The sequence below is a fragment of the Ixodes scapularis genome, unplaced genomic scaffold (assembly GCF_016920785.2).
Source record: "Ixodes scapularis isolate PalLabHiFi unplaced genomic scaffold, ASM1692078v2 PGA_scaffold4__175_contigs__length_147842914, whole genome shotgun sequence".
Taxonomy (NCBI): domain Eukaryota; kingdom Metazoa; phylum Arthropoda; class Arachnida; order Ixodida; family Ixodidae; genus Ixodes; species Ixodes scapularis.
In genome coordinates this window covers 128000812-128144664 of record NW_024609879.1, presented here as the reverse complement: position 1 = coordinate 128144664, position 143853 = coordinate 128000812, and the positions used below count along the sequence as shown (strand labels likewise).

The following is a 143853-nucleotide window of genomic DNA, read 5'->3' as shown; positions in this document are numbered from 1 at the left end:
GATACATTTTTGCAGATGTATCTTAGTATCAGTATTTTAGCTACTATTTTAATGTATCCCAGTATTTGTATTTCCAAATACATTTTTGAGTATTTCTGCCCAACCCTGCTCGAGGTGATGCCTGACCACCTAACTCAAGACAAGAACGCTGCCCGCTGGGGCAACGCGCGCAATTCTTAAATAGCCCCCGGCATTCGCGCGGCGCTCTCTTTCTAATCTAGAATATGTAGAAAATAACGCTTGATGCTGACATAAGTTTCTTCTAACGCTATTCTTTAAATTTGACATCACCTGGTCTTGCTCTTCTCATTCGTTGGTTCTGACGTCAGGTGTCAAGTTCGCCGTCCTTGCCACACGAATGTGCAACAGCAGGCAATGACACCGTGCGCAAACATCACAAGACACCCCGGCTTGTATGGTGCCAGTACGCCGGATACGCTCGGAACGGAAAGGTAACCCAATATATGAATACAGTCGATGGGCCGCCGCTTGGTGGAGGCATTCCTTCCCTCCGAACGAAACCAAAAGAGAAGCGGTCGCGCCGAACCTTACACTGTGCTTTAGAAAGAAAAGAGTCAAAGTACAGGCTAGCTGGTGGAAGTCAACCATTTCGTCGTTTACCCTGAGACTGGGTTTTTTTCTTTGAAGAGCAGAAGTAACAGAGACCTGTCTGTCTTTTCTGTTACTTCTGCTCTTCAAAAAAAAAAAACAAAAAAAAAACAGTCTCAGGGTAAACGACGAAATGGGTGCTTTAGAAATTCTTTGAAACAAACACCAATGAGTATTCCTCTGTTCATTCATACCTCATTGAATCTGCTTCTAGTTCTTGTACGGCGATTGCTTACGTCAATTCAGTTAAATGACTGGGCGTCTGTACTTTCACAGTGACCTTGCTTAGATCACCCATCTGACCTATCTACTTGTAGCAAACTCGGAAGTACTATTTTTTAGACCACCTGAGACTGGGTGGAAGAAACACGACGACGTCTCAGTTTCCCAATTCCGCCCAGTCTCGGGTGCTCTAAAAAATGGTAAACTTACACCAGCTCGCCTGCGCCCTAACCGTTTTTTTCGGAAGTACTGTCTGGCTTTTGTACGCCATTAGACCTCTTGCTCCTGTTCATGTGCGCAGGGCTATTGCCATCAGTCTTGCATACGGTGTTTTAAGATGTAGGATCACTATTCTTTTCAGTTTCCTCATAAAATGGCAACTACGAATCTATAATATTTTGCGGAACCTATTGAAGAGCGTGGCGCATACCCGTGATATGACCAAGATCGGAAGTACCTCTCAGTATCCTCGTTTACCTTCCTTTCAGACATTCGTAAATTCAGAAAGTTTGCGCCACTTTTTCACGCATGATTTACAATAAAAAAAAAAAAAACATTTATGCCATTCCGAGTACTAAGAGACACTTTTTCCATTCGCGAAGGGGAAAAAAAAAGTCCTCGCAATGCTGTACCTTGTCCCTATACCCGCTACGGACAAGCTACTCGAGATATTTATGTCCCGAAAATATTTTATTCACTTCCTGGTTTCATTATTATGCTTACCTCAGAAAAGCAACTTTAAAAAAAAATCTCAATGACTGTACCTTACCTTAACGACTCATAATTGTTTTCTTGCCTTTATTTTGACAACCTTGCCGGAACCTTTTAATTTTACCTCTATATACCTCTACCGTGTTTCTACAGGTCTACAGCGATTGACCATCTCTCTCCGTGCCATGTACAGAGTGACTGACTTCCCCCACCGATCAACGATGACTGTCTATCTGTGTCAGTTTGTTAACTTGTCTACAAGCCTTATCTATGGCTTGATGGCACTGAAAGTCTCAGAAACAGACATGAAAGAGGAACAAATATTATTATTTATTATTTTTATTTTCATTACCATTATTATTATTATTATTATTATTAGTAGTAGTAGTAGTAGTAGTAGTAGTACCATTATTATTATTATCACAACGCCTAATCTGCATAAAAAAATATAATTTGTGTGCGTGTGTTTAATACAGCTTGCACTTAGTCTGCCTCAACGGGTCACTTGTCTCTCAGCTGCGGATGAGAAATTTAGCAAGTGCGGCACAACCGCTAGCCTGGAGTCTTTAACGTGCATCACGCGGCAGTGATACACGACCGGACGCCGTTACGATGCTCATCCAGATCGAAACGGGCAGGGGTGGGAATTGAACGCAGGATCCCTAGGTTCCGCATTTCGAGCTTTCGCTCCACGTGCTCCCAGCTCGTGCGCGCTAGCCCACTCGGTCACCGATCTTCCCTAATCTGCTTCGTGCGCCCAAGGACAAAGCACGAAAATTAAATTCCAATGGAGGAAGCGCTCGCAGCAGTAGAGGTTCGAAAGGGTATAAACGAGAGAGGGAGGAAAACCGTCAGAGAGAGAGAGAGAGAGAAAGAGAGACAAAGGGAGATTTCTTATCGGGGAAGCTGGTCATAAAGCGTCCATCGAGCCTTCGCGCGTCCAAGTGCCTGCAACTGTTTCACCGACGTTGACGCGCCATGGCAAATCTCGAAGGAAAGGTCGCCCTCATCACCGGAGGCGCGGCAGGCCTGGGAAGGGCCATCGCAGCAGCGCTCCTCGGCAAAGGATGCAAAGTACGCTTTCCTATAGTCTATACCTTTCTTCGCGCTTTCTCTTTTGTTCGCGAGTTGGTTACTTTACGCGAGTCTCGCCAGTGAACGTTAACGCTGAATGGGGAACAGTGTATGCTGGCGGCGTCTGTGGGCAAGCGTGCAGCGTTTCTGCTTGAGGTCAACGAATGCCGAATAACCCTCAGTTCAGCGTTTGCCCGTGGCGATGCGTGGTTCTATCCCGAGTTCCTCTATAAGCTCCGACACCGCCGTCGACGCCAAGATTCAATGGAGTCCATTAGACAGTAGTAAAAGTGCGTCATAACCGCACTCGTCGCTTCCGTGCGTTTACGATCACCACGTAAACCTATCGCGCAAAAGAAAAAAAAAAAACACAGCGTTTATAGTTTAGACGTAGGAACAATAAAAAAAAAAAACTTTCAGCCTTTCCACTTTGGTGAAGAAGGAAGAGCAGCGGAGCTGTACTATGTGCCGCCATCTATGAGCGACCGCAACAACCAGACGACCGACAAGCCAATTGTCTGGTTGCCGCCGTCACTCATCTAGATGGAAGTAGTTGCCCAGAGGGTTGTGTCGAAATTTATTTGTCCACGGACACGAAGCTCCGCTGTAAAAACGGACAGAACAACGAAGAGTCTAACACAGCATCACAGTGCATTGAGAGTGTGTGATCGGTGAAACCGGTAAATTGCAAACTCACAAAGACTCCATGACGATGCATTTCTGCCTCCGCTTAATTGGCTCCATCGGACAGTGGTGTCGGCTTCGCTCAAACTTAGCGGGAAACGGAGTATACGTCTTTCTTGGGGCCCCAAACTCGTCAAACACGAAGTGTGAGCCGGAAGTTCGCGGAGCATGCCGATTGGACGTCGGCGAAAAAGCGCGAAGTCATCGTTGTGATAGGCAAATCGGCGCGCCCCGTGAACTTCGGCCCCAACTCTATGTTTCACGAGTTTAGGACCCCTGGTGTGCTTGTTTTTGTTCCGAAGCACATCTCTTTAAATAGGTTCCTCACAGCAAACTTCGCTCTAAATAGCGGTGTGCGCTGGCCGGGCGTGTATTGAAAGTGTGGCGTTTCTTTTTTTTTTACGTCGATACAAACTGCTGGATAATTCGCCACTAGGCATTTACTTTTATCGTAGCACCCTGCACCGTTCAATTCGATTTTATCTAAGGACTAACTCGTGGGTGTCAAATTGCTGCAAAACTCGAGAGTGAAAGCATTGCTATTCTATTAGGGCTACTGATGGGCCTGCTCACCTAAAACAAACCAGGAAGGTACATATATGTTTTAGAGCGCAGCTTTTAGGCGCCCGTTTCCGCGGTTCACGTCGGCGTTACCGCCCCTCTAAATTTAGCGGGAAATTGAATTGGTGTTGAGGTCACGTGACATCAATTTTCCCGCTAAATTTGGCGGGGAAACCTAACCCGCTAAATTTAACCGGGCTAAGTTTGCGGGGAAATTTTCCCCTTTAAGTTTAGCGGGTGGAATGGTACGGAGAAGCATACCCTCCCCTCCTCCTCCTCAAGAGCTGCGCTCTAATTTCGGAAATTTGTGAACGTCTTTTATTTTTATTTACTTCACCCCGCATTGTTTCTTTACAATCGCTTACAGCACCCGATTTAGAAAGCGATTCACCGTGATGTTTTTCTGCACTAAACCAGCGATCTGTAAACGCTTGCCGACCTGTGAACAATAATTCAGCAAAGCGGTTGATCCATTGACTTTGCGTATCAGGAGGGTAGAGGTCAATCAGAACACGCTCAGGGTACTGACAGCAACTTGCTCTGTGTTCACTTAAAAAAAAAAAAAAAAACTTTGCTTAATGATGAGTTTTCTTCTGCCAACCGCACCGTCATTATTTGTTAACCCCAATGTCATACAAATCGCCAGTGTCTGTGATTATCGTTTCTTATGCACCAATATACTTTCAGGGGTAGAGACCAAACGTGAATTTCTCACTGACATCCGACTTAAATGGTTCTGGATAGTTCCTCATTTCCGTACTCATTATGCACTTCAAGCTCTATGAAAACCTACGGTGCTTAAATTCAATATTGACCGCATAAACTAAAAAAATGAAGCACTGTGGTTTTTTTTTTTTTTTTGTTTTTTTACCTAGAATCTAGATCGTTTGTTTTGTTTTATTTATGTCATCGCTGTGCCTGCAGGTTCATTGTACCGAAAGCTACCTATTGGAAGTGTTTTGTCTCGTGTCCTTGGCACAAATTTTGTCTATGAAATAAAGTTCGCATCTTACCTTACTTTCTTTTTTTGCAGGTTGCGTTGTTAGACATTGACGAGAAGCAAGGAACTAAAACGGCAGCGGAATTCCAACAGAGACACGGAAAGGAAAGCTGCGTGTTTTACAAGTGTGACGTCACAAATGAAGGCCAACTGGAAGGTCAGTTTCCAAGCGCTATTTTTTACCCCAAAACATTTAGCTTATATATAGACGTAATAAAACGAACAGCGGTATCTACATTTAAAATAAGTACAGAACATTCATACGCACTCGGCAATTCTCGTAAAAAAAAAAAAAAAGAAGGTATTGGTGGTTACAAAGTGACACTACTTCGCGACTGTCATATAGACATCTTTATTATCGTGTGTTCGTTCTCGAAAAATGGAAAGGAACTCTACACATGCCATTGCCATGCTTAGTTCCCTTCAGTCGTTATCAGGGCGTTGTAATCTACAACACACTTGGCACTTATCTTATCTTTATTGTATACGCGTATATACTTGACCTCCGAGGTTGATATCTAGGACTGACCATTTAGACGCATTAAATCATACGGCACTGATTGCTTCGATTGGCCTGACTTTAGGGTATGTTGCATCAGCCCCTTCTATGCACCAAGGCCTTAGTAATGAAGTTTCGACGTCACTGAATGGAGGCCAATGCGGGCCACGAACGCTGGGTTAACGTTCGGACGGGACTCGCGGTTAATCGATGGAAGCCTGTCGTGGACTGTTGCATAGGCCTCGGCTAATTTTCAGATTAATTTGTCGTATCACCCACTGGCACTCGTCTAACGGATATCAACAGTTCACGTGCACGTTCAATGTCTTGATTAGTTGTGAACGCGGACAGGCATCCAACTTCGTCTCTGCGTCTCTCCTTCCAACTTGTGTGTACATTCAAAAACACTTCTTTGTGACAAAACGATTTCTTCATGCTGGACACAAAGTCTCGAATATACATCGGCACCAGTGAAACCTTCAGACCACAAAAAAATGGCTCCTTAATTCACGTAAATCACCAGTTGTTTCGCTATAGTTTCTCGCACCTCAATCGGAACCGTCACAACTTAAGTATACACGGTGTCCCCCCCCCCCCCCCCCCAAAAAAAAAAAAAAAAAAATACAGTTTTTTTTTATTGCAAAATTAAACTATGCATCGCCGAACGCTCACTCTTCGCCCGAAGGTAGCGTTAGAGGTCCAAACTAGATTCCGAAGTTTCAGCGCGAACCAATATTTTATTCAAAAGTTATCAGCGATTTTCTGAAAATGTCAATGGGAAAATGATGACCGATGGAGCTCTCTAATACATGGTGCACCATGGCGCATAAAAAAAAAAAAAAAAAAAAAAGCGAAAACGGGCTAACATAACTTATAACTTTCGAATAAAATACTGGTTGGCGCTGAAACTACGGCATCAGGTTCCGGCCTCTAGAATGGACGTTCGGCCATGCATAGTTTATTTTTTCCGGTGAAGAAAACCTTCTACATTTTTATTTGGAACACCCTGTACTTCGGTTCACCTTACGACCAGACGCAGTCAATGCTATACAAACTGATGGGACCAATCAGACATCGCGAAAAGCGCATCATCATGGTGTTCGTTATGTTTTTCAACATGTTCTATCATCGCTGAACCAATCACAATCAGAAAAGTCCTAGTGACTTTCGCTTTTGGCGCTTCTTGGTTGGTCACATTACCTCGTAGCGTCGGCAGCGTCTGGACGTAAGCTGAAACTAACACATTTCAACCTGCACAACAGTGACTGCAGAAACAGCGACTTCGTACGAAAAGCGCCGAATGAGACGGTGCGGCCAACAGCTTTTTGAAGAATAACCAGAGTGCGGGTAATTTTTTAATCGCCCTCGTATGTAAAACATAAACTGTTCGCAAGTACTTTGAGCTACACCAGCCGTTCGGCAACTGCGCACCTTCTTGGATATGTTATAGAGAGACGATCCGGGACGTGCAAGGCCATGCCGCATATCGCGCACGTCTTAATATGTAAATAGGACCGCACCTGATAGGGCAAGGCAATATCATTACGCCCCTGAATAAGAAAGGTAGCGCCATCTTTCCCCTCCTCCTCTAACGCGCACACCTTTTATCTTTTTGTTTTGCATTTTTGCACCTGCGGATCAACTGAAGTGCCGCCTGGATCGGGCCAAGATAGCAGACGGCCTTCCTGTACTTGAGTCAGAGCGCAGTAAAAGGCTGAGACACGCGCGAATACATACACACAGGCTAAAAGCGAACTGTCACGGTTTACCAGCCTCGAAGCATGGGCTCAAAGAAAGACGATGAAAGCCGTGACGTTGCACAGTCGGCGTTATTTGATTGGCGGCAGGAGCTCATAGCATGCACTGCACTCTGACAGCATAGGCATTCCTTCTCCCTCCTCCTCTGACGCGCATACCTTCATCTTCATATTTTGCTTTTTTACACTCGCGGTCGACTGTAGCGCCCCCTGGATCGGGCCAAGATAGCAGGCGGCATTTCAAAGGGTGGGGCTGCTTTTCCGTTATAAAGGGGCTTTATAATATCTCTCTCAAAAGGCCATCTATTGTAATCATTTTAACGCAAAACGTTATTTGCCCAGGTGTTCGGCATTTCGTGAAGTCCGGATAAAAGCGTGGCCGCGAGGTTAGACACACAATTGGTTGACAGCTGAGAGAGGAGGAGTGAGACGCTCGACGCTGATTGGTTAACGTGGAGGTCATCTGACCAGAGGGGTAGGCGAGGAGGAGTGAGGTAGGTGAGGGAGAGCTCGACCACCTGTGCGCTCTATGTTTTTGAACATGTTCTATCATCGCTGAACCAATCATAATCAGAAAACCCCTAGTGACTCGAGAGTATGGAAGGCTATGGAAGATCGCCAGGTTTATAAGCCCAATTAACCGTAATATCACTCCATTCTATGAACAACTAAGTATACACATGGTACGCGTTAAACTATCAGATGAAGGGCGCCGTGAACATGGTCGTCAGGCGTCTGGAAAGAGAGTATATCGAAATGTTTGTTCGCTGTGTATATTAGTTTCCGTAGGCGGTTATTTAAGTGTTGTGTAGAGGTCAGCCATAGGACGTATACGCGTCGTGGTAATTTTGGGGTGTTTCCGAGGGAACGAGTGTTATGATAAGGGTTCGTCCGTTTCATACCTGAACCAGAACCAGTTGTTCTGGGTTCAGGGCTAGACCCTCGCGGCTTTTGTTGTCTGTGTTCTTTTTGAGGTCACTTGAACGTCCTTTCGAGGCGTGTTAGGTTCCGTGAGAGGTTTTTCTCAGAATTGTTTAATGGTCAGCTATGGGACGTGCGCAGTTGTCCGGCTGTGGGTACTGGAGAAGACATATATAAAGGATGGTTTCACAAAATATTGTTAGCTTAGTTTGAGACATGTGTCCTGTCCCCATTCTTTCCTTCGTCTCCGGTCTTAACAATATGCAGAACAGTTGCCTAGGAAGTTGCCATACATTTTCTTTATTATATAATTATATAAGTGAAAAAGATTCGTCAAAAAAAGTATCTTTTCTACTAACAAAGCAAATCAGATGTTAGTCAAATCGAACATTCGCCGCAATTCAGTGTCTCTAAAGAAAACTTATTGTGAGGGAAATAATCATTTGTGTGAACACTTGTGAGAATGGTTGATCTGTTACGCCACAACTTGGGTGATCATATAATTGGGTGCTTTACAGACCTTTTTGATATTATTACTTGCTTTGACTACACATGCTACAGACTGTTTCAAGAACACAAGGTCAAAATTTGGAGCACTGGACATATTGGTCAATAATGCTGGCATCTTTTCTGAAGACAACTGGAGGAAGATGTTTGCCATCAACATTGTAAGTATATCATTCATCGCGTGAACAAAAAAAAAAAACAAAACAAAAAAAAAACAGAACACAATAAGAAACGTTTTTATTTTTACGGGAACGTCATTTTCAGGGTATTACTCAATAAATGCACGGCTATATATCTGAACATAAAACATTACACAGAACAAATTTCACCCCAGAGCTCTGTAAGCTGCCTCTGAGTTGAGCTGAGTTTAAGCGTTGAGGTACAGGTTGGGAATGCCCATTTGTCTGTACCTCAATAGTCAACTTAAAGGGGCACTGAAGTCGATTCTGAGATCGTCTTTTTGTGGTGACAACTCAGTCTAGACGCTAGATCTAAGTATCCCAACAAACCCATCATCACAATCGTACGTAGCTTATTTCCTCGTGAAAAGTGCGTTTAAAGAACGCAACACGCACTTTTTGGGAAGAATTTTCTTCCGAGTGAAGTTGTCGACGAAGGGCGCTTGTCGGCGAGTTGCAAGCGATGGCTTCGCCCGCAGAGAAAAAAAGGAGTCTTTTCCGAATGTGTACTTATCAGGCTCTCTTCGAAACAAGTTATAATAAAATAATTCGAAATCTGCGCGTATTGTAGGGCTTTCATTGGTCCACACAGAGCAGTCCGCAAGAGAAAATAGTCCACATGTTTTTCTTATTGCCCTGAGATAAATAGGCGGTTTTGTAATATGTGGGAACTAACAGATTTTAAACGAGATAAGATAAAAAAAACTACCTTTTTCAAAAATGACTTCAGTGCCCCTTTAAATATTCGCTTAAAGCAGAAGCACTATCGGAGTTCAGAGACAGCGATTTTGTATTATGCCTGGTTCGATACCGTTCTTGGGCTCCAGGCTGGACACTTAGCGAAAAGGTCGGTGATATTCGCCGACCTTGCTATTTATGGCACTTTGAGCCCGTGGTTGCTATAAATTGTTTCTTCGACAAGGCACACTTATATTTTATTGTTATATGCATTCCGACGATACCTTTAAGATCTCATCTACAAGAGCAGACATATCAACTATGAAGTTTTCGAAAACCGACATTCGGACTTTGCTTCCCCGCGTTGTGAAACATCCACTTTCTCACCCAAACTTTCACAAGTGATCGCTCTTGCCATGAACGAGGAAATGTCTGCAACTTATAACAGTGCGGCTAGATATAGTCAATGACGTGATGATAGTGGCAGGGCGCCCCTTTAAAACGCCCGACCTTGAGCACGTGCACGTTGCCTTCCGGAGGTAGGATGGTCGCGCTGGAGCCTTGAGGTGGGTCAGCTCAGTGACTATAGTGTTTTACTCGCACCTCTGTTCTGAAGACACACTATTTGTCGCGCATTTCTTTTCCGCTTTCTCGCAATCCGTGTCCTTGGCTGAAATCATGTCATCTGCTCTCCAGGAGTCCGTGTATTCGGGTATTCTGCTCGGCTTCAAGTACATGGGTAAAGACAAGGGCTACAACGGCGGCCACATCATCAACACGGCTTCAATTGTCGGTACGTTGTTAACTGCCGCGTCGGAGACGCTTTCTTCCTGTAACCGAGTCATTATCCTACGTATTTCGGTGATATAACATTTGTTGCAGCCTCAGACATACAAATGCAGAGCATTATTTCATAGGCTGTACAATTCCGCTTTCCGAGGATTAGTTTGAACGCTAATATGCAGTTATGGCGGCGATATATATTCACCATTTTCTGTATCATTGAGCGAAATAATTATATATATATTGCGCTGGAAAATTGTATATTCATGTCTAGCGGTGGTCACAAGACATTCAGGTATTAGAGTACATACATCAAAATCGAAAGGACGTAACTGTGATGTAACCAGCCTTCCCAAATCACGACCTTATCTGGAGTGTTGAATGTAGGGTGTGGGTGCGGGTGCGGTTCAACGACTCCGATTGTGCTGGCGTCTGGTAACGTATTTTACCTCTCTCATAAATTGGCAATCGTAATTTATGATCAGATCAAGCATGATGAGGCACATTTCCTCGATACTTATCTTCATAAACCTGCGGAATACGATCTTAGGAGTACCAATTATACAAAACCAAATGTTAGAACTAACTATGGAACTCAAAAACTAGATTACCAAATTCCTAACCTACTAAATAAACACCCAAGCACTGTGCAAATAGCACAGCAGTGTAGAACAATCCACTCGTTCAGGAAAAAAGTTAGAGCATATTTCCTTGAAGCTGATCGCCTACCTTAGATTATTTAATGTGGCTTTTATGTGTTCTTATTGCAAATATAGTACCTTTAATATGGCCTTCTTTCATGGTGTTATGAAGTGTTGTGATGTGTTAATATCAGACGTGCGTTGGATGATTTTGTTGATAATGACGATGTTAATGTCAATGAATACAGTTTTCTCTGGTTTTTGTTTCATGATTTTTTTTTATTAGTTTTTTTCTTCTTTTTATTATGACGGATTGCTTATGTTTATATTGATGATATTGATTGGAATGGTTTGCTGATGCCTATGTTTATTTCAGTCTTGTTGCTAAATTATTGTATGCTGTCTCTGTTGACTGCTATGGGCAGGAGGAAGGGGAGGGGGGGGGGGGGGGGGGGCTAGCGGCCTCGTCAGAGGGCTTTTTTGCCTTCTTTTGCTGCAGCCCCCCAAACATATGTATGACACATGTATGTCTGAAATAAACTATTGTATTCTATAATGCCCTTTAAGTGCCGTTTTTTTTTTTTGCATCTCAGCGTGCACCCTGTGCCAAGGTTTTTCCGCTGTACAAACAAAAATTGCTTGGACGAAAAAAACGCGCTTGCATGCTTGAATACGGGCATTTATTTACCAAATTAAGTTTCTTCACGTTCAAAAAGTTCACAAACTTCTCACTTTTTTCAAATAAAAAAAAAATCGTTCTTTGTGATGTATTTCTGAAAACACCGTACCACGCAAAGTGGCACTTCGCATCACTTTCATCACTATACAAAGTACGCTCAATTTCACTGTCACCAAAATCTGAATTCATTAGCAGTTTCTGGATTTCATCACCCGTCAAGGAGCGCGAAGTGGAAGCGCGTGGTTTCTTTATTCAAAAACAATGTTCCTACAGAAACGCATACGGAGGAAGTAACCCCCCACCCCGGTATTAAAAGGCAAAACCACAACTAAAAAAATATGGTTCAATAAGTTTTCTATAAATACTTCGAGCGAAAAGAGAAACAAAAATTAAAGAGGTTTACAAACATCCGTAATCGAAGCTAGAGCGCAGCTCTTGAGGAGGAAGAGGGTAAGGTACAAAGGGGAGGGTATGTCCTCCTCCTCCCCTCCTCCTCTCCTCCTGCCGCTGAATTTGTTCATGGGTGGAAGTCGTAATGTCATTTTCCCCGCTAAATTTAGCGGGGAAACTGAATTGGTGTTGAGGCCACATGACTTCAATATCCCCGCTAAATTTAGCGGGAAAATTTCCTCGCTAGCTTTAGCAGGGAAACGTCCCGTAATGCAACGCACGCGGTTACGCCGACGGCGACACGGCACAAACCGGAAACGGGCGCCTACAAGCTGCGCTAAAAAAGAAAAGTCAGTTTGATTTTAGTTGGGAGCGGCAGGGAATAAATTGAAAACTCCGGCTCGGCAGGGGGTCTGCCGGGGGGGGGGGGGGGGGGTGCCCGAGTGTAACTTGAACGCGGCACTCAAGGGGTTACATGAAACGCAGTTTCCGTTTACTACTCTCCGCCGTCGGGAATAACAAGTTGGGGCCGTCTTTCAGGCATCTACGTAGCGCCTCCTGCACCTGCGTACAACACGTCCAAGTCTGCTGTTGTCGCCATGACCAGGGCATTTGGGGTATGCAAGTTCTAATATTCAGAACCTTGATTATTCTAGGTGGTGCTAATTGAAGAAGTGAATGCTGCTCGTTTTTTTTTTCTCTGTTTTTTTTTTCTTTCATTTTTATGGTGAAAAAAAAAGCTAACGCGTGTTTTGTAAGCTTGAAATTTAAGGATTCATTCTGAGCTACACTTACTGACAATTCAAAAAGGTTCGCACGACCCTTTTAACAGCTGCCTCACCTTCGTAATATGAGCGGTAACGTACGGACGAATCCCTTTTTTTATTTCAGTCCAAGCTTCATCTTGATCGCCACGGAGTTAAGGTCAACTGCCTCTGTCCCGACCCAATAGACACACCATTGTGGACCCAAATCACTAACCATTTGTCCTCGGACAAGAAAACACTCGGAGGCACCGACAAGTTTAAGCAACGAGTACAACAGTAAGTGCCTTCCACGGTGAAAAATAAATATACATGAATGCGCACAACACACACACACACACACAAACACACACACACACACACACACACACACGCACACGCGCACACACACACACATGTATATATATATAAGAACACACAAGATCATAGAAGAACATTTATACACCTTATATAGTTTGTGCAAGTTCTAGAATTTTTATTTGACGAATCATTCGTTATAATGTTTACCTTTTAAATGGGGTTCATTAAACAAGGTAATGGATTACAAACAGATGCGTCTCGTGAACACAAAATATATTAGAAAAAACAGCTAGCCTTTGTGTTAAGATATCTGCCTGACATGAAACCGTGAGATCAACAAAAGTATCGAACGAAGAAACTTTAAAAATATAAAAACATGTTTTGTTTTTGTTTTTTTTACACCCTGAGTTTGCTAATAATAACCCATGGAGAAGGGGAACAAAAATTACAAAGCACAAACACAAATCTCCAAACACAGCTAGGGGACTTGTGCGCGACCTAAAAAATCAGCCTGGTCCGGGTATCGAACCAGTGACCTCTTCACTTCCAGTGGAGCGCTGTGCCAACTGGGCGACTGAAGATATTTTTAATACTGTATATTTAGTCAACCAACAAACATATGTACAAGGTATTTACACATATTTACATTTTTTTTTCTTAAATTGGGCCCAGTACTTATGTGCAAGGGTACTTTGTGTTAGGCTATTGCACACTCTTATCCACTCCGGCAGGCAATCGTTTCGTCCGTATACACAGCCAATCAGCGCAATTAAGTTATAAAAAAGTTGCGCACTGTCTTGGGGTGTCTCTCCACAGGTCTGTCAGTCATACTAGACTTCCAGAGGCTAAGCAAACCGAGGAGCATAATCATATCATAAGGTAGGCTCCCGTGCTGTTCGGTAGGTAAAAAACGGATAGAGTGGGTTATTATACAAAATTCTTTATTAAGAGTTCACATCAACACATTACAAAAAACTCTCCGTCACAGAAGTACAAAAAAAAAAATGTTCAGCAGTTTCAGGGACTTTACGCAACGGGCTGTTGATGCCCCCATGGTCGATCATGCCCCGTTTTGTTTACCCAGCAAGATTTACGCAGGCAAGATATCACTATGCAAACGAAAGAAGGTTTTTACTCAGGGAGGGATACACATCTTTTTCACACGAACCAGCACATCTTTCCGTGGCTTATCCGCAAAAAGCGTCCGATACATTGGTGCGGGGAATAAATTATCAAGAAGATCGCGGTACAACTTCTTTCGCGAAATGGTGCACAAGTAATCAAGCGAGTGAGTACCTTGCCGTCAAAAAATTTAAAGAGTCAACCACTTCTTTCACAAAGCCCGCCAGGTTAGCAGGACGACCAATGTCCGAAGAAACAATAAAAGAAGGATGGTGGGAGGCAAGCCTCGTTTGGAGCATCAGCTGAATGAGGTGGTTTGTCTAGTCTCTCAGAAAGAGGAAACGCGAAATGGTCTGACAGAGAAACAGACGCGGCAATGCTAGGCCATCCTTTTGGATGCGACGAAAAAGGTTGTCTCTTCGCATTGGATCACCTGCATTCCCCACACAACCAAGCCAAACACACGATGCATCTTTCGTGTACATATTCGCGGACAACTCAAAACTTGGAGCACGTACCACACCTTCGCGGTCAAAACTATATTACATATCACAGGTCTCGTTAAAATTGGCAGGTCACGAGAAACCCATTTTGTTGCGCGCTCTTTCATTTCAGAAGTTACATTTTGCCAATACGGCGTTCTCTGCCTTAAATATTGGCAAGGTGCGTCAGGGTACGTGTTTGGCGAGCAACTCCATTGAATTCCTTCATAACTACTGGGTCGTGTGGCCCACTCGCCATGCCATAAGCAGCTGGATTTGCTGATGTTAATTACAGCGCCTGTATAGAGACGCAGAATTCCTTGCATAATTCCAGGGCATGTGCGGCACTTTTTTCGTCAGAACAGAAGACAGCAACATCATCCGCATACGCCGAAATGTTAGCTTCTGCGTCTCTAATGACATACCCGTGAACTAGCTCGTTGCGCAACACACTTAAACAGAAGGGTATAAAGCGAAAAACAACTGGAACAAAGGACAACTCTCGAGTACCGACGACAACACTTGTATTTTAGGGGGTAAAGCGTTGTTCGCAAGTAGTTTTGTCGTATAACCGGAGTACTTAGGCCCATTGTGATACACTCTAAAACAATTTTTCCGACGTTCGCGCGTTCTGGGATTTAAAAAAAAAAAACTCGTGACACACGCGATCAAAGTCTTTATCTAAATCAATTTGAATTAACGCCACTTGGTTTCCTTCGGATTTACAACTTTCGAGAATAGAGCGAGTGACGTGTGTGCTACCCTAAACTGTTTGGGCCAGGCGTCTTATGCATAGGAAGGCTTTCAATCGCGCGTCCTATCTCGCTTTCTGTTATTGGTTCTTCCAACTCTTCCTTCGCCTCTTGATAAACACCGGCACATTACGAAGTGTCCTCGAAGGTCGCTGTGCCGCTTGGTTTTGTGTGGCCCCTGAAGGCGTTATACAACAACGTTCATTGAAGGCACCTTGGATGATATCCTTCTCATTACTGATGGACCCGTTATGTTCAATACTGGCGATTTCTTTTCCGAGCGCGTACTCTTTTTCCTCGCCTAGAGCACGCTCTGTGGCTGGTCCCCTAAAAGAAACCTTTCGGATCGCGCTCGTATCACTGCTCCGCGATAACGCTCTTGCTGGCAGGAGTCCAGTTTTGGCCTTGGCTTGCTTTATGTCTCGAATGCATGACCCCGGTTTATCGTTTTCACTCTGTAGTAATGTAGCCAGCATTTGCACAGCACCTTTTCTTCGTTTGAGACCAAAAATCTGAGCTGTGAGGACCTTTCTATTGCGAGTTCTTTCATTTCCTGCTTACAATAATTCCCATCTCTCTAAGTAACTAAATTGTTTTATCACAGTAAAAGTTTTACAAGTCTTCGTTACTTGCTCAATAAAAATATAATTCTTGAGAAGTAACATTAATTTTTCACAGCTCCCTATCGGACTTTTTTCTTGGTTGCATATTTTTACTACGCATGGTCACTGTAACTAAGCAGTGATCACTAAATAATATCGGTCTCACGTCGTAGTTTGTTACTTCGCAGGCAATATCGGCTGATACGTAAATACGATCCAAATGGGCCTGTGAAGATGATTGAAAATGGGTGAACCGAAGTTCAGGTTTCGAATGTGTCAGTTGCACAGCGTCTTCTAAGCTATACTTATTCAATAGGTTATTCAAAAATTTCACGCTCCGGTCTGTATGCAGCTCTCCTGGCGTTCTTTCCTCACTTCTGCATACTATTCTAGTCCCCTAATTGGACGACCGCACACCGGCATTCCAGGTATGGATCCAAGTTCGAAAAGAACAAACATCTTTCGTTGACTCGTTTCGGTGCGTACATACACAGAACCCCTCACGCTTGATGTACAAGGTGAAGTCGCACATTATAAACAGGCCCCTTGCGTCTGTGACTATATTCGAATCTTTCAGTTCTACTGCTTTTGGAAGAAATAAGACGCAACCCGCCGAGAGACCCGTAGCATGGCTGATACATACATCGTATCGGCTTAAAAAAAAGGTCTTAAAGCACGCTCACTGTTTTCGTCATGCTACATTTAAGTTTCCTGAATGACAAGTATGTCAATCTTTTTTTCGCATAGTAAACGCTGTAACTGGCACTGTTTTTCCCTGAGTTGAGGCCTCGAATGTTGAGTTTTCCGATACGGATTGGGGATAGTAGTTCCGTTATGTTCTTACTCTATTTGTTTGTTTGACACTAACTGGGGGTTACACACTTTCCTGAAAGGTTACGAAGAACAGAAAAGAAGGAAAGTAAAAAACTCAGAAAACCTGTTGACAAATACACTGTACACTCACTTTGAGTCTTTGTGTCTACGTACATCGTCGGCAGTACATGGCTTTGTTGTTACCCGGCTTTTTTTCGTGCCTTTCCGTTTGGGGAGACTTGTTGAGCGTCCGCTTTCCTAACTGGACCGACGCGTCGATCATGTCCATTTGACCTGTCTCCTCGTCGGCTTCATCGAGTAGGCGGTGCTCGAAGTCGTCGTCGGTAGCCTTTGCCACTTCCTCGACCGACTGTGATCGAACTGTGGGGGGCGGTGGCGATGTTTCATCCGCCTACTTTACCACACCCGTAGATTCCTTGGCACATTGGGACGAAGACGCTACTTCGTCGCTTGTAGGGGTGGCGGCTGGCTTCCTCGGTTCATCACCGGGCTGCCCCTCTGGCAGGTCGCTTGCAGGTGTACCTACAGCCTCCTCCTCATCTGTCATTTAGGCATCCACGTCTTAATTTCTTCGTTCTCGGGCGATAAAGGCGTACGTCTGTACGCAGATTTTACCATCGTGTCCGTAGAGATGACACTTGTTGCAATGCGGAACCCGATAGTTCCGGCGGATATGCCCAGTTAGGCGGCACCGGAGGCACAAAGGAACCCTTCCAGGAACGATGACAAGTACTTTGCATCCTTCTATGCGGAACTCATGCGGAGTGTCGTGCACAGTCGCTACCTTCCTTTACCGTCATTTGGACTAGTCGCGTATTAGACTCGACGTTCTCAAATCCCTTCTCACGGAAGTGGTCGCGACTAATGTCCGTCATCTTTCTGAAGCGGTCAAGGTGTCGGCGTACCTGAGAGTTTGGCACGTTATAGGAAACCCAATGCAGCTTGATCTTCCCCTCCGTGTTGGTGGGGTCAAAGAGGAGGCAACGCCCACCTTTCATCCGAAGTGCCTTGGCATCTACCAACCGTTGCTTTGCGGCAAGCGAGTGCATCCGAATCATCCATACGTGATTCATTTGGTGGGCTCCCGCCGACGCTAACTCTTGCAGGGTGTTGAGCCTTTCCAATTCTTACTTGAAATCTTGAAATCGATATGGCCGGTTGTGCATATCACAGTGCAAAAAAAAAAGCGTTCTTTGCCAGATAACCGGTGGGTAGGAGTGGCAGAATGATCTTGTACCCTTCAGCAGTTTCATAAACAGAAGAACCGCGGCCAAGCATGGCCGTTGCTACCGCTCCTAGGGAACCCGACATCGCACGCACTGGGCTAACGAGGAACTAGACGTCAATAGAGCAAACGGGTTTTATCAGCTGCCACAAGTCGAACACCAACACCATGCGGATTTTTTCGGTAGCGCACCAGTCACCTATCTGTGTTTGGAGATTTGTGTCTGTCCTTTGTCCACCTTGTTCCCTTTCTCCACAAATTATTATCGTCATTCTTGTCCAGCTCGCTTGCACGTTTGATAAATTGCATTGTCACCTAGCTGTGTTTAGAGATTTGTGTTTGTCCTTTGTCCACCTTGTTCCCCTTCTCCACAAATTATTATCGTCATTCTTGTCCAGCTCGCTTGAACGTTTGATGAATTGTATTGTCACCTAGCTGTGTTTAGAGATTTGTGTTTGTCCTTTGTCATCCTTGTTCCCTTTCTCCAGGGATTAGTATCCTCATTCTTGTCCTGCTCGCTCGCCCGTTCACATTAATGACATTATCGTAATATTGTTAATGTTTTGTCTGTGATACTTGATATTTGATTACATGCCATGTTGACTCACCACTTTAATTCCGCTCTACGTTTTTATATTTTTAATGAAACAAAAACAATAAGAAAGCTTGACATTAAAAGGAAAAAGAACATTTTTTTAACGCTCTATTGTCTTATGCGTACAAAAAGAAAACGTTAATTTATAATGAACATGTCTTGGTTGTTCTTAAATAGGAATTATTAGAGCATGAATTCATTTTCGCTCAATATTTCAGAGAGTGCCGGCTAGGATCCAGAAAAGGAAATATTTTCCGGCACGCATAAAGGAACTAGTCATCGCAGACAGCTGACACTCTGTGAGAACGTGACGCCCCAGCCGTGGAAATATAATGCAAAGGACTGAGAGAATAATGCTAACTGGATCAAAAGATGAGGTACAAAAGCAACATGTTTTTCTGAGCCGACAGCTGCTAAGCCTAATATTCACCAATCCAAAAACAAAAATAACATGGTAGGCCCATGTAAAATTAATTTTCAATAAAAAAAGTGTCAGTAGAAAAGAAAACAATATCGTCTTTCTTGCTAACAACTTTCTTTTTTCTTCTTCTTTATTTCTAAGATAAATGTTACAGGCGCTTATAATGTACTTCCTTGGTTAGACAAATACTAGGCTTAGGTGGGCGCGTCAGCTCATAGAGACTCTTCGTCTTTCTTCCTTATCTTTGGACCCAGGTAACGCCATAATCGCACACATTCGCGCTCTATCACCATCGCTGTAGTGTCACATTCTCACCAAGTTTTAGAGATTTAATTTTTATTTACGATTCTTAGTTTTGGCGAGACGAAAAACTGGGTTTCATTAAACCGCGTGACAAAAGACAGCCTAGAGGCACTCTCTGATGCCTGGTCTTGCCACACTGGTCATACGAAAACTGTCTGTGATCAAGTTGGAAGCATACATCCGTATGATGCAAACTTGGGCTAGGGGGCACAAGCTACTGCCCGTTACAAAGAGCGGTGGCCATTACCATTTCTCCATCCATCCACCCAACATGCTTGGCCCATGCATGCTATGGGCGAGTCGATCCGCAGATAATTGTGTCATCATGTATGCAGGGTATTTCCATGTCAAATCGTGCAATGATGGTCCAGGTAGTATATATAATAGCTATGTAAAAAAAACATTTATGTGAATGCCACGTTTGGGAGGTGCATTCAGCTATATGCGAACGCCGCGGCTAAGTTTCTTCCGGAGATATATTGTTTCGAAGCTCGAGGCGTGGAAGATTACCAAGGTTTCGCTACGGTAATGCGCATAGCCGTCGATTTCACACCGAAGCGTGCACGCAGTAATAACTTGTTCTTATTTTACAAAAAGTTTATGCCATGTACTACATTAGAAGGGACAATAAAGAATTTCTGTTCAAAACAATTTACGAAACACGTAAAATAAATACGTGTCAGAGAGACATTCACATATGATTTACCAACAAAGTACTTGACTTAAAAAGACGCTAAATATATCAAAATTATGATCTTTAAATGGATTTTATGAATGTATAAGAAAATATGCTTAAAGGTCACTGTAGTTTCGTTATTAATGCAGAAATGCAGTTCATTCCTCTAAATGTGGCAAAATTGCACTCCAATATTTAAGAAAAAAAAAGCACCACTTTTTATTTATTTCTTAACTTTCCTTAACAATTTACAGTGACTTCTTTAAAGGGGTACTTCACTGCTTCAAAGTGAAATTGGCGGCTGTGCACATTACCATAGCGAAACCTTGGCAATCTTCTACGCCTGGAGATTCGAAATTCAATTTCTGAAAGAACATTAGCTACGTCGTTAGCATATAGCTAAATACGTATCCTCCCAATAACGTGGTTTTAACAAGCAGAACGTAAGGGCGCAAGTAAGCTGGTGTATATTAAACATTTTAGTGAAAAACCCGTTGCCAAGGTTCTCCTTCTCTTCCTTGTCGTCGTCTGGCATTACCGCAGTCTCGGGTTTTTTCACTAAATTGGTTTTAACACATTTTTACATAAATATACAAAATGTGACCCGTACCATCATTGTATCATGTGACGTGGAAACACCCTGCAGCAAACACCGTGCTTCTTGTACGATGTATTACCAGCGCGACGGTGACTTTAGGGAGTTTTAGTAGATCGTTCTGATACCTCCGATAACGATACCCAATGACGATACGGAGCATGCACAAAGGCGTCGGCAGAGAAACGGGTACCGTTATCAGAGTTATCGGAGCATTGTACAAAAACTCCCCATTTTTCCGATTGGTACATCGAAGGGAAGGTACGCAACCTTCACACTTACGTCCCATTTTTGTTTGACAGACCCGAGGATGTCGCGCGAGGTGTCATCAAGCTTTTGGAAGACGGACAAAACGGCGCGGCATTGGTGGCTACGAATGCACAAGGCCTTCGGTACTACAACTTCCAGGAACCAACGCCGGAACTGTAACAACACAAAAATGAGAAAAGAAACAGTTTGCATATTTGTAGGACGTGCTGCCCCTTCCTAATCAAATTAAATCAGTTTATTTTCCACCTGGCAATGATGCACATTAAGTGGCTCTGAATACAAAGCTGACCCTGCATGCAGATTGACGAGTTCACCGTACCTCTTTCAACATCAGCTGAACATCATAGTGTTTACAATAAAAATAGAACTCTAAATTTTATAAAACGTATCGAGCCTAGAAAATGCACTTTTAAATGTTTTCCCACGCCTTTTCGCAAAGCGAAACGTTCACTGCATTTGCAAGTGTGTTGATAAAAAAGAACAAGGTAGTAATTGGTGCAAAGACATATAAAGCCATCTATTTTTAAAAAGCCACTGACACTCCCCAAAATGTTTTTAAACATTTTTTAGGCGATCCAATATTTTTTCAGGAGACTACCCCATCAATATTTTGTTACAGTGTCACGTATATATATAATAAAGTAAAAAAAAATGTAACTGCTTGAAACTGAAACCGAAATTGGACTGGGGAGGAAGAAGAAATACAGGAGGAGAAAGTTACCGAAAGTCACGTGGGCTATGCAACCCTCTGTTTTCAATCAACGTATTTTCAGTTTTTTTAGAAGCCACAAAAAATAGGTATCATATCTTTGTCCCTTTATTGTATCGAGTGTGGACCTTCGAAGACCCACGACTTGGATTATCTTTGGTGGTTGTGTCTAAACCATACAGAACGGCACGTGACCACGAAGAAGAGAGGGAGCGCGACTCAAACCGGCCAGTACTCGACCGGCGGTTTTCGGGCGGAAAGAAAACAAATTTCGAGCCGCAAATTCTGTTCCGGGTAGTTGGGCTTTCATGTGTCATGCACAAATAAAAACCTTGGCGAGCGTAAGTACACCGTCAGTGTCCCTTTAAGCCCCAGCCCCACTTGAGCGCCAGACATCAAGTGACGCAGATCAACGTCAAGCTCACGCAGCATGTTCGCGAAGTAGGTATAAAATTGGTAGGCTGCTAAAATCAAGCGCGCTCACTTCACTACTCACTGACACGTTTTATCATTTTCGCTGACAGGGTGTCTCTTCTAAATTCTGACCTACAGCATGTGCATGTTGCCTTCCGTTGTGCTTCGGCTGCACGTGTACGCTCGAGGCTGACGAGACGCCTAAGCGTTGTCGAAGTAAGACAGCTCGCGCTGGAGGCCGAACAACTGAAGGACCTCTCTGCCGCTGTCACTCTGCCAGTGACTACTGTGTGTGTTCAGATCGGACAGTCATGTGAATGAACCTTACATTTGCAAGATATTATTTTGTTTTCGTGAGAAAAAAAATTGCGTCTAAAAAAAAATGGAAAACATGTTTTTGTTTTACCTCTTGCGTTGACGCAACTTTGAGGACCCCGGGAATATAAAATACAACATTCTGCACCGACATCGTTTTTCTGTGTTACACATGCAAACTGGTTTACTAGAACTACTTAAGCTTAAAGCAGTTTTGAGCTGAAAGTTTTTGTGCTGATTATTTTAAACTGTGTTAGATTTTAACAAAACCTTTAGCGTTCTACTGCTGTAATTGTTTTTGCACTGTGCCCGGTATTTGTATGAAAATTGAAGAAGTAAAACTTATGCGAAGTTCGGGCGAGAATTTAAAAAAAATATTCGTAGCAGGTTTTTGTCAAGCTTTATCTCATGGACCCTCGACAACCGGTAATTCTATATCTCAAAAAACATGTGACATTATTTTCTTTTAAACTGAAAAAAAAACCTTTTGCCAGACCTATGTTGCATTAGACTACCATTGAAGGGTTCCTGTTTTAAGGACTAGTGGTACTCTAGCCCAGCATGCCACAGTGGTCGTACTTGGTCATACTAACGACAAGCTAGCTTCAGAGACTATCTTTAGTTAGTGCTTTGCTGCTCAGCAGCCCAGGGAGATTGCTTATCTTGTGAGAAATTTTCAGTCAAATGTAACCTCCACAAGATGCCTGCAACAGGAACACAAAAAGTATACGGCAAAGTAAGCTGGCTCAATTAACAAGTGTTGACAGATCCAGTATATCATAACATTTAAGGCAAACCTTATTTGTTAAATCGTGTTTTGAGTTTCCTTTCAAACTCCGCCTTTCAAACTCCTGCCTGACATGTTACGATATACTGGATTTGTCAGCTTTTGGTAATTGATTGAGCTTACTTTGCTAACTTTTTATATTCCTGTTCTGGGCCTCTTGTGGAGCTCACATTCGCCAGGGAACTTCTCACAAGATAATTATCCGTCTCCTTTGGCTGCTGAGCTGCGTAGCACTAACCAAGAATGGTCTCTAGAGCTAGTCTGCCTCTCGTCTCTTTGCATGCCTGTTTGTGACAACACTGTGTCAACAAAGATAGAGACCAATGTGGCCACTGAGCATTTCTCTGTAATGTGCAGACAATGTTGCAAACAACTTGTATTCTGGGCAGCTATAGGAATTTTCACGGAGCACCAGCCCATTGGGGCCAGTGTGACCTATACTTTTCTTTACACAATGATGTGTTACCCTTGCTAATTAAGATTTGTTTTCTCCCTGAACACCACTGTGAATTGAAGCCTGCACGTACCTTGGATACCTCTATACTCGTTTTGAACTGAAGAAAAAAGGACGTTTTGCGGATTGTTGATACGCCGGGCGAAGTAGTTCTTACAAGATTGCTTGTCGGAGGAAGAAGCGATACTTTCAACCTTAGAAACGTGTACATCTTGGTAAGATAACATATATCTAATCTAAAATGCACCTATATATATCTTATTTCCCTACATGAAAGGGAAAATTAGTAACGCTCCGTGAGGAGCTGGACTCTTTTTACTACGGTTCTTGAGGTGAAAACGAGAATAGTAGACATATCAAAATTCGGTGAACTGACCATTTTTTTATGGGAATTTTGCGCGGACCATGGAGACAACGCAACTTAATAAACTTTTTCTTTGTTCATTACAAGGACGCTTCCATGTCAGCGGAACAGACTGCCGGTGTGCAGTATAGCACATCCGCCCGAAGAGCTAAACCAATGACAAGTTGAGCAGACTGTTTCGTTGGACATTGCGCGACATGAGATTGATCGATTTTTTATTATTTTGTTACGATCATAGGTTATTAATGAACATCGAATTCTGCCACCGATATTGGTGCACGTTAGGAGAATATTTCACCACACAAGTAATTTTTATGACACCACCTCAGTGGCAGAAGAAAAACAAAAATTGTGCTTGCTTTTTTGTACTTGTGTGTATGTTTATCTGACTTCTGAATAGTAGAGTCGGTACACGGTCGTCTGTAACCGGTTATGCTTTCTGCTTTCTAACGAAATGTCCAACAGCGTCTTGTTTAGGCACACGTGCTTGAATATTTCGTCCGTAGTGACACATTGCTTCGTGATCGTTTTTTTTTTTTTTATTGCTGCTAGTTTTTTTGGGAGGGGGGGGGGGGCATATGCATTCTTTATTAGTGCCCAACCATTGTAAATTCTCCGAAGCAACAATTCTTCAATATAAAACAGTATGCAAGTTGTCTTGAGCATTGTTCTGGTAATTGTTCTCGGAGCATTGAACTATTTTACTTGTCAAATCATTGCGTCATCTAATAAAAAAAGCTGCAATAATTTGTTTGGACTGCATCTTGAACTAAAAATAAATAAATAAATAAACGCTTGATAAGAAAAAGAAAAAAAGACGTCCGCCGTATGGCATCACATTGAGTTATTAGAGTGTTTTCGTAGATCGTTCCGATACCTCCGATAGCCCCGATAACAATACAATGCATGCGCAAGGGAGGCGGCGGCGGAGTATCGGGTATCGTTATCGGAGTCATGGAAACGATCTACTAAAACTCTCTATTATGAGCATTGAACCAGATATCGGGTGTTGCAAGGGTGGTTCTAGAAAAATAAACAAAAAGCTCTGGGGAAACACCTGGGCGATTTTTACATCGTTTTTCGTAATTTCAGTGTACATTGAAAGCGCTCGAGCAAAATATTGACCAGGTAAAACGTTGTTCACTGATACGCTTGCTAAATATGCTAATCACCCGAATAAAGCAGCGACAAAAACGCTCCCGGAACATTTATAACGTGAATAGTTCAGCCGCAAGTCGTGGCCCTTTTATCTGCATGGTCACTTCGTTTTATGCTTTCCGATTAAAAGGAAGTTTGTTCATTATCGTGGCATATATCAATAGATGCACTGCAACAGGCCCATAGCCAAGTTACTATTAGAGAAACCAAAAACATTCCAAACTGCACGTTTCTGTGCGCTCTGCATGCTGCCAGACGATGATAGCCCCGCCGTGCAAAAATCCATTCAAAGAGAACTCGCATCACCAATTTCTCCCTTCTTGAGCTGTAATACAGCACTCATAGATAAGGATACATACCTGCCAGCGTTGCAGACACGGACCGAAGACGCCATGCTGCTCACCTGTGGTTGGGAGTCCCACGGTTGCCCTTGACCGCTGGCGTCTTTACGGAGATGCTTCCCACGTTTCGCCAGCGGCTCGAACGCGTATGGGGTTACGACGAGGGTCCTCTGGTTTTGTCCAGCCTCGGGATTTTCCCATGACCCGAAACAAACACGCACGCCTCTAAAAGCATTACAGGCTTAGGCATGTAATCGACAGAACCTGGTAGAGCTTCGTTGCTACGTCACATGCGATTCCGCCAATGCTGAGGCGCGGCGGCGTCTTAAAATTGTCTTCCGCCTGTTATTTTTGCGTTTAGAAACGTTTTTGTGCCAAATTGTTACCATATTCAGAATCATGGGATAAAAATAGATTTGCAACTCACACTAACTCCTTTTGTGAAAACCGCTTCAGTTTCTCTTTAATAAAATTAGGTATTCTTTTTATTTAATCACGTACCAAAAAGAATTTTGTACAGAAAAACTAGCGTCGTCGCTGTCGCGCATGCGCAAGCCCAAACTGCGTTTTGAATTCCAGCATGACGACACTGCTATTTCTTTGCGTTAGCAAATATTTTTGGGTACGCTATTCTAAAAATTTGCACGTAGGAGTCCAATAACTTTCAGAAACAATGTCTGCGTGCTGGGGAGTTCTCCTAAAAAACATTAGTTCCTGATTACGTTACTTTTAATTTATGAAAGCTCAAACATGGCACCTTGAGCGTCTGTCTGCGAAATTTACGGACTTGTATCTTTCGAGATATTTCATGTGGTCGACGTTTTGCAATAATATTTGCTCTAGCCGTCTCTACAAATTGATATACATACCGAGTATTTATTAAAAAAAAAAAGGTTGTTAAGACATTGGTTGGCAAATGCGTGATAAACACCGAAACACAAAAGCTTTCTATAACTACAAAAAAAGTTTTTGGTTAATATTTTTGTTGCTTTTCATACTTCTATCGTTCCATGAATAACATGCTGCGCAACATGATCGAGGAAGGAGAAAGAGCAGCTCTAACAAAACTCCTCTTTTCTTTTTTTTGTTAGCACGGCCGGTGCTTTTCGATCCGGGGTGCAGACATCACTCGATTTGCAGCGGCACAATACCCGAGTCTCACTAGAGCGACACACAAACAAACGACAGCGACAAGCCTCAAACACGCGCAACATGCTCGCGATGATACTTTGGGCAGGTGTTTAGGCGTTCGGTGCTCGTGAAATAAACAGGAGTGGTCGCAGGCCTGCCAAAGATACCCTCGCGTGCATAGTGCTTGTATTAGAGCATAGCCTCCTTTATTCTCCAAAGCCTGTCAAATCGCGATAAAGACTCTGGTTTGAGGCTTGTCGCCGTCGTTTGTTTCTGTTTGTCGCTTTTGTGGGACTTGAGCATTACAACTTACAAACACCTGAGGCATCACATGCCCCGCGGCGAAACGTTGTTCCAATGACGCTTCCTGGCTTCCCACTGCTTCGCCATTGTTTTTGAGACGCAACCTGCTATCGTTCCACCGTCGTTTGGGAGAGAGGCTTCCTTCGTATCTTACGACAGGCCGTAGAGGCTGCTACGAGCCACCAAGGTCAATTCAATGCTTTACGAGTGTCACGTGAGCTTTGAGAGGGGCGTGGGGACGTGCTGTCACGTGCTACGTTGAATTGGCGGAGGTGGCTGGTAACATCCGCTAATGACCATTGTAAGGAGAAACAGAGTCAAGGAGAAGGACGAGGAGAAAGCTTGTGTCATCTGTAAGCGTCCTCAAGCTTGGCTCGAGAATCTTAATGTTGCCTCACTCAGTTTCAGTCTCTCCGCAGGCTGTCCCACGCGTCCACTCACGCATGGGCATAAGCGAACTTTTTTCACGGGAGGTGTCAGCGGGCGCAACATGTTTTTGGAGCGATACGCTATGGGGGAGGGGGGGGGGGGGGTATTCTTTACCAATCGCGTGATCAATTTAACGGGTTATTTTCTAAAGTCGGGAAATTCGCGAAAATGGTATTCTCACGAACACCGAGTCGCGTACAACATTCATCGCCATTCCCAAATCAGTTTCATTCATTCATTCGTTTATTTTTTCGTGCTCTGGTACAGCTGATGCCTGAATAATAATGCTCAATCTACGGCTCAATGCACAATCCTGCTTTATTAATAGTAATAATAATAAAGAATAATGATCATTTGTTGTTATTATTTTATCGTTATTAATATTATTAGTAGTAGTATTATTATCACAGCTCGTAATCCGCCTCCTGTACTCAGGGACAAAGTTCTAGAATATAATGCAAATGACCAGGAAACACTCGCAGTAATCGTGAACAGGTTTGAAAGCGTATAAAAGAGAAACAGAGGCAGAGAGCCAGAAAGAGAGGGAAAGAGGGAAAGAGAGAGGGGTACTCCGTTTCACCTACGTGCGAGCGCAGCGGATGCTACGAGTCATCGGAGCCAATACTACCTGTGCCGGTCACCTGCACTTGGAGAGGGGGCACAGCCACGCGCGGAAAGCGTATCACAGATTACGTTCACACAGCGGGATTAGCTGGGATAGATCGTAGCGTCCGCTTCGTCCGGACATAAGGTGAAACGGAGTTTGATAACTTATCGAGGAAGCCGTTCATAAAGGGTCCATTGAGCATTCGCGCGTCACGGTGCCTGCAACCGTTTTCCTGACGACGACGCACCATGGCGGATCTAGGAGGAAAAGTCGCCCTTGTCACCGGAGGTGCGGCGGGCCTGGGAAGTGCCATCGGAGCAGCGCTTCACGCCGAGGGATGCAAAGTACGCTTCCCGGGCACGCACCTTTCTTCGCGCTTTCGCTTTTGTTCGCGAGTTCGTTTCTTTACGTAAGCCTCGCCAGTGGAATGTCACGCTGAATAACGGTGTACTGGCCGCGTATCGATCACGGTGTAGCGTTTTTCTTTCGAGTCAAGGAAAGCCGAATAATCCGCAGTTAAGCGTCTGGCCGTACCGATGCGTGGTGCAGTATTGTTCTATTTCGATTTCCTCTACATGCTTTGACACCGCTGTCGACGCTACGTTACGACGTTGTAACCGCGCTCGTCGTCTTCGTGCGTTTACGATCTCAAACATAACCTCTGACAAAGCCTGGCGGATCGCAACGGCAAGCGGCAGCCGAAATGGAAAAGGTGGAGCGGCAGACAACGGATGAGAGAAGAGCCACGTGACTGGCGCCCCGCTGCGGCGAGACTCCGAAACACTCTCCTCCCGAACGAGTGTTTCTCGGGTCCTCGCCGCTGCAAAAGCTGTGCGCTGACGTCCACGTTCCCCGAGAAATGGCTCTTTGATGCTCTGTGCTACCAGATCCTGGCGCTCAAGTCTGCGACCGGGCACTCTATGGCTCCGTCGTCAAACTGACAGGCTTTGGGGGTATAGAGTAGGCTATGTCACAAGCTACTAATCGGCCAAAAGAAGAAAAGAAAAAGAAGCGCAAGATCGCGCTGCATTGAAAGTGCGTGATTGGAATAACATGTAAAATGCGAAAGCACAAAGACGCGATGACAATGCATTGCTTCCACCGCTTGACTGGCTCCATCGGACAGGGGTGTCGGCTTCGATCAGACTTAGTGGGAAACGGAGTATATATATATATATATATATATATATAAAACTGAGAAGAAAAAAACCCTTAGTGAAAACAGCAACAACGGACGATTTAATCTTCGACGTTTCGGCCGGAGTCCGGCCTTCGTCAGGAAGCAATATATATATATATATCTTGATATACTTGTTTTTGTTCCCAAGCTCATCTCTTTAAATAGGTCCCACAGAGCAAACGTTGCGTCTCATAAATAGCGGTCTACTTGCCGGGCGTGGATGCAAGTGTAGCGTTTTTTCTAAGTCGGCAAACGCTGAATAACACGGAGTTAAGCATTTACTTTTATCGTTTCACCTTGAACCGTTCTAATCGATTTTATCTACGAACTAACTCGTGGATGTCAAATTGCCGAAAATTCGAGAGTGAAAGCATTGATATTCTATTACTCGCTTACAACACCTAATTTAGACAGCGAAACACCGTGGTGTTTTTCTGGAATAAACCTCGTAGTACACCCTCAACGAAATGTCAGCAGCTTCCTTTGTGGTCACTCGAAGAACGTTTACTTAATGGTGACTTCTCTTCTGCTAACCATGATGTCATTATTTATGAACCCCTATGTCATAAAAATTACCAGTGTCTATGATTATCGTTTGTTATATTCCAAAATATTTTCAGGTGTGGAGTCTCTCGCCTTTTCTTTTAATAAATCTTTTGAACCTAATTAAATGTGAATTTCTTATTGACATCCGACTTGAGTTATTCTGCATCGTTCTTCGTTTCCGCACAAATCATGCACTTCAATCTCTAGTTCATAACCTAGCTACACTGCTTACCATCTTTATTATCGACCGCATTGGCATTATTCACTGTTTATTATTTAACCAAAAGAAAAAAGTGTGAGCTTATTTTGTCAACATAATTAGTTTTGCTTTATTTATGTTATGCGGAGAGGAAGTCGTCTGCTTCTTGCACAGGAGTTGCGGTGACGTCACAACGATGCTGAGCTCCGATTGGCTCTGATTGAAAGGTTAGAGGGTAGACCTCAGTGGCTAGATGCCTTAAGGTCTACCCACTATTTCTTTTTTTCAGTCGGCCAATGAGAGCTAGGCGTTCTGACCAGTGTTGCGGAGTTGCCACTCCGGAGTTGGAATGATTCCGGAATCATTCCGAATTTTCGCGACCCCGGAATGGAATGGGAATGGAATGGCAGCAGCGTTGAGGGGAATGGAATGGAAATGGAATTAGATGCCTTTTGCCCGGAATGGAATGGGAATGGAATGGGCCCGGTTCTTCTATTCTTTTTTTTCTTTAGTGTTTACGGTCAGCGAATTTGAGCCAGTCGGCGAGCCAGTTGCTAACCCGCGTGGAGCTATAGACGCTTTGCAGCAGCTGTGCATGGACGCCGCCATAACTGACCGTAAGTTTTTGTTTCCTCTTATTCCGTTTATTTCACTTCATCATTACCCTAGCTGGCCAGGTTATTGCCTTATTAGATTCAACTGTGTCATTTTCTAAAGCATCGGCCTTTGTAGAGGATCGTCAACTACCGTTTCAGTTGCTCGGCATCTCGGTAAGACAAGAGAAGGTCAGCAATGGCGACTGTAATTTGGCGCGTGTGTAAAGCGTCTATAACAGACTTATACGCAAAAAATGCAATACAAAAAAGAAGCGTCAAAGCAAAGAGTAGATAGGAAAGGGAGAGGGGGGGGGGTGGCGGTGGCGCCTTTCGCACAGGCGACGGGCTTTACTGGCGTTACGCGAGAGCGAGCGAAACAAGAAACCAAGCACCAAGCAAAAGAAACGAAGGCATGCAGAATATACGCGCGCACAGACTGAGATCTGAGAGCGGGGGACGACTCATAACTCGCAGAGCTCCGATAACTCGTTGACTCGCGCGCCGCCGAAAGATGATCAGTTATTAGGGAGTTTTAGTAGATCGTTTTTAAAGACTCGCTACCGCTACGAGCGCGCGCTTTAGAGCATGCGTCGAAGTGGCAGCGCGAGCTCTCGCTACGATTAGCGTGGCCTGAAAACACGATCTGTTAAAACTCTCTATTGTTTTCGTATAGTTCGAGGAGCGTTGTTTAGCAGGCGGTCAAACCTGCTGCCTTTCACGTTCATTCGCGCGCACTCCTTTGAAGTGCGAACTGTGGGTTTGCTTCGACAATAAAACAAAGCAAGATTCACTTCTCTCTTCTCCTCTTGTGCTTTGCTCCGACACTTGTTTTATTATTCTGCATTTTTACGTGTAAGTCCGCCTTTTACTTGAACTTTCTTCCGATGCATGTTTTTTGGGTTATAGACGCTTTACACACGCGCCAAATTACTGCCGCCATTGCTGATCTTCTCTTGTTTTACCGAGATGCCGATCAACTGAAACGGTAGTTGACGATCCTCTACAAAGGCCGACGCTTTAGAAAAGGACACAGTTGAATCTAATATGGCAATAACCTAGCCTGCTATGGTAAAGATCAAGTGAAATCAACGAAATAAGAGGAAACAAAAACCGAAGGTCAATTATGGCGGCGTCCATGCACAGCTGCTGCAAAGCGTCTATATGCTTTCCATTCAAGCCGGTTAGGGTTACAAGCAAGCTAGCGGATTCCCGCTCATTTCCTTCGACTTTAGATTCTGCGTACTTTTTTTCACCTTGTGATGGACCGCTGCGGACGCTATGAGTCACGCCAGGCAATCCAGCACCGTGAGCGGGAGTACGCGCAAGGCGCGTTGCTGCGCCCCAGGGTCACGCGACACTCAGAAGGCACTGGATAGGTTTCGATGGCTCTCGTGCTGTCTGGTGCGGTCTATTGTAAGGTGAAGTAGATTGTCGTCACCGCTCTTGTCCCGTAACCGAACTGACTAGAATGACGTTTTAGCGAACGCCCACGTTTCACCGAATGAATCTTTAGCAAATAGTCGCGGACGCCGCAAAGCGGCGTTTTCGGGTGGGCCAAATGGGTTCACGTTTTTGTAATGAGCCGCCGCAGACTGTCGCCGCGAAGCGGCGTAAAGCGCAGCGCGGCCGATGGGTTAACGCGCGACCCCGTTATTCGCTAAAACATCGATTCGCTCAAATGTCGCTGTTCGCTAAAATGTCATTCGCTCATGTGATATGGACCTTCAAGACTTGCAGAAAGACTGTTTCGTGACATGGTCTCTCGTGCTTCGCCGCAGAGGTTGCACTTTGTCAGAGAATGTGTTCCTGCCACCGTGCATGGAGTCGCTTCCAGCAGCGTACTAACCGTATTGCTGTGCAGGTAGTTGAAGAATACAGTACTTAATATAGTTTATTTCGGGAGGCACTCACTTGATCGAATGACGTTTTAGCGAACGCCCACGTTTCACCGAATGACACTTTAGCGCATAGTCAGACTCCGCGAAGCGTCGTTTTCGGGTGGGCAAATGGGTTCACATTTTTGTAATGAGCCGCCGCAGACTGTCGGCCGCGAAGCGGCGTAAAGCGCAGCGCGGCGGATGGGTTAACGCGCGCCCCGGTTATTCGCTAAAACGTCGATTCGCTCAAATGTCGCTGTTCGCTAAAATGTCATTCGCTCATGTGATATGGACCCATTTATTTCTGCGCCATGCACAAACTGGATATTTTTATGGTCTTATCAAACAAAAAGGCTGGCCGCGTATGTCCTAGAAGACAAATGCAAAACAAAGTTTGCCAAAGAAAATTAGTGGATTTACGTTTTGCTTTTTGTTGCGAGCCACGTGGTCGAAAGACCGACGTTTTAAACAAGCATCGACATGATATCAAGAGGCTTTCTCGATGTTTGCAGTACAATGTAAACAAACATTTCATGCCACTGGCGCTCCGCTTAGTAAAATGAGTGCTTTCTTCAGGCATTTTGCATTTTGTTGCAATTGTCTATGCGTTTGATAATGTCAGCTTTATGGTGCTTATGCCGGCAACACAATGTAGCTGTCAAGAGCCAATTTTTACGTTTTGGAATTAGAGGAATGGAATGGAACGATTCAGCCATTCCAGGAGTGGGAGTGGGCCCAGTGTCTCCATTCCTAGGAGTTGAAAGGAATCGAATTATCGAAAACTCTAATTCCCCGGAATGGAATGGGAATGGAATGGGGGTGCCCATTCCGCAACACTGGTTCTGACATCATCGCAAACCCTGTGCAAGAAGCAGACGAACTTGCGCTCTCCATTGTTCCATGTTCTTTGTCTGCGGGTTACCGGACTAACCAGACCCGGTCAAGCCACCCATTGGAAGTGTTTTGTCCGGTGTCGTAGGCACAAATTTTGTCGATGAAATAAACTTTTTTATCTTATCATCTTTTTTTTTTGCAGGTGGCGCTGTTGGACATTGACGAGAATCAAGGAACCAAAACGGTCGCAAAATTCCAACAGAAACACGGAAAGGAAAGCTGCGTGTTTTACAAGTGTGACGTCACTAATGAAGGCCAACTGGAAGGTCTGTGTACATACATGCGTAAATTCTTTATATAAAAACATATAGACGTACTAAAACTATAACCGCGGCATCTACATTTCGAAAAGTACAGAACATTCATACGCACTCGGCAATCCTCGTAAAAACACAAAATATATTCGCGGTTACAAAGTGTCATGGGGATCGGAGTGGCCCAGCGTGCTAGCGCACACGAGCTCGGGGGCGCGTGGAAAGAAAGCTCGCGCTGCAGAACCCAGGGATCCTGGGTTCTGCCCCTTTCGATCATGGGTGAGCATCGTGCCTGCGTGCGGTTGTGTATTACTATACTGCGTGGTGCACGTTAAAGAGCTCACGCTTGTGGTTGTACTACGCTGGCTCAATCACTCACACACCGGTGAGAGGAGACAGGTCGCTCCTTGAAGGCAGACTAACTTCCAGGCTGTATAAACCTACACACTAAACGCAATACAAAGTGTCACTACATCGCAGTTGTCGTCTAGAAATTCTTAATATTGTAGTGTTCGTGCTCAAGACATGGGAGGGAACTCTGCACAGGCAATAGCTGTGCTTAGTACCGTTCAATCCTTCATTGTAATCTACAATGCACTTGAGAGCCCTTATATCTTATCTTTATCGTATACGTATATACACTTGAGCCCCGAGGTTGATATCTAGGATGAACTATCTTCTAATTCGTACGCTATTGATTGCTTCGACTGGCATGGCTCATGGCACGTATCCAGGAAGAAGAGGGGGGGGGGGGGTGGCATGTCCCCCCACCTCCCCCGAAATCTTCTATTTTGGTTATGCTTCCTCTCCCCCTCTCCGTCATACAGTATTTTGTCATGGGCGGGCCCCCACCGAATCAAAATCCTGGCTACGTGCGGCGTGACTTTAGGGTGCGTCGCATCAACCCCGCCTATTTACCAGACTTTTAGAGACTTTTTAGTGTTGTGTCGTTTATCCGCAGTCTCGGGGTTTTTCAACCATGTGCAATGTACACCAGCTCGTTTGCGCCCTTTTTGTCTATTTACCAAGGCCGTAGTACTGAAATTTTGATGTCACCAAATGGAGGCCAATACTGGGCACGAACGCTGCGTAAGCGTTTGGACGGGACTCATCTTTAATCAGTTGATATTTTGTTTTTCAAAGCCCTTCCAAACCCCATTCCCCCCACCCCCCCGATGAGGGGGGAGGGGGGGGGGGGCTTATTTCTTGGAAACGTTTGAAACAATCAGATTAAGAGCGCCGTGAACATAGTCGTCTGGTGTCTGGTGCGTGGCGTCTAGAAACTCAGAGTATCTCTAAATGTTTGTGAGGCTAGAACGTTTCACGGATCCAAAGCAGTTGCCTAGCAATTTGCCAAACATTTTCTTTATTCCATAATTATATAAATAAAAAAGCTTCGTCAAAAACTAAAAAAAAAAAAAAAATTAATCACAGAGCAATTTAGGTGAGTGAAATCAAACATTTGGCGCATTTCGTGGCTCTAAAAAAAGCTTGTGAGTGGAGTGGTCATTTGTGTGAAAACTTGTGGGGATGGTTGATCTGTTGCGCCACAACTTGGGTGATGGTATTATTTGGTCCTTTACAGATTTCTCTGATATTACTTGCTTTGATTCTACCTTCTACAGACTGTTTCAAGAATACAAGGTCAAAGTTTGGAGCACTGGACATATTAGTCAATAATGCTGGCATCTTCTCTGAAGACAACTGGAGGAAGATGTTTGCCATCAACATTGTTAGTACAGTCTTCAGCACGTGAACAAGTAAAAAAAAAAAACTATAGGGAACGTTAACTTTCTGACGGCAACGTCATTTCCGGAGTATTACTCTCTAAATGCATGGCTATATGTCTGAAAATAAAATATTACACAGAACAAATTCCGCCCCAGAGCTCTGTAAGATGCGTCTGAGCTGAGCTGTGTTTGCGTTGAGGTACATAGAAAAGGGTGAGAATGCCCCTTTCTCAGTACCTCAACACTTCAACTCTACTTAAAAGTTCGCTCAGAGCAGAAGCACTATCAGAGTTCGGAGACGACGATTTTGTATTATGCCTTGTTCTGTACGTGTTCACCGTTCTGGGGCTCCAAGCTGGACACTTAGCGAAAAAAAAGTCGGTGAGTTTCGCCGACTTTCTCGCCGCGTGTCCAACTTAGAGCCAGTGGTGTTATAGACTGCTACTTCTACCATGCAAACTACTTCTTATTGATAGCTTTACGTCAACACCTTTAAGAACTAATCTACAAAAACAGACATATCAACTATAAAGTTTTTGAAAACCGATATTTGGACTATGCTTCCCTGCGCTCTGAAAGATCCGATCGCTCACACAGACTTTGGGAAGTGAGCGCTCTTGCCACGAACGATGAAGTGCCTGCAACCTATAACAGTGTGACTATAGTCAATGACGGGATAACCCCGGCAGGGCGTCCCTTTGAGACGCCCGACCTTGAGCACGTTTTGTTGCCTTCCGTCGTGCTTTGGCTGTGAGTACACGGGACCCCGAAGTATTCTCGAAGGCAGGATGGTTGCGCTGGGGCCTTGAGGCGGGTCAACTCAGTGACTATGATATTTTACTCGCACCTCTGTTGTGCAGACACACTGTTTGTCGCACATTTATCTTCCGCTTTCACGTAACCCGTGTCCTTGGCTGAAATTATGTCATCCACTTTCCAGGAGTCTGTGTATTCGGGGATTTTGCTTGGCTTCAAGTACATGGGTAAAGACAAGGGCTACAACGGTGGCCACATCATCAACACGGCTTCAATTGTCGGTACGTTGTTAAATGTCCTCGTCGGGGACACTCTCTTCCTTTGACCGAGTCATTATCCTAAGCAATTTGGTGATGTAACGTTTGCTGTACCCTCCGGCATACAAACGCAGAGCATATTTTAATAGGCTGTATAATTCCGCTTTCCGACAATTAGTTTGAACGCTAATTTGCGGTTAAGGCGGCGTTGGGGTTACAGCGCACGAAATGAGGACGAAACGAGACACACAAAGAGACAAACACAACTGCTGACTCAAAACATTGCGATCATCGCGCTAAATATTCTAATTCTTTTTTTCAGGTAGCATTAGGGATGGTCTTCTGAAAGATTTATCTTTTAGGCGCGAGATCATCTCTACCTCCAGTGCTTCTCTAGTGAGCGGGTTCTTAACCCTAGCTATTACGGTACTTTTCTCGAAATCAGCTGAGAAGCCGCAATCACTGCAGTGGATGCAGAGATGTCCAGAAATGACTTCGTAAGCGTTACAGTGGTGTTCTCTCAATCGATCATTTAAACACCGGTCAGTTTGACCGATATATTTCTTACCACACGAGAGAGGAACAGAATAAACCAGCCCTTCAGAGTGAGCCACAAAGCATGTTCGGTGTTTTTCCGTGCAGCCGAATTAACGGTGGAATGAGTGATTTTGCTTTCCTACACAAGCTATAGAGCTTGTTTGGTGCTGACAACAAGGTAGGGGGGCTTAGAGAAATAAGTTGGTGTCCCGTTCATCAGGCAAAACTGACCCGCCCCCCCCTCCCCCACAGGGCTGCCGCCATGTAGTACAATTTTGACCACTGGACACGTAACGGTACCGACGCAAAACTGAACCGAGATTTGTATTGCGATCGCCGTAAAAACAACTTGATGAACTCATTTTCAATACTGTTAGCCCCAGAGATCAGCGTCTAGCTCCGATAAAAACCCGAAATATAGCACCGCGGCTGACAGCATCCAGTCTTAAGTAGGAACGCGTTACTAGTAACGCGTTACTGTAACTTCGTTAGTTTTTTGGTAGCTTGTAACTGTAACGAGTTACTTTTTGAAAATGTAACTTGTAACTGTAGTTTCATTACTTTCTTCTAAGGTAACGATGAAAGTAACGACGTTACTTCTGTCGTTACTTTCAAGTGTTTTATGAATAATATATCACTGAACGAGGGGGGTGCAATTTAGCCATTCCTTGCACTTTCCAAATCGTCTATTCCGACATTTCGAGTGTCAAGTTGGCCTTGCACAAAGTTGTGAATACATTCTTTCTCGCGAGTCATGACCCGAATATAGCCGCGTGTAGATTTTATGCAAAAATATCTTGTTACCTTTAAGCACGTGCTTGTACTTTGTGACTGAAAATTTACATCTTAGTGTCTTGAAGCACTACTATGTTGTGTTTTTTTTTTCTTTTTTTTTTTCTTTTTTCTGTGCAAACGCTTTTTAATCGGGTGAATCAACCGTGAAACAACTACTGTAAAACCCTTAATGTTCGCGAGCCCTCAATTTTCGCGAATTTCGCGAATTGAAGAATTCGCGAAATTTAAGTGCGTGCGAAAATTTCGGTCCTTAATATTTTCAATGCAGGCACCTGGAATTCGCGAAATTTAGTGGTCGCAATTGTGTCATCTGTGACCGATTCGCGAAAAATAGGGGCCGTGAAAATAAAGGGTTTTACAGTATACACGTGGAGGGAACTGCGCATGTCTCGTATTTCGATTAGCGCCACTGATCCGCACTGCGCATGTTTTGTATTTTGATTTGCGCCACTACTCTGGCGTGGAAACTTTCAAACACTAACTTCGAGAAGCATTTGCTGCTAAGTTACAATATGAAGTAAAAAGCGCACTTTTTAATTTTATGCAATAAAACGTTGTGAGGGGCGTTTTCTAGTTTTTCTCATTTTTTTTGTGTTATAGGGAAGTAACTGAAAAGTAACGTCGTTACTTTTTAAAAGTAATTGTAACTGTAAGCAATTACTCTTTTGTTGCGGTAACTTTAACGGTAACATCGCTACTTTTTTTTCTAAAAGTAACTGTAACTGTAACGAATTACTTTTTAAAAGTAACTTACCCAAGACTGACAGCATCACGCGGAGACATTGCGAAGCTGCCCGAGTTTTTGTCGTAAGAGCACATTTTGGACTTAAAGTGAGTTTATGTCCAGTCCCCAATGACACGCCTTCAGCACCTTTATAATCGCGATAGAAAAGATTTCGAATTATTTTCACCCCTTTTAAGTTATAGAAGAGCATTGTTGGCCACTCGACAAACATCTGTGCTCTGTTGTTCTCCATTATTCTCCGTAGTTTAATTTATTTCCTTTTATCTTTTCTAAATCACGTCTTGCTTGTTTGTTGTTCTGTATCTGTTCTTTTATTGCTTGTAATATGTGCGCACTAACAAGGCCTCGAGCTGTTTGTGGGCACATTAAGCGGGATAAATAAATAAATAAATAAAATGTCCACGAACATGCTTTGGCCTCGCAGCTGACAGTATGTTAAAATAAAAATTAAAATAAAAAGTTCGACCGCATGCAGTTGACGATACGAACCAACCAAGCCAGTCAAGGAGCTGTCCATCATGACAGCCCTCGTTATCTTTGTGGGTCCGAAATCACCGGCTGAGCCGATTGGATTGTATTGGCGTCTGGTGACGGTGTGTCACCTCAGTATTTTAAATGAAGCTCAGTTTCCGTTTACTACTTTCCACCGTCGGTAATAACAAGTTGGGGCCGTCTTTCAGGCATCTACGTGGCACCTGCTGCGCCTGCGTACAACACGTCCAAGTGTGCTGTCGTCGCCATGACCAGGGCATTTGGGGTACGCAAGCTTTCATATTCAGAACTTTGAATATTCTAGGGGGTGCTAATTAACGAAGGTCATTCTGCTCGTTTCTTTTTTATATTATTTTTTGCCATTGACGTACTTCAAAAAAAAAAAAAAAACATTATGACGCGTGTTTCGTCGGTCATGAAAGTCAAGAATTAATCCTGATCAGTATTCATTCATTCAATCCTTCCTTCATTCATTCATTCATTTTTTCATTCATTCTTCATTCATTTTTATTATGAGAACTTGAAGTACTCTGGGTGGCTTGCTGTACTGAGAGTACAACAAGCGTTAGACGGCCCATTAACAGTTGTTTCACCGTCGTGCTATGAGCAATAATAACTATACGGACGAATCCCTTATTTTTTAAATTTCAGTCCAAGCTTTATTTTGACCGCCACGGCGTCAAGGTCAACTGTCTGTGTCCCGACCCAATAGACACATCAATGTGGGCCCAAATCACTGACCATTTGTCCTCGGACAAGGGAACACTGGGTGCCCTCAACGTGTATAGCCAACGAGTGCAACAGTAAGTACCTTCCCTAGTGAAAAGAGAAATGTATAGGAATACTGTAAGCGATTTGTTTTTCGCGGACTCACTGTTTCGCGATTTAGGTCAAAGCTGAAGTTTCGGAATAGGCCGGTTCTGATTTCGGCGACGCGTTGGGATCTCAATATAGATTCCAATGTCTTTATATTTTACCGGAATTGTTCGCGGGACCTATTTTTCGCGAATTGTACGCGACCATACATGGGTAAATTACTTTCAAAATGTAATTTAATTACAATTACAATTACTTAGCTCCAAAAGTAGTTTAACTACAATTACAATTACTACTACGCGAAAGTAGTTCATTGCAATTACAAATTACTTTTTAAAAGTAATGCAATTACTTTACAATTACTTATTTCTGAGAGTTACCCCCACATTGGGCCATATAACTGTAAACGAGTTATATGGCCGCTGTATAAATGTCACGCATTGTACTTTCCTTTTATGAAATTTGTTAAATGGATTATAGAACTTAATAGTTTGGAGTAATGAACTCCTGCGTTCATATATTCTCAAAACATAAAAAATGGCGACAAAATTCACAGGTGCGAGGTGAATCTCCTTAGAGCTTATGCAAATGGTATCCAAGTCAAACCAACAAAAAATTAACTTAAAAATAATACAAGGAAACAAATATGCGACAGTACTGGTATCATAAAACTCACGTAAAAATGGCTAATAAGAGAAACTTGTAAACGACGTCAAACATATAAAGGATACGACAACTTACGAAAACATTTCAGCCACAATGATTCGCTGCCTCTCCCTGTCTGTGGACTTGTAACATGCCGGATGTGGGTAACCGTAGCACACAAACTGTGGTCGCTTCCACAAAACTAGTGTCACAATAGCAGCAACTCTATTGCCAGGGATTCTGGGTTAATTCAGTGCACGGTGACACCCAAAAAGCTCCTAAGATAACTAATAAATTTAGGATCGTCATGTAGCTAATCATTAGGATAGCAATGATTGTATCGATGTCATGCGTCTCATAAATAAGACCGATTTGAATTTAGCATAGCAAGAACAACCTCGAAAAATTCATGATACACTGCAAACGACTTTATTTTCGCGAATTTCGCGAATCGCCTACAATTTCCGAACAAAAAATGTAAACACATTGGAATCTATATCGCGACCGCACCGCGTCGCGAAAATTAGAATCCGCGAATTATTCCAAAACTGCGGCCTCTTGGACACCTCGATTTCAAGATGTACTTGAGCGTGTTTCAGCTGAAAGATATAGACGAGCTATTATTATTTTTTTTTATAACTGTAAGTATTATTCAAAGTAACAAGAAAGTTGCCTACCTGCAAGTGTTTCCGCAAATTGGAGGTCGCCTTTCGGTTTATTGAATTTGTTTTCAGAAACGGTGCGGAGAGTTTGCTCCTCACGATTATAGTTTTTTACATTGGTGCTAATCTGTTTAGAGAATTTTTCGCAACAAGGCCCCGGCAGCCTTTCCTTTTCCATTGTAGATAAGACTGTTGCACTTCTCAATGCAAAGCAGCACTGCGCGCCTCGGGACTGTCCCACAGGCCAAGACGAGAGGACAACGCGTGGAGGGTCACGATAGAGGTGTAAAAACAAAGTGCAAGCCAAGCCCTCTATAAAAAAAGAAGCCTTCAACCAACAACAAATGTAAAAACAAGCTCCCTACAGCTAAAGCCGCGGTTTGTAAGTTTCGGAATCTCGTCCAATCAGGCTGACAAACGGTTGAAAGGGTTAAATAGAGCGAACACTAAATAATGAGGACTTTCATTTCATTTCATTTCATTTATTTTTCCCTCAGGGCCCGAGGGCATTACAGAGGGGAGTGGGTTACATAATATAAAGTAAATCTAAGATATGCACATGAAACAGAACAAGAAAAATAACAATAGGTTAGTCAAATTCTGGAATATAAATATTGGCAATACAGTTTTTAAACGCCACACCATCGGAAATCGATGCCGCAGAGGCTGGACGGTGGTTCCAGTCAAGAGTGGTGCGAGGTATGAACGAACTATGAAAAGATGTAGTTTTACACGAGGGTACGTCCATTTTATGTTGATGATCGAGACGTGACGAGATGTAAGGTGCAGGCGTTTCACGTAGGAAAGGGTTATGATGGTATAGCTTGTGATACAGGCATAAGCGAAAAATTTTTCTGCGCAAAGCAAGCGTTGGCAGTTTTAGGCCCAATTTCATTGATGTTACGCTAGCGATGCGGTGATAATTAGTGAGGATGTAGCGAGCAGAACGGTTTTGGACCGCTTCAACTGCAAGGGTTAGTACGTCAGTACCGGGGTCCCAGATGGAGGAGGCATAATCCAGTTTTGAGCGAACGAGTGTTTTGTAGAGAAGTAATTTTAGCGACACAGGAACTGTTGAAAAATTCCGTTTTAGGAATCCGAGCATGCGGTTAGCATTATTTGTTATGTATTGGATATGAGAATCCCAAGAGAGAGTGGATGAGATATGAACGCCTAACTTATGCAAAAAGGTAGACGAGGATTGGGAGAAGGAAGAGCAGTGTAACAACAACAGTTGGAAGTAAGGCAGGGTGAGTCGTGTTAATGAGACCTGCTGCTTCTTTGCTTCTTCGCCTCGATGTTAGAGTAGCACGACTTACTGTTAGTGGTATGAACATACGAGATAGAGGAGAAGGACGTGAAAAAAGAGAATAATTTCATGAACAAAAAAGTTCCAACCTTGACTGAAATATGTAAGCGAATATGCTAGCGGCGAAGACGCGTAAGGAGAACCTCCAACCTCCCCGCCTCGACCGGATGATGTGATCGGAGCCAACCAGCTCGACTTCGACCTCCGATGCCCCCGTGTGGGAATGCGAAATAAGAAAGACCCCTAGAAGCAGGAGCAACAGGAAGCAAACGAGACGAAGAGTCAGATTCAACTACGTCAGGAACGAAAACGGGCGCGAATGTAGCCCTCATTTATCAAATTATTTTTCAAATTCTTCATTAAATCGTTTTACAGTCTACAAAATCCTTCATTCCGTTCTATCCCAGCCTCTCCTTCCCATCCCTCCTTTTGAGCAGGTTGGGAGACACTCTCTCCCCTGTCGCTTTGGCTCTGCTGTCGTCTCCGTGGCCAGGGGGGAAAAGCGCCGCTGCCACAAAATCTTGCAAAAGTAATTGTAATTGTGCCTGAAATTTAGCAATTACTGACGCTAGAAAGTAATTAAATTACAATTACAATTCCTTTTAGCCAAAAGTAATTATTACAATTACAAATTACCGGGAAAAGTAATTAAATTACAGTAATTTAATTACTGTAATTGAATTACTACCCAAGTATGTACGCGACGCTCGAAATTCCCAAAACGTAGGTCCTCGCGAAAATTAGGTCGCTTACAGTATATAAGAACGTATAAGATCACATGGGAACATTTATGCACCTTACATAATTCGTACAAGTTCTGATATCTTTATTCGACAAATTATATATTAAAAGTGGTTCCCTTTTCAATAAGGTTCACTACAAGGGTTATGGGTTACAAACACCTCCGTCTCACAAAGACAACATATAAGAAAAAAAGCTAGAGATTATGTTTGGATGTCTGCTTGCTATGAAACCTCGAACGCTACAAAAAATATCAAACAGAAACACTTCCCAAATAAATTTATATGTCTTGATTTTTTTTTTTGCATTGTAATATTGCTAGCCTTTTTTCTCTGACATTTGATATTTTATTACATGCTACGTTGCCTCATCACTTTAATTCCGCTCTTCGTTTGTATCTTCGTAATTAAACAAAAACAATACGAAAGCTTGACATAAAAAAGGGCAGCGTTTCTAGTTTTGTTTATTTTTAGAAACTCTTTTGTCTAGTGCGTACAAAAAAACTTTTTCACATATTTTTTTTATGTAGGATTTGATAGAGCGTGAATTCACATTCGAGCAACATTTCAAAAAGTACCGGGTGTGATCGAGAAAATAAAATGTTTTCCGGCCCGCACAAATGATCTCCTCATCGCAGACAGCTGACACTCCTTGAGAATGTAACGCCTGCCGAGGAAATAGAAGGCAACATTGAGAAGATGATGTTAACTGGATCAAAAGATGAGGTACAAAATCGAAATTTATCTATGAGCCGACCGGCCACTTTTCCTAATACTCACCAAACAAAGAAATAAGATTGTAAGCCCCAGTTAATAGTGTTTTTGTTAAAAAGCTTTTCTTTTTTCTTTGAAATAATCGTTACAGGCGCTTACAATGTAATTTTGGGTCGGCGAATTTTAGGCTTAGGTGGACGTCGGCTCATAGAAAAATTTCGCCATTCTCTTTCATCTCTGGACCCAGATAACGTCATAATCTCACACATTCGCACTTTATCATCCTCGCTGCCGTCCCATTCTCACAGAGTCTCGGAGTTCTTTCTGCGATGCGTACCTTATGTACGCGAGTCGAAAAACTGGGTTTCATTAAGTCGCGGCCGCACTACTTATATGTCCCACAAAAGGCAACCTGCAGACACTGTAGAATGCATGTCTCTTCTCTGTATTACGGTCGTGCCACATTGGTCCTAAGAAAACTCTGTCGGAACGTCATACGTCACGCCCAAGTCCCACTAGAGCGACAAACAAAAACAAACGACAGCGACACGCCTCTTAAACACATGCAGCATGTTCGCGATGGTACCTTTGGCAGGCGTCTAGTCGTTCGGTGCTCGTGATGTAAGCACGAACGGTTGCGAGCCTGACAAAGATACCCTCGCGTGCATGCTGCTCGTGTTTGAGCATAGCCTCCTTTCTTCTGCAAAGCCTGTCAAATCACGAAAGACTCTGGTTTAAGGCTTGTCGCTGTCGTTTGGTTCTGTCTGTCGCTCTAATGGGACTCGGGTATCGCCATGCCTGCAGCCAAAACCGTGTCCTTTGTACGATGTACGACCAGTGCGAACGCGGCTTTTGGGAGATGTATGTACTAGATCGTTCCCATACTTCCGATAACGATACCCAAAGACTAGTGCCACTAAATAAGCTACGCTTCAAAGTAACGACACTCGGCCATATTGTGTCTTAAAGTCATGGTTGCCAGTCATCTGAAGCTTTATCTGAAATCACAGGAAACGCTTTTCCGCCCTCCACAAATGTTTAAACAGTTCGCGACAGAGCAAAGCAATGTTACATGACCTTCCTAACGCCGAATATAATGCTGGGGAAGTCGCACTTTTGAATCATGACGATCGGCAGTTGCGTCTGCTCTGCATACGAGCCAAAATGGCGGCGCCCACAACAATGTCGGGAAACGGAGTGCCGATACTCTAAGCGCAGCTCATTTAGTGGCTCTACCAAAGACGATGCGGAGCATGCGCAAAGACGTCGGCGGAGAAACGGGTATTGTTACCGGAGTTATCGAAACAATGTGCTAAAAATCTCTTCTTTTTTTTATCGGTATTTTGAAACAGAGGTACGCAACCTTCAAACTTTCGCTCTATTTTCTTTTTTTTTTTTTTTTCGACAGACCTGAAGATGTCGCGCGAGGTGTCATCAGGGTTTTGGAAGACGGACAGAACGGCGCGGCATTGGTGTCTATGAGCGCGGACGGCCTTCGGTACTACAACTTCCAGGAACCAACGCCGGAAGTGTAACTGTGCAAAAAAAATTAAAGAACAAATAAAGCAGACTGGATGTTCGTCAAACGTGCTGTTCTTTCCTCTAAAAAGTTAAATCAGTCCACTTTTCCACCTGGCGACGATGTAAATTAAAGGCCTCTGGAAAAAACAACAACAAGAAAACAGTTCAATTGTATGAGCTTGACTAGTTAACCGTCCTCGTTTCAGCATCAGCTGAACAACATCATGGTGTAAACATTAAAAAAACTATAAAATTTAATAAACGTATCTAGTCCAGAAGATGAATTTCTATATTTTTTTCCACGGCCTTTTATATGGCGAGAAGTTCAGTGGATTTGCAAGTGTGTAGATAAAATAGAACGAGGTGGCAATCTCTGCAAAGCCATGTAAACGAGTCACCGCTTGTTCTTAAACGGCCTCTGAAAAAAAAAAATTTTTAACAGTCTGGTTGGGACACGCGTGTCAAAAAATAAATTTTACGCAACAAAAATAATTTAGAGCCAAATTGACGGCGACAAATTTATTTGAATTTCTGCCCGGAAAGTCCATGACGTCACGAAATCGTCATTCGCTTTGTACACCTCAACGAGGTGTACAATCTGCACAACGAGGGACAGGCGAGCCGGTACTTTTTCCGGTTATACAGGACTTGGAGCAGCTCCAAGTCCAGTATAACCGGAAACATTACCGGCTCGCCTATTCTTCTCTTACATATCACTACCAGAATCCTTATCATTATGATATTAGCTGTGCGAGGGTCAGTGTCTCTTATCCGCGTATCTGGTCCGCGCACTCCTCTACATCGTTTCGGCATAACTTGGCAAACGGCGAAGGCTATGATCCCCAAAGAGCCATCCGGAGCATCGGCTCGAATCACGTGACCACGTGCCGTCCGACTGCACTCCTCGCGAGAGAAGCTGTGACGTGATTCGCTCCCTCATTTCCATTGGCTCACCGGAGCCGTAACGTTAGCCCTCTTCACCAGGTATACGCTGAAAAGGAGTGCAGCAAATGGCCGACACTTACTGAATGGAGGAAGCTGACTGGTAGACAGAGCATAAAGATACGTCTTCTAGTTGCACCCGAAGAATGTGCCGCGGTTAAATTACCAAGTGGAAGGAAACCATAGTTTTTCTGTCGGCCAGGAAGCGCGAACGAGCTCGCAAGACGCAACCTGCATCGAGCATAAAGCGGCACTGTAGCGTTTGATCATGCAGGAGCTACGTTCGTCTACAAGCACGTTTCAGTACCTGTTGACCCGCGGTAACAGAGCGCATGAAAGAACTAAAAAAAAGGATTAATTAATTTATTATTTAATTGTGCTTTATATACTGCTGGCCTGTAGGCTGTGGCAGGGAGGAACATGCATTTCACAAAAAGCAATAAGGTTCGGACCTCCAAGAAAGCATGAAACAATATCATCCTTAGAGTATTAGAGTCAAAACGCTCCCAGAGCGTAAATGAAAAGAAAAAGAGAAGTCTAAATGCACGGAAAAAGAGAATGATAATCAATTTGGCTACAATAATCGAAGCACGTGCCGTGTGCACTACGATACAACGCATGATATATATGTATACATGTAACTTCACAGAGAGGGCAGAGAAAAAAAGTAACACCGAGGCAACATGTTCACGTTTTAAAAAGTAAAAAAAAGAAAAGAAAAAAAGTCTAACAGCATCCTCAAGTATCAAAACATCGTTGATAATGGCAAAATGTTCGGGAATCTTATTCCAATTGTTATTCGCGTTTGAAGAAAAAGAATACATACTTGAAAACATCGAATCTGGCCAAATATGATTGCAATGCTTTGGAAGGATTCAGTATTTTTTATCTCTTGGTAATGTTCCTATAGGTAAGTGACGTGGTTGATTTTGGGTTGGCCTTGATAAATAAAAAAAGGAAACTTTAAGGCCGTGCAATTTTTTTCCTAACCGCTAAAGGTTAAAGCCCACAATCGTAGAACATTTCTGTCACAAAGGACGTTGATCTGAAGTTTGAAGTTATGAAACGTGCGGCCTACTTCCGTATTCTCTTGAGCCGGTTTATGTCGGTCTTGGTTGCGGGGTCCCAAACGACTGAGACGTACCGTAGAGTACGCCGTATTAGAGTCTTTTTAGGCCGTAAGCCTTATTTCATTATTGCTATTTTTGAATCTCTGTCTAAGCATGAATAATTTCCTATATGCAGCTGCGCCGATATTTACAATATGTGGCTGCCATTTTAAGTTTTGAATTATCGTTACCCCCAAATACTTCAAAGTTTCTGTTTTGGTCAATTCTACATTCCCAATGTGATATTAAAACACACATACATTCTTTTTCTTAGTGACGTGGGTGTAAGGATGACTTTTTGAAGTTAATTGACATTTGTCATTGGGAATATTATTGGGAACCACTGCTTAATCTGATCCAAACTCTCATTTAATGCTACCTGGTCTTCGGTCAGGGAGCGCAAGCGCGCTCGCAAAACGAGACCATGTAATGCTGCATCTAGCATAAAACGGCACTGTAGCGTTTTTGTTTTTGTTATTTTCATTCGCAAATTTATCTATACTCATGAAATTCTGCGAGCTTAGCGTTCGCGAGAAACCTGAAAAAGCGTCGTGACGCAAAACCGAAATGCGAGCAAGAAAAAAACATGGAGGACACTTAAGCTTCGCCTTCAAAAATGTGCCCAGAGGAGATTTCTGAGATCGCCTAAATATGGCGATAACTCACTTTGTGGGTTCTAGGCATCCTAGAAAAATCTATAAATCATAACGATGCACGGCCGATTTCGCCAATAAAAAAGAATCAAAAATTGAAATTATCTCCGGCGATGAGAGGAGCATTGTTCCGGCGGCCAGGACGGCATGTGATCAATGGAAACGCGACATTTTGTTGAGATTGCAAACGCTGTTACTACAAAATGTTCAGGCTTTTGTAGATGTTATAAGCAATTAAGGGTAGTCAAAAAAATGTTAATTTTTCGCGGAGAGCGAAAATAATACCGAATTAATCGTGTCAAAAACATCTAACCACGGATTTTTTGTTTTGCTTTTTTGTCTTTCGCGGGAGTGATGTGTCCGGTTGTCAACGCTCGAGCGCTCGCTCGCTGGGTTGAATCGTAGTCCGGACAATACGGGCAAAGAACCATTCGAGCGGTCGGAGGCGCGAAGATCCTTCGCTTGCTATTGGCTGACAGTGGTCCTGGTTTCGGAACATGCTCCTCCCATCGCCAGAGATAAAATCGGTGTGTTGCGATCTTTGATTTCTTTTCTAATAGGGAAATCAGCCGCGTACCGTCATGATTTAAGGATTTCTAGGATGCTTAGAGCTAGCAGAGTGGGTTATAGCCACATTTAGGCAATCTCAGAAACCTATTCAGGAGAACATTAGGAGTAGAACGCGTTTCTGGGCCTCGTTCGGAAAGCCTTCTCCTATTGTCGCGAAGATTTGCTCGCGCGAGCGTTTAGTTTGATTTTACTTTATATGTTCACCTCCTCCGAGGGTTCGCTCGTTTCCACGGCACGGCTCATGAATTCTACGGAATCGAGAGGCCCCAAGTGGGGGCTAAAGTGAACGCTGTAACGCTACACTCAGTTTATAGAAACGCGCATCGGAGACGTTTTGTCTTGTGCCTGTCTGCTTTTGGGATCTCCAGTTTGGAGGTGGTTTTTCCCCGTGTATAACTTCTCTGTCTACGAATTTGCGTTGTATTGTTTATGGCTGCTCTTTTGAGCTTCGTTAGAAATACGTACTGTCTTGTGTATCCGCTAGTTATTGGGATGTTCATATTTGCTTTTGGCTCCTAGCCTTTTGATTTTTTGTAAGAATACCTTCTGGGATTGGCTGCCGAAGTGGCCCCAATATGCTGCTAAACTCAATAAAAGCAGCCGTCAAAGGCCTGCAGGTTCCTGGATACCAAGCCCTAAACATCACCCTGCCTCTGGAGGCCAACCTGCACGTCCGATCCACTTCGGCTGTGGAGTCTTCCACCCGCTAACTTGCAAACTTGACACTCCTTACAGCTGTGGAGGAGTTCGGCTCGCTCGCCTTCGTGTGGATCCTTGTTCGTCGAGTTGGGCTGTGGTCGGGGCACCCGTGGAAGGCGCAATCGAGGAGGACGGCAGGGGAAGTCGCGAGAGGTTAGAAGCAGGGCCCCCAAAAGCTTAATCCCAAATTATATTATACGCAAAGCGATGTAAACGAGTAATATCTCTATGTTCCTTTAATAAACGGTTGTTTGGTAGTGAAGGGCACCGGCGAGAGAAAGGTGACGTCACGGGGTGGAAGCCAATGCGCGCGCGGATGCTGGGGCGAGTCTGAATTTGCAGGTGTGCGGAGCATGTATATATGCCGGAGTTTGTGCTACAAAATAGAGCGTGAACCCAGTACTTGTGCTAATCCAAATAAGCGGCAAAGAAAAAGAAATGTTTTTGGAGGTTTTTTGGGGAATGCGTTAGCATGACCCCTGTGAAAACGCTACGTACGTCCTCCTTTAGGAAACGGTAACACTAATCCCGTAACAAAGCCAAAACAGCCAGCACGAGATAGAGGAGGCTAAAGAGAAAGCCCAAACAGTGAAGGGGTCAGCGTTAGCGTTTCCCAGTGGGGGACGTGTGTAGCGTTTCCCAAAGGTCATGCTAACGAATTTCCTAAGGATCCACCAATGGATATTCCTTTAATTGTAATATTATTAATATTATTATTCCTTTTTACTCATACCGTGAATTCGGACTCTGTTTTCTACTCGGTGTGCTATAGTACTGTGTGTGTGTGTGTGTGTGTGTGTGTGTGTGTTTGTATGTATCGTCAGTGTATTCGCTGCGTTTCGGTATGGGTGCTTTCAATTTACGCGTAATTTGTCGCTTGCGTATAGGTTACGGTGTGCTGGCACCGAGACCGTACGGCTGTTCCAGGGCTCCTAATAAAATTGATTCTTGATTCTTGACCATCATAGCGCGTAATCTGCTTCGTGCACCCAAGGACAAAGCACAATAATAAAATTCAGAGGACGAGAAAAACACTCTCGCTAATCGTGAAGAGGTTTTAAAGCGTATACGAACGAGAGAGGGAGGCAGGCAGCTAGAGAGAGGGACAGAGGGAGATAACTTATCGAGGAAGCTGTACATAGAGGGTCCATTGAGCCTTCGCGCGTCACAGTGCCTGCAACTGTTTTCCCGACGAGGACGAACCATGGTGGATCTAGGAGAAAAAGTAGCCCTTGTTACCGGAGGTGCTGCGGGCCTGGGAAGTGCCATCGCAGCAGCGCTTCTCGCCGAGGGATGCAAAGTACGCTTTCCGGGCATGCACCTTTCTTCGCGCTTTCGCTTTTGTTCGCGAGTTCGTTTCTTTACATAAGCATCCCCATTGAACGTCACGTTGAATAACGGTGTACTGGCCGCGTTGCTTCAACGCGACGCGCTCCCGTCTGATTGAAACGGGGATAGTCGCCGCTCCGACAGCCATGATTCCACAATATTCGCTCATCGCCCTGGACAAAGCCCGACCGGCCGAGCTCGCGCTATCTGCGGCACGTTGCAGTTCACAGGGTACTCGAGCGCGATTCGGCGAAGCGTTAACCCCCCTCCCCCCTCTCATTTGTTGTGCCACCCACACGTAGTTCGAGGGAAATTTAAAGTGTAATCAATGGAAATTTATTTTAACCAAAGTCCTTACAAGTCAAAGCCTGTCAAAGATTATTGGATAGGCCTTTGCTCATTTTTAGATGATCTGTCATATCACCCGCTATCACTCGTCTAACCGACCGAATCAGTTCACGTGCTCGCTAGATGACCTCATCAGTCATGGACGCGGACGGCCGTCCGGCTCCCTGTTTATGGCTGACACTTTTGTGTCCCTTATTGAAACTCAGCTATCTTGAAGGTTGGTTTGACTCTGAGCGATTGTTTTGACTGCACTTCATGCTAGAATCAGCTGGCACGAATTTTCGCAGAGCTGTAAAAAGCATCTTTCCATATGTGTCAGAGCGCACATACAGGGCATCAAGGCTTCGCACTCCGGCTTCCGTTTCGTCATACGACTCCCTGAGGCAGTTGACGTTCTTGGTGCCATGAATTGTCCGGACAGTTTGAAATCGTGACACTTGGCTCTCGATGATTAACTTTTCTTTTTTTTTTCCCAAAATCTTTCCTTTAATAAGTCGATAAAAACTTCGTAGTTCTCCGTGGTCACCGCAAGCACTTCAATTGTTGTCGCTGCTCTTCCGGTCAGGTAGCTCTTGAGATATTTGAACTTCTCCATTTCAGAGTCTTTCGATCTGGTGGATAGTGAAATCAAACTGGCTCCAGAGACCCTGCCAAGCACGCATCTCTCCACGAAACTTCGTTATCTCCAGTTTCAGAAACTTCACTTTTGTGGTTGTTGCTCCTTGCTCTGTAACGGATTTAATGACCGCGATTTGAATGGAATTGGTGACTTAGTGGTAGCTAGTTCACGTTCTGTTAGCTTGGTATGCAGGTGCGTTTTCGAAACGTTGATTCATTCAAGGTAAACGTCCGCGCTTGTCATCTTTTCCTCTAACGATTCGTAGCCAACGAAGGCCTCCATCTCGCGGTCCAGATAATTTAACGTTGACTCTTTGAGCGAGAGAAACGCAAACTTTTCTTAAACTCACCATGCGACGTTCCTTTCACGTTCAGGAGATCGCTGAATTCGTTCGGGAGGTTCGTTGTTGACGTTCGTACCATGGCCCTTCCCCGTTTCAGTCGGTTGGTGGAAGCTTGAGTTACGGGTTATGTTTCTTCGTTCGTGGTGTTCGTTCACGGTAACCCCAAGTTTCTGCCGCGGCCAGCAGAGCGCTCGTTCACGAGGTGCTTTGTTGACACTCGCACCACAGCAGCTTCCCGAGTTTCGTCCACGGTCGTTCCAGGCTACCTCGGGTCGCTATCATTTTGTCACTCGTTTCGTGGAAGTACGTTTGGTGGACAACTTTTCATGGGCGTAATTTTGACAATGGTGACGTAGTCTGGCACCGGAACCGGAAGTTCTATCGGCAGTAGGAGATGGGAGCGTTAGCGGCGAGCTGGCGGTGTACCGGTAGGTTTTCCCACACTGGTTTACTACGCCGATGGCGCCTATGACACCGACATAGTTTCTGATTCGGCGCATCTCATTACCGCGATAGCCATGGACACATCGCAGCTGAGCGAAATTCAACTGGATATGTTGCGGCACAGCGACAGCGTGGGACTGGCCTCACACGCCGGTACGCCTGTTGGAAAGTGCGGTGAATCTTTCGACGAAGACTCAAGTTCCTCGTCGGAATAGGACGACGAGGAGTGGCGACTCCAATGTACAAAATGTTCCGAGCATAGACGGAGGAGTTTAGACGTGGGGTCCCTCAAACCGATGATCCTGCATCAAGTGCTTCGACGTGGTTCCTCGAGTGGCAAGTGGTGAAACTGCAGCCATTTCTTTTTAAGCTCCAGACTGCCCAAAATGAAATTCGGGCACTTGCAACGAGCGCGTTAGCTACGCCTGCGCCCGTTCGTTGTGACTGGAGCGACCGGAGAACCGCTCTACGCCACGCGTATACACTCCTGCAACCACTGCAAGAAGCGCAGCAGGTCGTCAGCACTGCAGCCGCTTTTCCGCCGCCGTCAGCTGTTTCCGCGGTGGTTTTCAAAAGGAGGGGACGCACTGCCACTCAATGGCGTAGCAGAAAATGGACAGACTTTTTTATGGGCTCAAGCTTTAATTATGTTTATTTTGTCAGGATAGGCTCGCAAGGCAGAGTAGATGAAAAAGGAAAAGAAAAATATGCAGTACGCCGTCTTGGACGATCACGACTTTAACACACGACTTTACCGATAACACTATTCTCGCCACACGCTTTCTCTACGATTACGAAAGACAGTGTAATCATAGCAGCAATATAGCAACGTAGAAATATGATCTTGTGATCACATAGATGTTTCGGAATTTCAGGAATACTAACACTAATTACCTTTCTCGTTTAATGAAAACGCGTTAAAATTCACCTCCTTTATACACGCCTTTAAATACAATACGCACCACTAATAACTTGAACTTCAGCACACGCATGGAATGCGCAAAATAAGAAATCCGGGCAATGTTCGAGGACAGAAATACTAAGAAAGCACCACAGTAGTCGAAGTAAACAAACACGACGGCACGAGCGTTTCTGCAGTTTGGGGTGGCCGCCACAATATCGCCGCGTGAGTAGATGGATCTTCCCTTCTAGGACGTGCTGGGTTATTATCGCAACACACGACGAGAATTCAATCAAGGATAGCGCTCTACGTGGAGCGATGAGCTCCTGCCACGCTGACCACGTCGACGATCACCACCGACGCCATGTTTTTCAGCAGATAGCAAGAACCGCGACCGGCATGCAACACCCGCGGCCGAGCTCTCCTCAGCAGACGACGCTCGCGGGTTGACAGCGCAGGCGCAGTCTGATCTTTGTCTTGCTTCGTCTAGCGTACGATAGATGGCGCATGGCTCCGAGCATTATAAAATTTGGCAATTTCCGTCACATCGCTAATTATGCTAGAAAATGTGGATCAGAATATTTTTTAACAAAGCTTTTAAGAAACATTCGCCGGCTATTTATTGTTTATGATCGCGGTGCTGGTGAGGTTCGCTCTTATCCAATTGGCGACGTGGATTTGGCTGACGTGCATTGCTTTCGGAAACAAAAAGACATAAGTGTCCGCTTTTCTTTTAAATGTTTTATGAACGAAACTAATTTTGTTTTTGGCTCTACTTTTCTGGTGTGGTTTTATTTTATTACCTTTTACGACGTGCGGTGGATGAAATTCGATTTCAAAATCGTTTCATGGTCCCTTTAAGGAATTCGTGATCGTTCCTCAATTCCGTGCTAATTACGCACTTCAATCTCTAGTTCATAACCTGCCTACACTGCTTACCAACTTTATTATTAATCGCAGTGCCATTCATTGATTAACAAAAAAAGAAAAAAAAAACAGTGTGCGCTTATTTTGTCAAAATAATTATCGTGGGTGAAGGGACAATTGAACGAAGTGGAAGCTCCTTCCACCTCTTTCCACTTTAGCAGAATGAACGCAGGAGAAACGGTCACTTCTCCAGCGCTCATTCTGCTCTAGGTTGTCTTCTGTGTGTTATTGCATCATGTGTTGTAACCGTACGGCTACCAGACCCAGTCAAGCTGCCTATTAGAAGTGTTTTGTCCGGCTTCCTTGGCACAAATTTCGTCAATGAAATAAACTTTTTCTCCTTGCAGGTAGCGTTGTTAGACATTGACGAGAAGCAAGGAATCAAAACGGCCTCGGAATTCCAACAGAAATATGGAAAGGAAAGCTGCGTGTTTTTCGCATGTGACGTCACCAACGAGGCTCAACTCGACGGTTAGTCTACAAGCGCAATTTCTTTACCTAAGAACATTTAGCTATTGAAACAAACAGTGGAATCTACATATCAAGAAGTACAACATTCGTACGCACTCGGCAATCCTTACGAAAACGCCTCCTACATTGGCGGTGTAGTGTTTGTGCTCAAAAAATGTGTGAAAACTCTACACGGGCCATGGCCATGTCACGCAGCCAGCTCTACAAGGTTATGGGATCAATCATGCGGCGTCAAAAGCGCTCATTGGGCCTTTCTTGTTTATGATTAGTTCAGCGATGCTAGAACACAGAAACAAATATGACGAACTGATAACACGCTTTTGCAGCTGTCTCATCGGTTCCATTCAGATCGTAACGTCGGATGAGTCTGGACTTGATCTGAAACGGAGTATAGTGCCCCACAGTCATAATCGGGGCAATGTAATCTAAAATAGAGGTGGGAGCCCTTATCTTATCTTTGTCGTATACCTATATGGACTTAAGCCCCGAGGTTGCTATCTAGGATTGACTAGGTACATAGGCACATCAATTCATACGGCATTGAAGGAGAGTTGCATCAACCCCGTCTATATCCAAGGCTGTAGTGCTGAAGTTTTGACGTCATTCATCGGAGGTCAATGCAGGGCATGCAGTTGGTATACCTCGGCGGCTGGACGGGGCTCGTGTTCAATCGATGGAGCTATATTTTAATCAAAACCTTTCCAAACCCAAGCCTGTCACGGATTGTTGCATTGGCCTCGGCTTATTTTCAGATAATTTGTCACATCATCCAATGTCACTCGTCTGATCGACAGAATCAGTTCACGTACACGCTCAATATCGTCGTCAGTTGTGACATCACTGACACGTCTTAAACGTAGAGACTTTCGGAGATATGTTTGATCCAGTAGGGATGCTATTATATATATATATATATATATATATATATAGGCTTCGCCAAATAGCGTGCCATATGTGGCGCTATTTGACGAAGATATGGGTCAGATGAAAATGTTTCTAATTATGCCGACGCACGTTTTGTTTTTTTTAGTTGCGTATGAACATTGCTTTAGGCACTATAGTATGTGAGAACTTCACGCCGGTCGGTGTTATTTTTTCAACATTAATTTAAAAATACTATGAATTCATTAGGAAGTTTTAACATCGCGGCTACCGTGGGCCTGGTACAATTCCTGGCGCGCGCTGGGGAGCATGCTTGCAAGTCACTGCGCAAGCTCACAGTAGCAACAGGACTCTGCACGGCAGCCTGCGGTAACGCTATGTTGATCTTCCTATTGAGATCGCGGTGCAGGCGCGGAACGCAAAATGTGAAAATAATATCAAAAGCGGTACAACATTGTACAGAAACTTAATGATATAACATGGTATACATCGACCATATGAAAGCGATTCCAAAATTCGACTGTGCGTGGGAAGAAATATTGAAAAACAAATGTAATGAAATGGATCAATTTTAAGAATGCATTTAATGCCTTCAACACTAGAATCTACGCTTAATATTTTATATAAGAGTGGTTTCTGTATGAAAGTCGTTTTGTGGTTTCTCTTGCTTATTTATAGGTGTTCGCTTGAACAGCGGTTTGTTTTCCTTTTTTCCTCTCTGCGCCATGACAGTCAAGACAATTTAAATTTTAAATTGAAGCTGAATTCTACACACACTCTTGGGAAACAAAACTGCAGTGGTTTCAGAACCAAATAGAAGCTCGTCTGAAGATTGCGCGTTGTTGTTTATATAATTCGGGCTTTTTTTCTTTCTTTTTTTTCTGTGTAGGGACAGATGTAGGGACTTCTGTGACTAGTGTAGGGACATGTAGGGTTTTTGAAAAATGACTGTATAGTTGAAAAAAATTGGTAACACCGGTTAAGAAGACAGTGATTTAGGCATTGTGAGAGATTCACGGTATTTTTGTCTCTTCTGTGTATTTGTAGAATGTGTGTACAGTGCGTTAAGATAAACAAAGCTAAAAGAATATTTAAAAAATATCCCATTTTTTACGTTATTCTGCGGCTGCCAATCTGGAGCAGAGTGAAAGCAGTAGTAAGCCTTCCAAAACTTTGTTAAATTATTAGATGACCTGTGAAGCCTTTTTCTTTTCTTTCTGCACGGCTGTAGCTTTTAAAATAAAAAGCAGCAGCTTGCTCTTTAATTGAGAAGCTACAGAAAAATCATCTTGGAGGCGACAGAAAGCCTGTTGACTTTCTTCTGAGAAGTGGACCAATAATCAATAACAAATCCATAGAAAATATAAGGATAGTAAGATGAAAAGCTGCTGGCGTTTTATATTTTTTATGATTTTTTTCGATAAATTTTCAACGCAAAACCACAGCCTTTCTTTTTTTTTTTTTTTAAGGGTAGGCATCAGACAAGCTTTCAAAAACAAAACAAAAAAAAAGATCGCTCTTTCACTTTTGCAAGTCACAAGGTGGACAGCCATTATTTCCCTTATCCCAGTCAGAACCGCCCAGCTATACGTCGTCCAAGAAGCGTTGATAAGATAGCGCAGGCAACAGAAGTTCTAAGATAACCAGAGAGCGGTACTTGCGGTACTTGCGAATACCCAGTGTTCGCAAGTACCGTGACTTATATACGACACACTTATGGCAACTGCTTGCATTCCTGGAGATACACTAGAAACAAATACCTGAATATTGTAAGGACGTCCCAATTATCGTGCACCTTTTGGGAATGTTTAATATGTAACTAGGACTACACAAACTCAGGACTGGATATAGCGAGCTGATATCCCTATCGAAAGCGTACACTTTACCAATTCTTTATTTCGTAATTTTGAGCATAAGCAAACTTTGTTATATATTACAATACAGTCATGTCTTGTTAATATCGTCAGGTCCGTTCCCCCCATTATATTCATAAATAGAGTCGTCCTTATTGACCACACACAATTCACGAATTTATCCAGTTCGTCAACGAATGTTTTGGCAAATATCAAAAGAGTCATATTAAAAGACATCTAGTAGCGCTGACTGTATATATATCTTTTTTTTTTTATTCTGCTGAAAATAAATTTTTTTATCTACACCACAAATGAGTTAAAATGAACGTCGCTGCAGTTATTGATGGCTATAAGAAAATATACATCTTTGGCAAGGCCTTTTTTGTTGACAATTGACATTCATCGCATCCGTGAGCGTTGATATACATGACTGTACACATATTTTTTTTTATTGACTATATTTTTTTCTGGACCTAACATCAGTTAAAACGAACGTTAGCTGCAGTTATTATTGACTCTCAGAAAATATATGGCGTGGTCATTTGTGTGAACATGGGAGATGGGTGATGTGTAGCGTCACAACTTGTGATATATTGTAAAATGCTTCACATACCTCTATGATTATTTCATTTGCCTCTACCTGCTACAGAGTGTTTCAAGGATACGAGATCAACGTTCGGTGGACTGGACATTGTGGTCAACAATGCTGGCATCTTTCGTGAAGACAACTGGAGGAAGGTGTTTGCCATTAACATTGTAAGTACAGCCTTCAGCGCACGGAAAAGAAGAAAAAAAAAAAAAAAAAAAACGAAGGAAACGTTGAAATTCCTAAAGCAACGTAATTTTCGGAGTATTGCGCCATGTCTGCATGGTTATATGTCGGAACATCAAACGTTACACAGACCGGAAACCGTCCCCAGAGCTCCGTAATGTTATTCTTAGTTGAGTTGAGCAGATTCGAAAGTGTTGAGGGCCGGGTGGAGATGCCCCCTCTGTTCGTACATTCCTTAATGGTGCACATCAACGTAAATATTATCTTAAAGCAGAAACACCATTGAAGTTTCGGGACGGCGGGTTCGTATCGCGTCATATTAGACGTCTTCTCCGTTCTTTGGGTTCTGAGTTGGACACGTGGGGAGAAAGATTGGCCAGCGTCAAGGTCAAGAACGGAGCTGGCCAATCGCAGCGGTCGGTGACCTCTCCAACGTTCTCGCCGTGCGTCAAAATTAAAGTCCCTGATTGTTATAGACTGCTACTTCTACAATGCACACTTACATTTCATTGATAGCATTACGACAGCACGTTTAGCAACTCATACCAAAACAAACACATTCAGAACCATGAAGTTGTTGCACACCAACTGCTGGACTGTGCTTCTCTGCCTTGTGAAACGGTCGCTCGCTCGCCCAAACTTTGAGGAGTAAGCACCTTGCCACGAATGAGAAAGTGTTTCGAGCAAATATAATATATGGGTGGCTATAGTCAATAACCCCATGATGACGGCGGGGCGTTCCTTTAGAACACCCGACCTCGAGCACGAGCCCGTTGCTTGCTGTCGGGTATGCGCCCGAAGCGTATACGGGACGTCGTAGTGCGTTATCGAAGGTGGGATGCTCACGCTGAAGTCTCGAGGCGGATACACTGAAACTCCTTCCCGTCGTTCTCAGCCTTTATATCGCCGACTATACAACAACTCGACTCCGTAACGTCACCCTATTACGGCGGTGGTGCTATCGGCACCGGCACGGAGGTAGGGAGCTTATGGAGGCGACATGACGACAACAGAGGTGAAGCCAGAGGAGACTTCCGGTTTGGAGGAACGCGCCCCCCAACGATCACCAAAGACCAAAGACGCTAGTGGATGGACTTGGACACCCTTGGAAGCGTTCAGCAACCGCGACTTCCCGCTTCAGTCGGGATTTTCTCGTTTGTTTGCAGGGTTGAGCCGGTATGGTTGCCTCCTGTTATTCCTATCTACGTGGACACTGGGCACGCGCAGACGCTTCACCTCTCCCAAGTTTGGTTTCTGCGCATGCGCAATGCCCCCCCATCTGGTGTGGACATGTCCAGACTTGTTTGAGAAAGAGCGCGCGCTGGCCTGCATAGTAATTTACTCGCCCCTGTGTTTTGGAGGCACGCTCTTTGTGATGTCTTTCCTTTCCGCTTTCGCGTATCTCGTGTCCTTCGCTTAAATTGCACGTCATCTACTCTCCAGGAGTCTGTGTATTCCGGAATTTTGCTGGGCTTCGAGCACATGGGGAAAGACAAAGGCTACAACGGCGGTCACGTCATCAACACGGCTTCGATAGCCGGTACGTTGCTCAAAAACCGCATCGGTGATGCTTTCTTCTTTCATTGAATCATTATCGCAATTAATTTGGTGATGCAATTTTCATTACGTCCGTGGACCTATACCACGCCGTGCGGAGTGTCTGATTTTGTCTTGGAGTAATTATTTTAAAACGCTGTTACGTGGTTATGGTGTGGCTATTGTTACTCTTAATTATCCGCGTAATTTCGGTAAATAAATATATCGACTGCACTAAATAGTAATGTCGTCTGCACTGAATGTGCAGACGACATATTGTGATGTCTGCCCATCACAATATCTCATCGTGAAAAAGTAAACTCACAACCAGGGATGAGGGTTATAAGTCTGTCTCTCTGCAGACACCTTTGCCGTGAAGATGCACTTTTGGCGCAGCTTGATTGACTCCATCGGGTCATGTGCGGAGAGCAAGTCGTCTGCTTCTTCCGCAAGAGGTGCCGTGACGTCAGAGCCCCGCCGAATTCTGATTGGCTGCGATTGAAAGGGCAGTGGGTAGACCTCAGTACTAGATGTCCTGAGGTCTATTCACTATTTCTGTTTCCAATCAGCCAATAGGAGCTCGGCGTGGCTCTGATATCATCGCAACCCCTGTGCAGGAAGCAGACGATCTTGCGCACCGCATACCCTCTGCAGCGTTTGGACGTAGCGTGAAACGTTGTATAGTTTTGGCCGTAAGAAGAAAAAAAAAGTTGAATGTAGGACGGTGGGCGCGGATGCGATTTGAGGATTCCGATTGTGCTGGCGTCTGGTAGCTTGTTTCACCTTTATACCTGTTAATTAAAAGGGACGCTGAACCGAAATTTCCAGCTCACAAAACAAGGCTGGAGCGGTAGGCGAGACGCTGCAAAACACCAAAATACCACTCATACAACGATATCTTTAACGGATGGCCGTATTTTTGGAAAAGAAATGCGCGATTGAACGCCGCCGACAAGGCCAAGGAGACGTGCGACGTCATGATTCTAATTCTCTCTCCTCCTCGCTTCGTCCCGTGGAGCTGGCGAACCAGAGCGAGGAGGAAAGACGCGAGGTCGCTTTCCCTCATTCTCGACTGTTTCAGGAGAATCGTGACGTCGAAGTTCTCTCTTGATCTCGCCCTTCTTTTTCAAAGCTACGGCCGGCCGTTTGAGAAATCGATGTATGAGTGATGTTTTGGAGTTCGTAGCGTTCCGTTGAACCTTTTTGTGACCTTATTTTGTGCAATCCAAATTTCGGTTCTGTATCCCTTTAAGGCTTTAAGTAAAAGTAAATTTTCTGTAGTCTGTTTTTCTTTTTGTCATAATACGCAACAGCTTCGGGACGTCTTCCAGGTCTCAACGTAGCACCTGCCTCGCCTGCGTACAACACGTCAAAGTGTGCCGTTGTCGCCATGACAAGGGCATTTGGGGTATGCATGCAATGTTCGATGTTCCTGCATTTTACGACAAGCCTCGCGTTTTTGAGATTTTTTTTGTTTTTTTTTTACAGACATGTAGTGCGAGTCTTTCGAGATTTATAAATATTGAAAGCCTCGCAATATGGATTTAGCAAAGCTGGGGTTCGGAAAGCACGTGTTTTGTGCTTGGCCAACAGCCGGCGCGCGGCAATAATGTACATTGAAGGCGTCTAATGGGCACCAGATCAGGTGACCACTTCTCATGGCCTTGAGTTGAGGCAACACCAGCTAGAATAGAAGCTTGTGCACAATATTTATGACGTCATCACAACGAAATCGAGCGGGAAAAAAAAGAAGATTGGGCACGAATGTTTTGTCAGCGTTCGGATGTACTTCGTGTCCAACGAACGTGCCGAGTGACAAGCGAAATCGGGCTCGGATCCAACAGACCCTTTCTGACATTCAGTGCCTTCTTGTGGCTGAAATGGCGGTTTAACTTTTGCCGTCCTAATGACGGCAATGAACCGTACTAATGGCGGTCTGCAGTATTTTACCAGGCAACATCACTTTCGCAAGTCAACGACCAAAGAGAATGTGCTCTTCACTGTACAATTCTTCCTCGATCATGTCTTTCAGTGTCGATGGCCACAAAGATTCAACCAGTCAGAACGAAGCGCCAACTCAGATAGACGCTTTGATAAAGTTCTATGCAACAAGGGGCTTTGACGACGATTCTGTGCTACTAACAGATTGACTGGGCCCGATTTATAGAAATGAACGCTCACGCAGCCCTTTCATTCAATTCCTGCTTCGCAAAGTGCTAACGTCTCGAATGTAAAGGCCTCGAATCCTCAGCTTAGGAGTATCTTCAAATTCTTCCTTCATCAGTAAAGAGAAGATCGGCATTAGTACCGCACATGTGCCATTTTTCAGGTGATGATGATAGTGATAATAGTGGCCAGACTGAATTTCGGAAAGGGTCCATTGCCGAGTTGGCGCCGTTCAAATGTGGTGACGTCTGGTGGTCAAAGAAAAGGATGTTTGCAGACTTTAACTTTACTAGGTGGTGAATGCTGATCGGTCCGTTTTAAACGCGTCAGCGTTTACTGCCCTCCTTCATGCAACCATCTTTCTTTTGGACGGTCGTGGTTTGGTATGGACTGGACTGGACTGGTTTCGTGAGCCCGAGTCGCGGTTCCCACCATGCTCTTTCCCTTCGTTCGTTGATTCGTTACGTGTACCCCTTAGAATAGGAAAAGTGTCTTCAGGTGCTTGCATCCGAAACTGCCATCGCCCCGGAGGACAGACTGGCCTTCCGAACACAATTCAGCATACGGACCGTTGTGAGGTTGGAATTCGCACCATTCGATGAGTCTGAACCTCTGCGCTAAATGCTGACGCATTTCGTCGATAATCAGCGCAGCGACAGCAGCTAATTCGGCATAATTTGTTTTCATCATTAAACAATCTTTTCTTTTTTAACAGCACCTCCCAGTCCCAAAGTTTTGTCCGCCCGTTCGTCCGTGCATTTCCCGTCAAATTTAGCGTGTAAACTAACTTGGTGTATATTTTACGCGACGTAGGGTCACGTGACATCAGGCCACGTGACACGAGCTGACGCCAAGTGACCTAAGCATCAACTTAGTTTCCCGCTGAATTTAGCGGAAAATGAAAGGGTGGACGCACGGAGAAAGTTGTGGGATTGGGGGGGGGGGGGGGGGGGGGGGTTCGCTAAAAAGTGTTTGATGCTTTAAGAAAAACTAGCGCGTGTTTTGAACGTTATATAATTCATGAGCGTAGATTCTGGGCGGTGTTTATTGAAAGTACAAAATAGATTCCGTATCTGTTTCCTATTTTAGACTGTAATGCATGGACGAATGACTTTTTTTGTTTCAGTCCAAGCTCCACCTTGACCGCCATGGCGTCAAAGTCAGCTGCCTGTGTCCCGACCCGATCGACACGGAACTGTGGACCCAAGTCTCTGAACACCTCAGCTCAGAGGAAAGAACAGCGGCGTATTTCGACGTCCAGAACCAGAAAGTCCAAAGGTAAGCATACTTTCCCCAGTGATACAGGTTGGATGAATGTGTCCAATAAAAATTGGACACATTCGATAGCACTTTAAATGCATGAAATGCGGCATTTTAAGTGCGATTCTCTAAAATTGTTTAGAATACATTAAACCACCGTTTAAGGGAATAAAAAACCTTTGTTTTCATCAGTTTCTTCACTACATTGCGCAGGGAAAATAGGCGCACAAGTCATGTGGCATCGATTTTCCCTTCAAATTAAGCGGAGAAAATAAAGTGGTGTATAGTTCAGCTATCGTTAATTTCCCTCCGAGATTTAGTGGGGAAATTGAATTGATGTATGCGTCAAGTGTCGTCAGGTAGCGTGCGCGTAACGTTCGTTCTTGAACTAGGTGCACTTTCTCGAGATTTGTTGCCGTCGTGGTCCCCCCATTAGGTAACATTAATTTAATTTAAAAAAATAGAAATTTACACAATAATTTTTTAACTGACTTTGGAAATATCTATCTATTCGGATATACAAAACCAACAACATTTCCTATCTTTTTTCTTAGGAGCTATATATAAAATTCCCATGACATAGTTTGTGAGGAACAACACCAAGAGTCTTAAAATAATCTACTATTCAATTTTGAACGGATTTTTATGGATGCTACTTATTAAAGTAATAGCTTGATATTTAGGTCGAAATATAAACTGCCTTTTCCTTATAGGTTTATTTTTAAAGCATCTATTTCTGTCCAGTCGCCTGTTTTATGTAATACGTCGTTGGCCAGGAGTACAACTCGATTTGCCTCATCAGCAGTGATGAGGCAGTGATTGTTGTATCATCTGTGTATATTACAAACTCAGTGGCCTTGTCAGTGGTCACAATATCGAAAAGGTCGCAGTATACTCCCTTAAGGTACTCCTGATAATACCGAATTTATTGTAGACTTAAAATCACAACACAGCTATTGTTTACGATGTCTAAGATAAGATTGAAGAAGAACTAATTCTGGGCCGCGAACCCCATAAAGTTCAAACTTTTTCATTAACCATTCAGGATTTAAATAGCACAAGCCTTAGTGAAATCTATATAAATTCCAAGCACTAGTTTTTGAACTTCAGTATTCTGAAAAATAAAATCTTTATCAAGTAACGCAGTGCCACGGATCGATCCTGTCTAAATCTTGACTGTGCCTTTGTAATTATTTTGTATTTCCAAAAATATAGAAAACCATGTATGAATAATCTTGTTAAGGGTTTTTGAAAAAACCGGCAGTAGTGATACAGGTCTATAGATAATGATGTGATTTCTATCTTTCTTTATATGTAGCACAGAAGCATTAGCAACCTGTATACTGAAGGGAAATATTCCTGTCATGCGCCCACGTTCAGAATACGGGTTTTATAAGGTGTAATTATATTAAGCACATATTTTACTTGTTTGATTTGAATATCATCTGCATCTCTACATGCAGTATGGTTTAAATTCGTAAATACTGAAAACACCTCTACGACAACCACTGAAAAAAAAATTATAATTTTTTTTAATTATAAGCAACATTTCTCGCTGCTGTAAGGTCGTGCCGGGAAATCTACACACTTCTCGTTAAATGCGTTTATTAAAACAATGCCTGTAAGTTCTTTGCCATTGATACAAAGTTTTTGAACAATATCATGTGACCTGTCGAATTGTAAAACTGAATTAATATTTTTTCGACATAACATCCACATGTCAATTTGATGGCTTATGATAATAACATAGTTTTGTTCTTTGAACTTTTGTTGTTAAAATTGATTACGATAAAAGCCTAACTTTGTAAGTCTATCTAAGTTTTTGTTGTAATGAATTCAAGAAAGAATCGTTTTTTTGTATATTAATTTCTGCTAGAATTCTGAGGCGATCCCTTTCGAATTCGTTTTGATGTTCCAATTGCCTTGGGCAGAAAATTGCCTGCATACAGGTTCTTGCAAATGTCCAGAAAAGTATTATACGCTACATATGGGTCTGTAGCGTTAAAAATATCAGCCCAGTTTTCATTCCCATTACATTCACGAAACTGCAAAGGTTATCTAGCGCGATGCATTGAAAATAAGTGATAGTCTTCATTTTTTTTTTATTTTATCTCGACAATGTTCTTCTAATAGATATAAGAATATCGGCAAAAAGTTACTCATTTTATATCTCAATATTCCGCTCATCGCACGAAATTTTAACGAAATTCCTAATAAAAGGATCAATAATAGTTTTTTTGTATCCTCTTTAATTCTAGTTGGTCTGGTAATCCCATTCATGCAACCATAGGCTGCCAGTAGGATATCTAATTCTGCTTACACGTTGTATTTTGTAGCATGTTACTATTAAGATCCCCTCCGATCACCACACTAAAGTTGTCATCGCTGTTAGGTACCAGCAGCGTATTGAATATAGGAGACTAATCGGTCATAACTCGACAAATTAACGAAATTGGTTTATTAACGTTTTTATCGAGTGGAAGGTGAACAGATGGATTCTATTAAAAACTTACGACGTATCGCTGAAAACAACTAATCCTGTCAATTTTACAAAATATTTGGAACTCGCTGTTGCCACTCGAGCAGCGGGCGCAAGGCTGGAGGTGTGAAAACGGATAAGGTTGTCAATCGGGTTTTCGCACCGACAGCCTTGCGCCTGTAATAAGCAGCCTGTATAACTTTTGTCAGTTCCGATATGTTCATTAGATAATTATATTTTCCCCCTTTTTAACGGAGTTTACTAACAGAAGGTTATAGATTAGAAGTACCAGCATTCCCTGAACACAAGATACAGAAGGGTTTAGCAGTTGTTTGGATGTCTGTCTGACATGAAGCCTTGAGTGCAACAAAAATATCTAACGGAGACACTTCAAATAGAAGTTAAATCAAAAAATGTTTTGATGCTCTTTTCGTTTTCGCTTTATGATATTGGTACTGCTTCTGTACTCGATATTTGACAATTTTATGAGACTATACAATATTGCCTCACCGCTTTAATTTAGTTTTTTGTTTGTATCTCTAACGCGACAGCGTTAAGAAGCCCAGTCGCAAAAAAGCCGGCGTCGGTAACGTGGTGACGGGAAAATCCTGATTGGTCGGTAGGGTCCTGACGTCACAGTCACATCACCTCACGCGGGAATTTCAAACAACCCAAAAACGCTCACGTTAAACGTAACTTCACGCGTGGAATGAAAGTGCTTAAGACACATGACATGTAATGCGAATTAAAGGTTGTCGCATGTCTCAAATTATTTTACTTTATAGAGTAATTCATTCGCTTTAAAGGGAAAATTTGAGGAATTTTAGGCGGCATTCGAACCCGCGACCCTCGTTGCGGGCCAGTCACGCTACTGACCACGCCACGCAAGGCAGGCTTGCACGGCTTGGGGACGAACGGGAGTTTATATCTTTATATGTTTCGCTATCGCGTTCCACTCTTTAAGGCGAAGCTTAAGCGTCCTCCAAGTTTTAAATTAGTAAAGGAAGCTTGATGTTCAAAACAAATAGAGCGCCATTCTTCAGTTTGTTCATTCTTAGAAGGTATTTTGTCTTGTGCGTACAAAAACGTTCTTTTGAAGTAAATCTCTTGGTCGTTCTTATGCAGGACCTATTAACGCATAAATTAATTTCGTTCAACATTATCGTGTCGGATCGAAAAAAATGAAGCCCGCATTTCCGGCCCCCATCAATGAACTACGCATCGGTGAATTCTGAAAGATCGAAAACATTTCATTACCTAAATCAAAAGGTAAAGCGGAGAAAAATTAATTTTAATGAGCCGATCGTCCACTAAGCCTAATATTCGTCAAACCAAAATAATACATTGTGGGAGCCAGCAAACATTTGCTTTAGCTGAAAAAAAATGTTTTTTTTTCTTTTCGTTTAGTAAGAAAACACTATCGTCTTTCTTGCTGACAAGCTTTTATTTTTTTTTCTTCCTCGAATAAGGTTTTTAGGCACCAACGATGTAATTGCTTGGTTCGACAAGTTTTGTTCTTAGGTGGACGTCGACTAGTGAATAGATGTCTTTCTCTTTTATCTTTGGATCCAGGTAAAACGTCATAATCTCAAACATTCGCTGTCTATACATCCATCGGGGTCAAATTCTCACAGAATCTCCGAGCTCTTTCTACGATGCGTACTTTATTTATGCGACTCGAAAAAAAAACCCAAAAAACTGGGTTTTATTAAACCACGATTACACTTGCTTAAACGTCATACAAAAGACAGCCTGCATACACTGTCTTACACTCTCCGAGGAGTGCTTCTTTCTAGGCGTGGCGCAAGCTACACCCCAATATAAAGAGTACAACTGTTAGCATTCATCCATTCACCCATCTATCCATCCTTCCTAATACGACGATACTGCCATATTGGTCCACCATACGACAGCTGTTTGCATGTTTGAAGCATACATCCACATGGAGCAAACATCTGCTTCGAACGAGCCAAAAGTGTATCCGCAGATAATCATATCATCATGTCTGCAGACAAATACTCGTGTCTTTTGGACGGTGTATGAGTACAGAACGACTACGGTTTTAGGGAGTTTTAGTAGATCGTTCTCAAACCTCCGATAACGATACCCAAAGACGATTCAAGATGCATGAGCAAAGGCGTCGGCGGAGTATCGGGCAGTATCGTTATCGGAGTTATTGGAAGGATTGCTTCCTCTTTTTTTTATTCGATCGGACCAGGTACGGATGGTACAAATCCTTTAAAACTTTCGCTCAATTTTTTCGTTATAGACCCGCAGATGTTGCGCGAGGTGTCATCAAGCTTTTGGAGGACGGACAGAACGGTGCGGCATTGGTGTCTACGAGCGCACAAGGCCTTCGGTACTACAACTTCCAGGAACCAACGCCAAACATGTAACTGCGCTAAAAAAAAGAAGAAAAAAAGACAGATGGCATATTTGCTCCTTCCCAATCAAATCAAATTGTTTTTTTTTTTAGAGCGCAGCTCTTAGGCGCCCGTTTCCGGGCTGGAGCCGACGTCGACGCCGCTCAAGCCGGAAACGGCCGCCTAAGAGCTGCGTTCGAAACGTTTCCCATAGTGCACCGCAAGGACGTTTCGGCACAATAGGGAGTTTTCGTAGACCGCGCTGCCTCCTCCGCTAAGCGTTCCGCAACGAAGAAGTTGCTACTGCGCCTGCGCGCCGATAGCCTTGACTGTGGAGTTCCCGCTATCGTAGCGGGTAGCGGAGGGCCTTGCGGGACTGCGAAAACGATCTACGAAAACTCCCTAATGACGTTTCGGCACGGTGACGCTTCGGCGCGGCACTTGCGCCGAAACGTCACATGACTTTGGGCGTGAGTGACGTCACCGTTCCGAAACGTCACGTGCCGAAACATCCCCTGACGTTCGGTACCGCTCCGAAACGTCGCTTAACGACGCGCGTTTCACGCGTGAAAGAAGCAGAAGGGGAGGAGGAAAGGGTACGGATGTGCAAGATGGGCATACCCTCCCCTCAGTACACTCTCCTCCTCCTCCTCAACAGCTGCGCTCCAAATCGGTGTTACGGGGAGTTGTAAACGTCTTTCATTTTTTCACCTGGCAAAAATGCAAAGCAAAGGTTTGTGAAAAAAAAGCTATACAGCTTGACGAGTTTACTGTCCCCGTATCAGCATCAGCTGAACAGCATCATTGTGTATACAATAAAGAAAATATAACTTTAAAATTGATCCTACGTATCTAGCGCAAACATGAATTTCTACATGTTTTCCGCGACTTCTCACATAGCAGGGAGTTCACTACACTAATTGCAAGCCTGTTATAAGAAAGAACGAGGTGGTCATTGCTGCATCCTATAGACGCTTTACACACGCGTCACATTACGGCCGCCATTGCCGACCTTCTCTGGTCTTACCAAAATACCGAACCACTGAAACGGGCGTTCGACAAGCCTCCACGAAGGCCAATGCTGAAGAGAAGGGCGCAATAAATTCTAAAATGGCAATGACCTGGCTTGCAAGGGTAATGACGAAGTGAAATGAACGGAATAAGAGGAAACAAAAACTGAAGGTCGGTTATGGCGGCGTTTATGCACAGCTACTGCAGAGCGTCTATAAACGAATCACCACTTCTTGTGAAGCCCCGGCCCAACTTTAGCGACCAGCAACAAGTGGCGCAGACGAACGTCAGGCACATGCAGCATGTACGCAAAGAAAGTATATCATTGGCAGACTTAAAATCAATCGCGCCCGCTTGACGAGCACCGAGAGGTTGCTAGCCTGCCGAAAGATGCCTACCCAAGGAATTTAATGACGTCCCCAACCTACGGCACTCCATCAACACCGATGACATTACACTCCGGACAATTAAAGGCTCACGCGCAGATACAGCAGGAACACTGCAACATGTAGTTGGTATAACGCAACGCTATGCCCAGGACAAATGTCTCTTCTGCTCAACGGAGAAATCTGAACTCAGTCATCATGAAACAACGCCAAAAAACAGCAATTGCTGATAAATTAAGGTACTTCTAAACACCAATAAACGTCCTCAGGAAAACGCCGTCAAGATCCTGGGACTAACTGTACAAAGCAATAAGGTGAGCCAACGTCGCCACACGGAAACTTATTGACCAGGACAACCAAATAATCCAGCTCGCCGAACGCATTTCCCTTAAACATAGAGGACTAGAAAAAACGGGCCTTCTGCGACTCAATGAGGCTCTTGTCATCTCCCGCTTCATGAACAATGTTTCATACTGTCCAGCTGACCCTTACCGAAACAGAATTGAACAAAGTAGAAGCACAGCTAAGGAAGTCCACACACTGGCGTTGGGCATCTCTACATACGCCAGCCTACAGGCGCCATCCGCAAAACGAGTACACTATAAGAACGGCTGATGACCAACAACATTGGACAAAGACGCCCACGAAACACAATCCAGTGACGCATAATTCTACACAATCTGGGCTATCAAGAGGGCGACGGAACTCGAGAAAGCTACAAGGTGCAAGGTCAGAACCCAACAAAGGGGAAGTATCAAGGTATCACCAATACCAACTAACATGAACCCTAACAGGCACCGCAAAAGACGCCAACTGCGTGTCAAAGCAATTCACAAGATCATCGACAAGACAGCCGAAGACCAGCGGATTCTCTATGCATCGATGGCAGTCTCGCACCAGATTCCCTTTCGGCGCAAGTGGCAGCTGTCGACAAAGAGCTATTTATGGTTTTTGTCACCCCGGCTCAAACACCTAGACCCATGCAGAAATGACTGCAATCGCTCCGGCTATGTCAACAGATAACCAGATTCCAGATAATTCAACACAACCAACCATACTTCTGACAAACTCGCAAGCAGAGTGCAGAGCATTGTCTTAACAGACTCCCAGATAAAACAGCCTCTCTCATACCCGAATCTTTTAACAACAACGTACAAACTAATTTCCATATGCTTTGGGTTTCTGGATACGAGGGTATGCCTGGCAATGAGCGCGGAACTGCGCTCGCCCGAGCTCATAACTTCCAGGCACCTAGTAACCCGTGCGCAACCCCGGAAACCATTCCCTCCACCACCTCAAACGCTCCTTGCAAAAGCTAGGAAAAGTAGGCGAATGTAACCTAGACCCCATAAGAACCTCAACAAACAAAAACGTTCCCAACCCCGTATAGGCACCCTGCAGATCTAACTCGGTGCAGATACGCGCGCCTCTCGCGGGGGCGTCGCACGTGTTCATCGGGAAGCGACATCGGCAGTCGCAGCTCGACTGCATTGGTATACCGGTGGGTGTTGCAAGGCCGACATGCCTGCCTAGGCTACAACAAGGGACAGATGAGCGGTGCAACTCGGTGCCGCGCGGGGCTCCGATGACGCACCAACTGGCGATACGCGGCTATAGTTGCGTGTACAAAACACATGAGCACAAAAGCTCGTCGCGTGACGCACATAGTTCCTGGGCCGCCATTAGCGCCGAACGTAGAGCAACTGGCAGCACTTCGCTTTAAAACGCAATATTGATGCCCAAAATGTAAAGTATTCGGATTAAAAATAAAACGAATAAAACCGGCACAAACGTTATTGTGCTACCATTATATAAATATCACAGTAATACTGTTAAAAAAACATTACCGCAAAACGTATGTTCACAACACTAGCAACGCTGTGTTTGCTTTCTTACCCAATCAAGCTGAAAAAAAAAAAATCTACGTCGTTCTAATGAATAATTGTGTAGACTGTATAAACATTCATTTAGAAATTCGAATGCAACGTGTCGAACTTCGCTGAGACAACTGGAGGCGTACGGCGTGTCAGTCCTGATGCGGACCCCTGAACGCGACGTTTGGGGGTCCGAAGTGGCCCAGATTGAACTGAGAAAGACTAGCGGAAATCGTTTGTATGAGACAGCGACCAGCTTTCATGAAAACACGGAACTTTCGTTCCAAAACACTCGGAGATGTTTCATTGACATGCCAAGGAAGTGTCACCGAATGCAATTATTATCGGGTGTTATGAGCGTGACCTTCAAATGAGCAGTGACAAAGCGTGTTTTTTTCTTCTCGAGCTTTATAAAAACATCATGCATGAGATTAAATCCTACCAACGCCTTTCAAAATACTAACCCAGCAGAGAAATGCCGAAACACACAACCCGTTTCTTCGTCTCCCGGCAGCGTCGAATGGATAGCTCGTCAAACCTGACGACGCCAAAGGTCTCTCCGGTAGAAAGTGCACCGTCTCGGCACTCTCTCTACTTCCCTCGTGTTAACTCCTTCGTCGGCTGTGGCAGCAACATTCCGACAAACAGATTCTTCAACTTGAACTCAAACCACCAACACCAAACCAATCTCGCTCGTAGTACCGCCGCTTGTCGGCACCGTCGTTGTTCTTCGTGAAGACCCTCCTGTTGCTAGCCGAGATGGGGATTTCACAACACCTTCTGTGTCACCCCTGGGAGTTGAATAACTTCGCAGATGGCTAGAACGCTTTCACGAGAGCGTTCGAGACTCACACTGCGCCGAACCCAAACCAAACCGTATGAAAACGAACCCCGCGGGGCGCCTGTTTTCATCGCTTGCCTGCCGCTCTCCCGACGCTGGGAAGTAATCCGTTACAAAAAGTAACGGATTACCTGTAATCCGTTACTTTTTCAATATTTTTTGTAATTGCCACGGTACTTTTCTTTCCGAAGTAATTTGTAATGTAATTTCGTTACAAATTATTGGTAACGGATTACTTTAATTACTCGTTACGTTTTAAAAATATGAGCATAATACAGTATCTGGAGCAATACGAGCAGAGCATCAGCAGTATAAAAAGAGCAAGTTCAACAAAATCGAAAAACATCAGGACGGGGAGAATAACCGAAAAGAAAACACGACTTTTGTATGACCCGCCTCTAGAACCACTAGAAAAACGGCCAAAGCATGTACACACCTACGAAAGACAAAGATCAAGTAAGACAACGCCGAGTAGGCTCTCGTCGCCTCCCATCGCGTTTTTCCTCTCCCGGGCAGGAGAAAGCTCTTCGTGTTTATTTGCCTTTTGTCTTTTACACCGTTTCACCCTTTCCAACTTTTTTGACGTCTCCCGCCACCTGCACAGACATCAAACGAGGGCCCAAACCCCTCAATTCGCGGGTTTACAAGTCGCGTAACAGAGGATGTAGCCTCGTGCGAGGGCGTCAAATTCTATTTGTTTTTGATGTGTGCTATTTGACTCTAGCACGTTTTTGAGGCACGGCTGAAAAGCGCCCGGCGGGAGGCTAAGGGCATCGTCTTCGAGGGTATGGGCGATACTTATTTTGGTTTAATTGTCCGGACATGGTGGTCGAGTCCACTCTTCACCTTTTAGTCACCTCTCAACATAAAGGGGGGGGGGGGGGGGGGGGGGGGGTCTTAGGCTATATAAGGAGTGCTGACAGAGAGAGAAAGAGAACGCGTAATAGTGGTGTGGTCCTTTATTGTTTGGAGAGACCGACGGCCACCGCTTCTCTCGCTCTCAATGGACTCCCCTCCCCTGGCCTACACGAATATTGGTATGAAAGTGAGAGCCGATGAGCTATTGATAACCCGTAACCGCCATTTTTTCTCTGACTGGTCGAGTTTTCGGTCATATAGTGTCCGTCGTCTCCATGGCCATCTCTTAGTGAGATGTTCAAAATTGAGGGCACCAAGGAGAACGGAAACCTAGAGCTACAGTGCATACTTTGCATGCCAAAAAAACAAAAACAAACACACATTGTCATCAGCAAGAACAAAAAAACTCTAATCTGCGGAAACAAATCAAGGTAAGCTGGGACACCTGCATTCTACATAGGCTATACATTGCAACGTTAGAACCAAGTCTTTATTTTCTTGTCAATAACAGGCGAAACAGCTGAGTCAAAAGGGAACTTTCGTAGATCGCTTCTTTAGCTCCGAATCTCGTAGCGGAGGTAGACGCTGCTCCTAAGCATGACCACCGCTAGCTTCGTCTGCACAATTCCAGGATAAATTTCTGGAGGCCGTAACCTAGCGAGTGGCGCGTATGGTGGCAGCTTTCGGTGCCTTGTCAGCTTACACGGGAGCGGAGTGCACCTACACTCTTTCTCTTAAATACAATATTTTATTAGGGGCGAAGCTCCTTAGGGTCTAGCCTTGTCCGTCCGGCGTCCGTGCTCACATCGATTGCACTGCCTCCGAAATCAACCCACATTAAAAAAAAAAAAAAAAAAAAACGTACGCCGCCCGTATGGGGGTTTGAACTCAGAACAGCTTGCTTACGAGCAGAGCTGGCCAAATTACTCATATTTTGTAATTAAATTACATTACTAATTACTTTGCTGAAAATTGCTGAAATGTAATTAAATTACATTACAAATTACCACAGCCAGAAAGTAATTAAATACCATTACAAATTACTTTTAAAAGTAATGACATTACTTTCGCATTACTTTTGCATACTTTTACAGGCTGCACCTACACAGGCGCAGCCTGTGTAGGCGCAGTTTCAAACACTGCTGGCGGCTAAATTCTCGTGTTTTCTCACTGCATTTTGTGTTTCATGGTGCATGTATTTTCCCGAGGACATTGGGAAGCATTGTATTACATTTGAAAAAAAAAGCAGTAAACTATTTTTGTTGGGTACGCGCGTGACAGAACGAATGCGACTGAAATGTTAGTTTTTTTTGTTTTTTTTTACGGTAAGTTTTTACGGCGCCGTTCAATTAGCCGCGTGTCAAACGACAAAGCGTTTAGCTGTCGAAATTAATTAACAACAGAAGATAGCCGAAAGGCATGCATTTTTCACGCTCACAAATAACATGTTTATCGATAGACAGAGGAACGCACGCGACTGATCCGTTTCCCACCCCAACCCGGACAACTATTTTTGGAGATGTTTGAGGACCCTACGCGGATTATCTCTGGGAGGGGGTAGAACAATTGTCATTGTTCGCAAAATCGCGTCGAGGGCCGTTCCACCAGGGGCCTTAGTTCGACCTACTTCCCCTCCTTCGTTTCCCGAGAATGTCGAGCAGAAAAGCTCGAATGGCAGGCACTTACCAGCCCTATTTCTCACAGTGGAAGATAACACAGAGAGGGTACGCAGCATGCATCAGAAAAGGTAAGCGGACACTTTTAAGAGGGGCCAGAAAAGGTCGAATGCAAAACCGCAAAACATAGGTAGAGAATCGCGCTGAGCGGGTTTTTACAGTTCAAGAGAGTGGCAGAAAATGTCTAGCTGATAGCGGGCGCGAGAGTCGCACCAGCCGCATTAGCATCAGCAACATAACGGCGGCCAAAGAGCATTTTTTGGAAAAGTGTAGAGGAAAAAGAAAAAGTATAGTAAAAAGAAAAGCGCTCTTGTGTATTGGGGACACAAAAAATATGCCTGGTGCAAAAAAAGTAATTAGGTAATTTAATTACAATTACAGTCGCTGGAGGAATTAATTACATTACTAAATTACCTCCTACAAAAAGTAATGAATTACATTACTAATTACTGGAACAAGTAATTAAATTACTGTAATTTCATTACAGTAATTACATTACTGCCAGCTCTGCTTACGAGGCAGACGCCATAACGTTGCATGTAGCCGCTCAACGTCTATACAGGAGAGGGCGCTGCGGTCAAATGCGTATATAACCGTGTTAAACTTTGCATGCATTAGCTCAACGTTTCTAGACAAGAGGGCGCTGCGGTCAAATGCTCAAATGCGTATATAACAACGATACCACACACTCTCTTTCTGACATGGACCGTTGCCTTAAGCGGTGGAGATGCGTTCCCACGGCTTCTAGCGGATCCAAGCTGATCCGCTAGAAGAACCACTGGCTCTGCATTTAACCGACCATAAAGCAGTAGTAATGAAATCGAAACGCAACCCGGAACTCAGCATTACCTATCAGCAATAAAAGAAAAATCAGCACCATCGGCACTAACTATATGAACAATAAGATCAGTATCATCAGCATCCCCCCACCGGAGTTTCGCCCCATTCAACATCATTCACCACGAGGAGAAGCGGCCTCTTTTTTTTAAGAGGACCACCATAATACGGGCGTATGAGAAATGAAAGCTAGTATTGCAGAACTTTTTTGAAAAATATCAAAATTGTTTCTATTGTTTTTTGAATAAGTGTACGGAAAAAGTAACGTGAAAGTAATTTGTAACGTAACGAGTAAAGTATTCCGTTACTTTTCAGCGAAAGTAATATGTAACGGTAATCCATTACGTTTGAGGCTCAGTAATTTGTAATTGTAATCCATTACATTTTTCAAGTAACGATCACAAGTCTGCTGAAAAGTGGCCGCGTGCGGCGCTGTTCGCTGGCGAATTAGTAGCGGCTCCTAGCGGACGCAGGGTGCCTATACGTGAAACACAAATTTTGCGATGCACCGGGCAGAGCCAGATTCATACACTGCAGAGATTATCCCAACATACAGCACATACCGTGGTCCTGTCCACACATACACGCTCACCCCCTTCCTTTTCACACCCACTTCCACATCATGGAGCGACTGGCTGGCTATACACCAAGTCATGTTTACAAACAAACCGCAGTGCCTCTAGCGAACGCCACCAACACCGCGCATGCGCGATGGGGGTGTGGGCAAGAAGCCCGCCGTCGGTGTGGAGTCCCCGCGCTCTTTTTCGCATTGCAATTGTTGATTCTACGTCTTCCTGGGCAATGTCTCTCTACTTGAGCGGCCTCAGCGAAATTAACGAGGCTCGTTACACCGCAAAACTCGGCATGAATAATGTAACATGCGGCGGTTCATTCCGCGTGGACGCCGCAGAATGGACGCTAAAGCCTGATTCACATGATGAGGTTCTGCTCGCTATTTTCAGTCATGACGTCGCACGGGCTGCCAAAGCCTGAACCGTAGCTGAGATGTCGACGTCGATACTGAAAATCGCACGCAGAATCAGACCGAGTGAATCATGCATAACAAGTCGGTGATGGCCATTAGTAACAATTATCAACATTTCCTTATATCTACGGTTTACAGTGAGCCTACTTTCCCAAAGCAACCTTCAAACTTAAACGACTTTTGAGGTCTGTACTTATCGCAATTACCGGGTCAACGTTTGGTCTTCGGGCCGCTATCGTTTGAACGAGCAGACGACAAGCAGAAACGTTTGAGAGAGCAGACGACAGCTCGAACGATGAGGTGGCCGTTTGAACGTGATGACGCACTGAACGTAGTCCCCAGGTGGTCCGTACAACTTGACGGTTTTCCGTCGTTCATGTTGGAACAAAACAAATAAATCTGACGACCACAAGTATTCGTGAATTCTATCCGAAGTACTTCCCGCCCAAGCAATCGTGGTCCGACGAGACGAGAGGGCAGGTTTTTGTACGGTTTCTTCCAGAGTGGCACAGGAATGCACGTGCCCCATGCCGGATGTGCGCCCGACGCGCCACTACTGCGCCGTGACGTAACAGAGATATGAGTACGTGTATATCCCAAAGCCGAACACCAGAAGGGAAAGAGAAGTGGCAGAAGAAGGGAGGGGAACAACGTGTCGACACATCACACCACCGCGGCTGAAACAGCTGCAACAAAAAAAAAAAAAAGAAGAAAAACATCGCTTCGAATATTAACTCCCCTTGAGCTGCTTTCGACGCAATGGAGGTTCAAGTTATTACCGTGGCCGACAGCCCTTCACGGTGCGGCCTCACCTTCGCAATGTAGCACATCTCCGCCGTTCGCGTTGTCTTGACCTCGCAGAACGTTCGTAGAGGGGTTTACGAGGGACTAAGTTGGATACCGCCGCTGCCACGTTTTTCATGCAAAACGAATGCGTCCCAGTTTCCATCCACGACGCTTCGCCTGCATTCAACAACTCATAGAGAAGAAAGCCTTGAAACGCTGCTATTTTTCTGCGTCACTAAAGTTTGCAGTCCCGCAGTTCATACGTCTACCAAAAGGCGCAGATATTTCTCCGCGGATATGATGACACAAATATCCGCGGACAAGCTTCAGGCATGTGTTCGAAGCCCGTTTGCTTCATACATACGCACGCTTTGAACACGTCTGAATGCCTCTTTTTTTATTTTTGGGCGTACAAAAAAATGTTTGCGGACATGTTAGAAGCGTACATAGGTATGTACAAAGCAAACATGCTCGAGGCAAGTCCGCAGACAACTCTGTCACCATGTCTGCGGAGAACTCCGTGTCTTTTGAATGATGTATAGAACAACACGCGGCCCTGACGTCACGCAGCTGCGGTGGCGCTGTGGGAGGCACTGCGCATGCGCAGACGCTTCAAGCCACGTGAATTCGGTTTCTGCGCCCGCGCAATGCCCACACCCGGTGTGGGCAAATGCCGACTTGTTTGTAAACAGCGTGTCGGTTATCTATACCCGTTATCACCTCGAGAACCGCAGTAAAAACAGAAAAAGGTTTGGCTCTTCGCGGAGGATTACTAATTTCCCCTTTTATGTAGAAAGTTAACATACACGTATATGTGCATTCCACATTAGATGTATGTTACCTTTTTGAAACATTTCAAACGCCAAAAGTGTCGCTGCTTCCTCCGACAACCAAATCTTCTAAGAACTACTTCGCAAGGCGTATGAATAATGCGCAACACTTCTTTTTTTTTTTTCTTTTTTGACGTAAAAAAGAGTGCATTGTGAACATGGTGTAGGTCTAACAGCGCGTAAAAACGAAAAGTGTTGACAGGAGGAAGACTGTTGTCATTCCCTACCTGCAAAAGGTATCTCATAATTTGAGACAATTAGGAGGGAGGTATGGCGTCCCGGTTGTGTTCTCCGCTCCCAAGAGAATGAGCCAAATTTGTTCGAGGGTCAACTCGAAGGCGCAAGGGCTACCAAAAAGATAGTTTTAACAAAAAGCGTGCCAAACCGTTTGTGTCTTGCACTTCGGGTGTTACAGGATACCCCACTCTTGTGGCAAGGTTTATATTGGACAAACCGGTAGAGGCTTAAACGACAGGCTCAGGGAGCACGACAACTCCCTGAGACCTGCGGTAGGCGGCCATTTGTCGGGACATTGAGGGACTTGCAAGTGCAAACCTGCCTTCGATAAAACTGCTTTCTTAGGAAAGCAACAAGTTAAGGTGATGTGGGAAGTGCTAGAAGCCTTCCACATTGTTAATTACGGAGCGCGATAGCAGTGTGTCAGCAAGTCATCGGTAACGCTATCGAAAAGAGAAATGCTTAATTACTACGAATACGGGAATAGCGACGCGCTGATAGACGAAGCGCTTCTTGATGAAGCCCTTGTGACGAGACAGTTTGGATGGCGCATGCGTGGTTGTGCCTTTTATATTTTCCTAGTTTCTCTTTTCACCAGTAGATATTTAGTTACGAGTCAGCGCTCGTCTTGTGTTGTGTGTTCCTTTTCCTTGTCTTCGTCGTTACGCGCTGTTACACATGCACACCATGTTTAACTTCCACCAACTAGCCCAGCTCTCTACTTTGTTAGGGTCCATTGCCCATGCTTCCCCCCCCCCCCCCGCCCCCCCCCCCCCCCCCCCCCCCCCCGTAACTCGGCAGTCGGCAAAGCCCACGGTCCCTGCGTGCCAATCGGAGTGCCGAAGGCGAAACACGTGACACTCAAAGGAAGAGAGCGTAATCACAATTTGGCTTAGGAGAAGTTTGAGAAGAGGCGAAGTGGGGGGATGAACCAAATACTTTGCGAGGGGGAATAGAGGACACTCCCCGCGAATACAATGGCCTCGGGGACGACAGAATTTGCGCACTTTGAATGGGTGGATGTGTCATGGCGTTGCGATTTTCCCCTTTAGGATCGGATGGTGACTAGCGCCGTCTCTCGGTGCGGGATATTTTACTACCGGCCAAACTTCTTTCAGTGTGTGCACGCTGTTCGGTCGCGGCGGCGTAGGTCGTCTGTTGAATTTAAAAAGCAGCAGACATTTAAAGGGCGCGTATACGTATGATGAGCTCCATGTACACGTTCTGTTATATAAACCGCACGTATGTAGCTCGATCAGCGAGTATCAAAATTTGTACGGGTGGTTCTGAAAGATGTTGTAATAAGTGTGGTTAGTCGTAATCGCACTTCAAAGTAGTACGGAGCAACTAATATTTAGGAACTATGTCGACACGAGAAGCACGTTTAGCAGGCACGGCAATATATTGTCATATACTTCACAGCAAAGTATTTGCTACTATGATTATCGCTAAGACTCTGAGTAAGCGACCCTAGTTTTGCGAGCTCAGTATGTCGAGAATTTTCCAAAGTGCTGCTTTCGGAAATGTCTGGCTGGCGTCAAATTCTGATATCAGGAGTGGGGTTCTGTGCATTAGATATGAGACAATTTAATCGAGTGATCCATTTCTCGCTATTTTCCAATTGCGAATAGATGGTCCTTTGCAGCAGCCCGAGGCAACAGAAAAAAAAACATTCTGAAAGTTGGGAATAATTTTTTTATTACTTGGTGGATAGACAACATTATTCGTAATAGAACATGCTGGCCTTGAACAAAGTTGGTTTGAATTATTTTACTATTTCTACAATGATAATTGAAAGTGCGAAGTCAAATTCCATTCATAAATGTCATTCGACAGTATTTTGGTTGAAACAATATTTATTGCACATCGAACACATATGTACAGCTTTGCATTCAACAAACACAGATCTACGTTCGCACAGACAATACCGCTTTGAACAAATATATACAGCTCAGCATTCAACAAACACAGATCATATATATGTTTTACACACGCATTTTGTATAAGGTCAGCATGACAAACGCAACGCCGAAGTTGTTTACTTACGTGATTTGATCTGGAAAGAACCGAAAGAATTGCAAGTGTTTGCCGTGCAAGGTCCGGTTCTTGCAGCGGAGAACGGAGCACACTCCCTCCTGCCATCTTCACTGATTGTTTACAGCGGCGAACGCGTCATACTTGGTGCACTACAAAAGGACACTGTAGCGTGTCATCCGTCGAGAAGGACGCTGGCATCAACATACGGTGACAGGTCGCCGAGCCCGACATGGCCCGGCGCCCGCGTGATCGCCCGCCCGCGTTTGGCATCGTCGGTGACGCATATCGGTCACGTGTTCTGGCGGGAGGAGAAAATGGGAGAGGAGGGGGAGAGAAAATGGGGAGAGGGACACACCCAAATTATCCCTCGCCACCAGGGGAGGAATCGGCGCTGCCATCGCCCCAAATATTGCTAACGAGCAGAGTCTGCTGGTATTCCCCCTTGTAAAGGATTTGGATGAACTCTCCTCTCACCCCGCAACCTTTTTTGTGTGCCTCGTAAGTCGCTTTTGTCTTCCAGGGAGATTATAGCCCGTCACTCAAAATCGGTAGAAAAGCAGCGTTCCTCTCTCACCCGTTCGTGACGTCGACAGCACTGCGTGCAACAAGTGAGAAAGAGTATAGTCACGTGTTTTCATTCAACGGGCTGATTGGTTCGAGGGAGCTGCAGCGTTCGCTCTTTACCAAGTTACGGTCAAACACATAACTAAATAAAATTCGAAAGCATAAAAAGAAATAGCGACAAGGAATTGTATTTCCGTCATACTTCGCTGGAGAACGGAGAGGGTACACCAGGGTACCGAGGGAAGCGAGCATAAAATTCGAAAGCATAAAAAGAAATTGCGACAAGGAATTGTATTTGCGTCATACTTCGCTGGAGGACGGAGAGGGCTACCCAGGGAAGCGAGCCTATAAAAGCCCTCCAGTCTCTGGCCACCGTTAAACGCCAACGCGGCATCAGCGTGTTCTTGCGAAAGCGGCAATTTCATTCCTCGGCAACGAACCATGAAGGATCTTCGAGGCCACGTCGCTCTGGTGACAGGCGCCGTGGGAGGACTTGGAAGTGCAATCGTTGCGGCGCTGCTCACCAAGGGATGCAAGGTGGGGGTCGTTAAACTATCAATATGTTCCGTTCCCCTTTAAGCTGAGACTACAGTGGGAGCTACGTACCGCAACCAATCAGCCGCCTCCCCCTTATCACCTGACCCGGCTCTCCGCGCGTGGGTATATGGCCGGGAGCATGATGGCGTCGCCAAAGAGAGACATATGACTGGTCCAGCGAGGACGTAGCTTCCTCCGCAGTCTCGGCTTAGGGGTCGACGGAGTATACTCAAAAAAAAGTATGTGCGTCTACTTTCACGCACACCACTCGGAGAGCCAATCAGCGCAACTTACGGAGGCAGCTCACCAAATGACGATGCCGAAACATATGTTTAGACAAAAAAACGCAGTCTGAGTTGTGACATTAAGCAATGCAAAATGTCGCGCTTGCATTGCTTAATGTCACAACTCAGACTGCGTCCTGATAGTCCAATCGGTGCGCTTCGTCAAGTTCGGCCAGAACTTTGTGTTTGACGAGTTTAGAGGCCATAGACGCCAACGAAAGCAGGCTGCACGGTAAATTTACTCGAAAAAAAAATATTCACGCAACAACCGTGGTGTTACATTGTATTTTTTTGAAACCCGGGGTGAGAGCCAGCCGGCGTGATTAAATAAAACATAAACAAATGTCTCCCCCCTCCCCGCCCATAAAAAAAAATGATTATCTATAAATTCGCCCCTCTAGCATAAAAAAATCTCAACGATAATCAAATATTGAAATGATTCCAAATATTTTATTTTATTAAGCTATTCCGGAAACTGTCAGTACGTTGCCACAAAGAAGTGGGATACATAACTGTTCACACAAAAGGTGTCCACATAACATAACTGTTCACACCCACAACTAACGTGTCCAAAATATCTGACATACATTATCTCACTTTGGCGTCGCGAAATGCAACTCCCGCTTCACGAGCCATAGCATAAAACAACGACGTCGTATCATTCAGCAGTTCCGCCGGACTGCCGACTTCAACAACGTTTCCTTGGTCTATCACAACAACGCGATCGGACGACAGAACCGTATGAAGACGATGCGCTATAGTCAGGACAGTGCACCCACTCGTCGCGTCTCTCAATGTCTGCTGAACGAGCATGTCGGTATTGGCGTCCACCGAAGCGGTGGCTTCGTCGAGCACGAGTATCTTCGTCTTTCTCAACAGAGCCCTCGCGAGACAGACCAGCTGTCTTTGTCCCACGCTGAGGTTGAGTCCACCTTCGGCAACTTCAAAGTCCAGACCCTGGCTGTTTCTGAAGAAATCGCCAAGATGACATCTGTCCAGTGCCCACCAGAGCTCACTGGCATCACGATGCTCGGCCGGGTCGAGGTTGAACCGCAGAGTGCCGTGAAATAAAACTGGATCCTGTGGTATTATGGTCAACCTGGAACGAAGGTCGTGCAATCCCAAGACTGCAATGTCGACGTCATCCACTACAATACTGCCTGCCGCTGCTTCGATGATGCGGAAGAGGCTGAGTGTTATGGTCGATTTGCCGGCACCCGTCCGTCCTACGATCCCTAACTTCTCACCAGGGCGTATGTCCAGGTTAACGTCCCTGAGGGCGAGGTCCAAGCCGCTGCGGTATCGAGTTGCGTAAGACTTGAAGGACACCGAACCTGAACCGGGCCAGTCTGGGTCCGGTCTAAACTTCGACGTCCACGGCCCTTCGGGTTTCAAACGGCTGTACTCGTCTAAACGTTCGGCTGATATTAGAGTTGCTTCCAGTTCGCTTGAGTAGAAAATAAGCTGGGTACAGGTGAATATAGCACTCATCATGTAGGACACTAGAAGACCCGCTGTTCCCGTACTGATCCCGTCGCGGTTGGTAACGAGGAACAACATCATTAAGAGAAGAAGTGCTTCATTGATTATTTCTATCCAGACTTCTATCCAGGACTCGAAATTATAGCCGTATACAGCACAGGTCTGCATGGTGTCGATATTGTCGTCGTTTTCCCGTGTGAAGACGCTCTGAACGCCGAAACTCCTGACGCTGCTCAAACCTGCTAGTGTCTCGGAAAAGTGATTGTTGACCGGAGAACGCGTGACTGTTTCTAGCCTTTTGACTTGACGAAACTGGACCACGTACTTTTGACGTAAAACTAACAAGCAGACCACAACAGGAACCACAATAAGGACGTATCTCGGAAGGTATACGCATATGAGGACAACAGATGATGCAAAAAATAACAAACAGTGAAGAGTAAGATGTGCTACTATCGGCAGCCGGACGTCAAGCTGGTCAATGTCTTTGCCGAAGCGGTTCAACAAGCGTCCAGACGGAGTGACATCGAAAAATGACAGAGGTGCCTTCATCACAGCCTCGAACATCAGCTGGCTAAGCCTTGTGGAGGAGGAGAGCGCTACCTTCCACAGCATAACCAGTGCAAAAAAATTAGCAAGGGCCTGGAAGATAACGAGGAGGATGTAAACCTCGATCCTGTACGTACGCAAAAATAGGTTCTGAGTCCCACCAGAAAGTAGTGAATCATCGGTCCATTCGCTCACCCAGATACCAACGAACACACCGATTAAAATGTAAGCAGCGTAACACAAAATCACCCACAGCAGTGCCAACCCAGCGTGTCTTATATAAGTTCTGTACACTCGGAAACTGATTGAGCCCTCTTCCACTGTCTCTTCCTCCACAAGGCTAATATTCGGTTGCCCTGACTCAGTGTCTGGCTCGTTGTCTACGTCCGTAGCCGTGTCCTCATTAACCGTAACATTCGAAACCTCCTTAGAAGTGTTCTTCAGCAACCTCGAAAGAACACTTCCTTCGTGTTTGAGATCTTCGAAGGTACCAGTCTCAACAATCGAACCCTCCTGCATGACGACAATGTAGTCTACTTCGGAAAGCACCGAAAAGTTATGGGTAACCAAGACTCGCGTGGTTTCTCTGAGCATTCCTTGAGGCCCAATAAGCTCATTGAAAAGGGAAGCACCGACATGTGCGTCCACCGCGCTGAGCGGATCGTCAAATAGGTAAAGGTCTTTCCTTTGGTAAGCTGCCCTTGCAAGGCTGACTCTCTGCTTTTGACCACCGCTTAAGTTGATTCCTTTTTCGCCAATTTCAGTCATGTCTCCGCCTGGAAGAATCGCTAAGTCTCTATCGAGGCAACACGCCTTCAGAACCATCTTGTACAGTTCGGCGTCGTACGTACACGTGAAGAGTACGTTGTCTCGTATGGTCTTGTTCTGGATCCACGCGCATTGAGGAGTGTACGCCACACTTTCTATGCAGTTGACCGATCCTGAGCCAATTCTAAGGTTTCCAAGCAACGCGGACAGCAAGGACGACTTGCCGGCGCCCACGGGTCCAACGACTGCAATCAGCTGACCGGTTTTAACTGTGAGGCTAATGTTGGTCAACGCAGGGGTTCTGTCCCTGGACCACAAAAAAGTTCCATTTTTCACCGAGATCGCAGCGCCTTCATCAAGTTGTTGACCGACCGAACACTCTTCTATTTCAGAGGATAGTAAAAATCTTAGAATCCTCGTCATTGAAATGCTCGTCTGAACCGTGTTCGTTATAAAGTCTGGAATCATAAACATTGGGACCTGCATATGATTAAAGAGTATGGACGACACAAACGCAGTCATTGGGTCGAGAATGTGATCATCGCTGATCAACACGTAGGTAACGAAGCTTGCCAAAGAAACCATAGCTGACGAACTAGAAAGAAGAAAAAAACAAATCGCAGCCATATATGAATATTTCTTGAGAAAACCCACCTCCTTTAACCTCAAGTATGTGCACTTTTTCATGAAAATATCTTCCCAGGCGAACAGCTTGAGAACTTTCACACTGCTCAACATCTCCGCCACAGTATTAAGTCTTCTGTCTTTCAACTGCATTTGACCTATCTGATACTTGCTCCCGAATCTGAAGGCTGGTGCCATCACGGCCATTACAATGAACATGACAGCAACGCCGGCGAGACACGCCCCTCCAAGGAATTGCCACAGGACATTTAGAGCAATCATGATCACCGGCACTCCACTGACCACATGATAAAAGCTGAAACTGAGGCTGAATATCCGATCGGCATCAACGGAAATCAAGTTGATCAGCTCCCCTATTGGGAAGTCCCTCTGGGACTCGCTAGAAAGCCGAAGTACTTTCCTATAAATGGCTGCCACCAAGACAGTTTTCGCATTTAGCCCCGCAAAGGCGAGTGTTCTCTTTATGTGCACAGAAAGCAGGCCCGACCCAAAGTTGGCGCTTACCGTCCCGACGGCGTACAACGCACCTTTCCACATTGGATCGTTTCCGGCCATGTAGCCCATCAGAAGGTAGAACAGAAGAGCGGGCAGGATCTTCAGAATGGCTCGTAGCAAAGCTAGAAAGCACGAAACTACAACACTTTTCCAATACGCTTTCCACAGTGACCTGAACAATGAAGGTAACGGTCTAGAGACAGCACATAATCCGTCTCCCGGTACGTATCCAGCTGAATTCAGTTCCTTCACCCAAAGCGCGTTCCACTTACTGTGGCTTCGCCCAGTCATCATATATCCTGGTAAGCTGTACATATCCTTCAGCTGAACACGGCGCTGGGATCTTTTAAGTATGCGATTTGACAACCACGCAAACAGGAGGAAGGACAGGGGTGGGGCGGTGAGGTAAGGTCTCTTCGCGTCATGCCTGGCGTCTGTCCAGCAGGAGAGAAACAACTGAAAGAGAACCATAGGATAGGTTGTAGCCCACACGAAGAACTCAAAGTTCCGAACGTTAGGCAGATTACTGTCCAACACGAAGACATCCCGGATGTGGCGCAAGCACTCGGGCAGCTTGCAGACGGCGGTCACCAACCAAAAAGCAAACAACAGCATCGAAGATCCAATTCCGTTCTTCCGATCTTTCTCCTGAAGTTTCATGGCGATGGCGAAGGTGAGGCACTGCACAAGGTCCGCTAAAACCGATGACCCTGATGACGTTTCAACAGTCAGTTTGTACGTGAGCGACAAGACGTAAGTGAGGTTCAACAGAAGACTTGCAGCGAATCTGGACCGATTTAACGGAGTCCAGGAGAGTGGTTCGCAGTAGAAGGATTGCTTTTTCCGCCGCCCCACAAGCCACGGAATGAGGCCGAAAGCCACGAGCAGAGTCGCCGGCGTGTAGGCGAGGACTGTGTTCTCGAAGCATGGTGTCAGCCTTGGATAATCCGAGTACCATGTGTAGTTCCAGTCCCACAAAGAAGAAGTGCAGAAAGCAGCCATGAGTTGCAACTCACTTGATGAGCAGCAGTTTGCACAGTTCTACTCTTGACGGAAATCACAGATTGGTCGTACTTGCGTGCCACATCTGCTTGTCTGCTTGATAAATTCGCTTGATGACTGTACGAACAAAGAAATAAAAATGCCCAGGTGCGCACATTTCTTTTTTCTTTTTTGTGAAAGGCTGCGTTAGTTTTAGCCGCAAAAACAACATTGGTAGGAACGAGCAGCTGCGGCAACTACTGGCGGAATGCTCTAGTTCTCCGTTGCAGCGGAACATCCTGTTTTGGGTCGAGCATTTACGTTGCCTTTACATTGCACCAACGTATTTATTCAACGGAGAAAACAAAGGTTTTTTTAGGTTGCCCAGCTGCAATATACTCGAAGCATCTTCATTGTGTTTTTGAAGTGACTCCACCGAAGATATATCCAACCGGACACTGCACAATCAAAAACAACGACAATGCATGTTTCAGCGAGTTCAGGATACTAACCATCTTAACGAACAGCGTTCCTTTGAGTGATGTGACTCTATAGTCGTTTCGTCAAAACGTACGGTTCCTTCGTGGAATGACAGTTTAGCAAATGACCTCATTTTTGCCCGAGGTTTGTGGAGACGTTTAGGACACGATAAAACTACCGCTAACACTCCACGTTCATAAAAAAGTATGCTGACGGTTAGAGACTGCGTGCAAAAACAATTAGGACGAACGCACGTTTCAGCAAACCAATCTACGATTAAAAGCTCCGCTGTTGAATAATCGCACATGGGTGCAGTACGGCCCGGCCCTACGGGTTCGTTGCCCTCGGTCATCTTGTGCCGTCTGGGTTGCCAGGTCCGGATGCGGTGACGGACTTCGTTGCGGGAAGCTGGGCGGGTCTTGTCCGAGACGAAGTTGCTTCCCTTGGCCGTCGACGACTAATTCAGTTCAACTTAGGAATTACGTTTCAATAAACAATTTAATACTTTTGTAGCGAATGAAAATATAAAGAGAAACAATATTGCGAAATGATAACTTCTCCTGTACGACCTTGGGAGAAGGGTGTTCGAATACTAGCTTATCCAAGCTCGGGAGTTGGCTGGCTCGTGGGATTACGTCCCAATTACGGGCACAAATGTCCCTCAAAATCCCACGACCGGGCTCGATTGCGGAGCGTTAGCTCTCGAGCTCCAACACCAACTAAACTCGCTTGCTGCGTTTCCCCTGCAAGTCACTCCTTGGTCCATCCCCTTTTAGTGGACCGGCGAATCCTCGACGCGTCGTCAGACAGGCGCTTCCCACTGACCAAAAGGCCACAACCAATCGTCTCGCCTTCTCGCCATGTGGCAATTGCCTATATTCCCACGTAAGTACCCGGGGTCTGCGTACATCTTACGGCCAAAGGTCGGGCTGCTTCGGATGCAAGCAAAACCATTTCTCGCAAGGCGAAGCGGGCAACCGACCCCGGTGTGGATAGCGCCGACTAAGTGAGCCATCCCGTCATTCATTCTTCCAGACGCGGTCTGACGTTGCCGTTCTGCCGTGGCCCCCCACACGCGGGCAAGAAAGACTACACCGATATAAACGCGCTGTGTAAACGCTGCCGGCCAGAGCCACCGCGTTCTCCCGGACCGAAACGCACGCTCCGTTTCTCTCGGCAGAAAACGCGCATTCCGAGCCTCGCGTCGTAAAATGGTCGCCCACCACGGGAAGGGTTTACGCCAACGCCTTCCCACTAGCCAAGTCTTTCTGGTGCTAACAGCCCACCCGCAGAGCCCTCCTCGATCCTTGCAGGTGCCATTTTAAATATTATACCTATTAAATGAGTACCGACACCTCAAATAGTCCTGTCGGGATCATTTACGTAACCGCAATCTTTATAACGCACGAGCAATCTACCTTTTGTCCAAATGTACACTTCCTGAATGCATCTAAATACTAACCACGTAGTTGTGAAGAATCTATCATAGCATTCGTCCAAAACGTCGGTTCTTTGTTACTGCTTAAAACTTCCATAAAAACAAAACGTTCATAAAAACAAAGCTGACGGCCCGTGATCGTTTTGAGCGAAAAAAGCAGACGACGGAACAGGCCACGTGCCGTCATTTACTCCACATTAGCCGACGCTACGCACCTGTCGGAGGTGAGTAACGCGAATATCTTCTCCGGAGTAAACATCTCGCTTCTGGAATGCGAGTTTTGACGTCATCGAGTAAACACGAGCAAGTTTTTAAACATTACACGATACGGAACCTTTACCTCTGCATGAGTCGGATCGAGTAAATTTGGGAACACAGCACTTGAAACGCCAGACACAGATTTGCACGCTGGAGCACGTAGTTGAGGTTTACAAGATGGTGCGCTCATCATAATCTAATTTTTCATCACCATCCACTACACGGTTGCGGGTTGCGCCGGTTTTACGGTACATAAAAATACGTCTAACTGCATATTTCATTATACAGAATGGTACCACTGAACAGTTAACTTCCCTAACTGTGTAAGGGTTACACCTTGGTGATGCAGCATGAACACACTAAAAGTAGGATGCTGGGTGACGTTCACAAGCAGCACACGCAGCTCTCACGTGCACAGAAACAGTAAAAGGAGTGACGCAACGAAAGTTTATGAGAGGAGAGAGGAATCACGACCCTGGCGACCGCTCCACTGCCTTATACACTCGACAAGTCAAAGACAATCATTTGAAGGTGAGAGCCTCCGCAATTACGAATGTTACGAGTACCTTGCTTTGTTCTCGCTAATATTTCACGTAAAGCGTAGTATATCTAGGTTTAAAGCATGTGTCTCCAAGTGAAAATTGTTGGTACAGGTATATAATAGGTTATTGGACTTTCAACCTTCGTTATACTAAGGCAGGTTTAAGCTGGTGTCCATGCGGCAAACAGGCTTCTAAAAGGGTATTCGCCTGACTTCAACGTAGAACTCTTTTTCATACGTTTTCTACACCCTTGAAGACCGAAGGGTGTTCCATGCACGAGCACCTTATTTTATGATTAAAAAGGGGGTATTATCGAAAGAAGGGTGTCAAAAGATGAAGCCTTAGATATAAGTCCCTGAGACACCCCTTTTTATACCCTTAAGTGTGTCAAATTTCTTACACTGTAAAATAATCTTTCTCTTTTTTTCTTTTTTGGAAAAGGGAGAAAGGGGGGCAGGGACGGATTCCGGATTACAGCAGCGTCGTCTAATTTTGATACAGTAAACTGTGTCGGAAGCCAGTTTTCGCACTTTTGGATAGGCGCTGCACTCGGGCAAAGCCGGATGTACCCACAGATTTCTGCTTCGTTCGAGGAAATGATGCACCTGCTAACCGAGTTTCGTGGAATAAACTAACGGTACATGTTGCTACACGACACAGATATTCTCGCCTACGTACGTATACATCCGTACGTAGAAAAAAAACTAAAACGAAACGGGTTGTATAAGGTACCTATCATACGTTTCCGCCTCGACAATTTTTTTTTTATATCACTTTCTATGCAAGAGCTGCTCTCGTATGAGCCAGTTGTGACGTTACATCTCCTGTGATTTGTGCTCTATGTGAGTATAATGGTTGAAGTACACGTTCAAATTTCCCACTGGCACATATAGGCATCTCCCTAACGTGCGAAGCTGTCCTCATCAATCAATGAGCGTGAAAAGCGCAAGTCAGTGGGTCTTTCTTGAACATGGTTGGTCCGGCGGTGATAGAACACGTACGACCCTTGACAAACACCATGACGTTGCACTTTTGAAGCGGTTTGATCGGTCCCCTCGGCTCGTGGCGGCGGCTGAGTCTCGACTTAGGGTGAAGCAAAGTATAGATACTGTCTACGGGAAAACAAAAAATGAAGGAGAGGAGGAGCGGAGAGGCGTGATGTGACGTTAGAGAGCGCCGAGCTTTGATTGGAAGCATTAGTGGGTACACGCAACTCCCAGCAGTTGTTGTGCCTTTGCGCCTACCCACTGATCTGTCCAATCAGAGCTCGCCGATCTGGCGTCGCCGCGAGCTCTCGTCTCCTCCTCTCCCTCAGTTTCTCTCCGTATCATTTATTATGCGGAGCGCAAGTTCGTCTGCTTCTTTTGCAGGCGTTGTGGTGACGTCAGAAAGAAGCAAAGCTCTGATTGGCTCCGATGGAAGGATAGTGGGTAGACCTCAAAGCAAGCTGCCTTGAGGCCTACCCACTATCCTTTGATCGGAGCCAATCAAAGCGCAGTATCGTTCTGATGTCACCGCAACTCCTGCGTAAAACGCAGACGGCTTGTTTTCCGGACTTACTTGTTTACAAAGTATAGCTGCATCGCCCTGTAAGCATTTTCGTATTTTTTTAGTATACACTGTGATTATGGTTTCGTGTTTTCGGATAAATTCGAAAAAAAATCGGGAAAACACTCGCCAGTAAATTTTCCGTAAATTCGAATTTATCCAAAAAAAACTTCGAATTTCGAGGTCACAGCGACAAAATAAAAAGCAAAAAGACGGAGTTTTACAACTAAACTTTATAAGAGCACAAGTTCAGTGGTCCTGCGGAGATTCCACTTCAGCCTCTTATGAAATTTAGAACTACTGACTGAAAGGGGTTTTGCTTTTTAGCACGTCGAGGTTCTTTCGGGACTACGGCTCATGGCACCCGGACCTTATCAGTTTTGCTTTCATTTTTTAAAAATCTTATGCAGTAAAATAAACTCTGAATTTCAAAGAATTGGGAATCTAACAAAAAAATAAACTCAGATAAACCCCGAATCCCCAGCGAAAAATGAACTCCGAAAAACACCCTCCGAATTTCACGAGAAACAAACTCAAGAACGCCGAACCCTAACTATGATAAGTGAGAAAAAAAGACGTCGTTGACGTCAATTGACACAATCTCTTCCGGAAGGTCGTTCCACTCAATTGGGTTTTAACAAAGAATGAATTCGGAAAACTGTCAGTTCTGTGGGTGGGTATACAGCAACCGTTCTTTTTTAAATGATCGCGATGCGAGGAAGCGTAGGATGACTCCAAAAGATAGGCGACTATATCAGTCCCTGTTTTATTATGAAACATACGATGGAAGAATTTTAAAGGGACCATGAAATGAAATTTAGATTGGGGTAAATGATTTTGAATTAGGATTTTGCTAACCGCATATCGGTAGTGAGCCAACAGAAAGAGGGAAAAAAGTCAAAAGCCCGTTTTCCGGTACGAAAGTCTGAAAATATGTCGAGCTATTTCTTGCCTCCTTTCCTTCGAAAGATCTTCACCTTTTCACTGTGATGCATCCGCGGTGCTCAGGCACGTCAGCCGTACCCAACTCACGCATTGGACACGAGAACTACGCCACTGGGACGTAAGCGCTAGTGAACAACCAATCCGTGGACGAATATTTGGACTATCGTTCGTGGCCGATGAGGCCGTGACGGCACTTACCATCACTTGCGAATGACAAAGTATACCTACATCTCACTCTGAACATTGTTGTAGGTTTTTAAGCTCAAAGAACACGGCGGAAGCTTGGGAGGAATCACCTCCGGAGCCCAAACAAGTCGGGACCACGTGGTTTCTTATTTCGCTTTTGAGTTGAGGATTAAGGCTAAGGAGCTAGAAGAAGTTGAAAAGAATAATTTCATGATCTCCTTTAATCTTTATTTTTTATTTTTGTTTTTACATCGGAGCTGTTAAGGGCTAGTTTCCCCAATATCGTGTCCGTCAGAAAACAAATGATGACACTAAACTCTAGACCGCTAGCGCCATCTATGAGCGACGGCGGAAACCTCTCCAGCCTTTCCACTATGGCTTGCCGACTTGCGGCCGGCCATTACTTCATTCCCACCGTAGTACAGCTTAGCTGGTCTTCCTTCTTCACCAGAAGGGAAAGGCTGAAAGTTCTTTTTTTTTTTTTCTACATTCGAGCGTTTCCCATTCCAGCATAGCTTTCATTTCTGCAAGACTAACATAATTATCATAGTAGTTAAGTACAAAGCGCACTGCCTAATTTTGAAATTTCCCAAGTATTTTTATATAAGAAAGTCGTGACATGGGTCCCACTCGACGCCCCCGTAATCTAGGATCGTCTTTTATAAACGAAAAGTAGGGTATTTCTTTAACGTCATGACGAGTACCTGAAATTTCGAGGGATAAAATAAAAACGTTCTACTGGCTTTTCCTGTTGTTTGTTCTATTTGACGTACGGTTCCATTGCAGGGAGTCCGTAAATAGCACTCCTAAGTAAGCATACTCAGATATAGTACCTAGAACGGTACCGTTTATTAGGTAGCTTTTGCAGACGTGTGACTGAAGGATCTGTGAATAAAATGTGACAATTTACTTAAGTTTTTCTTTTTTTAGGGGTCTAGCCTTGTCCGGCGTCCGTGCTCACATCGATCGCCATCCCATCTGTCTTCTTAAAAAAAGAAAAAAAATGTTTGCGCTGTCGACAGGATTCCAACCTGTGCGGGAGACCCCAATGGATTTCTAGTCCATCGCCTTAACCACTCGGCCACGACTGCGAGACGAGTAGGGGGCTCTAAGATGTGGTAGTAACACAAGAGCTGGGGATGTCATAGAGGGCGCTGCGGTCAAATGCTCAAATGCGTATATAAAGTTGAATCGCAACCCCGAACTCAGCACCACCTATGAGCAATAAAAAAAAAAAAATCAGAACCATCAGCATTACCTATGAACAAAATCAGTATCATCAGCACCACCAGAGCTTCGCCCAAATCAACATCATTCACCACGTGGAGATGCGGTCATTTTTTTTCTTTCTGAATCGCGCTTGCAGTGTGTGCCGCAGGTAACATAACACAAGAATAAATTGTTTTAGCAGAGAAATCGTTTGTACCATCATTAACAAAAAAAGAAGCAAAAAAAAAAAAAACGAGCGCGCAGGGAATTGAGTGAATCTTAAACATAACGTAAGACACAAAAAGGACATATCACGACATGGTATTTGCGTAATTCTGTGTGTACTTGCGCGTTTACAGTTCTCATCGCACAGTATCTGGTTTTAGTGATGGTTATCAATAATGACGACGTCGTTCATTCTAGCTGAGAACAGCTAGATAATTTCAAACGGCATATATATGATGTGATAACTGTTTGGTTTGGTATCTATCATGGTATATCTTCCGCATCTTTATGATGCCGGGAGATATGTGCACGGTTCCATATTGCAAGCGGTGACTAACAGCACTTAAAGACAAACTCCAAATAGTTTGTTGCAAGAAAAAAAAAAAACTAGAACGGGCAAGTGCTCGTATGAAAGCTTCCTGATCCATAGAAGTTCTAAATTGCGGCCTGATCAAAATGCCTAGAGGCTTGTTATATTTTCCATCTGGGCACACTCTGGAGAACGTACAATTCTTCAGAACGTAAGCGCATCTGTGTCATCGCCTGCCACCTTGTCATCGATGCAATTCTTATTTTGTGACCGTAAAAGCCCTGCGCCTACTCGGTATTTCGTAAAAAGACCCAAGACGTGAAAAAAAAAAAAAAAACCAGGAAGACAGAATCTTAATATCTTGCTTCGGTTGCAAATTTCCATTGCATTGTCCTAATAATTGAATTACGCCCAAAATCAAGGCATCCTTTCAGCTCGCAAAGAAATGGGGGTAAAATACCATTTTTTTTAAAAAGCCACCCCCCCCCCCCCCCTACTCCAGCCTTTAAAGGGGCGGTGCAACTATTTGCGGACTTTGGCTAATTAATTGCGGGAATCGATCCCGGCCACATATAAAACGAAGGACCGAAAACTATTCTTTCCTGCTTGCCCTAGTTTTCATTAAAAAAAATAAAAGAAATTGGTTTCTCTGGCACCCCTCAACTCAACATTGAAGCGGCACCAGCTTCGCCTGTGACGCCATTCGGAGTGGCGTTGGTTTCCGGTTGGGTTCTTCTGGCTTCCGTTTCCCCAGCGCTCGCCGGTGTCGCCGGCTCGCCAGGCTCGCCGCTCTCCCGCTCTCCCGCCGATTCCCGACCAACTTGGCGGCATGGGCGGACGGCCTGAGCGACGTCGGCGCAAGATGCTTGCTATAGTAAGTCAGTTGGACTTGTGCGGCGGGCAGTCGACGCGGCGGGCAGTCGAAGTCGAAGTCGAGGTCGAGACAGCAGGAGCAATAACGATACCATGATACTACGGACCACGACCAACGCACTCCGTCGAGCGAGGGAAAGACAAAACGTCCGGGTTGCTCGTGTAGCCGCCGTAGGCGCCTCGGGCGTCGACGGACGATGGCGACGGCAGGTTTTGTTGACTTGCGGTAGATGGCGCCACAAATAATTCATACCCTTTTAGCGGCATAATTAGGCTTTTGAAGCGTTTCTGTATGCCTAAACAACAAGATTTTTTTTAAACTTAACCTTAAATCAAGCTTACAATTGCCTAACACTATCACTTACAAAAACCACTCCGAATGACGTCACACCACAGGTTCCATTTGCGGCCACCATGTGGCCGCAGGTTGGGAAAAAAACCGTTTTTTATTTTGCGATTACGCAGCGAAATAGAGGTATTTTGGGGTATGGTGGCACTTTTTCTCCTACTTATGCCGAAGTAAACAATATAAAAAATACAAGCTGCAAATTTGTTCAGTGTTAAAATCATTGCACCGCCCCTTTAAGTCCGACCCATGTCACTTTTACAACTACCTCCCGTCCTAAAAGAAAACAACAAAAAAACACGAAGATATGATGTTAGACCGAAATGCTACCTGCTTTGTATATAGATGCATGTTCATGCTAGAGAAAGAACACAAAGTTTAAAACAACGCTTCTATAAACTTCTTGGCTGGGCATCAGCCTAAATGCGTTTTAGGTATTAATAATAAAGCAACTGGCCTGAATCTTACTATATTCGGCTGTAATATGTCTAATTTTGCTATAGTACAATGACCCCCCCCCCCTCCCCCCGAAAAAAAGGAAAAAAGCACGCAAATAAAAATACAAAAGAGAACAATTCTCTAAGCAAGCGTGATCATCTGATCCAGGCCCCAAACGAACACCTCCTACACTCGTATTTACCGCAAGAACCGCAGTAAAAAGTAGTCCGGCGTCTCGCGGAACGTTACTGATTTCCCCTTTCATGTGTTAGATGAAGATATATGTACGAAGAGTAGGATATATGGTAGGTGCATCTTAGATTAGCTTTGTGTCATTTTATCGAAGAGTACACGTTTTAAACGCCAAAAGCATCGTTTCTTCCTTGGACAACCAAATCGTGTGAGAACTACTTTGCGCTGCGCATGAATAATGCACAAAGCGCCTTTCTTGATGTGACGAGTGTAGATGGCAAGGCCGCAGTGTTAAATCTACTACGTCACCAACTAAAGGCCGGCGTGGGGCACACATTGGACACGATCGCTGTTTCGACGTTCGGATGAGGTTCGTGTTTTCACTGATTTCCCACGAGTCCCAGCTGGATTCTAATGCAGCTGTACTCGCTTGCAACCTGTGCTCCACACAGGCCTCCAATAGATGACGTCATAATTCAGGCAGAACGGCCTTGTTGGCTGTTCCCGAGGAAGAAGAGGGTGCGGTAGAGTGTACCGAATGTACACACAGCTACCACTTTGGTAAATGTTCCGGAGTTGCGAAGAAGTCTTTTTCCGGAAAAAATGAAGCCGCAAAAAAGTCGTGGCGGTGTCCACAATGCAGGAGCAGTGCATCCCGCGCTAGCGGCAGCGAGGACAGTCAGAGTGAACTAGATATTAAATTTCTTCTTGCGTCTATCAACAAGAAGCTGGAGAGTCTACCCAGTCTAAACGAAAAAGTAGACCGCATGGAACAGTCAGTACAGCACATGTCAAATAGGTTCGATGAACTTGAAAAACAACTGAAACACCAAGCGACTGAAATTAAAGACCTAAACAAGAAAGTGAGAGAATTGGAGAAAAAGGATGAGACGAACAGAGCGATAAGGGATCAGCTCCAACAGGCGGTGAATGAGCTTGAGTTTCGAAGCAGACGGCTCAATTTGGAAGTCCACGGGATTACTATGACTCAGGGTGAGAACCTGCTTTTCATACTAAATGAGGTGGCCGATAAACTTGAGCTCCCTCATCTAACGGAGTCTGACGTTGTATCTGCTCATAGGTTGCCCGCGAAACAAGGGCTAGTGCCTGGAATAATTGTCCATTTTATGAAACAACAGAGCAGGGACGCGTGGCTGAAGCGCAAAAGCAAACTTAAGAACAGTGCCCAGCGGATTTTCATTCAGGAAAACTTAACCCGATACAATAGAGAGCTTCTTCGGGCGGCGAAAGATCGGGCAAAGGAAAACAGCTATGCCTATACATGGTGCACAAATGGAAAAGTTCTAGTTCGGAAAACTGAAGGAGCACGTCCTATTCACATAAGAACCAACAGTGACCTTTATCAGATTAAATGAATTAATTTTGCTGATGTTTGAGGGGAAACTTTTAAATGAACCCACTCCGTTATTATTTGCCGAATGATGTGAATGGACTTGTACCTCGATTTTCACCCCTTTCATTGAAATGTATACATCTTAACACTAGGTCGGTAAGAAATAAATTTTTGTGTTTAGAAGAGTTTTTAACTGAATTTTCGTTTCAATTCTCCGTTATTATGCTAACCGAGACTTGGAGCACAAGTGACTTTGATGTTTTTAGATTGCCGAACTATAGAACCTATTATTTAAACAGAACCAGCAGCCGAGGTGGCGGGATTGCGTTGCTACTTTACAATAGTACTGAGTGCACGTTGCTTGATTGTTACAGTGCAATTACTCCTGATTATGAAGTACTTTCGCTGTGTTCGGGCCAGACAGTGTTTTCTGTTTGCTATCGACCACCAAACGGAGATGTTTTAAAATTTTTCGAATTCTACGATCAATTTCTTGCATTTGTGACCGAAAATGGAAAACTGGTAATTACAGGAGGGGATTTTAATATAGATATGGTTAATAATAGCCAGTCAGCCAGAGATTTTGACGCACTTATATTATCAAATGGTTTCATTAATGTGATTAGCGTACCAACAAGGGTCACAGCGGATTGTCTATCCGTCCTTGATCTGTTCATTACAAACTGTGTGAAATCTAATTATGAAGCGGGAGCTATATCGTGTTGCATTAGTGACCATCTTCCTGTGTTTCTTTACGTTGAAAAAAATGGGCCAGCGGTAAACAAATCATCCGAAATACTTTACCAGTCAATTACGGAGACAGCACTTAATGCGTTCCAGGATGCAATCTTGCATGTGAATTGGAGCTATATAAGCAATTTAAAAGAGCCAAACGAGATTTATGATACCTTTTTGAGCAGTTTTAAACATTTATATTGTACTCACTTCCCTGTAAAAGTGCGTAGGCTAACTGGAAAAATTCGTAAGCCGTGGATCACGCCTGAATTACGGAAGGAAATGAAAATAAGAGATAACTTGTATAAAAAATTTCTAAATACTCGCACACCCGATGATTTGACCATTTTCAAGCAGTATCGAAACAAAATAACAAAGAAACTACGATGTGCGCGAACTGAATATCACTCCTCATTTATAAACGATAAGAACTGTAGACGTGACGTGATGTGGTCTAGATTAAATTCAGTCCTGCACCGCAGTTCCTCACATGCCCCCCTTTCAAAACTGCAAGTCAGTGGAAAAGAATTATCCGGAAGAGAATTAGCTGACGCATTTAATGATTTTTTTACAAGTATGGCTGTCGGTGATGACTCGCCTGGCACGTGTTGCGATTATGTAAATATACAAAATGACAGATCTATGTTTTTGCATCCTATTACCGAGGAAGAAGTGATAACAGTAATCAAAAATATAAAAAACAGTAACAGCTGCGATATCGACGGCTTACAAATTAAGCCCGTGAAGCACGTAGTTCACATCCTTGCACCAATTCTTGCTAAAATATTTAATCAATGTATATCGGCTGCTGCTTTTCCAGAAAGGATGCAAGTTGCAAGAGTAACTGTTCTTTATAAAAAAGGGGAGCGAAATAATTTGGCTAATTATAGGCCAGTCTCTATTCTGCCCATTTTTTCAGAAGTATTTGAAAAAATTTTACATTCAAAACTTTCGAACTTTATCGATAAATGTAACTTGTTAACCCCATACCAATTTGGCTTCCGTAAAAACAAATCTACTGAAATAGCATTACTTGAACAAAAAGAATACATACTTACACAGTTTGAAAGCAAAGATATTGTTGTTGGTATATTTGTGGATTATTCGAAAGCTTTCGATTTGGTAAATCATAATACATTGTTAAAAAAGCTTGCATGCTACGGTATTCGTGGACAGGTGTTGTTGCTTTTGAAGTCGTACTTATCTCATCGAAAGCAGGTCGTTCAAATAAATAATATGTGCTCCAAAGTTCAACCCGTCCTTTGTGGCGTGCCTCAGGGTAGTATACTGGGGCCGCTACTTTTTAACATTTATCTTAATGACATTGTGAACATCAACCCTACTGCCAAATTCATAATATACGCGGATGACACAAGTATTTTCTTTTCTGGTAATGACATCCACAAACTTGTAGACAAATGTAATTTTACAATGAAAGCAATAGAAAAGTGGTCAGTTTCTAATTCCATGCAGATAAATGAAGTAAAAACTAAAGCAGTCATATTCAGACAAAAAAACAAGACAATTCCAGTACATAAAGATATCGTCCTAAATTCACGTTCTATAGAAATTGTTGAACATATTAAGTGCCTTGGCGTCGTATTTTCTTCCACTATGTCGTGGGATAGCCACATACGCCATATAGTAACTAAGATAGCCCAGATCACAGGCATTATAGGTCGTATTAAATACCTTCTTTCCACAAAAAGTAAGTTACTCCTTTATAATTCGCTCTTCTACTCTCATTTAAACTACTGTCAATTGGTATGGGGAACAACAACAATTTCAAACCTTCAACGTGTTCATATATTACAAAAAAATGTCTTCGTCATATTTACAATGAGCCTTATGGAGCGCCAAGTACTAACTTGTTCCATCGCTCCCATGTGATTAGTGCATTTAATTTGTATAAATATCGATTAAGTACCAGGTATAAATTAGAAACACGAAACAATATTACTAACTTACGTGATCTGGCTCATCTTCAAATAAAGAACATAATTAGTTACTCAACAAGACATAGAGAAAATTGGGTAGTGCATACACCTCGTTCGAACTATGGAAAAGATTGCCTAAGTTTCATACTGCAGTCTTTATTAAATGAATATCATCTTGTGCATTTTGATTTATTTACCTGTAAGTACAGTGAACTCCGTAGAATGTATGAACCTGACAGAGTATGATTTTTTACGGTTTATTTTTTGTTTATTTGTGTGTGCCCTAAACATTTATGATCACAATGTTTTTTTGTTTTGTTCTTTGGTGAGTGTGTTGTTGCAATGTATTGTTAAGATTACTTTCCTTCCCGCCTTTTTCTTTTGTTTTTCTCTTTTTTTCTCTCTCTTTTGTAAGTACTTTAGCAAGATGCTGCTTAGCTGCCAAAACTAAGGGTCTGTGGACTCGTCAAGCTGCAATGCTGCAGCTTTTTTCCACAGCTCCTTCATCTTTGTACAAGGTGAAAATAAACTGATTTGATTTGATTTGATTTTGATTTGTTATGTAGGAGGTGTTAATCAAACTATTGCCTGCCAGACTCTTCCCAGGAAGATAGATGAGCCTGACCATATGACTGATTTAGTTCCCCTGATTTCCGCCAGAGCTCCGCTGAGAAAATTGCGTGCAGTTGTGCAGTCTGTTAAAGGAATGGTGAACCGAAATTTGAATTTCACAAAGTAAGGCTGCAGAAGCGTTAAACGGGACGCTACAAACTCCAAAACACCACTCATACATCAATATCGCAAACAGATATGGCCGTATTTTGTTAAAAGACGGGCGCGATCAAGTGAGGGTTGTGACGTCACGATTCTTCCTGGACAGTGGAGAATGTGAGGAAGCGGCCTTGCTTCCCTCCTCCTCGCTTCGGTTCACCTGCCCGAGGGGACGTAGCGAAGCGAAGAGGGAATGAGAAGCGTGACGGTGAAATGTCTTGTCGGCCTTGTTCAATCGTGCACCTTTTTACCAAAACTACGGTCGTCCGTTAGAGATATCGCGGTATAAGTGATGTTTTCATGTTTTGCAGCATCCCGCCCACCGTTCCAGCCTTATTTTGTGAGCTCCAAATTGTGGTTCAGCATCCCTAGACAGAGAGGAGACCAACTCTATCTGAATTCTTCCTTTCTTTTTGAAAAAGAAGGAAACCGTCGTTCTTTTTGCGGGGAGTAAATCAGAGACCCGCTCCTGGGGATGAAGAGGAGAGAAAGGTGCGAGAAAGAATGGAGAGAAGGAAATGGGGAACCGCTTTTCTTCATGGCAAAAGACGATTCTGTAAGTCGGCCTTTAAATAAGGTTAATATAAATTCAGGGGGAAAATGTATACCTGATTGTTAAGAAACTATATCACAAGTCACCGTTCTGTTACTTAACGGTGCTTACTTTTAATGTCCCTTTAGAAATCGCTGGGATATCAAGAAGTAATGTAGTTATGCTTGTCATCTGACGCAGGTGGCGCTACTGGACATCAACGAAGGACTGGGGACGAAGGCTGCCACCAGACACCAGAAAGAGCACGGGAAAGAAAGCTGCGTGTTCTATAAGTGTGACGTCACCAACGAACCCCAACTGGAAGGTCGGTGCCGCGTGGTTCCAATTCCCAGCATCCCGATGATTGTGTGACGTATGCCTGTCATGGAGCTGCAGTTCTTTTCTGCTCCCGTCGGGTGCAATGATAGTAAGCTGGAACGCTTCTCCCTTTACGTAAGCTTACTGTCACAGGTGAAACCTTAAAGTAGCGGTGACACTGCTATACTACATCGTGCAAAACACAGTCTGAAGACACTGACCGAGACGTGTTTCTTCCATGTTCGACGGTTCCGGCTGTCACATCGGTCGTACAAGAAAGTGTCTTTAGACATTTTCGAATCACAGGCATATGTACGCCGAAGGCTTGTCTCTGCAGATAGTACTGTCATCATGCGTGCCACGTTGAATCAACCCGAGACTTGGATAGAAGAGAAACAGCAAAACATAAAAGGGACAGAAGACAAACAAGACCCGTTTTACTCGTTTATTTAGTCCACCCCTTTATATTGTCCCATACTCAAAATCATCACCACCTTAGCGCCACAACCATCACACAAGAAAGAATGGGGATATTACAGGTCGACATGCTAAGTTAACACCCATCCTCCTTCAAACTTGTACAAAAGGATCACTCTCCCCCTCTGCTTCAAACACTCCAGTTCTCACTACTAATTAAAAGAAAAACGCCCTCTGAAAAACGCCCTTTGTGAGCGTGAAAAATGCATCCCTTTCGGCCCTCTTTTGTTGCAATTTATTTTTGACAGCAAAGTGCTTTGTCGTTTCACATGCGGCGAATCGCGCGGCGCCGTCAAAACTTATCGTAAGAACAACTACAAAAAACTAGAACTATACATTCTAGTCGCATTCGTTCTGTCGCGCGCGTGCCCCACAAAATAGTTCACTTTTTTTTTTTTCTTGTTTTTTTAATTGTGGTACAATACTTTCTCAATGTCCTCGGGAACATACATGTACCATGAAACACAAAACATAGCGGGAAAACACGATAATTTAGCCGCCAGCACCGTTTGAAACTGCGCCTACGCAGGCTGCGCCTATTGAAATCACAGTCCACTCGGTTAGGGTTAGGAGGGACGCCGGTGAGAGTCTAGCCTCAAACTCAGTGACTGGGCTCGAAAACGGTTTGTTGCCCCTGGGGTCCAGTGTTTTTTGGAAAGGAAGAATTACTTCATTCAGTCTCTCATTTGCAAAACTCAATGGGAGATTATCCTCTTGGCTACGATAGTGAAATGCGGCTCAGATTGAAGACGAGCACTCCGTAAGCGCTCGATTTGAGCTCGTGACAGTCGTTGCTTCGGCGAGCATTCGAGCAGTGGCTCGTGTCCGGTTGCTGAAATGATGGAAATTGCCGAACCGCAACGATATATGGAAATCGGCACGTTTCTTGTTCTTTGCTAAGCTCCACGCATGGCTAGTGAACATTGTCGCAACGTGTATAATCGGCAAGATCACGTGGCCCCAGCATGTTCCGGCTACAAGTTGAGGGGCAAACAACACAACGTTATCGAGGAGGCTCGTGCTGGACGCGGGAAAATTCAAAAGAACTCACTGCCGTTCTGATCTTGTCAGTTAATTATTCTTATCTAAGAGTGTCAGCCCCCCGGAGGATATCTAATTCGTTATCGCACGCTTCCACGTGCTTTTCTCTTGTTGGGCGGCTTGAGACCCTAAAATATTTACCGCCCCTTCAATGTAAATCGTTAGGAAGATGAAAGGCTATGTGAGAAAAGGAAACTTGCCGTCAATCTTTCGGCTCCTCCCCCTACTATGTCATTACCTAAAGATTATTTGTGTTGGATTAGTCTAGCGACCTGTGGAGCCGGCGTCTTTCGAGCAGAGCCGTCAGTGTAGAACTTTGCGAAGATGAATCGTGGCATCTGCGTGGCTTTCTAATAAAGATAAACTACGCATCAATCTTTAGGCTCCTCCCCATACTACGTCGTGAAGTATCTTTGTGTTTGAGCAGTCTAGCGATCCGTGGAGATGGCGCTTTTCGAGCGAAGCCGGCCTGCCCCTAGTGACAAGATGGCGGCGGGTAAAGCAAATGAATCAGGAGCGCCGCCATCTTGGCAGGTGCAGAGGCCATATCAGACACTGGTTCGATCAAACTGTATCTCGTGTAAGCTTTTTGGAACGACATGCAACAAGACTAGAACAACCATAACTGACTCGTACACTGCATGCGAATGTGCGAAACGATATTACGGACGCAGCCGATATGCTAGGACCCGATAAAGTCTGTCAAGCAGCACAAAAAACCAAAAATCGCGTTGTCACGGCACTCGTTGTCTTTATGTTCTCGAGTCACTTGCTAGGCAGGCGGCTTATTTTTGACCCAAGCAACGAGGCATGCGGAACGCAAGTTCGTCTGCTTCCTGCACAGGTGTTGCGGTGATGTCCGAACGCCCAAATCTTTATGGCTGAATAAAAAAAAAAAAAAAATAGTGGGTATAGATTTTAGGGCACCTAGCATTGAGGTATTTACACTATCCTTTCAATCAAAGCCAATCAGAGCTCGGCGTCGTTCTGACGTCACCGGAACTCCTGTGCAAGAAGCAGACGACTTGCTCTCTCCCGCGTAATGCTATACTTAACTAGCAGAAACTCGCGAGCTGAGGCCACCTTTCTGCTGCCACCCAGCGCCACGAAGAATGTCCGGCGTGGGAGGAAAAGCTATTTAATTGACAAGATGTTTTATTTTAATTTGAATGTTTATATGTGGTAATTTATTGTATGCAATGTAAAACTAATAATTCGTATTTAGAGACATTCGTGGTTTTACAAGCACCTAAAACTAATCCCTCAGTTATATGAGCCAACGTATTCCGCACTCAACATAATCTACTGTCGGAAAAGTTGTGCAGCACCCGTTCAAATTTTGGTCTTGATTCCGTAAAAGGTGCAAATGTTGTTCTGCATTTTGTTTTCTTTTTCTACATTTTATTAAGACCAAGTATTGACAAATACTAATCTTTGCCACTTAGGTTGGGGCCCCTGGCAAGCACTATCCACCACACTAGTAGCTTTAATAGCAACGATTCAATTCTCAAGAAATAAAAACGTAAAAACCGGTGCTCGTTTATTCCTACCTACTATGTGTCACGCTGTGTGCATTAGTCTACGACCTCTATAAACTAAGTAAGGATTAGTAGGCCTTGGAGTTAAGAGAGGAAAGGACGGAGAGACATAAACCTCCAAGAGTTGTGTGTTTGTTCCTCTCAACTTCCCAAGATTCAGGGTTCACCCAACACCGCCTAGATGACAAAGCCGTAGTGCTGCCATTTTTGCGTCACCAGCGAAGCTCAACGTTGGACACGGATTGGAAACGAGTGCTGCGTCAGCACTCTGATTCGAGTCAACTTCGAGCGGAACGTTGACGCAATCGTCGTGTCCGATCTCTGACCAGCGTTGGCCTTCGCTGATGATGTCATCTCATTTTGCACTACGGCTTCGTTATGTATGCTCTGTTTCACTTTGTGTTGTACCGCAGGAAAGGCTACAAGCGCGAGCTCCTTGCTCAAGGGCACATCTCGGCGGCACAAGCTCTCGTGCACCAAGAGCAGCTGCCAACCCTATGAGCTCGCGCTTCTAGCCTTCGCTGAGGTACAACATAAGGTGAAACGTAGTGTAGGAGGTGTTGGTTCACCGCGTGTGTCATCCTTCTATACATAGACGTCTAGGAGTTCGTGTTGCAGAAAAACCGATGTCGTTGGCGTTGCAATGAGAAAATCCTGAATGGTCGATAGGGTCATGACATCACAGCCAGATGACCTCGGGCGGGAATTTCAAACAGCTCACAACGCTAACGTCACGCGTGGAATAAAAGTAATGTAAAAAACATGACATGTAATGCTAATTAAAGGTCGCCGCATGTCTCAAACACGATTGCACTTTATAAAGTAGTTCAAGTGCCTTTTAGGCGGGATTCGAACCCGCGACCCTTCGGTTGCAAGTCAGACACACAATACTGACTAGGCTTGGGTACGAGCGGAAGTTTATACGTTTATATGTCTTGCTATCGCGTTCCACTCTTACGCCCGAGTCCCACTAGAGTGACAAACAGAAACAAACGTCAGCGACAAGCCTCAAACACATGCAGCGGGTTCGCGATGGTACCTTTAGCAGGCGTTGTGTCGTTCTGCGCTCGTGATGTAAGCACGAGTGATTGCGAGCCTGCCAAAGATATCCTCGCATGCATGATGCTCGTGTTTGAGCATAGCCTCCTCCATTCTACAAAGCTATGTCAAATCGCGAAAAATTCTGGTTTGAGGCTTGCCGCTGTTGTTTGTTTCTGTCTGTCGCTCTACTAGGACTCGGGCATTAAAGGCGGAGCTTAAGAGTCCTCCTGTAATATTTGAAGTGCCTGCAGATAAAATATATTTGTCAAGAAAAAACATAATTCGCAGAAAACAAAACAGAAAAAAAAATTTTACTGCAATATTTAAGTTGTGAGAGTCATTTTTGTGCCTCGTGACGTGCTTCTATTCGGGTCGACGTGCCAAAAGAAAAACACGCTTCGCAGTTGCTTCTCACTCAAAATGACTCAAACCGTGAACATTGCGCAATCGAGGTATTCCCTAAATATGTTTTGGAAGTTTAATGTCGCCAGGAGTGATCTTGAAACATGCTTATGTATTTCGGGTTGACGTGCCGTAATAGATCGTGTTTTAGAATATTTCCTAACACAAATTTTGTGTCGCCACGTAAATAAGGCACAAAAACACCCACACAATTTGGAAACTTTACTTCGTGACATACCTGGGGGAAAGATGAATGTCTTTTTTTTTTTTTATTAAATTTAGTCTGTGATTTACGTAAAGTGTGCAATTCCCTTTCCTGCTGGAACAAGCAAGCGTCTTGATAGTGGCGGTGCATTGATAATTTATACCTGTGTTACGTCTTATAATGCAGAATGCTTCAAGAACACCAGATCGAAGTTTGGAAGGCTCGACATTGTTATCAACAATGCCGGCATCTTTAAAGAAGAAGACTGGAGAATGACGTTTGCCATCAACACAGTGAGTTCCACTTGCTCCACACAGATATTTATCCTTGCTGTATAGACCACAATTCTCAACATTTTTGCGCGGGGCCATTGTTTGCCGACTGGGGCGCCACCCTGCAGGTGGCGTCCTAGTCGTTTTCGCTGCAGAGTTAGAAACGGTGTCAAAACCGCACATGGCGAAAAATAAAAATGAAAAACGTCACACTTAAACAAATTGTGTACGCTGTGCCTCCTGCGACGTACCACCGCGATTTTCGCAGTCCACTGCGATGCAAGCGCCGTCCGGTGTCGAGAGTAGAGCGTCGCTCGCGTCTGCTAGCGAGGCTAAAAAAAATATCCCCAGCCACCTAATAGACATTTTCTGTTTCCTGTCGTTCTTAGTCACGTGGTTTCCGTCTCTGGTAGGTGGGGCGAAAAAATAATAAAACATTTCAAACTGGAATATGCGCGGTGAGGCAAAACAAGAACGTGTGAAAATCACGCATTTTTCGTAAACATCTTCCAGCAGCGTGGAGAGATCAAAACGATGTTTTACCGCATATCAGAAGTGACGAAATTCAAGATGGCTGCGGCCTTGGGGAAAAGGTGTATAGGCGTATCCGGTATGAACCACAAAAAGAAAGCAAACAAAAAAAAAAGCCAAGACGTTTACAATTCTCTCTAATGTGAAATTAGAGTGCAGCTCTTGAGGAGGAGGAGGGGAGGGTACTGAGGGGAGGGTATGCTTCTCGTCCCCCACCCTACTATCCGTTCCTTCTCGTCTCCCATTTAGAGGGAAATTTTAGCTTAATGTCCCGCTAAATTTAGAAAAAATCTACCCGCTAAATTTAGCGGGTAAATTTCCCCGCTTAATTTAGCGGGTTAAGTTAGCCCGCTAAATGTAGCGGGGAAACTGTGACGTCCCATAATGCAACGCGCGCGGTTACGCCGACGCCACTCAACCCGGGAATGGACACCTACAAGCTGCGGTCTAAAGGCCCGTTCACACTCTTGCGACTGCTTGCGACCTCTTAAACCTGGGTTCCTTAAAACTTCTTAAACCAGAGAACACACTGGCGCCATCTATTGGGAAGCAGTGTAAACTCGGCGGTCAGGCATATTTTTTTTTATTTCTCGCGCAATATCCTTTCTTTTTTGGCTCGAAAAACTTTTGTCAATGTTATAAACGAGCCTTTCTATGGGTATTACGCACATTTGACCTCGGAAATCCCGCAAAACCTTGGTTTTTTGTGAAATGCAGTTCTAGGGTCACCGCATAGATGGCGCCACAATGTCAGCGTGTTCCCTCATTCTAGAAACATTTAAGAAGTTGTAAGAGATCTCGTCTCTCTCAGTCGTACTCGGTCGCAAGAGTGTGAACGGGTTTTAAGAAATGAAAGACGTTTACAAATATCTTTAACGCGAAACTAGAGCGCAGCTCTTGAGGAGGAGGAGGAGGGGAGAGCGCGAAAGGGGAGGTTATACCCCTCCTCCTTTCCTCCTTCTCTCCTGCTGCCGCTGAATTTGTTCATGGGTTCCGTGACACGAAGTCGTGACTTCATTTTCCCGCTAAATCTAGCCGGGAAACTGAATTGGTGTTGATGTTACGTAACGTCGATTTCTCCTCTAAATTTAGCGGGGAAACGTTTCCACTAAATTTAGCGGGAAACGTTCCGCGCTAAATTTAGCGGGGAAGCTATGACATCCCATAATGCAACGTGCGCGGTTACACCGACGCCGCTCAACCCGGAAATGGACGTCTAAGAGATTTGCCCTAAAAACATTTCAATCAGTATATAGTAAGGAAAAGAAACAGAGGGGAGGCATAACGAGAATGTGTGACGGTTGCGCTTATTCCAAATCTCCTCCACTGGCGTGGCGGTTCAGCGCCACGCCAATAGAGCGTACATTATAATAACTATAATAATAATAACTCTAATAATTATAATAACTCAAGCGTACATTATAATAACTATGCCCCGGCATAGCTGTGGCCGTTGGTGAAAGCACAATCATAAATACTCCACCTTGCAATAGCCGATTCACACGACGGACCGAATCGCAATTTTCGTCCGCGGACCGTGCACCACGTGACCGGTACGTCACCGATTCCTGCGATCTACGCCTCGTCCGCGGAAGCGCGGACTAATAAAGTCGTAATTAAAATGCAATTAAATGCAAATATGCAAGCGAGCTGCACAAGAATGACGAAAATAATCCCTGGAGAAGGGGTACAAGAGGGACAAAGGACAAACACAAATCTCCAATACAGCTAGCAGGTGATTAATGAGAGACCGAAAAAATCCGCCAAGTCTGGGTGTCGAACCCGGGACCTCTCCATTACAGGTGGAGCGCTCTACCAACTGAGCTAACCAGGGGTTAGTCTTCAGTAGAACAAACGGGTTTTATCAGCTGCCACCAGTCTAATACCAGCAAGGGTGAAGCCTGCAATTTAAGGTTATAATTTTAATGCAATTAAATGCAAGGGTGCAAGCGAGCTGGACAAGAATGACGAAAATAATCCCTGGAAATAATTCCTTGTGTCCTCCAGGGACTATTTCCTTCATTCGTCATAAAGTCGAGTGCCTTTTTCACTCGCGGACTTTTGGTGGTAGATTGACATGAAAAGCGTTTAGTCTGGCAACGGTACTTGGTTTTCTTGCTTTTTTGCTTCTGGGCGCTCAAAACAAAAATGGCGCATCGTTGTGTTTTGTGCGTTCGTTGGTTCATTTTGTCGCGCGATTCTTGGTTCCACGCTTGAAAGAAACTCCAGAAACGTTGTGCGGCTGACGCGACGCAGGTTGCGGTACTCCTCCGGGTCCGTGTCAAGAAGCTCTCGTCAAAACTCGTCTAGCACACCGCGATAATTCTTGCACGTCAATCAGGATTTTACTGAGAAAAATCTCTATTGTGGATGTGTGTGCTTGAGTGTTGTGCACGAGCGCGGAGTGCGTGAAGGCATCTCGAAACGCCCCTCCGCGAGCCCAGAACATCGTCGCGTCTACGCCGAAGCTTTCTCGAGCAGGACCATGCCTGTGTCACGGTCATGCTTTGGGTTAGTAAAGTTAGTGGCGCTTCGCGCGTAGCCTGTCCCGGTGTTTTGTCTCGATCTGTACATAACAGCGGCGTATGATTCTTTATCGCGGTAGCAAACGTCGATTTCTCTCCTGGACAACGGTGCCACGGTGCGATGTTGGAGTTTCACGGCACTGTGGGGTGGCGAACAGGTTCGGTCCGTCCTCGCTGGCGTCTGCTCGTCGTCTCCCTAGTGTGGATGCGCTTGGGAGACGGACGAACCGCGGACATGCCGTCACACGATCAATCCGTCCGCGGATCTGTCTGTCGTGTGAATCGGCCTTCAGCAGAAATGTTCGGATTTTCCCCATTGAAGTTTTGTTGGGTAGCCATCTCCGGAAAGAGAAGGACTATGTTGTGAGTACCCATGTCAATTTCATGTGGAACGAAACGGCGGATGCTTCAGGAACACTTAATTCTTGACGATAAAAATAATCGTAATCCACGTTGTTGGTTGGTTTTGTTTTCTGAGAAACATGCCAGGTTACGCATACGTTTTAATCAAGCCAGTTTTGTGTGCATCTTATATGACTCAGCCCCTTTGTCTTTACCACAGTTTGTAGGGACCCACCGCGAATTACGGGAGACTTTAAGCACTGGTTATTTATGGACGGCCGTGTTGAGCGAGAACTGGAGAAAACAGCAGGCAAAACTTACGTCTGCTGACCTGAATCGGCCAGAACGCTAGGCACTTTCTCCCCATGGGGCCGGTCACGTGACCTTAAACTCCCTATTGTGACTATTTTAACCACCGGGAAGGATCCCCACGTTCACCAGAAAAACGACCCATGTAAGCGAGTTCACTGCACTGTCCAAAATGTGGCTACATGCACACACACGTACGTACACATCGCGACACTGTTAGCGGGAACACGACATCAGCGCATTCTCGCATTTTACTTCTAAATAGTATTAGCGAGCACGAAATTTTATCGCTTACATTATAGAACTAAATGAGCTCTTTCCGTAGCAATAATAACTTGGATGATATCCCTTGGTTTCAAAGAGAAAAACTGGAAAAAACGGCGATCGCTTGTTCGCGCTAACAGTGTCGCGCTCTACGTACGCATCTTTCAAGAAAGACTTAGCTTACCTCTTTACGACAACTTATTGTTTTATGATAAAAATACTCGTAGGGTGATTCCAAGCAGAAGTTACTTTTTTTTCTCTCTCTCTTCCCTAGGAGGCAGTGTACTCCGGGATCTTACTTGGACTGAAGTACATGGGCAAGGATAATGGCTTCAATGGTGGCCATATTATCAGCACCTCCTCGATAGCCGGTACTTGTTTGCGATGTGCGACACTTGAATAACTCAGTGGACTAGCCCACAGTGTTTTTATGATTCTATTTGTTTTGGGTTTCCTTGTAGTTTTTTTTTTTTTTTAAGGTATCGATCCAACTTGCATGCATAATGCCCACGTTAATTAACATTTGTTACGTAATGTCGGGGAAGTTACCCAGCTGAAACAATAAACTGCGTTCTAAGGTTCCTTGACTTGTAACAAAATTACAATACAATTACTGATTCCAGGAAAATGTGAGCATTTAATGGACCTTTTGCAGAAATATTGGTACCCACTTTCTCTCGCTTTTCTGGCCGAGGCAGAGAGGAAAGATGGTTTCTTTGTCTTCCGGGCTTAAAGATAACCCACGATGGGGCAAAGGGCAACTTTGGGGGAAGCCGTATTTAGGCTAAAGCGACTCGATAGGCAAAAAGTATAGCTGACGTTCTGGGTGTTGGACGGCCTCGAAACCACGCCTCAAGAACCGTGGTAAAAAGTGTCCTGCTTCTTACCCAGCACTATTACTTTCCCACTTTATGTAGAGAATTAAGATATATGCAGTGGCACTTTAGATGAGATATACGTTGCCTTATGAAGACGTATGCATTTCAGACGACCAAAGCATCACTTTTTCCTCTGACAACCAAATCCTGTTATAAGAACTTCGCGTGGCATATGAAGAATGTGCAAAACTTCCTTTGTTCTTGAGGGGAAAACGAGTACTATAGGTGGACAGTAGGGCACACTAGGTGGCAGCACATATATTTGGAAAAAAAGATGTATCGCACTAATTTGATCCCAACAGCGCCATTGCTGTTACTTAAGAACAAACAACGGCCTCATTTGCAGGAATCTATGTGCTGCCCTCCGTTCCTGCGTACAACGCCTCCAAGGTTGCGGTGGTCGCCATGACCAGAGCGTTCGGGGTAAGTTTTCCGGGATGGGCGCGTGTCTTTTTTGAGAGGTTTGATCAGTATGCACTACGCATTGTTCAACGTCTGATAATCAAACTAATACACGAGACGACAGACTGTCAGGATACCACCGAATAACAACAAGGAAATTTGCTAAGTGAACCTACTTGTTTTGCTTTCATGACAAAATTGTCATTAAATATGTTTTCTAGTTCGGGCGGATAAAGAGATTCACTAAAGTTAATGCGCTTAATTTGAAGTGGATGGATATTCGTTTTATGTTGCGGCCAGTCCAGTAAATCGGTTGATCGGTTGGTTAGCTGCATATGTCTAACAGTGTTTTCCAGAAAAAAAAAAAAACTACGAGTTAAATGTCTGCAATACAAAAATTGAAGCCACGATTATTCAGCAGTAGGTAACGATAAAATATTGAATTTTCTTACGGACTGGACCAGTAATGTGAAAATAAAAGAAGGACCAGTATTCTAAAATAAAAACAAAGTTAACGATTATATGACTATCGTGACGGTTAAGTATTAAAGAGAACCAGAGATAGTGCTGGGAAGCTATAGGGCGATTGGCATTTTCGACTCGAAATTGTTTTATAAATATAAAGTGCTACATGGTCGCGAATCTATCTTCTATTATATTGCGAGAAATGTATGCTTAGTGCAACATACGGCCGGGTCATAGAAAAAAATTGTGGCCTAGATTATCTTTCTATAATTCTGAGACTGCTCAATAGCACGTGCTGGAAAATAGAAATGACATGCCCACCATGTTATTATGCCTTCTCACATAGATACCAAAAAAAGGATAAATATTATTACTACAGTTATTGAAAGTTAAGAAAGGCTAGGCGTGGTAATCTTCGCGATTCGTACTTCGGCGTCCTTATAAGGTAATTCCAACGTTCCATTGGCTGCGTAGACATCAACTTATTAATTCGTTCGTTTATTTCTTCCATCGTGGACAGCAGATGCCTTGGTCATGATGGACAAACAGTGTCACGATCATCTGGCGGGTTAGTTGGTTGATCATTATGTTCAATTATCAGCGCAAATATTTGCGCTTTTTTATTTCCGCTGTTAATTCAACGTAATGGACAAACAGTGAGATCAAAATTAGTCCAACACAAATTCTAAAAAAAAAAAATGATCTAGAGACGTCTATATTCGCTGCAACGAGGGATTGTTATACAAGTCCCGTATGCGGGTCATGAAGCTAATTGAGGTGATTTGATTGACAAAAATAGTAGGGGAAACTCGCAAAACTCGCCTTGGAACGTGAGAACACGAACAATGGCGTATGATCGGGGCAATAAATCAATCCAACGGTCTCCGAACCCCGGCCTGCTTGCATTCAGCAGGACCGCTGCTACCAACGCAATTAAAATGAAAAAAAAAAAAAAAAGACAGCAAAGCGCAACAAACGCGCACACCAAGATAGCAGAAAAATAGAGAACTATTTATTTAGTTTACTGTTTTTTACTTTGAATTTTTTATATTTATATTCCTGCCCTCGAAACTTCGATGGACCCCCAATCCGGCCCCTTAGCCGAAAAGTTGGGAGACCCCTAAATTAACACGCAAAAACATTTACAAAAAAAAAACAAAAAAAAAATCGCTTAAGCATTTTTGAATTCGATTTAGGGCAATTGCATCGTTCAAAAAAGCCTCCTATATTCATATATTGAACTGTACGAAGAATATAACGAGCGTAAAAGAAATTTGAAAGAAGCGCTTTTGTAGGCATTCTACCAGAGCTCTGCACGAGGCCGGGCAAACCCGAAAGCACGGCTTGGCCCGAGGGCCGACCCCGGGACGGTTAGCACGAATCGTTCCCGGTCTCGGGCCGGGCCTGGGTCGGGTAGCACGGATTCTTTCCGGGTCCGTGCCGGGAGTAACACACCTTGTAAAACGATGAGAATAAAAGATCAATGCTATGACCGTTTGGACATGAAAAAAAAAAATGAAAAAAAATCCCGAAGTACAAACCGACGAATACGTTAATACTGAACATTTTTAATCCGTCGTGACTTCAGATCGTACTGGACTGCGTTGAATCTGTCACTTGTGCACGCTCTATGATGTCGCAAAACTTTTCTTCATCTTTTGAACAAGTGCTGTTAAAACTAGATAACAGAAAGTATAAAACAGAGAGAGGACGAAACACAGACGAGTACATTCTTTCATGTAATCTATGTTGACATTCGCCTTTTTATGCCGACACTTCTAACGTCGTCGAAGCTCGCATTAAAGCTAAGACGACAAGAACGTCAACCAAAAAATGCTGCATCTCGCATAAAAAAAAAAAAACCTTTTCGACGTTTGATATTTTGACGTCACCACCCAGAGATAAGAGACGCGCATCCTAGCGGTGGAGGAATGAATATGGCACTTTCGACTGTCTTGCGGCGTTGAATCTAGCAGATTTCGGACGTCGAAAGGTGTTTTCTTTTTCCGTACTTCAGCACCACACAGAAAGAAAAAGAAAGTTCAGCAAACGTGCCATAAGTAGTGCGAGGCCCAATCAGGTGAGCTTGCACTACCCAAAATGAGGGCACAACACTTTGCTCAAAGCTTCAGTGAAAGAGGCGGGTCGTCCGCCTTAACCGAGGCCACTTCTTGACGGGCGAATCACTCTTATCGAGCACCATCACCAGCAGTTCGTTGACAGAGTGTATCTAGCACTATATATCGCAGTCGACGCCACCAGGTAATCAGACCAAAGCGTCAAAAGTACAAGTGACGAGGCATTTTCTGATTATGAATGTCCCAGCGGTGAACACGCGCTGCAACGTGATGAACACGCACTGAAACACAAGGAACACCATCCAGATGCGTTTTTGACAATGTCAAATTGGTATAACACCGATTTCCTCGGAGCCCTCTCCCTTCGTGCAAGATTTGAATCTGTAGATACGTATACAGGAACCATTTTGCATGAAGCATTCGTATTCACCTCCGATTCGAAACGGGTACCACAGGGCCCGCAGAGCAGAGAATGAATTGCTTGCGGCCGATAAACGGTTCAGACAACAGCCCCGGGCACACGTTTATGAACCACGTCACGCTGGTCGAAAGATGGTCCGGATTCGCCACGCCCCGCTTGTCTAAATAAACCGATTCACGATCGGCAAACGAAGCTGACAGAAACACCCTGTGTACATAGGCCAAGCTGCACCTGGACCGTCATGGCGTGAGGGTGAATTGCGTGTGTCCAGACCCCATCAACACTCCGCTTTGGGGACAAATCTCCGGCCACTTCAAACTGGACCCGATTACGGCTCCACTGCACGACGTCTACGACAAGCGGGCTCAAAGGTCGGTCAGTTCCCGCTCACCGCTAACTATTCACGCTCCACTCAAAAGCCCCGCACTGCTCACACAAAAGACAGTCTGAGGTCCGTATCTTCCTTGTGTGAGGTTACATTAGTTGTACAAACACTCTCTACAGAGATGCTGGAAATGCATGAAGCAAAAATGCTTCGAATGAACTTGAGGCGCTCGTACGCGAATAATTTTGTGCTGCGTCATGGCTGCAGCGAACGCGGCGTGTTTTTTGTGTCTGCGGCTTAAAAACAATCTGGAGCGTCTGCTTTCCCTCAGTGCACTTGGGGGTGAGCCAATCGCTGCAAACAGCGAACGCAGCTTATGATGCAACCAGTATAAACTCGCTGGAAAGGAGGTGAGGGGAGAGGAGGAAGCCACCAATCATGATTAGTAACCCCCATTACCAGTCACAACAATTTTTTTTCGCGAAGTTATTAGATTCCTAAAGTTGGTCTTATAGACTGGCCTCACTGAAAACGTGTTACTTGTAACGCGTTACAAGTAACGGCGTTACCGCGGTAGCGTGTTATTTTTCCGGTAACATAGTAACGGACCAATTACGTTTTCAAAATGGTACCGGGTAACGTATACTTACGTTACTTATTTCGAGGAACGTGTAACGTAGTTACGTCACTCGTTGCATATTCTTCTCAAACCTTAACACTGCAATTTTTTTTCTTGTATCTAAGCACCAAGCCATAAATTTTTGCGTTTTTTTTTTTGTTAGTATTTTGATCGAATTTTTAAAAGATAAGGTAATTATGTTCAGTTCCTAGATGGACATGATGTTTCTTTAAATATGGCACTATGCCTGCAACGTCAGAGAGTAAAACGTGTTGATTCATAATTAAAGAAGTAACGGAAAAGTAATGTGAGTTCTTTTTAACGGGAACGGTAACGTGTCACTTTTATTTGCAAGTAACGAGTAACGTATTCCGGGTGATTTCAGATAAGATCGACCAAAGGGTGGCTGGTCGACATTTTTAAATCAACTGATGTTTTTATATGACATAGTCTAGTGTCTGGTATAAACGAATCCACACTTAGTTTTGACCAGAAAAAAAATTTGGAGACAAGAAAAATCGTAAGGCAGGGAGAGGTGGACAGTTGCAATAACGCGCACTGATGGAGGGGGCAAGTTTGAAAGTGAATAATTAAAACAATAAAATTAGGAGAATTTTAAAACTTTTTACAAACAAACTATGGGTACAACTTGCTTGTAATATAAAGTAATATTATTTATTAAAAATTTATTTAGTTTTCCAAAAAATTGCCAAACATGCCTGCTCGAACGACAAATGGCAAACTTTGGAAATCTGTATCTCATGAAATAATTTAATCATTATTACATAACTTGCAGACATTATTTTACTAATATATGGCTATTATTGAAAAAATAAATAAGGTATCTGAATGACACAATAGTTACAATATATTTAGGCAAACATGGGAAAAAAATCAAACAAAGAACAATTCCAATGCGAATAAAAAAAAAACACCACCTTCGATTTTTTTTAAATTTGGGTACCCTGTTATACTCTATTTCGGCATTCATTTCTATTAAAAACATGTTGCATCATTGCACTGTGAAAGAAGAAACAACTCCCCAAAGTAGGGTCCTTTTTCAAAGCCTACACTTAGCAGTGTCCTATACAAGAAGTGACTCTGAGTTCCAGTTTCATGAAACTTGCACAAATCTTTTATATACATTTATTCAGATGAGGTCATTGATAAAAAGAGCGATCGGTCACACAGTAAAAGGGAGGAGAAACTATATACAGCATTTTACATAAGCGTACAAAGTGGTATCATATTAGAGACTAATGATTTGAGAAAAGATGATGCAGTGTGAAGTTGTACCTTCCGGTATATTTTACATCTAGAGTAAAATAAATAACTTTACTTCCACACACAAAAACAAAGATATAATAGTAAGATATTTAGGTTGGCTGTGTATTTACGATTACAAACAATTTCAGGTGACGGATGCCATAGTGCCTAACTGGAGCAGCTTCGATGCTCTCGGTGTATGAATGAATCGTGGCAAGCCGATATATTTTATCCTGCTCGAGGATAACATTTTGGGATTTTTTTTATAGTGATCAGATAAAAATTATTAGTAACCACCAACAAAGACAGTAGGTTAAATACCCCGTGAAGAAAAATGTGATAAATAAGATGTCCCTGCATTCAAAATGAGCAGTCCTTGGGAAATCAAATTCGGCACTTTACGCTAAGGTTTTCCTCGCTGTACCCATTTAATAAAGTTGCTTCCAAGCAGATCCGACTGTCCGTGCTACATATACGTCACAGGTCCCTTCTGCTGATGACTTGCTGAGCCGCCACGCCTGCCAAGACTGAATGCCAGGGAAGGCGCGCACCGTCAGCCACTCTTCTTTTTTTTGTTCACGATACCGAACCACCTCATTTTCGTCCAGATATACAAGATGCACGCCTTTCAGTTTCTTTGATAGAACGCTCACCATTGTCCTGGCCGTCTGAATTGCGCTTACTGAACGTTCTCTCAGGTTGTTCAGCGTGGCCTGGTGCTTCACGAGTCCACCAACTCCGTCACATGCATTTTTCCCATGTCCAGATGCAGAAAATAACCACTCGGCTTGTGGGCAATCGTCCTTTGCAAATTGGTGAAGCTGGTAGCGATTCTTGAAATGACTGGCGGCGCCGTCACTTACGTACGTCACGTACGAGTATACCGCAACGTTTGTCTTCAACCCACTCCTTCACTTTTTCTAGAGCCAAGCAAGCGTGAGCGGCGTCGTGACACAGGTCCTCACTGATGATGGCAAAGCTGTTTGTAGATTTTCTTGTCGTCACTACACATGTAAATATCGAAACTTGTTTTTTTTTCCAGTGATATGCTTGCACTTCGTCAGGAAGCACGATGGTCCAGTTTTCAGCAAAGTCAAAATGAAAGACAATGCTCCCGCGTTGCATGCACTGTTTTTCATCGTAGATCGCTTTACCTTGCGTTTGCCGGATATGGTTGTGAAGTACCCAACTTCCAACCGTCACTTGGATGACTTTTAGGAAAGTCTCAGGTTCCAAAGTTTTTTTCACAAGGTCGCCGGACTCCCATGTTGCAAGCACAATCTCTTCATCCTCCGGGATATCAAGTTCCTGGAGTGTAAGAAACTGGCCTTTTGGGGAGTGATCACAGTCTCCTTGAAGGCACAGTTCTGTTGCTGGGTCGCACAGAAATGCCGAGTTCATTTCACCAGTGTTGAATGTTGAGCCTGTAACGTTCTCTAGAGCGGCAATACAAAGATAATAATTGGCGCAGCGCACACAAACGCACACTTCCTGGTGTGGAATACATTGGACCCATCTAGGGCGCAACGAATAAAATTTCGTTAGCCCAACGCCGGAATCGGGATGCTTGTCTTTGTATATACGGAAGGCCTCTCGTATTGAGCGTGTCATGAAGCGCTTTGGCACGAACGTTTTCTCTCCGTTGAGCATGACAGAGATGACGTCCTTCTGGTTGGGACTTTGGCGCGAACATTGTAGCTCGTCTTTCGTGAAGTACTCTATGGCAGCAGACAGGTTCTCAGGGCTCACCTTGCACCTCGTGTAAGGATCCGGCTCATATATACCACACGTCATGCTTTTCCTTGAGTTTTCGGGATTTACTGATGAGGTACATTGAGGCCTGTGGAATCATCTTTTGAACCTCATTCTTCGTCAGTGTTGACGGCAGGAGTGTAAGCAGTTGACAACGTTCCCGGAGAGAGGTGGCGGTTTCAAAGGCCTGCCGAAAGTTGTCCACCCACTCAGTGCATGTGGAGCATGTTGGTTCGGACGACCCCGATGGTGCGTCCCTGTCGTACGCAATACGTAGCCTTGAGCGTATATTCTTGACAGCAACCTGCTCCAGTTCTGTCTGCTTTCTCTTGACATAGGCAGGCCTGTCCCGACTTCTTACGACGCTTGGTTGTCTCAGCGGCGACACATCTGTAGGTAGTATGCTGCGATTTAGATCTTCAATTTCTTCTTCAGCTGGCACAAATATGTCAGGGCACTGCTCTGAGCTTCGCAACGAGATCTCCTTAGTGATGTGCATGAAGCAATGGTAGCACAGGTAGTCCGTCGCACTCACTTTGGTGGAACGGTCACGCGGAAGAATTTGCTTCAACGAGTTTAGGTCCAACTCGCCAACACTTCGAAAATTCCGCTGCTTTGGTATAGTCTTTTTGTGTTTGCAAAAGTAATCTGCACAAAACACTCGTTCGGAGCTCCAGGACGTCTTCATAATGTATACATAAATAATAGAAATTAAACCCCAACTGATGGCATATAATTGCCAAGTGAAAGAACTACTGGGTGCACAAGTGACAAGTCCGAGGCTGAGGAGCTCACTCACTGCAAACGTACATTTGAAAAGAGAGGTCACAACTGAGGCTGTCGGCAAAGCTTGATCCACGTCAAAGGAAGAAAGAGGGAAAGTCTCCAGACAAGAAATTGTGGTCAGCGGCCTTCGAAAAAGACTTTCCGGAATCGCACTGTCGTCCCTCCACGCGCTGATATGAAAGCACCCGAGCTTCTACCACGTGGTTCATGACACAGCCTGAGCCATGTCGGCGACCGGTTCGCGAGGGGTTGGCGGTGGGGTTACGTTGATGGTCACTCGGATTAGCCCTTGCTGTACTGAGCTACCGCCTGCAGTGCCTTATCGCCGGCTGGTGTCAACAACGAGAACACACACAGCCTGTCTACACCAAAACTACAAGCGTTCACCGCACACGCGTCGCCGCCGCTTTTAAGCTTTTGTGAAATTGCTTTCTTTTGCCGCGGAGAACCGCCTTATCTTAACTACGCGCCTGAAATCCTTCCAGGCGGGCGTACACAATATCAAGCGTTTAGAGAAATGCCCGTGGAGTAGAACTATGGGAAAATTCGGAGCCCGCGATGTCGATATCGTCGCCGTTGTGTTAGTACGCCGTCGCGTACTGCAGTCCCCCGTTGGGGGAGGGGGGGGGGGGCGGTCTTTACTACGATAACATGGCGACAGCGTTTACAATCTATGTATTTACGCGAGGCTCGAGTATTTGGGGATAATGCTGCCGGTTGGTGTGCCCCTTTGTGCCTGATATTATCGCCCGTGACGCCAGCGAGTGAGATGGCGACAGGCATGACTGCTCAGTAAACAGGCGTCGGCGGCCATGTTTTGCTGGTTGAAGCGAACCCCCTTGTCCTTGACAGCGAGCGGGGAAATGCGAAAAAAAGATTGTATCGGCCGTTTTGCCAGAACTAGCGACGAGTGTCGTCTGCGGTTTCCGGCAACTATTTTGCCATAATCGTGAGCTTAGCGAGGAATTGATTTTTGCTAGCCACAGAACACTACCACGCAGAAAGGGAATGCTTGAACATGTTTTTGTTCTGGATATATATCAGGGATATATATGAGAGAGAGAGAGAGAGAGATGAAGGTAGAGCGGAAGAGGGAATGGCATATAGTGTCGCAGGAGAATAAAGTAAACAAAGTTACTAGTGGCCGATGGCTGCATGATCTTTTCTCGGATCACTAGTCCGTAATATGATACTTCTTTGTACACAGTAGTTTCTCCTTAATTTAAGTGTGTGAACGATTTCTTTAGTTATCATTGGCCTCATTTGAATAAAAATATATAAAAGATGTGTGTTGGTTTCATGAAACTGGAACTCAGAGTCAGTTCTTGTATAAAACACTGCTAAGTGTAGGCTTTGAAAAAGGACCCTACTTTGGGGAGTTGTATCTTCTTTCTCAATAAAATGATGCAACATGTTTTTAATGGAAATGAATGCCGAAATAGAGTATAACAGGTTACCTAAATTTAAAAAAAATCGAGGGTGGTGTTTTTTTTTTATTCGCATCGGAATTTTTCTTTGTTTGATTTTTTTTCCATGTTTGACTAAATATATCCTAACTATTGTATCACACAGATACCTTAGTTATTTTTTTAATATTAGCTATATATTAGTAGAATAATATCTGCAAATTGTATCATAATGATTAAATTATTTCATGAGATACAGACCTCCAAAGTTTGCCATTTGTCGTTCGAGCAGGCATGTTTGTCAATTTTTAGAAAAATAAATAAATTTTAAATAAATATGAGTACTTTATATTACAAGCAAGCTATACCCATAGTTTGCGCCTAAAACGTATTAGAGTTCTCCTAATGTTATCGCTTTAGTTATTCACTCTCAAACGGGCCCCCTCCATCAGTGCGCGTCCACCACCTCATGCCTTACGATTTTTCCTGTCCCCAAGTATTTTTTCTAGTCAAAACTAAGTTTGGATTCGTTCATACCAGACACTAGACAATAACATATAAAAATATCAGTTGATTTGAAAATGTCGACTAGCCATCCTTTGGTCGATCTTATCTGAAATCACCCTTCCATTACTTTTTTTTTTTTCGGTAACGCCTACAACATTGTGTCAGATGTTGGATGGAGGCAACACGTAGGTTATTTGTTCTCGGCTGGTTACCAAAAGTTTGGCGGTGAGAAATAAATTCTGGTTAAACTTACGCCAGCAAAATGAGGAAAAAAAAAGATGCGCCAAATACTGTGTTTTTTAGAGTGCCCTGTTCGACTTTTAAGTTATACAACATATGACGTCGCACCATTGGAGAGTGCGAGAAAATTTGAATGTTGGTTCCTCCATTGCCTTTTGTTGTCGGTTGCTCAATAGCCATTTTGAATTAGGAATAATAACTAGAATGCCGGGAAAAGTAAAGTATACGGGTGTTCCAGAAATATGTTTAATTTTGGTAGCTCAAAAAAAAAAAAAAAAATAGTCGGAGCTCTTGGGTTTTTTCAGTTGGTCCCCCAGTCTCGACCCTCAGCCACAAGCGGTGCCGTTCACTCTATAGAAGTCGCCAGTAAACTTTGAACTTATTTGAATAGCTGAGTCGCCTCGCTGCGTTTTGAAAATTACTTTTTTTTTTTTTTTTTCTTGACAGGCCGGAAGATGTCGCACGTGGCTTTATCAAACTCCTGGAAGATGACGACAAGAACGGCGCAGCGCTGCTCTCGCTGCACACCGACGGCCTCCAGTATTACAACTTCCAGGAGCCCACGCCGGAGTTTTAGCCGGACCAAAAATACAGACATGACTGTCTTAATAGAAGGGAGAGTAGGGCGAGTTGGTAGGCGTTCATTGTGACAACAGAGCGTAAAGAACCGGCAACGAAAAAAGAGAACGAACAGGGCCGAGCACTGACTGGCAACTGAACCCTTATCTTGAGCCCTTGATGCCCCGCCTGGATGGACGAATGGATATTAATGACTGCACCTTTTATAACGAAGCTTGCATCACCTTGCTTAGAAAAGCTAAAGCCTTCCCACGATTTCTACGCTGGGGCACAAACAAAGGTTCCATCCATGGTAGCCAGACCAGTTTTCGAGGCGTGACTGAATGGTGAGATTGAATTTTTAGATTTGGGTAGGTCTTTGTCCGTGTTCAACGGTGTGTCTTGTATTGCGTACGGTCTCGAGTTTAGGAGGTTATAATGTCAGTGCCACCTTACCAGGCATCGGAAATGCGCAGAATTCACTCAGAGCGGAAGTGCAGGATTCATGTGATAATTTTCGAAATCAACGTTCAAATGTCAGTCAATGCTTGGTCCTGTAAATTTTCTTCTTACGTCATCGTTTTTTTTTTCTTCTTTCATCGCGCCGTTTCCACGATGATGAATGACGTCGCACGCCTAATTAGTCTAGCCTTGTATTACATACCAGTATAGATTGCATCCCTGTTTGTCGCATGCTTTTATACTGAACAACTATATTTCACAGAGCTTTTTGTAAGACAAATAAAGATGTATTGTTCAAAATTAAGTTTAAACATTTTTCAACAAAATACAAAATCAAAGCCGTCAAAGCTATCTCTTATGCGTTCTGTACAGGCGAGTTACATGGCCAGAGGGACATAGCTGGCTAAATAAATCACCATAATACGTCCGATAATAAACGAATTCAAATGCGTGAAACGAACAAAAAACATTGAAATGAAGCACATACCACATCAAAACGTGCTTGCGTGACACCTTATACAGGGAGTTTCGGAGCGCCATTCGGGCGTAAAAAGATTTATATAAATCAACAAATAAAGCTCATAAACTTTTTACTGAGCTGTCTTCGTGGGGTGCATTAATCATATGCAAGTTTCATAAACATAGGCTTAAAAAAATATAAATATAAGCCTAAAAAGTCCTCTTTTTTTTTTCACTCAGCAGCAGGGAGCAAAACAGTGTCATTCCACGCCAAAGGATCCATGTCTTAGCTCGATCCTCACAAATTTTTAAAGGTTTTTTGACGACACAAGTTTTGCGGAAAGTAGGCCCCAAGAGGTTTAAAAAAAATATTTTAAAAAAAGGTCTGAAACGAGATTGCATAATTAACACAGTTGTTAGTAGTTCAATATACTCTTCTAAATTATCCCCAGGATGTCTTGTTACTCGTTTCCGAGTGTTTTTAAGGGTGTAGATGCGTTAAACATGTATTTGTTACTGTGCTTCCTCAAATAAATAGACACCATTGAACATATAGCAAAATATTTCGTAAAAAAAGATCATAAAGGTAGTCGGTTGTCTATATAGACGCACACAACAAACAAATATAAAGTTTTAAAACGCATATTTTTAAAGCGAAATAATAATTTTTAATTTTGGTCTATTGCAAGTATTGAAACTACTGCAAAATAATGTTTTCAAAGAAAAAGCCAAAAGGTGTTCTATCTAAAAATGCATACTTCACGGTTGTACGTAGTTAATAATTAAGAAAATAAATGAATACAGTTAAAAAAAAGTATTTATTAAAAGGTAAATAATTTCTATATGTTTGTTCAATAAACAAATTGCAAAAAACTCAGTTGAAAAACAAAAGAAAAAAAGATCTGGTGTTCGGTTTAAAAATACATACTTAACGGTTGCACATAGCTTAGAATGTAGTATTTTTTAAAGGTAATGTTTTTTTTTTGTTTTTTTCCATCGTTTTTTTTTTTTTTGCGTTTTGGTTCTGCGGCAGACAAACGCATTATATTGCATACTTTAGCAAACAATGCTACTGAACTAGAAAGCAGATGACGCAAGCTGTAGGAACCGACAGAATGAGAGCAGTAGCTGGCGTGTCCTCCGAACACCCGACCAGGGTGTAAGATAGACAGGTGGGGAAACGGCCCATAGAAACCTACCGCAGCGCCGTGACCGGATTGTGTACTCGTCTGCTTGCGGGTGGCTTGCGGGTACCCCCGATTTGCGACAGATGGCGCTGCGGCGAGAAGAAAAAAATTGGAATCGAATTTGCTTGGAACTCTATGGGAGAGTGCGCAAAATAAACTGAGAGCACGACAGTCCTCCATTGAAAATCCACGAGAAATCCTCTCCATCAGTTTAACCGGTCGCCAGCGTTCGCCCACCTGGAGCGAAAGTTCGCGGTGCTCCCCATAGATGGCGCCACAGAAAAAGAGAAAACCGAGGGGGACACAATCCGGTCGCTCATTTGGCTCTCGTTTCACCACCTGTCTATCTTACACCCTGGGAGAGACCGTGCTCGAGGCGAAGACATACGAAGCTCGCGCTAGAGGAGGGACAACCCAAGTCCTTCCCTGCAATTTTTGTCTTTGGTGGCGCCACCTCGCGGGCGCCCTCCTCTGACGTAGCTGGTAGGAAGCGAGCAGACGACGCGCTATGCCAAAGCACGGAGTGGATGTGTTGGTTCGCATCTGTGCCGATTAAAAACGGTTTATTAGTAAACGTGTACGAAGTTTTTGTGAGTGATCTTTCTAATGAATAACTGCAACTCAAAGTTTCTTTTTGTATAAAAAAATGACTTTAAAATGTTCAAAAAAAAAAAAAGCCTTCAGCTTCTCATTACAGCTTGCGCGGCACGTGTCAGGACTATTAACAGCCTCTCTCATTCTTGATTTTTTAGGATCTGTGGAGGCTACTGTAAAAAAGTGTTTTTCATTCACCAGAGTAAATGACGTGCTATGTACTTAGGTGTGCACGCAGGACACAGCTCTGTTTTGAAGCGCCGCACTCTTGTTTTAGCTGCATTGAGCTTGCCGATACCGACGCTTCTATCCAAGTGCGACTCGGCAGTTGCTGACAAGCAAATGCTCGTCAGCAACTGACCTTCAGCTCCTCCGGCATCGAATACGTGGCAAAGATGTTCGTCACATGGCGACTTCTGCTAGAAAGCGGAAATTTTCATGAATTCTTAAATTCTCGAACATGGCCTAGAAAATTAATATGTTTTAATCGCTCGCTGACAAGCGCGTCACGCATCATACGCATTTGGAACCGGGAAATTAACATATAAGCGGTAGTAATTCGTAGCCTCATTATTTTGGGACGCTCAAGTGTCACCGACTTACTGGAATTAAATCACGATGGGGTCTCGCACGTTTAACGCCGACCGGGTGAATAAGCAAGGAATTAATAGAAACGACTCCGGAAGCCAGCCACCGCTTCTTCCTGCCAGTTATTTGAGGGTATGTTAGTTCACTGGTTTACAAAATTCAAAAAGGGAAAAACTTGGAGCTTATAGGAGACCAGGACTTACAGAACAGATTGGAAACAACATGACACACGGAGTCGCTTTCACCGAAGTGTTTACAACATACGCGAGAAGTTCTCGAATTTCGCTTTCCTATTTTCAATTTAACGAAACATTCCTTTCCCACTTTTATTTTGTCCAAATTATAAAAACAATAAATTCGCCGTAGTAGACGTTGTAGTGGGGTAAAGCGCTAGATATTCTATTTTCATCGTCCAGCTTTTTTGTACTGGGGTGCAGAACAGCACACCACCATCGCTTCGACACATCAGCGCTAAGATTTGTTAGGACTATGCGTTTCAAGCTTTGGTAAAATGTCCTACTATAAATATCACTTCAACAAATAAAGACAACGCATGAAACAGGCTTTGCCGCGCGTTACTCAAACAGCGCATGAAGCGAGCTCACGAACCGAGAATCCAAGATCTGCGCGGTCTGTCCCAGTCTGTCCCACCCAACGTTACTAAAACACTCAGTTGGGTAACTCCCATAGAGACAGCTTCAAAAAAGTGGCCCCAATCTGTCTCCGATCAGTCAGTCAGTCAGTCAGTCAGCAACTTTATTGAACCTTATTAAATGGGCTTATGCCCAAAACGAGGGTTCGTTAGGGAGGGGAATAGGGGAGGGATCTTCTTTCCGACAATCGGGTCTTTAACCGATGCTCTATTTCTAGTGTCCTTAGAATCACTGCCAACTGTGTTTCGTAGTCCTCTGAGGCCAGGAGCACACACCAGGGAAGATCTTCGTCTTGATCGTCCAGTCTGCTTTGGAGCGTGGCTGGTATCGGGTTGCTCGGGCACATCCAATACGTGTGCGCCCAGCCACCGTCAACACTACCACATTCCTCGCACTTGTCGCTGAAGAGATCCGGCCAGATTCTGCTCAGCATGCGGGGAGTTAGGCTGTTATGTAGCTGAAGTCTTCTCCACGTCGATTCTTGGGTTCGCGAGAGTCGCTTATGAGGGGCGCCCATGAACTTGCGCTGCATTCGGATACTTCTTAGAATATCGTTGTACGCTCGAGGGCCTCTGTCGTATGGCGCGACCCCGTAGCAGTGGTCTCCGTCCGTTGTGGCTCGGCAGCTCGTCGCCCGGATTTGTTGTGCACGGGTTACGAGTGCGTGGGCCTCTTCGTTTCCCGAGTGTCCAGAGTGTCCGGGCACCCAGGTTAACGAGAATCTGGATCCTGTCTGCGGTGTCTTCTTCTGAAGGATCATGCGGGCTGCCTTGCCAACCTTTCCATCACCAAAGTTCGAGATGGCCGTTCTCGAGTCTGAGGTGATTGTGGCTTGTTTGGTTCTGGATGCCGCCATGGTTAAGGCCAAGGCGACGGCTACTTCTTCTGCCTCGTCAATATTCTCCGCACAGACAGAGGCCGTAGTCTTGTCGTTGGTGCTGCAGACTGCTATCACGTACTTGTTCCATGTTCTTGGGCACGGGCCTGCGTCTGCGTGGTAAACATGTTCCCGGTCGCCGTGGAGCTTGTCCAGTGCTTTGGCTCTGGCTTCTCTCCTGTCCTTATTTCTCTCGGTGTCCATATTTTTCGGTAGGGGCGGAACTCGTACCGAATCTTTCCATTCGTGGGATATTGCATTTCTGCTTGTGAGGACGTGTTGTTCACATTCCTTGATTCTCTGGAGAGTCCTGCGTCCCGTTTCCGTTCTAGAGATCCGTAGTACTTGCGACTGCTTCTGTGCAGATCTCATTTCCTCGAAGCTGTTGTATATTCCTAGTTGTTCCATCGCTTCTGTAGACGTGGATACTGGTATGCTCAGTGCTATCTTGAAAGCTTTCCTCACAATTAAGTTGAGTTGCTTGATCGAAGCCTCGGTCTGATACATGTACGGCGCCGCGTACATTATCCTGCTGAGGACGAAGGCTTGGACTAGTCGGCATGTTCCATTCTCCTTCAATCCGTAGCTCTTTCGTGATACTCTTCTCACGAGTCTCGCTACGTTGTCGGCGTTTCTCTTGATGTCAGCGATGAGACTGCTCTGCTCCCTCTTGATGGTTACCGTCATGCCGAGAATTCGAACTTTTTCGGCTCTCGGTACGTCGATTTTTTGCAGCTTGAGGTAGAATTCCATCTCTTCTGTTAGAGCTCCCTGCGACGGTGGTCTGACTAGGAGCGCCGATTTTTCAGTTGCAAGCTCCAGACCCATCTTTGCAGCTTCTTCTTTGACAATTTCTACGCCGGCTTTCATCACTTTCCCCATGTATGGTGAGTGGTGCGCTGTCCAAATCGTGATGTCGTCAGCGTAGATTGCGTGCTGCAGCCCCACGACTTGCTCAAGTTTCCGCGACATTGGCAGCATGGCAATGTTGAAGAGGAGCGGAGATATTACTGCTCCTTGAGGAGTTCCGCTGCCAACATTTACTGGGAAGGTTTCGGACGTGTCTCCTTCTAGCTGAATGTTTGCCGTCCTATCTGATAGGAACGAGCGAACATAGTTGTACGTTCGCTTCCCTAGCCCTAGCTCCGAGATTTGCCTGAGTATAGCCGCGTGTGATATGCGATCAAAGGCTTTCTTCAGATCGAGTGCTGCTAGGGCGGTCCATTTCTTATTGTCTTCTTCCTCTCTGAGCTGTATAAACACGTCCTGCGTCGACAGGTGTCTTCGAAATCCGAACATCTGGTGCGTAAACAGGTTGTTCTCCTCCATGTACTCTTGAACACGTACTTGAATAATGCGTTCAAGTAGCTTGCCCACCCAAGATGTGAGGGAAATCGGGCGCAGGTTCTCCAACATGAGTGGCTTGCCCGGTTTCGGTATAAAGCAGACCGTGGCGTGTCGGAAACTGCTTGGAAGGTTTCCGCTAGTCCATAGCTCGTTAAAGTATTCCGTGATTCGCTCCACGGAATTGTCGTCAAGGTTTCGTAGCATGCGGTTCGTAATCTTGTCTTGGCCTGGTGTGGAAGTTGTTTTGACTCCAGCCATAGCCTTTCTGACTTCGCTTTCGGTGATGGGCGCGTCCAGCTTGTCGTTTATGGCTCCTTCGTATTCCGTTGGAATCTCAGTAGTAGATGGCGGAGATTCTAAGTATTGCGTCCTGAGTTTGTTATAGATTTCGTCATCCTTGAGGTCTCTGACGAGCTTCGCTAGGAGTTTGCGCTTCTCGAGCTTGGTATCTTCCGGCGCCAACATGCGCCTGAATAGGGTTCATGGACTCTTGGTGTGAAGCCTTCCGTGCAGTTCGTCACATATTTGCTGCCACTGTTGTTGATTTAATTTCTGAGCGTGTTCTTCAATCTTCTTACTGAGCTTGGCCGCTTTTTTCCTCAATTTACGGTACCGCTTTCCGGTGTTCCTCCATCGTCTGTATATGGAGCGGTAAGCTTCTAGCATATGCTGGAGTTTACTATCCATAGTCCGGGTTTGGGTAGGATTTTCTACTTCGGTCGTAACAGACTCGTGATCTTCGACTAGCTGTGCGCATCATTCTTCGATCGTGTGCAACGGCCTGTCTTTCCGCTTCTGCCTGAACTTGTCCCAGTCCGTGCATTTCTGCGTTGGGAATTTTGCGCTCTTGTATCCGGGCAGGGGGACCCTCGTCTCGATGACGTAGTGATCGCTGCCGAGATTTTCACGCGTGTTCAGCCACGTGTAGTCATCGATGTTGATATCAAATGTGAGGTCCGGGTTCGTGTCTTTCTGAGCACTGTTTCCGATCCTGGTGTAGTCCGCAACTTCGTTGAGGAGAAAAGCTTCGTGCAACTCGGCTTGGTTGGCGTTTTCCCTCCCCTTGGGTGTGTCTCTGCCGTAGCCCCATATGGTGTTGTGCGCATTGAAATCGCCCAGCACTAGTGTCGGATTTTCACCCGCTACGCGGCTCGTCTCCGCAAAGACCTTGGCGCATGCGCTCGTGGTGTCTTTGGGGTTCGAGTAAACGTTACAGATGAATAAGCTTTTGTGCTTCTTTTTCTTCGGTATAATTTCCGTGACCATTGCTTTCACCGATTCATCCAGGTCAACTTCGTGTTGCTTGACTGGGAGATGTCGTCTGACGAAAGTATGAATCGTTTGTCCGGTTGGCTGAACTTCTGCATCGAATCTTGCGTACCCTTGCAGGTTACATTGGTCTTCAGATTCTTGTACCGTTATAATGTCCGGAGGAGTTTCCGTATCCATCATAAACATCTTGAGCGAGTTGATCCGGGCGCAAAGTCCTCCGCTATTCCACTGCCACACGACAATGTTATTACTGTTGTCCATTGGCGCGCTGTTCGAGCCGCTCGAGCCGTTCGAATACGTTCTGGAATGCCTTGTCGTGGTTGTCCATTCTCTGTTTCATTTCGTTGAGCATAGCCTCAAGCCTAGCTAGTACCGCCAGGATGGCGTTCTGGTTGGGCTCTTCTTTTCTTCTAACCTTCCCGGGCCTGCTGGTCTTGGTTTCGTCACTTGTCTGTGCAGAATTGACGGTGCTCTCTGAGTCTGTGCGCTTACGCGGACGTACACTGGGCAGAGACGGAGGCGGTGCCATTTCCACTTCTTTGACTGTCGTCTGTTCATTAGGCGGTTCCGTAACTAGTGGGTTTGAGCCGTGCCTCTCCTTCTGTAGCTCCCGTAGGAGTTGCTGGTTGAGTCTTCTGAGCTCTTCCTGTTTTCGCAGGCTCTCCTCGTGCTTGCGTACGAGGTCTTCGTATTTCTTTTAGAGCTCCTTAATTCTAGGATTGGAGTCTTGCTTCTTCTTGCTTGCGCGTTTTTTCTTGCGGAGGGTTTGAGCGTAGCTCAGCTCTTCTTCCGAGTCTTCTCCCGCTGTAGTGACGTAACTCAGTTCTGGAAAATTCTTCTTTCCCATGTCTATTTTCACCGTCTCCCGATCTCGTTCTGGAGTGCTCTTTTTCGGAGACTTCGGCTCGGGCAAAGGCTTGTATCTGTCCTTACATTCCTTTCCTCCGGTGTAGTGGCTGCCGCCGCAGATGACGCATCTGGGTTTGCACGTATGCTCCGTGCGCATGCCTGGAATTTTCCCGGGGAAGTCGTGCTCCTCGCCGCAGTTGGGACAAATTTGGCTGAGTCCGTACGGGCAGGAGTCTGCTCGGTGTCCCATCTCTCGGCACGATGTGCACGCTTGCTTTTTCTCTTGGTATAGGTGGTACCTATAGGCACAGCAGTAGAATACTATAAATCCAGGAAGTTCCGTGGTGTCGAGGGTGACGAGAATCGAGGTGGTCCGCCCCATCCTCTTCGCGTCGGATATAGGTATCTTGAGGTTCTCCAGTTTGAGTTGCTCGTAGATCTCCTGGTCCGTGAACGGGATAGAAATCGGGAGGCATTTGGAGACCACTGTTCTTACAGACTCCTTTCGGTTGGCCGTGTACGCTTGGGTTTCTGCTTCTGCTCCCGGGTACTTGAGTGTGGTGATACCCAGGTACTTCTGCGCCCTTTGCTTGTCGTTTGTCCTGATGGTGATCGTGTTGTTCATGGTGTTCTTCGTCACGAGGTCCGTACCGATCATGTCTCGAGGCGATACTCCGGTCGCGGTGGCGATCGCGGCCGTGATTTCACCGATGACGATAGTCTTCAGGTCCAGTCCTTTCGTACGAATGATGATTCCGTATGCTCTGTCCTCGTCCTTTATGGTGGTCCGGAACTTCCTCGACAATTTGACTCGAAGTTTTGTTCCACCCACAGTCCTCCATTGCGACTTCTCTCTCGCCGCGTCTGTTTCCGGTGAGCTGGCTTGCTTCTCCTTTTCTTCATCGCGCTTGATGTAGTTCATGAGTGTGGCTAAGTTCCGCTGCTCCCTCGTTGCGACCGCCATGGCGCCTCGTGAGGGACGGAGCGTTAGGCCTAGCGCTAGGCCTAGCCGCCCGACTTGAAATTTCGTCCGAAATAGGCCTTTCTTGCGGAAGTTTCGTGTAAAACGACGATTCCGTGGCTTCGCTATGTCGTCCGCTGATCGAAAAGAGTTAAGACTCACCCCCAAGGGCCCAGGTTCCGCGGTGAAACGCCGATGATGAATAAACCTTTATTTGTCGAGCATCAGGTGCAGATGTTAGGGCACCCGCCCGGTGGAGGGCATCCTTAGTCCGGGATACCCTGGCTACGGCTGGCTATCCGGGCCCTTGTCACCAAGTCTTGCTGGATCCCAGGGTCCGGGCTGGTCAGACAGGCCATCCACTGCTCGTAGGATGGGGTGGGTTTGGGAGTGAGGTCCGGGGTTCGTTGGCATTCGCATACCTGATGGTAAAGGTTGCCGGGAGAAGGACAAAAATTACAAGTGGCGGCGTATTGAGCGGGATAGATGGCGTGAAGAAGGGTGCTGTGGGGATATGTGTTGGTCTGCAGTCTTCGGAGGGTGGTGGCTTCATCTCTTGATAATCTTGGGTGCGGTGCCGGGTATTTTCTTCGGTCGTGACGGTAGTGGGCTAGTATGTCGGCATAGTTGATGAGCAGGTCGGTCGTGGGGGCAACAAGTGAGGTTGTTCCCTCTCGGGTAATGGCCCGGTGTGTATGCGCGCGGGCAGCGGCATGTGCCGCCTCATTACCTTCGAGGTGTTCGTGTCCGGGTACCCAGACTAGGTGTACTTCGGGGAGCCGGGGGATGGTCTTGAGGATGCGAAGCGCTGTTTTCGAGATGCGTCCCCGTAGGTAATTCCGACACGCTGCCTGAGAGTCTGTGAGCACTGTAATTATATCGCCGCCTGTCGTTGCGGCTAGGGCGATGGCAATTTCTTCGGCGGCTTCTGTAGATGTTGTGCGGACTGTGAGTGCGGTCATTTCTTGCCCTGCTGCATTGGTTACACATACAGCATGGGCTGGCTTATGCGGATACGGGGAGGCGTCGGTGTATCTTGCAGTTGGGCTATCGCCATATTTGGTGTTCATGGTTCGTGCCCTAGCGATGCGCCGAGCCTTATTGTAAACCGGATGCATGTTCTTCGGGATCTGGGCTACACGAATGGCTTTTCTTAGGTGCAGAGGTATTCGTTCTTTGTGGTCTTGCAAGGAGGGTGTCGCGTAGCCTAACTTTCTCAGTGTGGCTCGTCCGGTAGGTGTTAATTTAAGGCGTTCTAACTGGGAGATGTGATGTGCTTCTTGTAACTCTTCCCAGGTGTTGTGAATTCCTAGTAGCAACAAATTCTTCGTTGAAGTTTTGGGAGGTAGTCCTAAGGCGGTCTTGTATGCTTGGCGCAGGGCAATATTAAGTTTTGATTTTTCGGTTGTTTTGAGGGACAAATATGGCGTGCCATAGGCGACCCGGCTAATGAGTATGGCTTGTACAATCCGTAATGTGTCAGATTCTTGCATGCCAAATCTACGATTTGATACACGGTGTATTAGGTGCATGAGTTGGGAGAGTGTCCGTTGAAGCGGTGCAATGGTGTGGGAACCAGATCCGTTTTGGGGGATCGTGAGGCCAAGAACACGGAGGTGGGGAACGTTGGGGACAGGTTTTCCTGCTATAGTGATTTCCGGATCCGGGATGCTTCGTTTACATTGGTGCGCTGTCTTCGTGCAGAGAGTAAGGAGGGCGGATTTTTCGGGGGCACACTCAAGGCCCCTGTCGCTGAGATATTGTTGTGTTTCTTCGATGGCGCTTTGCATGGCGTCTTGTTGCTCACCCATGGATCCCGTAGGGGTCCATAGGGTGAGGTCATCTGTGTAGATTGCGTGCCTTAGATGTGGGATATTTTGTAAGAGTGGTGGAAGGTCCTTCATAGCGATGTTAAAAAGAAGCGGTGATATCACGGAGCCTTGAGGGGTGCCTTTGGAGATGGTCTTAAATGTGTTCGAGCGGAGATGTCCGATGCCGATAGTTGCAGTACGACCGGTGAGGAAAGCCGTGATATAATCGTAGGTTCGTTGTCCGCAATCGATAGAGGTTAGTCCTTGAAGGATGGCTTGGTGGGAGATGTTGTCAAAAGCACCCTTGATGTCCAGGGCAACGATGCAACGCTTGTGTGTGCTGGTGAGCCGATCGATGATTTCTTCTTTTAGTTGCAAGAGGACATCTTGGGTGGAGAGATGGGGTCGGAAGCCGTACATGGTGGTCGGGAAATGGCCGTTGTCTTCGATATATGGAGAGAGGCGGTTTTGCACCATATGTTCCAGGAGCTTTCCCACACATGACGTTAGGGAAATGGGTCGGAGGTTACCTGGAGCAAGCGGTTTTCCGGGTTTTGGTATTAGGGCGATGTCAGCATGCTTCCACTGGGGGGGCAGCGTGCCGGCAGTCCAATGTTCGTTCATATAATTTAGGAGGGCCTCCAACGCAGTGACGTCGAGGTTCCGGATCAACTTATTGCGAATCTTGTCTTTGCCTGGCGTGGTGTTCCTGGTTAAGTTGTAAACCGCTGCTTCTATCTCCACAAGCGTGAAGGGGGCGTCCATTTCGGGATTGGGAATACCCATGTACGGTTGGGCGGGAGGCTGGGTCTTGTCGCTCGTATCATGCCACGGTTTCTTGAGCTCCTCGAGGAGCTCTTCTTCTGTGCCTTGATAATTATGAATAAGCCGTCTGAGCTGATGCACTGCGGTCGATCTAGATTCTTTGTTGCCCATAAGGGACCGAAGCAGGTGCCACGTGCGCCGGGTGCCGAGGGTACCCTGTAGCTTCGTGCAGAACTGCGACCAGTTCTGTTGGCTGAGGTGTATGGCATATGTTGCCGCTTCTAGTGTTATCTGGGCTATACGAAGACGAAGTTTTCGATTGGTTCTCCGTTTTTTCCAGCGTTTTGTTAGCCCTCGTCGGGCCTCCCATAGGTGTAAGAGGTGTGCGTCAATTGCGGGGCAGTCTTGGGTTAACGGTAATTCCTTAGTGTGCTTTTTAGCTGCCTCCAACATTTGTGCTGTCCATTCTTCAATCGCGTGGATGGGACTGGTGGGTGTTATTTCCCGGAATTTTCTCCAATCGGTGAGACGGGCAGTGCCTATTCTTTGTGCTGCTGCCTCATGATGGAAGAGCTGTAGCTGTATGATATAATGGTAACTTCCCAATGTTTCTGTGAGGCATTCCCACGTTGGATCTTTGAGTCCATAAGTAAGCGTAAGGTCCGGAGTAGTATCTCGTGAGACACTATTACCCATCCGCGTGGGGGTATCTGGGGTATTACACAAGTGAAGATTGTTTTGTCTAATGGCTTCATGGAGTTGCCTTCCTTTTTTGTTGTCCCTATGGTAACCCCATATTGTGTGATGCGCGTTGAAATCACCAATGATCACCTGGGGGGCTATGTTGCGCTTTTTGCACTCCCAGGAGACTAGGGAGAGGGAAGTGACGTCAACGACACAGCAAACGCAGATTGGATGTTGATTTCGTCTTCTTCTGTCAACATCCAATCTGCATTTGCTGTGTCGTTGACGTCACTTCCCTCTTCCAAGTCTCCTGGGAGTGCAAAAAGCGCAACATAGCACCCCAGTCCGTGCCCTTTTGTTCTTTGTCTAACGGTCTTGAAGAGGCGGTCAATTTCATTGAGGGGTGACGATGGGGGGCTATATATGTTGAGGATGAAAAGGCTGGCTTGTGTCTTCTTTTTTGGGATAAGTTCTACGAAAACATAGTCCAAGGTTGTGGGGAGGGTGTGTGCCTGCGCTGTCTGAGTTGTCTGGACCAAAGTGGCCGTTCGTGAGGCAGGATCGGTGATAAACGTGGTGTACCCCCTGAGCGTTATCTGATCTGTGCCAGTTTCCTGAAGAGCGATAACGGCCGGTGAATGTACGTTTGCAAACAGTGATAGTGAATTTTGCTTGCCGCGGTATGAGCGACAATTCCATTGCCAAATCATCAGTGGTGTTGGGGGAGACCTTTTAGGGTTCACCACTATGGTACTGTTCGCATTCATCGTCGGAGGGCGTAATTCTAGGTGGGTCACTGGGGGCGGATTGCTTGGTCTTCTTTCGCGTCTTGCGCTTGACTGTCTCGTTGGCTTCCTGCCTTTTTTCAATCGCATCGATACGGTGTTCAATTGTTTGGCCAAGCTCGTGAATTAATCTTTCGAGCCTTCCAATATCTTGTAGGGTTGGAAACACGGAGGGCTGTGGCGTTGGGTGCGGAGTGGCCGTTGCTTGCACAGCACTGTGCGCCGGTGCATTCGTGATTATTTCTAAGTGGGACATTAGCTCTTCTATACGACGTTCTAACTTCTCGGTGCGTTCCGCTTGCAGTTCAAGTTGTTTTCTTAGTTGCGCATTCTCCCGTTCTAGTGTTTTTATGCGGCTGTTTTTATCTTGCACAGAGGCTAACTGTGCGGGCAATGGGGGGAAATCATTCAGGGCCGTTTCTGGGGAAGCGACAATGGCGGACCAGCTTCCCTGTTGCGAAGGGAAGTGGCGTCGTTGGGTGTTGGCCTGCGTGTGAGGGGGAGGTGGTGGGTGAGCTCCTGGAACCTGGTGATGAGGCTGCCGCTGGTCTGTCGGCGTAGTTTGAGCAAAGCGCTCCCGGACGTGAAGTGGCGGCGGTGGTGGGCGGAGCTTCTTACGGCAGTCTTTGCTAGCCGTCAGGTGGTCGAGTCCACACAGCTTACATTTTGGGGTGCACGTGTGTTCCGGCGCAGGATTTCGCTCATGACACCGCTCGCACACAGTCACCTCCGGATTAGGGCAGATATCCCGTCTGTGCCCAATGTCATCACAGAGTGAGCAACACTGGATGGAGTGTCTGTATGGGCGGCAGCGAGTGTACAATCCGTGAGCATGGATGTAGAAAGGGATGTGCGGGCCCTCAAATGTCACAACTGCAGATGTGGACTTGCCTAGCATTCTTGCCTGTTGTATTTTGGGTCCCGGAGAGGCAATGATGTTCGGGAGCTGCTCCGTGGTTGTTCCGGGGTCTAGACCGTGTATGACTCCCCGCACTGTTCCGGGGAAAGGCTTAACGTACGGCGAGATTTCATACGTTGCGTCCTCCAGTTGTAGCGACGTGACATCGCTAAGGGCATCGGCGTAGGTCTCGTAGGGGGTGCTGGCCACGATGAGGTTCTGGACTGCTTGCACTTGAATTACCACGCGTTGGTTGAAGGCTCCTTCGGGTATTCGGCTGGCTTTTTGTATGCTTGCTGTAAGTTGTCGGTCGCTCCAAGCCGCGATGCGTAGTCCGTCTCTCGGGCGGTATACGACTTTATAATCGGTGTCGGGGAGTCTGGGTGCTCGCGAAACACGAGGAGAGCTGTTAGGCTTACCGGGCGCCGGCTGCGTGTTTGTTGAAAAGGCTTGCTGCTTTGCTTTACGTCTGTCGCTGAGCATTTGCTTCCACGGGCCGGGGTGGGATAACGTACGGCCACTTAGCTCGTCGAATTCCATTGTGTCGTCATTGGGGTTTGGCTCCAACACTGCTTGGGATTGATCGTTCGCCGGGGGCTCCGGCATAGCAGTTGCAGCCGCAGCTGTAGCCGCTAGCGCTGTGTCGAGGTTAGGCCTAGGTTCTAAAGGCGGCTCGGTCCGGTCTTCAAGTGCCATTTTTCGACGAATGGTCGGTCCGATTGCGATGAAATTGGTGTCAATCGATCGGTCTTGATGTTAGGTAGCCGGTGGTACCGATTCCAATGGCGATGTCACAAGGAAAACGCAAACTGCGGCCTTCAAGTTGGGAGCCCATCTCCCGCGCATCTTGGTGTTTGGCCCCCTTCGTCGTCTTTCTGAAACGCCGAAAATCCAGGAGCGCAAGGGAGACGCGTCCGCACTGCTCGACGTCTCGAGAAAGTTCCTGTCTCCGAGCACCGAGCTAATGACGAACACGACGCCACCATTTCTCCCGCAGCGGCCACTCGAGGAAATACAAGTGACTTCTATTTTGGCTTTAAGAACAGATACGGCGGAAGAGGTGACAGGGGTGCCACCCCCGTCTCCCCGGCGGACGCGCCGCGCTCAACTATACCGAAGTTAAAATGCACCTAGGGCGGGACGCGCTACCTGAAAGGCCCGCTGAGGCATGGTTGTATAAAAACAATATTAATTGTGCCGCAAAAAGATTTTAAAAACATAACGCGCCCCTCTTTTTGTACTAAACTCCAATAAATTTCATAGAAAAAGAGTCTTTTCCGTTTGTTTTTACGCAAAAACAGGCTTTCACAAAGCTCAAGGTAACCACAGTACAGACAAATGAGAAAGAGTGGCGCTTTTGTCGCATTTAGCTCGGTCTCGGTGGACGCCAGCGGCCCAGGTTTCGACGGCGAGTTTCCCAACTGAGTGTTTTAGTAACGTTGGTCCCACCCGTGACGTCGCAAACGATGATGATGATAGCTAGAGAAGCGCCCCCTGCACTTTGCGCACGCCGCCAAGGTGGCAGTGCTCCCTCTGCATCTTCATAGAAACTATCTCACACCTGCGCTGTTGTTTTAACGTGAAATATTATTTCGTTATAGTTTCTCCGAATTTCGTGAAGCCGTGGTTTGTGAAGTCACATGACTTCAGTTTCTCCTATAGATTTTGCGGGGAAGTTGACGTCCCCCGACCTCAACGCCAATTCAGTTTTCCCACTAAATTTAGCGGAAAAAACGACGTCACGTGACCTATACACAGTCAGTTTCCCCGCTAGATTTAGCGGAACAACCAACGTCACCTGACCTCAACGCCAATTCACTTTACCCGCAATGTTTAGCGGGGAAAATGATGTCACATGGATTCATGCCATGTGAAATGCGCCAATTCAGTTTCACCGCTAGATTTCGCGGAAAATGGAAGTCACGTGACATTATGTCACGTGACTTATACTCACTAAGCTACCCCGCTCAATTTAGCGAAAAAATTGAAGTCATGTGCTAGAACGTCTCACGTACGTGAGACGTTCTAGCACATACTTGCTATACTTGCCTATACTTGCTGAGACTAGAAGCTCCGCCTTCAGCGAGAGCTTTCTGTCCTTGCTAACGCAAGTGTGAACGCGCAGGCACGCGCAACCAAAGCACTGCGGAAGCCAGCGAGCTCGCACTGACGGCGAAGCTTCCAGTTTCAGTTTAAGGGTGAACGGAGTAGGCCCATTTGCCACCCATTTTTTTGCGTTAACTGGGTTTTCAGAGAAGCTTAATTCATCCATGGAACCAGTGGCGTTGGAACAATTCAGGAGATGTGGGGCGGCTGTGTTCGTGGGGGGGGGGGGGGGGGGGGGGGGGGCGACGGTGTTTTGCATTTCCTCCCGCGAATTGTTTCCATTAAATTCCTGACTTGTCTGGGGAGGGGGAGGGGGGGGGGAGGGCAGTCGCTCCCCCCCCCCCCCCCCCCACTGCCCCCCTCCCCCCTTTCTGTTCCGAACCCGCTGCATGGAACCGGATATTTACTGATTTTGCCCAAGATTTTTCAACTTATGCTTGAGCTATTTTCATGATATATTTGTACCTTTAAAAAGCGAAATGAGAGAGCCAACACTGAGGGGGATGGGACCTCAACTTTATCCTCATAGACTTTTATAAAAACAAAACTGTTCTCGATGAAAAAATGATTGATTTAAAAGTGCACAAAATAACAAATCTAGAAAAATAATAAGAAACTGTTTGTCCTGAAAAGTTTTACTGAACATATTGTTTTGTTCAAGAAGGGCATCTTGAGCTGTGCTCCTTGGGACCAAAAGGCTCCTTCCCAACGAAAAACTAGGCGCAATGGAGTTACTTTGGGCCAAGGTTAAAAATATTTGTCTAGCTTTAAGGAAATAATACTTAATTTAACCCTCCCTCGTTTGTTGTCTTAGTTACAAGCTACATATACTAGGCGTAAAGTATACAATTTTAGACCGTATTGTGTGTGGAACGCTCCCACATATATCTCTTTATGCTGAAAGTACAAAAATATAAAACTTCAAGCAAAACTCAGGAGAGGCACGTCCAAAAAATTCTAGACCAATGATTTTTTTAATAGTTTTTATGTGCATTTTATGAGCAACAGTTAGGAAATAGCCGCACATGTTGTGGTCCAGTCTGAGGAACTCCAATGAAAGAATTAAAAACAGATGAAATATGTCTTCCTTAGTATGCATAGGTAGTTTACAGCCACTTTTTTTTTTAAATTCCAGGAGACGGACGGAGGGTGAGGGGTGCGATGACTCAGTATATCCCAGTACATGAGGGGCGGCGGGAGGGGCGAATACCATGAAATATACAACCCAATAAACCAAACAACAAAAATAATGCACATTAACGCGAGGAAAACTGGAAGGTAGAAAACGACACAAGACGTTTTAAGTTTCATAATAAGCACATGTACCAAAGTCTAAGAGAACTGAAGTTTTAAAAATCCTGAGGTCAGTAATTAAAACGGTTGATCCTGGAAGACCATTCCAGAATGATTTGGTATTTCTGTAAGCGAAGGCAGATGTGCGTCGAAAATTAAGGGAGTTAATTGTCGAGGCGATGGGACGATTGTGCGGGAATACCACGTGAGAATGAACCCGTGACAGTTTGATGGCAGTGATAATGTGTATAAAGGAAGCAAATGCGCGCCGACTTGCGACATGCTTCGAGAGCAGATAAATTTAAGCTCATTTTTGTTGCAGATATACTAGCTGCCCATTATCATAGACCAAATGCAGAGGGCTGCGGGGATTCGGACCGCTTCAAGCTAAGGGATCAAGTAATCAGGTGGGGATTCAAGCATAATATTCCTATTCACAAGCAGCACAAAACAACGTTCAGATTGATTGTTGTGCCCCTAAGCAAGCTTTCCTTTATTCATTGCCTACTCCCCAGTAGCTTTTATATCTTCTCGTGACTCAGTAAGCTACACCTTGCAAGGAGTGCTGTCCAAACAGAAGGTGGTGAGGGGGACCTCCGCTTCCCCTTCTTAGCCCTTCACCCAAGACATTTTGAAAATGTCTAGTAAAAAAATGCAGGAAAGGGAAGGGGATATATATCTCCGCACTATGAATGCTGCTGAAGAGGTGGAACAAGCCAGAGAGAGGTTCCTTGAGAACTAAAAGTTTGAAAACCGTGGTATAAAGGACCATGTAACCCCCATGAAGCAGGAACGGATAGAAATGTTTGTCCTTAACATGTTTTTTTCTTTTTTTTATTATTGCGAAAGCATTACCTGTTTTATGGAGCGAACCGACGTCATCGTCTTTGAAACCACGCCAAACATTGGCCAAACGGCACCTAAAATCCCCTTTTCCAAGTGAAACCGATTTCTGATAGATTATGCTCGCATAGGCTGGCGCGCTTCAAGGAGGAGGGAGCAGTGGCGGCAGAGCCAGAGCCCGCCCGGGCAGACTCCAGAGCGGGCTCACGGCCGAGCTCAGCGCGGCGGTCACTTCACGACAGTGCGCCCTCGGCCGTCCGCCGGTGAAACGTGGCTGTCCACGCCACTACGCCACAGATGAACTAAGGGAGCAGAAGAACGACAATCATGCTTTCGAATTCACCACTCATAAGAAGTGCTTAGGTGTCCTCGGACTTTTTTAATGAAGATATTGCTCACTAATACACCACCGCTTTAGCACAAAGCATGAGGCTGAAAATATCACAAGTGCCCCTTAAAACGATGACAAAGTATAAATGTATCAGCACTGAATACAAAGATGCCAAATAAAAAGAAAGTTTAACATGACTAGTAGGTTATAAAAAGTCTTATAGAAATGGGAAAAATGAGACAAAGCACACATGTCACAGCATACCGCCAAAGCGTCTCAGTACAACCCACCTTTAAAGCTTGCAAAGACATCTTTTATTCTTCATGACGAGCAAACTTTCATATTTTTGAAAAAATAAACAAAAAAAATTAATGAAAAAAAATTAAGCAGTGTAGTGTCTTTAAACTTGACAGCCAAGGCACTACAATTCTTTGACCCCGTCATGCAGCTTGAACCACAGTTAACTTGATTAAACCGGTATTTAACTTCTGAAGATTTCAGAATTTATCTGAACAGTAATGAACCTCGGCGTTAAAAAATAGAGCGAGTTTAATAAAACACCAGTGGGCATACCTAGGTATATATTTGGACTGTTACCATTTATATAATCATCTAAGATTATTTTTATAGATTTATATAATTGTTTTTTTATTAAAAATACATAAAAAGTTTACCAAATATATATGTATGGCATATATGATACAAAATTGAGGGGCATTCGAGCCTCACTTGGCCGGGATTCCCAACACAAAGCACTGCAACAAAGCGGCGCTGAAGTGCTTCTTATGCAACAGCCTACAATGAATGCCAGTCACAACGAACCAAGATGCACAAAGTTCTAAAGCTTAAAATCTCCACACCTTTACATCTCTGAAGTTCACTTGTTGTTTGTTCATCGTGGACCAGGCACTGTAGTGAACTGACGAGGTAAGTACATTCTAAAAACAATCTCTTCTGGGGACATCTTTTCCCCAAAATTTCTTCCATTTGTGCAAAATACAGCAATCAACATTGCCTTACTAAAGGAATGCATAACATTGTCTCTTAGCATGTTACCTAGAGACTGAACATACTCCAAGAAAGTTCCAACTTGTGACAGTTGTAAACACTCAAGATTGCATTGTGCACGCACCACCGTACGTAGTCGCGGCTAGGCTACCAAACTTTTGATCCTATTTTTCGAGGTCCACGAAAATAACTTACGAGTAACGAACAAACCCAATGTTCCGTCTCTTCCTTGAAAATTACCAATCTCGGGCTTTCTTCCTTGTTCCTCGAAGCAGCTGTTACGGACGGCAACACAGGAAGTTCACAAGGCGGGACAGTCTAGCTGGCAGGCGGCACCACGGGGCAATTGAACTCATAAGACACACAATGTCACAATGGAAGCAGCACGAACTCTGTTGAGGATTTTCTGAAAAAAAAAAAGTCCATTTTTCAGTCGTACCCAAATCGCAAATTTGATAGAGCTCCTAACTGTTTTAGGCATTCAATCTCAAATTCAGTTTAATACTGTTTTTTCTCGTGATTGGCATTACAACCACCTCACTTTGACAGCTCTGCATTTCTCCGGCTAACCGAATGAGCAAACGTCTGCCTTTAGTTTCTTGCCCTTGCAGCCCGCCCACACTCTAAACATCATTGTTTTTCCTAACTCGTGCGGACCTATGAATCCCCGGTCGCCAAGTTCGAGTCCTGGCCGAGCTGCCTGCAATCCGACAGAAGCTCGCTGCCGAAAAGCCATGGCGCAACCGCCATTTCAGTTACACGTCAAAAGATCCCCAGGCAGTCCAAATTAATCCGTAGTCTACCGCAGAGCCGTGTACACAAAGTTTGGTCAATGGGAGGCGCGGGCAGAGCCACGGCGTACACCAGACGCAAAAAGTGGGTTTGACATGCCCTCTTGACCAACCAGAAGCCGAAAAGAATCTACTAGCGGTGGTAGCGAGAAACTGTTTTAATCAAAGGTCTATGTCGGTACAAGGTTTTAATAAGCGCATAAGAGTGTAGTGTAGTAACCCTTTATGGTTGAAAATAGGGTACACGTGATGTTTCAATCATGATCGTGCAGAAATATGTAAGAAACAAATGTACCACTCAACGCTGTTTTGCTCGGACAGAGTGTGACCGCTCGGACGGCAGATTCCCGGCCCTCGGCGCCTGGCGTACGGATTATGTCGATCGCTCCGCTAGTTGCACTCTTCTACCATGATTTTGGATGACCATGATTGATACATCACTTGCACAATATTTTCAGTCGCCGAGAGTTACCCCGACGCACTTATTAAGTCTGTCTCTGGCGACCACCACCAGGGTAATATTTCCGGCTTCTGGTTGGCCACATCCGAATTCGTGAAGATGCCCTGGAACAAGCCCAGCCCGCTTTCGGCCAATGGCGCCTCCTCATTTCTCTCCTGCACTTCCCAACGAATGGCCAAACTCTCTCCATACACGGCTCTGGTCTACTGCCGGGCACGCCAGATGCCCTTTGTCAGTTTGACCCATAAAACTCCCAAAATGTTTGTTTTCTTAATTGTACGACTTGCAGATTATAGGATGTTTTCGGGCGCGGTCCCGTCGAAGTCGTATAAACAGGGTTTCGCCGTATTCGCATAACATACTTCCCCGTTTAAGTACAAACATTATGTACGTAGCATCTGACTCACTCAACGGGAGGCAGACGACGCCTTTCCTTGCACCTCAGGCACTGACGCGCATTGTGTCGGAGGTGTCTTCTGCGTCACGCTGCGCCCGCGCAAAGGCCAGGAAAATTTGTTCCAGTGTCGTGTCGCTGACGATGTAGTCTTCAAACCGGAGACGCTGCTTCATTTCCTCCATGGTCTCGAAGAGGTCGCTCCACTTGATGCTCAGGTCTGTCACGTGGAAATGCAGCAGCGTCTGTTCAAAGCGGGCGGGAGGGACCAGAAATGAGCGACGACGTACACTACACGCAAAAAACCGGTGAAGTTTGGAGACAAGTACGCTAGGGTCGCCGAAAGAGTAAAAATGCCGGGGAGAAACTTCGGTCGTCCTGCCTCAAGTGTGAGCTTCCCACCTCCGACGATGCATCGGCATCTTGTTTTGGAATTTATCGGCAGTGGAATCTCGATAATTCAAACTTGCGGATGATTCAAATTACGATGCAGATTCCCTCCTATGTGTTTTTCAAAAGGAAACTCTCGGTAATTCAAACTTCGCATATTTCAAAGAAATTTCTGGTCCCCCTCGGGTTCAAATTAACGAGATTCCACTGTATGAAATCCACAATGGACCTTGATAGTGATAAAAGATTGTGGTCTTTTGTAAAAAGGAGCACGCCGAACGCAGATGCTCTCACTGCAGACTTTGACATGGATCGT

The 143853-nt window shown here is 44.9% G+C and overlaps 6 protein-coding genes across 6 annotated transcripts in view; 4 read left to right on the top strand and 2 right to left on the bottom strand.

Annotated features, from left to right (window-relative positions):
• The first annotated feature begins 2438 nt into the window (after window positions 1-2438).
• On the top strand, window positions 2439-21081 carry LOC120836491 (15-hydroxyprostaglandin dehydrogenase [NAD(+)]). Its single transcript, XM_040205428.2, has 7 exons — window positions 2439-2616; window positions 4895-5018; window positions 8600-8706; window positions 10099-10195; window positions 12436-12512; window positions 12787-12938; window positions 20869-21081. Exons 1-7 carry the CDS (start codon window positions 2521-2523, stop codon window positions 20993-20995), a joined length of 780 nt encoding a protein of 259 aa, XP_040061362.1. The 5' UTR covers window positions 2439-2520; the 3' UTR covers window positions 20996-21081.
• Window positions 21082-27884: 6803 nt separating this feature from the next.
• LOC115328925 (15-hydroxyprostaglandin dehydrogenase [NAD(+)]) lies at window positions 27885-45391 on the top strand. The gene is made up of 7 exons (XM_029990373.4): window positions 27885-28192; window positions 33283-33406; window positions 35020-35126; window positions 36065-36161; window positions 38895-38971; window positions 39358-39509; window positions 45001-45391. Exons 1-7 carry the CDS (start codon window positions 28097-28099, stop codon window positions 45125-45127), a joined length of 780 nt encoding a protein of 259 aa, XP_029846233.2. The 5' UTR covers window positions 27885-28096; the 3' UTR covers window positions 45128-45391.
• Window positions 45392-50241: 4850 nt separating this feature from the next.
• Window positions 50242-67873, top strand: LOC115328924 (15-hydroxyprostaglandin dehydrogenase [NAD(+)]). The gene is made up of 7 exons (XM_029990372.4): window positions 50242-50386; window positions 54345-54468; window positions 57853-57959; window positions 59419-59515; window positions 60843-60919; window positions 62804-62955; window positions 67686-67873. Exons 1-7 carry the CDS (start codon window positions 50291-50293, stop codon window positions 67810-67812), a joined length of 780 nt encoding a protein of 259 aa, XP_029846232.2. The 5' UTR covers window positions 50242-50290; the 3' UTR covers window positions 67813-67873.
• Window positions 67874-81084: 13211 nt separating this feature from the next.
• Window positions 81085-121840, top strand: LOC8029871 (15-hydroxyprostaglandin dehydrogenase [NAD(+)]-like). Its single transcript, XM_029990374.4, has 7 exons — window positions 81085-81238; window positions 100963-101086; window positions 105970-106076; window positions 110301-110397; window positions 111251-111327; window positions 114490-114641; window positions 121619-121840. The coding sequence occupies exons 1-7, from the start codon at window positions 81143-81145 to the stop codon at window positions 121746-121748; spliced, it is 783 nt and encodes a 260-aa protein (XP_029846234.2). The 5' UTR covers window positions 81085-81142; the 3' UTR covers window positions 121749-121840.
• A 10489-nt stretch (window positions 121841-132329) lies between these two features.
• On the bottom strand, window positions 132330-136617 carry LOC120836487. Its single transcript, XM_040205422.3, has 5 exons — window positions 136341-136617; window positions 135915-136154; window positions 134571-135034; window positions 133770-134385; window positions 132330-132478 (listed from the first exon to the last, which is right to left on the bottom strand). Exons 1-5 carry the CDS (start codon window positions 136615-136617, stop codon window positions 132330-132332), a joined length of 1746 nt encoding a protein of 581 aa, XP_040061356.3.
• A 6577-nt stretch (window positions 136618-143194) lies between these two features.
• LOC8023233 (phospholipid-transporting ATPase ABCA3-like) overlaps window positions 143195-143853 on the bottom strand; it is a 59899-nt gene continuing 59240 nt past the window's right edge. Inside the window, 1 exon segment of the mRNA XM_042293706.1 lies at window positions 143195-143392. Coding sequence (XP_042149640.1) covers window positions 143195-143392 — 198 coding nt within the window.

Coding starts and splice junctions, on each gene's coding strand:
- LOC120836491 (XM_040205428.2), top strand. CDS start 2,521: ATGGCAAATCTCGAAGGAAAGGTCGCCCTCATCACCGGAGGCGCGGCA. Junction 2,617..4,894: donor TCCTCGGCAAAGGATGCAAA/GTACGCTTTCCT, acceptor CTTTTTTTGCAG/GTTGCGTTGTTAGACATTGA. Junction 10,196..12,435: donor CAACACGGCTTCAATTGTCG/GTACGTTGTTAA, acceptor GCCGTCTTTCAG/GCATCTACGTAGCGCCTCCT.
- LOC115328925 (XM_029990373.4), top strand. CDS start 28,097: ATGGCGGATCTAGGAGGAAAAGTCGCCCTTGTCACCGGAGGTGCGGCG. Junction 28,193..33,282: donor TTCACGCCGAGGGATGCAAA/GTACGCTTCCCG, acceptor TTTTTTTTGCAG/GTGGCGCTGTTGGACATTGA. Junction 36,162..38,894: donor CAACACGGCTTCAATTGTCG/GTACGTTGTTAA, acceptor GCCGTCTTTCAG/GCATCTACGTGGCACCTGCT.
- LOC115328924 (XM_029990372.4), top strand. CDS start 50,291: ATGGTGGATCTAGGAGAAAAAGTAGCCCTTGTTACCGGAGGTGCTGCG. Junction 50,387..54,344: donor TTCTCGCCGAGGGATGCAAA/GTACGCTTTCCG, acceptor TTCTCCTTGCAG/GTAGCGTTGTTAGACATTGA. Junction 62,956..67,685: donor CAGAACCAGAAAGTCCAAAG/GTAAGCATACTT, acceptor TTTTCGTTATAG/ACCCGCAGATGTTGCGCGAG.
- LOC8029871 (XM_029990374.4), top strand. CDS start 81,143: ATGAAGGATCTTCGAGGCCACGTCGCTCTGGTGACAGGCGCCGTGGGA. Junction 81,239..100,962: donor TGCTCACCAAGGGATGCAAG/GTGGGGGTCGTT, acceptor CATCTGACGCAG/GTGGCGCTACTGGACATCAA. Junction 106,077..110,300: donor TGACGTTTGCCATCAACACA/GTGAGTTCCACT, acceptor TCTCTTCCCTAG/GAGGCAGTGTACTCCGGGAT.
- LOC120836487 (XM_040205422.3), bottom strand. CDS start 136,617: ATGGCACTTGAAGACCGGACCGAGCCGCCTTTAGAACCTAGGCCTAAC. Junction 135,035..135,914: donor ACAACAGGCAAGAATGCTAG/GCAAGTCCACAT, acceptor ATCCGCCCCCAG/TGACCCACCTAGAATTACGC. Junction 134,386..134,570: donor GGCACGGACTGGGGTGCTAT/GTTGCGCTTTTT, acceptor ATAGCCCCCCAG/GTGATCATTGGTGATTTCAA.